General features: G+C 55.8%; 1 protein-coding gene across 8 annotated transcripts; it reads right to left on the reverse strand.

Annotated features, from left to right (window-relative positions):
* Positions 1-20,568: 20,568 nt before the first annotated feature.
* Positions 20,569-94,676, reverse strand: SPAG9 (sperm associated antigen 9). Of its 8 annotated transcripts, XM_029079886.2 has the most exons (31): positions 94,330-94,676; positions 82,155-82,275; positions 68,720-68,790; positions 63,423-63,517; positions 58,792-58,942; positions 52,138-52,345; positions 51,164-51,260; positions 49,822-49,943; positions 47,337-47,348; positions 44,652-44,709; positions 43,456-43,608; positions 43,062-43,113; positions 41,983-42,113; positions 41,693-41,749; positions 40,561-40,737; positions 39,718-39,847; positions 38,859-38,951; positions 38,438-38,605; positions 37,892-38,063; positions 37,168-37,398; positions 36,700-36,904; positions 35,314-35,439; positions 34,044-34,124; positions 33,600-33,667; positions 31,138-31,286; positions 29,830-30,001; positions 28,837-28,950; positions 26,900-26,938; positions 25,866-26,042; positions 24,421-24,573; positions 20,570-23,878 (listed from the first exon to the last, which is right to left on the reverse strand). In XM_029079886.2, exons 1-31 carry the CDS (start codon positions 94,630-94,632, stop codon positions 23,763-23,765), a joined length of 4,002 nt encoding a protein of 1,333 aa, XP_028935719.1. In that variant the 5' UTR covers positions 94,633-94,676; the 3' UTR covers positions 20,570-23,762. The 8 variants fall into 8 exon arrangements, with proteins under 8 accessions (XP_028935723.1, XP_028935724.1, XP_028935725.1 ...); XM_029079887.2 differs by lacking the exon at positions 47,337-47,348; XM_029079888.2 differs by lacking the exon at positions 26,900-26,938.
* Between the last annotated feature and the right edge of the window lie 6,485 nt (positions 94,677-101,161).

The raw sequence follows: 101,161 nt of genomic DNA on the forward strand, positions 1-101,161 counted from the left end.
TAGGCCGTGAGGCTCGTGGGCGACAAGGACGACGTCCCATTTGATTATCTCCACCGCGTCCCAGTGCTTAGCACAGAGTAAGCCCTTTGATCAATATTATGTTTACTTGTGTGGCTGGCCGTGTTCTGCAACTTCGAGCCTGTGGGGAGGAATCTAGGTATGGAGGGATGAGAGTGTTTGAGGACTATTAGGGGTGGGAGCTAAAAATATTAGGAGGAGAAGGGACTTCTTATCACATACTTAATCTAGATTGTGAACTCTTCAAGGGCAAAAACCACTTGTTTTTTCCACACACTGTAACTGCAAACCCAAGTGATTCTATGACGGGGCCTTGCACCAGACGGGAGTTCATTAGTTACTGATTAATTACTAGGATTTTAAAGTCTGTAGTCGAACAATTCACAAACGGGACTTGGATTTGCACCCTTCATTCACCCCACCCTCAACCCCACAGCACTTGTGTACCTAGCTTTAATTTATTTATTTATATTAACGTCTCCCACTCTAGACCGTAAACTTGTCGCGGGCAGGGAACGGATCTACCCGCTCTGTTGTACCGTCCTCTCCGAAGCGTCTAGTGCAGTGCTCTGCACCCAGTAAGCACTGAGTGAATGCAACCGATTGACTGTGGCTCCGATGTTCAGTTTTCTAAGCCCGGGGTTTCTAAAGGTCTCGAAGCGGCGTGGCCTAGTGGGGAGAGCACCGGCCCCATCGCTTGTCTGCTGTGTGACCTTGAGCAAGTCACTTCACTTCTCTGGGCTTCAGTTCCCTCATGGGCAAAATGGGGATTCGAGAGCTATTCTCCCTCCTGTGAGCCCCGAGTGTGACCCGATGATCTCACATCTACCCCAGCCCTTGGGACACTTGACAGACAGTAAACACTTAACAAATACCACAATTCCTGGAGAAGCAGAGTCGCCTAGTGGATAGAGCACAGGCCTGGGAGTCAGAGGACCTGGGTTTTAATCCTGGTTCCTCCACTTGTCTGCTGGGTGACCTCGATCAAATAGATTCACTTCCTCCGTTCCTCGGTTCCACCGTCTGTAAAATGGGGATTGAGACTGTGAGCCCTCTGTGCTAGAGAGACTGTATCCGACCCGATTATTTTGCATCTATCCCAGGGCTTAGTACAGTGCCTGGCACATCGTAAGTGCTTGACAAATAAAAAAAAAATCGAGGGGTTCAAATACGCTATTTCTAATATTAAACACACAGGTAAAGTGAACGCCCTGGTTCAAATAACATAAAAAAAAGGGGGGTTCAAACGCGACGTTTCTAATGTTAAATACGCAGGTAAAGTGAACTGGTTCGAGTTTAGAAATTCAGTGTAAGGAAGCGTGAAGGGAGATGCAGTCCACTGCGCTTTGCTGGGTGGAGAGCTGGAAGATTGTCACCCAGGTTTTGCACTTGAAAGAATGCCTCAGGGGACTCACTTCTACAGAACACTGATTTAAGAGCCCCAGTAAACGGAAATGGATGCGCCGTCGTTGCTGCCGGTCTTTGTTTTTGAGGGAAAGTGGACAAGACGGCCCCCAACCCTTACTAAAATATCGTCCTTCGCGGTGGTTGAAAAATGAGTGGGGATACGGTGTCGTCTGCCGCAGTGGAGGTCTCAGAAAGGACCTGTTCCCGGCCCGTGGCCTGCACCCGTTCTCCCACCAGTCCCGGGGGGCGGGGGGCTGGGGGAGACACCAGGCAGGAGAGCGTAGATGGCGCAGGCCGAATCATCAGCACTCCTGGCCAAAGTCCCCAGGGGGGGACGGGACACTCTTTCTTCAAATCGTCGGTCCCCCGGGGAACCTCAGGAAGGGGAACCGAGCCCCAGCTCTGCCCCGGTCCTCTACTCCGATACGTCCCTCCCCGAGGCACCCGACTGAACTCCCCTAAGGGAGGACCGAGCAGAACTGGAGAAGACACAGAGAAGGGCCACTGGGATGGGCGGGGGGGGACGGAGCGACTTCCGGATGAGGAGACGCTGAGAGAGTCGGGCCTCTTGGGGCCGCAGAGGCGACGGAGGATGTCGGTCAAGTCTTCAAAATCGGAAAGGTGGCGGCCGGGGAGAACAAGGGCTTGCTGTCGGCTGGGATGACGGGCAACAACTAAAGCTTGAGAGCGGTGCTTTGAAAACAAATAAAAGGAAACACCTTTTCACACAGCAGATGGCCAGCAGATGGAATTTGTTACCACAAGAGGTAGTGCAGCAGGAAAATAGCAGCAGGTTCCAGAGGGTTTTGGACAGATCCACGGGGGATCGTTGTCGCTGGGTCACTGGGGGAGAGTTGGGGACGGAGACGGGGAGTCCGGAGTGTTGGATGGTCCGTGTTGGGTCACCGAGGGAGAGGCAAGCGTGGAGAGGGGAGAGTCGGGGGTGTTGGATGGTCCGGGCTGGGTCACCGGGGGAGTCGGGGATGTTGGATTGTCCATGAGGGGTCGTTGGAGAAGAGCCAGCGATGGAGCCAGTCGATTAGACCGTAAGCCCGTCAAAAGGCAGGGACTGTCTCTGTCTGTTGCCGACTTGTTCATTCCAAGCGCTTAGTACAGTGCTCTGCACATAGTAAGCGCTCAATAAATACTACTGAATGAATGGAGAGGGGAGAGTCGGGGGCGTTGGATGGTCCGTGCTGGGCAACTGGAGGAGAGCCGGCGATGGAGAGGGGAGGGTGTTGACGGTTTGTCCTGGGGCTACCGGAGAACGAAGGGTCGAGTGGGGTGCTCGGAGGGTGGGAGCGGCCCGTAGGGCTCTGGAATGGGACAACAGCTCACTGGTCCCAGGACTGGCTCCGTTCTGTCCTCAGACTCACCGGCCGTGTCAGCCAGAATTACCGGACGAGCAGGGCCTTGGCGAAGGCCCCGGGGGAGCCGCTGGCCCAACTGGAGGTGGGAGGAGGCGGCGGGGGGGTGGCCTCTCCTCAGGAATGGGCCTTACGACGAGAGGCCGGCTGGTCTGCGCCAAGCTCGGGGGGGACTCCTGGCATCCTGCCCCCCTTGGGGGCACCCACAGATCTCTCTCTCTTAGGGGGCAGCTGACAGGTTTCCCACCGGTCTGTCCTCCTTCCGGGACGGAGGATGGCGGACTGCTCTGGGCCTATTTTTGGAGCTCAGCCTCCGTCCTCCTCGACTCCTGCCCCCCAACCTCACGGCTTGGAAGCGACAACCGTGTTCACGGGGCCCTGGGCAGGGGAAGCGACGGCTTTGGGGTGAGCGGGGATGGGACGGAAACACCTTCTGGGGCACATGAATTCGGCACAGTGCTGCAAAATAGCACGTGATGTCATCATGTTATGCCACGTGCCCGGTGTCACGCACATGACATCACGGGTGTCCGCGTGTCCGGCAGCTGCGAGGGCGGTCAGCGGCCTTCCCGGACTGGCCGCCATTCCCAGCTGTTTCCGTCCCGGGATAGACCAGATCCAGCTCTGGGTGGGCACAGCTTAGACTTCGGCCCCCCGGGAGGGGTTTGGGGGAGGGAGGGAACGGGTCAGGCCTCCTCCCACTCCCTCCTCCCAGCCTGTGGCAAAATCCCTTCATTTCTATGGCAAGGGTCAGCGGTTGGTGCCTGGCCTCTCGGCCTCGTTTTTAGGGCTGGGGGAGAGGGGCCGGGCTCTGTCTTTGGCACACACACCCTGTGCCGCCACCGCCCTCTCTTCCGGGTCCCCGGGGTCCTCCCTGACACCCGGGACAAGGTGCGGGCCTGAAGAGCGGCCCGGCTCCTCGGCTCCTGGGCTCCTGGGCCTCTGGTCGGGAGCTCCCCGCCCCCCGCCACCACCGCTCCAGCAACCTCCTGTCACCTGCACCTGTTTTTTTCTGGGCAACAGGACGGGAGAGTCCACGGGCTGTTTATTCTCCCTGGGCTGTCCCCGGCTTATCACCCATCACCACCGCCAGCAGCTGTTTGCTGCAATCCCAGGGTGCAGGACTAGTTAACCCCTTCTCTTCCCGGCCCCCCAGCTTCGCCTTTCGGGCCGAGGCGCAACGGTCCCGGACTCCCCCCTCCGCTTCCAAACACGAGGGCAGGCCAAGCCGGGCCGCCTCCGACCAAAGCTGGGCGCCGCCGGGACTGGGGCGGGCCGGGCACCTTCCCGCCTCCGCTGGGTCCTGCCTCGACCGTGCCCACCCCGAAGAGGCAGTGAGGGCGGGGGGCATCCCCCGGGCACGGGACCCGGCCGAAGGCCCCGTAGCCAAAGGTCGGAGCAGGGCAGCAGGGTGGTTTGGATGGGGTTGGGCGGTGACTTGAGGCAGGAGAGCTAGGGAAGGGCAGAAACCAGAGAGCAGGGTCTCTGGGTGGCGGTGTGGGAGGGATCCAAATTACATAAGCAGAGAAATCTACTTTTTGCTGGGATGCAAGCACGGCCTGCACTGAAGCCTTCCGAGGACCCCGTGGGGTTCCGGGGGTGCCAGGGGGGTGCCAGGGAAGCTGGCGCTGTTGCCGTCCCTCCCCCGGCCCCACCCCCGCCCGGGCCGTCATTCTTCCTCGCCTTCTCTCACTCAGCTCCTTGTCATCCGTAGGCCACTGGGACCCCAATCCCCCGAGGCCCAGGCCCGGGCGGCTCCGGAACGGGCCTCGGGCCCAGCCCCGGGCCCAACCCCAGCCCCGGCCAACCGTCTGACGCAAGCGGTTGTTGCCGTGCCCGGCGGGCGCCGCTCCCATCTCGGTTGATTTGTTCAGGGACAAGGGTTGGCACCGCTGGGCCCGGGGATCACGGCTCCTCTGATCTCGGGGACCGGGAGGTCGCCGAGCCTTCCAGTTCGGCTCTCGGATGGAGGCCTTGTGCGGCCCTTCCGAGACCCAGGAGTGCGCCCGTCTTCCCTGCTGGCGCTTTCTCATTTCCTTCCCGTCAATCAGTGATTCTGTCGACGGACCCTCCGTGCTACTTAATGAGTGCTTACTGTGTGTGTGCAGGGCCCAGGGAGGGCAGGGGGCAGGAGCCCAGGGCCCCAGCAGGGAAGCAGGGGTATAGGGGTCCTCTAAACTGTAAACTCGTTGTGGGCAGGCAATGTGCGGTATATTGTGATAGCGTACTCTCCCAAGTGCTCAGTACAGTGCTCTGCACTCAAGAGGCGCTCGATAAATACGAGTGACTGACTGACTACAGGGGTCCCAGAGAGAAGGGCGGGCTCAGCGCCGAGCCAGGCCCGGGGCGGCCAAGCCGGAGGCCCGACCAACCACACACCTTCCTAAATCGTCCAGGGTCGCCGCCACGGACCGGTCCACCCGGGATCTGCCACGGCCACGGCTCTCCGCACCGTCTCTCACCAGACGCTCCTGATTCCCCGAACCTTTCCAACAATGATAACAATCGCAGCATTTATTACGGGCCAAGCACTGAATCAGATCGGACACAGTCCCTGCCCTACGCGGGGCTCATGGTTTCAGGGGGAGGAGGGGAGGGAGAGTGAGCGGGCGAGCGAGGATCATATCCCCAATGTAGAAAAGAGAAAAATGAAGCCCGGAGTGGTTCTGTTTTTTTTTTTTTAAAATTTTTTTAATGGCATTTAAGTGCTTACTATGCGCCAGGCACTGTACTAAGGACCAGGGTAGATATAAGATAATTGGGTTGGACAGGGACTCTGACCCCCATGGGACTCACAGTCTTAATCTCCATTTTATAGATGAGGAAACTGAGGCATAGACAAGTTAAGTGATTTGCCCAAGGTCATACAGTAGGCAAGTGGCGGAAGTGGGATCAGAACCCGGGTCCTCTGACTCCCAGGTCCATGTTCTTTCCACTAGGCCAGGCTGCTTCTCAAGTCACTTGAGAAGTGATTTGCCCAAGATCCCTTGGCAGCCCAGTGGCAGAGCTAGGGCTGGAACCCAGGTCTCCTGATTCCCAGCCTTAGAGCTTTTCTATTTTATCCCTTCTCTAGCTTCCATCTCCTTGGGAAGAGTTAGATAAAATCTCGTCTGGAGGCCGGGGAATGGGTAGGAAACCTGTTAGGGTCCTACCCAGCCCTGGGAATCTGTGGAGCCGAAAGAGGTCGGAAAGAATGGGATAGTGGGTGGGGTGGCCCCGGTCCTCCCCAAGCTCCACCCAGACGGATACGATTATACGAACGTGGAGTGAATACGACACAGATGACAACGTGACAATCACTGATACCTCGTGGGCAGCAGGTTCTTTAAAAATGAAACGGGGCAAAGTCAATTAAAGGGCATGATCAAAAGGGATCAACAATGTTGACTGAGTGCCTACTCTTATTCTCAGAGCACGGTACTGGCGCCTATCGGGTCCAGAGAGACGCCTATCGGGTCCAAAGAGCTGTCTTGGACACCTTCAATGTCACGGGGGGCATAAAGAGCACTTGGAAAGATTCAGCAAGAGTAGAAGACGCCTGGAGGAGCTTACACTCTACTGCTCCCGACCTGGGTCTGTGAGGAAGGTTTGGGGTGGGGGCGGCTCTCTGGGTTGAGAAGCAGCGTGGCCTGGTGGAAAGAGCACGGGCTCGGGAGACAGAAGACTTGAGTTCTAATCCTAGCTCCTCCATTGGTCTGTTACGTAATCTTGGATAAGTCACTTTGTTTCTTTGTGACTCAGTTATCTCATCTGTAAAATGGGGTTGATGATAATAATAATAATAGCTGGTACTTATCATCTGCTTACTCTGTGCCAGGCACTGTAGTAAGCACTGGGGTAGGTACAAAGTAATTGAGTGGGACACTGTCCCCGTCTCTCGTTGGGCTCACGGTCTTAATCCCCATTTTACCGATGAGGTAACTGAGGTCCAGAGAAGTGAAATGACTCGCCCAACGTCACGCAGCAGGAAAGCAGCAGAGCCGGGATTAGAACTCAGGTCTTTCTGACTCTCAGGCCCGGGCTCTATCTACTAAGTCAGGCCGCTCTGAGCCCCATGTGGGACAAGGACTGTGTCCGGTCCGATTATCTTGTACCTGCCCCGGCACTTAGCGCTGGGCCAGTACATTGTGATCACTGAATAAACACTACCAAAAAAGCGGGGAGGGGGGCTTACTGAGCTTACCCTAGGTCCGGCCCCGGGGGATACTCGAGCGAGCCGCCGCCCCCGCTGCCTCTGGACTTCAGGCACGCCTCCCCGAGGCTGGACCTCCATCGAGGAGGCAGGGAGTACGTCTCATCGAGTTCCTATGCCCAGGGTCACCAGGCGGCCCCCGCCCAGACCAGCCCAGCTGGCTCTCGGACCCAGGGGTCCCTTCGGTCTCAAACCTTTGACCCGATTCCTTTGGGCCGTGGGAGAGTCTGAGTAGGTCAGGGTGTGGCTGGAAGTCACCCTCCGATCCCTCTGTCATGGGGCAATGAGTCCTCTCCAGGAATGTGGCCACCTGGAATGGCCACTCCGGCCCCGGGTGCAGGCTCTGAGAGGGGCCCTGGGGTTGCCTGGCGAGATTCCTTCCATCATCGTCCACCCACCAACCCGCCCCCAGGAGCCCCGCCCACCTCCCGGGAGAGTCGCCGTGGGTCCCGGCCGACAGCGCGTGCCGCTCGTCACAGTCGTCTTTCTCGGGGACTCGGCCGCCCCCGGCCGCCCAGATGTCACCCGCTCACCCCGAACCCGGCTCCATCCCGGAAGCAGCCGCAGGGCAGGGCCGGTGGGCGCCCCGGCACTGCTGGGGTCTGACATTCCGGTCTCCAGACACCCCTGGGGCCGGCGGGCATTTCGACCGGGGACGTGGACTGCTCCCCTTAGCCAGTTTAACACTGCAATGGGGGACGCTTCGCTCTCAGAGTCAGCCAGTCCGCTGCACTTACTGAGCGCTTACTGTGTGCAGAGCACTGTACCGAGCGCTTGGGAGGTACAATATAACACTATAGACCAGCTGTCGGGAGGAGTCTCCGTCCCGGGGGGCACTCTGGTCTCTCCCCTCCCAGGGCAGAGCGAGCAGAGGAGTCCAGGGGTTCACCGTGTGCGTCCGAGAGCCCGGAGAACCGTGTCCTGGTCTCAGCTCTGCTACTGGCTTGTTCTGTGCCCCCGGCTGCGTCTGGGCCTCAGTCTCCTCCTCCGTGAAATGGGGCGGGTACTGCCCCGGTGGGCTGGGCGAGCCCCTGGGGTACGCCAACGACCCCTTGGGCGTGAGCAGTAAGGCAAGCAAAAGAGTTCATACCCATATGTCCATACACACGGGGAGTCACAGGTCCACCCACGTAAGGAGACTCAGGCACATACGTACAAGAAGACACAGATATTCACACACACGCAAGTAGAGACAGGAGCACACACATGGACACACGCGATCACAGATTCCCGAGAAAAGCTAATGAAAGAGTGACAGGATTTTAAAACTTCTCTCGGGCCTGCCCCCTGACTTCCACTGGGCTCCCTGCCTGGTTTCCCGTAGGCCCGCCAGGCGATTTCCTTGGGCCCTAGGCTCGAGACTCTGAGCTATTTCCAAAACGGAGCTTCCGGGTGCCTAGCCAGGCAGGAGGCCACGTGGAGCGTCGGACACCCTTCGGAAGGTTTTCTCTTCCCTGAGTAGACTCAGAGACTGGGATGACGGTTCCTTCGCCGCCCCTGGCAGGGATGAAGGGAGGTGGTGGTGGGGGGGTCAGGAGGGGTGGGGCTTTTTCTGGTTCCCTGGGTGGCTGGAGAGGTCCAGTCCCTGACTTGGAAGCTCCCTCTGCACGTTCTGCAGGTCCTTCTCTGGGGCTTCTGTCCTGCCTGGGAACCAGGCCAGGGAAGAGGACAGAGCCAACATCCTGGAAAGCTTCAGGACGGGAAGGGTCCTGGGGGGCTGGGGCCGGTCTGCCTGCTGGGAACGGGGCTCTGGGCTCCTCCTGGGGCTGATCCCGGAGGGAAGTGGGAAGGGAAGGGAGGGAAGCCGGAGGGAAGGAGGGCGGGTGGCCCGAGGGCAGGCTGCAGGGGCTCTGAGGCACAACTGCCATTGTTTCCAGGGGCAGAGCAGCCCATGCAGGGAGATGCAGGGAGGGGCGGGAAGCTCGGTGGAGTTGGAAGTTCAGCCCCTCCGGGGATTTCTGGGAAGATCCTCTCGAACGGACTGTGGGACTAAAACTGGACAGAAAAAATCTGCAGGACCCTCAGGGAGCCTCCTGTCCCCCCTGCCAAGCCACACCACATCACACCACTGCTGACAACCTTGAGCACACAACCTAGTCACTGCATCCCAGGATTCTCGGGCTGCAGAGGATCCTGAGGGGGTCATCGCGTCCATCCTCCTGTCTCCAGCACCGTAATTAAGTTCCCCCCAGAGAGTAAGAATGAAACAGGGTGCTTGTTTCACCTCTCTCCTCTGCCTCCTTCTGCCCAGCCCTTTCCTCCCTCCCCTCATCAACAGTTTGGACTACTGCGTGCAGAACACCGTGCTGGTGACGTATTCCGTCTGTCTCCAAATCCTGTCGGTTCAACCTTCACAACGTCGGTAAGATCCGCCCTTTCTTTGCCACCCAAACTGCTGCCATGCTAATTCAAGTATTTATCCTTTCTGGCCTTTTGTTTTGGTACGGTATTTAAGTGCTTACTATGTGCTGGGGCCCTGTACACGCTGGGGATAGATACAAGCTAATCAGGTTGGATACAGTTCATGACCCACATGGGTCTCAAAGTCTCAGTCCCCATTTTACAGATGAGGTAACGGAGGCACAGAGAAGTGAAGGTCACACAACAGGTGAGTGGCGGAGCCGGAATCAGGACCCGCGTTCTTCCGACAGCCAGGTCCGTGTTCTGTTCACCGGGCCGTGCTGCTGACGCTGCTTCTCATCTTGATTACTGCAATAGCCTCCTTGCTGACTGACCACCCTGTCTCCTGTCTCTCCCCACTGCAGTCCGTACTTCACTCTGCTGTATCATTTTTCTACAAAACCGTTCAGTCCACATTTCACCACTCCTCAAGAACCTCGAGCGCTCGCCCACCCACCTTCTCATCCAATAGAAACTCTTCACCATAGGCTTTAAAGCACTCGATCACCCTGCCCTCTCCAACTTAAGCTCCCTGATTTCCTCCTACACTCACTTCACTCCTCTAATGCCAACCTACTCACCGTGCCTCGATCTCATCTATCTCGCCAACAACCCCTCGCCAGTGTCCTGCCTCTGTCCTGGAATGCCCTCTGTCTTCATATCTGACAGATGATCACTCCCCGCACCTTCAAAGCCTCGTTAAACTCCCATTTCCCCCAAGAGGCCTTCCCCAACTAGGCCCTCCGTTTCCTCTTCTCCCGCTCCCTTCTGCTTCGGTCTTGCACTTGGATCGACACTCTTTACTCACCCCTCCTTCGGTTCCACGGTACTTATGTGCAGATCTTCAATTTAAACCATTTATTTATACTGATGTCTGTCTCCCCCTCTAGACTGTAAGCTCCCTGTGGGCTATCAACTCTGTTATTTCGTACTCTCCTAAGTTCTTAGTACAACTCTCTGCAACAGTAAGCACTCAGTAACGAGGACTGATTGATTACTGAGCCCTTGGGGGACTATAATGGGCTGAGTAGGCAAGATCTCTGCTCTCAAGGGGCTGGGGGCAGGGTTGAGGGCCAGAGGGACTGGGGAAGTGAAAACCAGGAGAACCTGTCTGTGTCCTTCGTCTCCGAGGCCTCTGAAAGAGCAAAGTCCTGGATGCAGGAGGCATGGCCAATAGCCATCACAGCCACACCAGGGAATGCCGAGGAGAACGTTGGAGAGAAAGGATCCGAGGGGGCTGTTACGTTACCTCTAACCCTAACTCCCTACATCCCCTGTTGTCCTTTCCCAAGAACTCGGTAGGGTGTTCTACACACAGTAAGCACTTAATAAATACAACTGAATGAACACACCCTTAAGTCTCACATAAACAGTGCTCACAGACCGCCCACCCGCTGCTGCTAATAGTGCTCGAGGACTGCTAGGTGTTCCGGCTGTAGATCTGCTCGGGTGTGGGAGGGGAGGGGAGTGAGGTAGACAGCTCCTTCCTGCTGGAGCCGGCCAGAAACTCGCTCTGAAACCAGGGCCCGGTGGGTGCGGTGGTTCCTGGAATCCCCTCTCCTCCCATTTGTCCTCCTTCTCCTTCCCCACCCTGAGGTGAGCTTGGTCCAGTGTTTCTCTCCCTGCAGAAACGGTGGGCGTCGTGCCCGTGTGCTGGCGATCTCCGATCTGGCTTGGGGTAGGGTGTTCTCAGCCTAGGGACCATCCTGAGCATGCTGAACCCTCCTGAGACCGACGACAGGGGAGGGGGCGGGAGGTGGGGTCCCCGGGGTCTGTACAGGGGAAGCGGGACCCCCAGGCTTCGGCCCGCTCCGCCTCCCACATCTGCAAGCGTCCGCGTCGCCCGTCAGGAAATCTGGCGGAAAGGCTCTTTAGATCCCTCTGGACACCCTAATCAAACTGCAGGACTTTGGGTTCTCGGTCCCGGAGAAGCGGGCCGCGCAGAGCCCTGAGAGTCCTTACCCAAGCGCTTAGTACAGTGCCCTGCACACAGTAAGCGCTCAGTAAATGCCACCGATTGAAAACCCAAGTTTGCAGCTCAGCAGCGGCAGCCCGGGGGATCCGGGACAATGTGGTGGCGAGAGCAAGAGCAGCAGGCCCGGTGGGAGTCGGGGTACCGGGGTTCTCGGGGGACAGTGGGGGTCCGCAGCACCGAGCCGTTTGGTCCCTCTGGGCACAGGGATACGAGCGCTTGATTCCTCCGGTTGCAAATAACTTTCAGAGCGGCAGCTCCCTGTGGACAGGGAACGGGTCACTCGTTGGCTGCCCTACCCCCCGAAGGGAGGTGCTCAATAACTACGGCTAAGTCCAGAGGAGAGGGGTGGGCAGGGGTGAGAGCAGGGCAGCACCGGGCACCGTCCGTTCCGCTGGACCGGCTCTCCAGGGTGGTCCCCGGGTCCTCCCTCCCACATCTGAGCAGGGCTGGCAACGGAGCAGGAAAGGAAGGAGGGAGGGAGGAAAAGGGGGAGGGAAGGAGCCGAAAGCAATCCAGCTCCTTCTCCCGGGGGCCAGCCGGGCCTGCGGTCACGAAAGAGGCGCTGATCAAATGTTGCTGCTCTCAGCAGCCAGGACCCAGGTATAAATAGCCTGGGATCAGGTTTCCTCCTGACCTTCAGCTCCCTGCTTGCCAACGGGCTCCGAACAACGCTCGGTGACTCTCCCGCCCTCACCCACCCTCTAACCCACAGAGCTAGGTGGCCCCGGACCTTTCCTCCCCCGACCCCCGGCCCCGCTGAGGCCCGGGGCAGGGCTCAGTGCGGTGCCCGGGGAAGGAAGCGGCAGCAGCGGAAGCGAGATGTTGACATTTGGGCTCCCCGTCCTTGTGCCACGTGGAGGCCTGGCCGCGATTCGGTGCTCGGTCGCTGGTTTGAAAAAGGGAAAAATCTTGAGCCGGAAGGGGGAGGTGCGGGAGAGAGAGAGAGTGTGCGTGCGTGTCCATGTCCGTGTCTGTGTCCGAGAAACTCCGGCTGGGGCTCCAAGGCTCCTCACAGCTCGGGGTCAGTTACAGACAGAGGGGTAGGGTGGAGGAGGAGGTGGGGTTAACTTGCTGTGACCATGTAGGGGTCTGCTGTCCACAGCGGTTCCTGGCAGGGTGGGTGTAAACAGGGCGGGTAGGGATGAGGCGGGGTGGGCAAGGGAGCAAATGGCTTAACCCGTCGGCTACCCTTAACCCTGGGGAGAGCCATTTCGCCTAAACGCCGCTCGGTTATTTCTGCTGTTTCCAGCTGTGCTGGGCCTGTTTTCCCTTTCCTCGTCCCTGGGGACTCTGTCTCTATAATGATGACTTAACTGTGTTTACTACGTGCCGGGCACCATCCCGAGAGCTGGGCTACAAATAAGTTCATCAGGTTGGACACAGTCTCTGTCCCACATAGGGCTCCCAGTCTTACTCCCCCCTTTTACAGAAGAGGGAACCGAGGCCCGGAGAAGTCAAGTGATTTGCCCAACGTCACAGAGCAGACACGTGGCGGAGCCGGGATTAGAACCCAGGTCCTTCGGACTCCCGGGCCCGTGCTCTATCCACTAGGCCACACCGTTTCTCTGTGTGTCTGCCTGTGTCCTCCGCTAGACTGCAGGCTCCTGGAAAACAGGGGCCTTGAAGATTTCCTAGCCTATGTTCCCAGAGCCCGGGCTGGGTTGCACAGGAGTTAGCACAGAGTCGCACTTTTACATTATTAATGAGAAGCAGCATGGCTCAGTGGAAAGAGCACGGGCTTTGGAGTCAGAGGTCATGGGTTCAAATCCCGGCTCGGCCATTTGTCAGCTGTGTGACTTTGGGCGAGTCACTTAACTTCTCGGTGCCTCAGTTACCTCATCTGTAAACTGAGGATTAAGACTGTGAGCCCCACGTGGGACAACCTGATTCCCTTGTGTCTACCCCAGCGCTTAGAACGGTGCTCGGCACATAGTAAGCGCTTAACAAATACCAACGTTATTATTATTATTACTTTTCTCCCCGCTTCAACCACAAGACACGGGGGGAGGCTAATTCCGCTCCTCTCAGAACTCCCCCGGCCCAACCCAGCCCGGGCTGACCACCCCCGGCCACTAACGGTCAAAGGTGAGAAGCGGCGTGTCCTAGTGGGGAGAGCCCGGGCCTGGGATTCAGAAGGACCTGTATTCTAATCCCACTTCTGCTACTTGTCTGCTGTGTGACCTTGGGCAAATCATTTCACTTCTCTAGGCCTCTAGATTATAAACTCGTTATGTGCAGGGAATGGGAATGTGATCGTTGATTGTTGTAGTCTACCCTCCCCAGTGCTTAGTACAGTGCTCTGCACACAGTAAGCACTCAATAATAATAATAACGATGAAGACGGTATTTGTTTAGCGCTTACTACGTGCCAGGCACCGTAAATATGATTGAATGAAAGTCTACTAATTCTTATATCTCCCAAGCACTTAGCTCAGTGGTCTGCACATACTAAGTACTCAGTAAATATGACTGATAGATTGACTGTGCCTCAGTTACCTCATCTGTAAAATGGGGATTAAGATTGTGAGCCCCTCGTGGGACGGGGATTGTATCCGACCTGATTTGCTTCTAAGTGCCCGGCACATAGTAAGTGCTTGACAAATACCATAACAATAATTATTATTATCGTCTCGTGTATCTATTCCAGTGCTTAGAACGGCGCCTGGCTCAGAGTAGGCGCGTAGCAAGTGTCATAAACAAAAAGGGTTAAACTCCCGAGGGCAGATCCCAGGTCACCTAGTACCAGAGAGGGAAGCCGGAGAGGAAAGCCGGGGCTTTTAATAATAAAGTTGGTATTCGTTAAGCGCTTACTATATGCAGAGCACTGTTCTAAGCGCTGGGGGAGATACAGGGTAATCGGGTTGTCCCACATGAGGCTCACAGTCTTCATCCCCGTTTTACAGATGAGGGAACTGAGGCACGGAGAAGTAAAGTGACTTGCCCACAGTCACACAGCTGACAGGTGGCTGAGCCGGGATTCGAACCCATGACCTCTGGCTCCCAAGCCCGGGCTCTTTCCACCGGACCACACTGCTTTAGCCTTCAGGCCTGGTCCGGGGGGTGGTCCCCCGCTCAGCTGGTAGGAGGAGGGGTCCCCCGATTAGACTGCCCGTCAATGGGCGGGGATTGTCTCTATCTGTTGCCGAACTGTCTATTCCAAGCGCTTAGCGCAGTGCCCTGCACATCGTAAGCGTTCAATAAATACTATTGAATGAATGAATGAATGAATGAGGGCCCCTTCCCCGACAGGCTGTGGGGGAAGCAGAAGGGAAGGGGGACTCGGTCGAGGCGGGCGGGGCACAGTGGAGAGGACAGTGGCGGAGAGGGCAGAGGGAAGGCCCGATGAAGGGTCTCCAGAGGAGGGGGTGTGGCGGCCAAAAGATGGCCCTCGACGCTCCCTCCCCGCCGAGCATTCTGGGGAAAGATGTCCAGCCATGGGTTGCCAAGGGGCCAACTGTTCACCGGCCCCCCCGGCCCCCGCCCCTGGGCTCACCCCCTCCCCACCCCCACCTTAGCCGCCAGGTGCAAACTTAGCAGTCGGCCCTGCAGCTGCCGCCTCACTTGGTCGGGGAGAACGAAACCCGGCAGACCGGGCCCCGGCCGGACGGGAGCCGGGGTGGCCGGTGGCGGCTGGCGGGGGGTGGGGTGGGGCGGGGACTCCTTGTCTGTGTGGTTCCCCTTCCCCCGGGGGGGGGGGTCCTCCTGAACGGCTAAGGAAAGGCCAACGGTGCCCACCCTTCCCCAGGGGAGCTGCAGGGGGGCGAGCCGAGACGACCGGGCAGCCCGAAGGGCTTCGGCCTCTCCTTGCCCTCTCCTGCCCACCCCCGGCCCCAGCCCTGCCAGCAGGCCAGCCCGAGGGCCAAGGAGGGGCGGGGCGTCCCCGTGCCAATCCTTCCCCGGCAAGAGGGGGGCGGGGAATGGATGCCTGGCAGTAGACAGGGCCCGCTGGGGGAGGAGCACCAAGGTCCTAGGCCCCTCTCTCTGCGGTTCCCCGGAGAGGCCTGGGGCAGGCGGCGGACTGACCCCCTCTGTCCCCTGGCGATCTAACTCCCCGAGCCCGACCCCTGGGCAGAGGGGGTGCTGTGCCCGTGGCCGCATCCGGCTACCAGGGGCAGCACCAAGGCTCCCGAAGGGCCGATAGCCCCAGCGCCCTGGGCCGCCCTCCCCGGCTCGCCCCGGCCGGCGTCGGACCCGGCCGGCGTCAGACCCCGCTGGGACGGGGCCCCGCTGGGACGGGGCTCAGGACGGCCCCCGGCCGGGGCTTCCAGGCCGGACGTCCGCCTGGGCCCCGGCCACGTTGGCCCACTGCCCCCCGGCAGCTCCCAGATCTGCTCCCGTGGCAAGTGGAGACCGTTTGACCTGCAGGCCCTGGGCCTAGGGGCAGTCCGCTCACGCCCCCCGCCTCCAATCAATCAATTGTATATATTGAGCGCGCGCCGTGTGCACAACACTGTACGAGGCGCTCGGGAGAGTCCAATAAAACACGGATTCCCTGCCCACGACGTGCACCGTGCGGGCGGCTGGCTGACGGCTGGGGTGCGTGGTCTCGGCCCGATCGCTTGACTCTCTAGACAGCGTGGCGGCCTATCCTACGACTCCCCGGTAAAGGCCGGGGAGGGGGCGCGAGAGGAATAATAGTAATTATGGCATTGGCGGAGCGCTTACTATGTGCCGAGCGCTGTTCTGAGTTCTGGGGTAGATACGAGGCAATCAGGTTGTCCCACATGGGGCTCATAGTCTTAATCCCCATTTTACAGATGAGGTAACCGAGGCACAGAGAAATTAGGTGGCTGGTCCAAGGTCAGGCAGCAGACGAGTGTCGGGGAGGGGGCGGACTTTGCTTCCCCCCCCCCGCCCCCCGGCTCCGGGAGGCGGGGGCTGAGGGGGAGGGGAAGAGGGCAAGGGATGGTGGACAAGTCTGGACAAGCAGCTCTGACTCCTGCTCCGAAATCGCGGTGGGGGAAGGGGAGGGCGAGGGGGCGGGGGGCCGAAGAGTCCGGGGAAGGGCAGCCTGACCCCAAGGGAAAAAGCCCCCGTAGAGAGAGCCGCTTTCCAGTCCCAAAGGGGACACCCCCTGCCTACAATTCTCCTCAACCAGACGGCCCTGAGGAGTGCCTTTTTTTAAAAAATAAATGGCATTTGTGAAGCACTTACTAGCTGCGGATACATAGTCACCAGGCTGGACAGTCCCTGCCCCGATGGGGCTTCACAGTCTTAATCCCCATTTGACAGATGAGGTTCCTGAGGCCCAGAGAAGTCAAGTGACTTGCCCAGGGTCACCCAGCAGACGGGTGGCGGAGCCGGGATTAGAATCCAGGTCCCTCTGACTCTCGGTCGCGTGGTCTAACCATTAGACCGTGCTGTTTCCCGGATGCTCTGCGTAAGTGGGGCGGGCGGGGCTCCCCGTGTCCCCAGGAACGGTGACGTGCTTCCACACCGGGCTGTGCACCCCGTTAAACAATCCGGCCTCCCGAGAGACCGGAGAGGGAAGGCCGGAGGGGGGTCCCAAGCGCTCCGAGGCCGAGGACACGACTCGGAGAAGCAGCGTGGCTTAGTGGAAAGAGCACGGGCTTGGAAATGGGTTCTAATCCCGGCTCCGACACCCGTCTGCTGGGTGACCTTGGGCAAGGCCACGGTTTCTCTGTGCCTCAGTTACCTCATCTGTAAAATGGGGATTAAGACTGGGAGCCCCACGGGGGACAACCTGATTACCTTGTAGCTACCCCAGCGATTAGAAGAGTGCTTGGTACATAGTAAGCATTTAACAAATACCTTTAATAGTATTATTATTAGAGTCACGGCCCAGGGGCGGTCAGCCGGTGGGTAGGGGGCCGGGGGAGGGAAGCGACCCAGGAGACTCACTCTCAGCTTCGAAAACGGAGCGGCTGCGGGCTCGAGGGGTTTACAGAGCAGCGAGAAGAATGATAACAGTAGCGTTTGGTAGGTGCTTACTATGTGCCAGGCACTGGGCTAAGAGCTGGGGTAGCTAATAATAATTATGGTATTTGTTAAGCGCTTACAGTGCCAGGCATCGTACTAAGCGCTGGAGTGGATATAGGGACACAGTCCCTGCCCCTCGGTCTTAATCCCCATTTTACGGATGAGGTAACCGAGGCACAGAGAAGTGAAATGACTCGCCCGAGGCCACCCAGCAGACAAGTGGCGGGAACCAGGATCAGAACCCATGATCTTCTGACTGCCGGGCCCACGCTCTATCCACTAGGCCAGGGTGCTTCCCACGCTAGATATAGGGCAGGGAATGTCACCGTTTACTGGTGTATCGTACTTTCCCAAGCGCTTAGTACAGGGCTCTGCACACAGTAAGCGCTCAATAAACGCGGCTCAGTGGAAAGAGCTCGGGCTTGGGAGTCAGAGGTCATGGGGTCGAATCCCAGCTCTGGCACTTGTCAGATGTGTGACTGTGGGCGAGTCACTTCACTTCTCTGTGCCTCAGTTCCCTCATCTGTAAAATGGGGCTTAACCGTGAGCCTCACGTGGGACAACCTGATCACCCTGTATCTACCTCAGCGCTTAGAACAGTGCTCTGCACATAGTAAGCGCTTAACAAATACCAACATTATTATTATTATTATTATTAATAAACGATCGAGCGAATGAATGAATATAGGATAGTCAGATGGGACACCGTCCCTGTCACCCACGGGGTTCCCGATCTAAAGGGAAGGGAGATCAGGTACCGGATTCCCATTTTGCAGATGCGGAAACCGAGGCGCAGAAAATCAATCGATCGTATTGTTTGAGCTCTACGTGCAGGACGCTTACTAAACGCTTGAGAGAGCACGACAGAATTAGCAGATACCTACCACGTCCATGACGAGTTTAAAGTCTAGAGAAGTTACTTCCCTGCCCGTAACGAGTTTAAAGTCTACGGAAGTGAAGCGACTAGCCCAAGGTCACGGCGGGCAGGTGGCGTTACGGGGATTTGAAACCCAGGTCTCGGGACTTCCAGGCCTGCGCTCTTTCCCCTTAAAATCGACAGTGTCACTGGCCCGGGGGAGCTTCCCTCCGAAAGGGGCGAGGGGCAGACCCACGCCGCCCACATTCAAGAGGAACCAAGGTCACGGGCAAAGCCGGGGCCGCTGCACCTCGGTATTTCTTCCTCGCCCGGCCGCCTTCCGGACGTCACTCGCCCGCCGGCTCGGGCCCGGCCCCCGGCCTTCCCCCGCACCGAGTCGGGGGCCAAGAGGCGAAGCTCACGAGGCCCTTTTCATTTCCAAACTAAATGGATGACTTAAGGTAGCAAGATTAGCCGCAATCCCACCTGCTTATCCTGTTGCTCCCGGGAATGTCTCTCCATGGCTCCAAGGATCCACGGCTCCAAGGGAGATCCGGGCCTCCGGGCCTCTCTGCTTCCCTCGCCCAGGCCTCGGGCCCAGCCCGCTACATGTGATCCCCCGCGGAAATGTCGTTCCCTCTCCCCGACGCCTCCGGCGGGGCTGGGATTGGTCGGTGCAGGGATTAATAATAATAATGCTGGCATTTGTTAAGCGCTTACTATGTGCAAAGCACCGTTCTAAGCGCCGGGGGAGGTACGCTTGTCATCTGTGTGACTGTGGGCAAGACACTTAACTTCTCTGTGCCTCGGTCACCTCATCTGTAAAACGGGGACTGACTGTGAGCCTCACCCGGGACAATCCGATTACCCTGTATGTACTCCAGCGCTTAGAACAGTGCTCTGCACATAGTAAGCGCTTAACAAATGCCAACATGATTATTATTACAATGTAATCGGGGTGTCCCACATGGTGCTCACAGTCATAATCCCCATTTTACAGATGAGGTAAATGAGGCACAGAGAAGCTAAGTGACTTGCCCAAAGTCACACAGCTGACAAATGGCAGAGCGGGGATTAGAACCCATGCCCTCTGCCTCCCAATCCCGGGCTCCTTCCACGGAGCCACGCTGCTTCTCTAATGATAATCTTGGTATTTTAAAATAATAATAATAATAATAATAATAATGATGCCATTTTTTAAGCGCTTACTGTGTGCCAAGCACTGATCTAAGTGCTGGGGTAGAGACAAGATGATCATGTTACCCCATGTGGGGCTCAGTCTTCACCCATTTGGCAGATGAGGTAACTGAGGCACAGAGAAGTGAAGTGATTTGCCCAAAGTCACACAGCTAAGCGGCGTAGCCGGAATTAGAACCCACAACCTCTGATTCCCAAGACCGTGCTCTTTCCATAAGCCACACTGCTTAAAATAATGGTATCTGTTAGCACTTACTAAGTGCCAGACACTGTACTAAGCCCTGGGGCGGATACAAGCAAATCGGGTTGGACACGGTCCCTGTCCCCCGTGGGGGGCAGTCTTCACCCCCATTTTATAGATGAGGGAACTGAGGCACAGGGAAGTGACTTGCCCAGGGCCACCCGGCAGACAAGAACCCATGATCTTCTGACTCCCAGGACTGTGCTCTACCCACTAGACCACACTGCTTCCCTTTTGTCGGGGGCAGGGATCGGCGGGGGGAGGAGGGAGCCGGGGCTCGGCCCGGTGGACAGAGCACGGGCCTGGGAGTCGGAAGGACCCGGGTTCTAATTGGGCCCTTCCACTTTCTGCCGTGTCACCTTGGGCGAGTCACTTCACTTCTCTGGGCCTCGGGGACCTCATCTGTAAAATGGGAGTGGGGGGCCCGGGGGGGACAGAGATGACGTCAAACCTGATGTCCTTGTATCGACCCCAGCGTTTAGTACAATGTCTGGTAAGCGCTTACCAAATACCACTGTTATTATTATTGTCATTATTTTCTACTACTGTACTCTCTCAAGCGCTCGGTATAATGCTTTGCCCGCGATAGATTTATCGGCTCTTTGGCAGAGATCAATGCTGCCAGCCCCACTGCATTCATTCAGTCGTATTTGTCGAGCACTTACTGTGCGCAGGGCACCGTACTAAGCGCGCGGGAAAGTACAATACGCCACAGTAAAGAGAGACAGTCCTCAGTCCAGTCCGCACACCGTAGGCACTCGAAAAGAGACACCGGGGTGGAGAAAAGTGCTCCGGGGGGCAGCCAAGCTCTGCAACGTGTAGCCATCCAATTTGGGAGACACTGGGGATCCCCCGAACTGCATCGAGTCTCCCCCGACGGTTAGTCGCAGGGCACCCTGCCTGTTGCCGAGATCGGCTCGGGATCGAATGACTCCACTCTCAGAGGAAGGCTGAAAGAAAACCACCACTCTCGGGCTGATTTCATATACATATTTATATATATATTCCATGTACAAAGTTACATTCTGAACCCTCAAGGATTCAATAATAGAAATAAATACGGAAATAACTACAATTTGGGAACGCTCTGCTCAAATACGAAGCCTCGACTTTTAACAGACAGCTATAGCATCCATCTCGGGTTACAGAGGCGGGGTAGAGTCAGGGGAAGATGTTGAAGAAAAACTCAAAAAATGACAGACCGTAAAATGCTTAAACGATAGAGAAGTGTGCATCCGCAAAGAGGGGAAAGGGGCAGAATCGTGTCTGAGGGGAAGGAAGAGATGCAGTAGCGGAGAAAAGCGCTCCGGGGCCTGGCCGGGCTCTGAGGTGCGTGGCCACCCTGTCTGGGAAACTGCACGGACTCTTCCCTCCTCTTCCTCCTTTAAGGGGGCAGGGGGTGGGATGGGGGGACACGGGGGCCCTTAGCTAGGTCTGGGAGGACCTAACCTTTTGGCAACTCTAGCAATACTTCCAGAGCCAGCGACCTTCTCCGCCTCCTTCCCTGCCCGGGGAAGGAGGGGCTTTCTAGAAGACCCTGGGTTTCCCCACTCGGGGAGGGGGGGGAAGCCTGTCGGTGCCGGAGCATCTGCTCTCCTCTCCCCAGCTGACTCCACTTGGGAAGAGCAGAGCAGATGGGAACCGGAATTGGCAGTCCGGGCCTCCGCTCTACACATCTACCCCGACGGGCCCCGGGCCGCGTGCTCCGGGCCTGAAGCACGGCCACGGAACCAACACGCCGCGGCTCTCGAGGGACCCATCCTCGGTACTGGCCCGAAGCGGCACCGATTTGGTAGCCACGGATGTGATAAGGGGCCTGGATCTCTAGCCACCCTCACCCTTCCAGCTGCCCCGCCGAGGAGGGCCGCGGGGCTGCGGTGATGACCACGGGTATGACCACGGATTGACAGCTATCAGTAGGCCCTCCTTCCTCCCCACCGGAATCCGGGGGCTTGGATGAATGAGCGGGTCCATTACCCCTTCTCTGCCCCGCCGTGGTCATGCCCGGGGAGGACCCTCGCACCCTTTGCTTTTGGCCCAGATCATCCGTCCCTCTGCCCGTCTCCTTCCCGAGGTGGCCGTGGGGACCCCGGGTGCCTCGTTAATGAGTCGGGGCCAGGTCCTGGTTACGGCCAAAATGGGCGGGGGGCAAACCCCCCGTAAAGCCCTGCCGGCTCAGACCGGCGCTCGGATGTGTAGGATGGGGGCGGCCCCCTTTCCACCATCAAGTTTCAGAAATGTCTGGGTCCACTCGTGGACACCTGGAATGATGCTTTCGACATCAGGCCCCCGCCCCACCTCTCCCCAAGTGATTCGGGCCGAGAAAGGAAGCCCGGTCGACGAGCAGGGTCACTCGGAGGGAAGAGGGTGGCTGGCTCGGGAGGTGGATCCCCTTAGGGAACATTTGGCTAAAAGAGCTGCATGCCCCCCGCGCCCCCCAAGCACCCCGCTCTGCTCCCTGGTGTGTTTCCAAAGGTGCATTTCACCAACCGGGTTCGCAGGGGCTCTAACGGCTTCGCGGGGGGAAAGGTTAAACTTAATCTGCCGCCCTTTTCGACAGAAAACAACAGAGCGGGGTAGAGTTGGGTAACTTTCAGGGACAGAAGAGAAAGCCGCTGGCCGAGACCCTGTGGGTGAACAGTTCGCTGCCTTCCCACCTCTCAAGCGGGGGAATCATTCGGGGTCGGTGTGCCGAGGCCTGCCGCCAAAAAACCCCCAACCCATACATCGGTAGTCACCGATTCCCGAAACGGCCCAGGAGGAGATCGGTGAACGGGGCACGCTTTTTCCGGGACCGCTTTACAGCCACTCCATATTAAAACTGGCAGAGAGAGAGCCAGAGTTAAGTCCGGCCCTCTCCTCGGAAGCAAATGACATTACAAGCGAGCCTCTCCTCGGGTCTGTAGGCTCCCCGTGGGCAGGATCGTCTCTACCTTTCCTTTCTCATCGTCCGCTTACAGGTAGGCAGTACAGCACTCTACACGCAGGGAGTACTCAACCAAGACCATCGACTGACCGATCACGGGCCGCGGGGGTGGCTGAGGGGGCGTTCGCATCCCGTCGTTCTAACCCCGGGGGGTCCGGGCTGAGGGCCGGCTCGCCTGTCGGGCTGGGGCCTCGGTGGCACTTGAAGACTTGGGGAGTCGGGGGCGGGGGGTGCTGGCTACACCCAGAGCCCCAGGGGTCCTTCCCCCCCGATCCTGCAGTGTCTTGCCCGAGCAGACGGTCCTTACACCGCCCTTCTGTGACCTTCCCCTCGGTGAGTCTTTCCGGGGGGTCCCCCGCCCCCCAACACCGCAGTAGGACAGCAGAGAGCTCTCGGGGGAACGAGTCACGGCAGGGCGCCCGGGGGTGGGGCGGCACGGAAGGAAAAACCTCACCCCCTGCCAGGGTTTGGGAAGCCGATCGGTTCCCGTACACCAGATCCTCCGTCCCGGAGGCGAGGTGGAGAGGGGGTCGTGGGGGCCGCAGACCTCTCATAAACTCTCGGCTCTCGGTGGTCAGAAACAGGAGGCTTTTATTTAAATAGTTTAGTCTTAATTTCTTTAATACAAAACCCATCCCGCCCCCCGCCCGTGTCGAATGAAAACCACAAAGTTTTTATATACTCTATAAACAGGATTGACCAGGTTGGAAAGTGGAGGTTAATATAATTTACAGTTTGTCTCGGGACGCTGGGATAGATCCTGGTAATCCACCTGATATTAGTTTGTGTCAATTTTATAATACACTGGGAGGACCTTAGCTATTTTACTACGTGATACGGACAAGTTTTCTCTTCAAGTGTCTTTTCCTCTGGACGCCCTCATTAGTGACCGCGAAAACCCGACTGTGCCCGCCCGAGGGAATTCCATCCGACTGGGAGGCGGCGGGTGTTGCGGGTTCCCACCGCCACCCGCCCACCAGTGGGGAGAAAGTCAACCTTCTTGGATTCGTTGGCCACCACACCCCGAAATGACCCGTGACCTCGGTGCGCTGGGACGGCCGGCGCCTGCCGGACTCTTCTGGGAGGACGGATTTTGCCCCGGGGGGGTTAATGGGAAGAAACGCTCCAAAGCTATGTAGTGAAACGGATTCCACAAAAAGAATATTAAATAAAAAGGTGGGGGGAGGGGAGAAAACCATGCAGAAGAGCCCCCGGTCTCCTCTCCGGCTGCTCGCTCCCGAGTTCATTCGCTGCCGCACGTCACCTGCCACACGATCAGGTGACTCCTCTCGGCTTTGGCCACGGACGGTTCGAGCGGGAGACCCTCGCCCGGGAGCTCGGACTCGCCGCCTTCATCACCTGGTGGGCGACGTGGAGGGTGAGTCGGAGGCAGGGGGCGGAGGGGGTTTCCCACCCAGCCGCTCCCGGGGGCTTTAGGGCGGCTCAGCGGGGGACAAGGGGCGGATTCTCCATCTTGGCTCCAGAGTGACCGCCTGGAGGGCAGTCAGCCGGGAGGCAGGAGGGAGTGCCCGTGTCTGCTCTTCCCGGGCACGCGGCCTCCGACAGCACCGGCCTGACCCCTTCAGAATCGAGTCCCAGCGTTGCTCCGGAACACGGGAGCCGCGGGCACGCAGAGTGCCGAGCGAAAGGGGTCGGGCGGAGCGCGAGAGACCGGGGTTTTGCTTTTAGTTTCGTCGGCCGACCCGACCGTGACAGAAATAAGCGGGGCCCAGGCGATATCGCCTCCCTCGGGTCCCTCTGGAGGGAGGGGGCCGGGTGGGGTCAGAGGCCCTGGGACGTTAGGAGACCGGGGATCGGGCGGGAGAAGCCAGGGCCGGTCGTGGCAGAGCCCCAGTCGGGGCTCTCCCCGGGCCCACGAGGGCAAGAGTGTGGCTCCTCACCCATTCTGAAGTCGATGTACCCCTCTCCTCCGCTCATCACCAGCATGGACTTGGCAGGGCTCTGGCCTGAGGGCTCCTGGGTCGCTCCTGGCTTGTCACTTGCCGGTTCGGGACCGCCGCCACCACCTGCGCTCGGAGGGCTGGCCACCTGACCTGTCGCGTAAACAGACACGGCGGGGCGTCACTCGGCGGTAACTGACCGGAGGGACCGGTGTCTTGAGAGGCCGCGTTGGGGCCGCGGACGGCTGGGTCCGCTCCCCGACCGGACTCGGTCGCCCGGCTCTGACGAGGCAGAGGAGGAACGGCGCGGAGGCCGGCTTGGTCGCCGCAGAACACAGCGGACGCGCGGTCTTCAGGTCGCACTAATGGACGGGGAGATGACCCTCCCCATCTAACCGATGGCACCGAGCAGCCCTGCTCCCACAGGGTGAGAGGTTCTGCGTTCCCTGGAACTGGGTGTCCGGTTCCTGGGTCGCTCTGCCGGGGAGGAGCAGCGAATTTCTTATTTTTTGATTTAATGGTATTGTTGGCTGTGGATCTCCTTGCACCCAAAAGAAAACGCTGGGAGGGCTGCACGGTACCCTCTCACCCCCCTTGATTGTAAGCGTGCTGTGGGCAGGGAATGCGTCTGTTATACCGTACTCTCCCAAGTTCTTAGCACAGTGCTTCGCACACGGTAAGAGGGCTCAAAAAATTCGACCGACCGACTAATCCCGCTGAATTGTTCGATTTCGGCAGCTTCGGGCGGGGCTGGCTGAAGGAAGGGCGGTGGCGGGGAGGGGTGGTCCATGGGTTGGGGGTGGGTGGGTGAAGGCAACAGGAGCCCAGGGTCACCCCTCCAAATCTAAGCCTCTGGGGGCCTTCTCAAGTAACTGGGCTTGGTGGGGTGGGAGAGGAGGCGCAAGATGGGAAAAGACGGAGGGGTGCGGGGTCTGAGCCCTTCTGCCCTCTGGACAGCCAGTGCAGTTAGGGGAGGGGCGGACCGACAGAAGGCCAGAGGCTGGTGTATGATGAAGACGGGCTGGAGGGGTGAACCTCGTGAACCCGGGTGAAGGGGCCCGGTGGAAGGGGCAGAAAGGGCATTTTTCTGGCGGGGAGGCCCCCTCACGGTCCTCTCCAGAAAATAATAATAATACTACTAATTGTGGTATTCGTTATGCACTCACAACGTGCCAGGCACCGTACCGAGAGCTGGGGTGGACACAAGTAAATCGGGTTGGACACCGTCCCTGTCCCACACGGGGTTCACAGTCTCAATCTCCATTTTACAGATGAGGTCCAGAGCTCCGAGAAGTTAGGTGACTTGGCCAAGGTCACAGGGCAGACGAGTGGCGGGGCCGGGATTAGAACCCATGACCTCCCGACTCCTACCGACTATCCGCTACGCCACGCCGCTCCTCGACAACCCTGCCGGGGCCGGGGGCCCGTGCTGGGCGCGGACTCACCCGGGACGGCCACGAAGAACTTGACCGCGTCACGGTGGCCGTGGAAGCAGAGCTGGGCGTGGGCCATGGAGCAGTAGGGGATGAAGGTCCCCGCGGTCACCTTGTCGCTGTTTTCGTCGCCATACACGCGGATGACGCTGCCCGGCCGATTGCCCGGGGCCCCTGAGGTTTTGTTGGCTGGAACAGAGAGCCAAAAGGACTGTTTTTGTGGGGCAGGAGGGTGGAGGCGGGCGCGGGAGGTTATGGGTTAATCCTTAAGGAGCCATCTAAAAGCTACAGCCAACGGGGGAGGGAGAGAGACAAAGACAGGGGGAGAGAGAGGAGAGAAAGGAAGAGGGAGGCAGGGCGGCAGCCAGGGCTGGTCCCAGGCAGAGCTAGAGAGAGAGTGTCAGCATGCTAGTTACTGCCAGGATCATCAGGAAGGGGAGTGGGACGGTTGCTAGTCTAGCAATTACCACGCCATTTCCAAGCCAATCCTCTGAAATCAGATTTCCCTAGGAAAAACAACGTGACCCGCACGTTAAGTCTGAAATCCTTTCTTCCGACTGAGGAGGCCCAACCTGGCATCTCCAGGGCGCGGCAATTTCAGAGAGCCGAGGGTGGAATTTAGCTCCCGCCGGCGGGTCTCCCGCTCTCCCCACCGGCGCTCCCTCCCAAGAGGGAGGCACGGGGGGGGGGTCCCCTCTCGGGCCCCCCTCACCCCGCGGGCCGTCCGGCTTTAGACTCGCTAGACACGCAAGCCACCTCCCCCCGGGGCCGGGCAACGGGCAGAGAAACGTGGCGGGGGTGAGAGTGAACGATGAATGAGGATTAATGGCGGTGAGGGAGGCTGGCGTGTTTTTACTGGAAGGGAGAAGAAGTCCGGACGGGAGCTGAGCTGCGACGGAAGAGGACACAGACCGGGCTGCCGGGCAGGCTGGGGAGCAGACGGCAGAAACGAACAGGCGGGGGTCGTCTACAGAGGTGGGAGACGGCCAGCCTCGGCGGGGCCGGGAGAAGCCTGGGAGGGAGCTCGGTCCGGGATCTGCACTTACCCCTCAGCCCCAGCAAGCGTCCCTGGTGGAGGATTACGGCTACGTGAGAGAGGAGGAAAGGGGAAACGGATAGGTACGCGAGAGTCGAGGAGGAGGAGGGGTCGGCGCTCGGGCGAGGGGCTCGGATACGACCCGGAGCCCGGCGGCTCCCGACCGACTGAAGACCTCACGGTGGGCCCGTGAGGGAAGGGGGAGAGCTGGACGGGGACGGCTTCTCACTGGAAAGGCTTCAGGCTTCCGTGCCCAGGGTGGTGCCCCTTGGAGGGCTCTCGCACTCTCAGGGGGGAGACAGGTCCCCAGCCGCCGGACGGCCCGTCCTACCGGGTCGCCCGTCTCCGGGGGTACTTGGCTGAGCGCCTGAGGGGTGCGGTGCACTGGGCTCTCAACACCTGGCTCTCTTCCCTCATTACTTATCCTCGCTCCTCTCCCGCCGCAGGCTCGGCTTCTCCGACGGCCACCTACACTCTGTGCCTCACACTCTGGGCTCTCTCTCCATCAACCTCTTAATCCCCCTTCACCACCGGCAGACCGCCGCTCTCCCCACCTCGGAAGCCCTTCTGAAAATCTCATCCACCGAAGATCTTCCCTGACTAATCTCTCATCTATAACTTTTTCCTTCCCTACTGCTTCACCTGTACACTGATTCCCACCCCCAAGCACTTCAGCGCTCACTCCACTTTCTCCCCAGTGGCGGTCGGGTACACGGATTTACACTCGGGTGCTTTCCCTACCTGAAATTCATTTTAGCGTCTGTCTCCCCGGCTGGGCTGAACGCTCCCTTCGGGGCAGGGATCGCATCTACCATCTCTTCTGTGCTCTCACGAGCGCTTAGCACGGAGTAAGCTCTCAATAAACGCTATCACTAGACTGAGCGTTTGGTGACGCGGTGCCGCCCAGCTGATGAGCCTTCCTAGGCGGCCGGTACCCCGGTCCTGCCTGCTTGGTGGAGCAGAGCACTCGAAGCCCCGAGGAGAGGGAGAAATGAGGAGCGCGAAGCACGTGAGCAACTCGGTCCTCGGCTTGCCGCAGAGAGACCGGGACGAGGGGCAGAGGGGGATGGCATCGCCGGGAGCCCGCCCCGATGCCGGGGGGCTTAACCGCAGGGTGGTGGATGGGGACGGGCCCCGCCCTGAGGCCTAGAGCCAGGCGTCGAGGCAGAACACGCGTGAGAGGGGAGGAGCCAGAGGAAACCACAACGAGCCAGAGCCACCACCTCCCTAGAACTACCCCTCCGCCATCTCCGTGAGTGGGCACTACCCGAGCTTGAGTCCGGAAACCGGCACTGATTCGATGGGTGAACGATGCAATGGAACAGAGGGTCTCGCATGCGCATACACACGTCGCGCATGCGGTTCACAAAAGCTACTGGTCACACACATACACACGCACGGCACACCCCGTCTCGCCAACGCAACCTGGGAGGCGGCAGACTCGCTGTTCCTTAAGCTGCCCGGGCCCAGGCCCGGGCCCGGCCCCCAGGCCCCCCCTTCCAGAATCCCCTTTCCTGGGGGTTTGGGCCGGCTGGCCGAGAGAGGAGAGTCTGGCTCTCAGTCCCGGGGAACCTTGGTGGAGATGAAAGCTGGAGGTCTGTTTGCACATTTGAGTTCTCTAACGTCAGGAGGGAGAGAGCGGCCAAGGAGCAGATGGGACTACCCCCTGACCCCGGCCCCCAAATGGGGACAGGCGGGGTCCCTGGGAACCAAACTGCCTGCTCTGTAAAGTCCAGTTTTGGCCAAGCAGAACTCCGAACTGCCCAGAGACTCCGAGCGAAAGACGGTGACTTGTGCTGGGAGCTGAACTGGGGAATTCCCACAGGGCCGCGAGACAGTTTCCTCTCTCCCGCCACGTGAAGCGGACGACGCCAACCCGACGGCCGGCTCCGTTTCTGCTCCGGCGCCCCACCCCTCGGCCGGGCCGGGCCCGAGACACACACTTACTTTCTGTTAATGGGATGGAGATGATGACGCCGTTTCCGGTCCCCACCCACAGGCGATTGCAAGACACCATCAGCGCTGTGATTCTCACAAAAGAGAACCCGAGTTTGCCGGTACCTAAAATGAGGAAGAGCGATTCCGAGGTCAGAGGGGTGAGGATTCCGGGCGCCCGGCATCCCACCACGTCGAGGAGCTGGCAGCCCAGGAAGGGTCTGCTAGCCAGCGGCACTCGGGCTACCTGACGCCGGAGGGCTCGGCCTCTCTCGGGTCAGGCTCCGCCCTCACACCCTCACTAACCCACAGGAGAGAGGGCACTGCTCCCGGGCCAACCCTAGCTGGGGACACTCTTGAGGGACGAGGGGACTCGGGACATGGGACTCGGTTGCTAAGCGTAACGCTCGGGCCCTGACACCCTGCGGGGGAGATCCCTCGAGAATCCGTTTTGGTCAGGGACGCCGCCCGACCTTCTGACCCGCCACCCGGCCTATGCCCTGGAATGGATGTGGCCCCGGCCGGGGTGACGGAAAGCGGGGCCGAGACGTTGCCCTGGGGCCTCGAGTTGCCTCTGGCTCCAGCTTCTGGCAAAGTAAACCGATCGGTGAAGCACTTGCTGTGTGCAGAGTACTAAACTAAGCCCGGGGGAGAGTACAATATAAGAGTTGGTGAAACCGGGCCAGAAGAGACGGTCCTACTGGGGACCCCGATGCCCTCCCGGGGCCACAGCCTGACCCGAGGTTCCGGCCCGCAGCAGCTGGAGAAGGCCCGGAGCGGCGGGCGGAGGGCCGGTCTCGCTTCGCCTGGAGCGCTGGGTCCCCGAGGGGAACGACTGAGTGAGAGGACTTACATCAGACGCCAACACTGCAATGGCCTCCTCCCCACAGGCCTGTCACCCCGGCAAGAACCGCCGGCCGCCACGGCAGTTTGCTCGTGTGGGGACCCGTCTTTTCTCTTTAGTACAAGAGGGGCGGCTCCCTCGGGCAGGGATGGGGGGCTTACCTAACATCTTGCTGACGTAAGGCTCGATGTCCACATCCTGTAAGTGCTGATAGGTGTGTGCGTGGTAGAGGCGCAGCGTGGAGTCGAGGCGGATGGACACCCACACCCCATCTCCCACCCAGGCCAGCTGCCTCACTTGGCTCTCTTTCCTCGGGTGGGCATCGAACGATTTCTACGGGATGGAAGCACGGGTGGTCGTCAGTCTCACGGTTTGGGCCGGGACCCTCCCTCACCCTCAAGAGGCGACTAAGCCCGGGGGCCCCGGCTGGGGTCACCGGGAGCCACCCAGAAGGAGTAAGCCAATCGATCCCTTGAGCTCCACTGGCATTAATAATTGTGGTATTTGGTGAGTTCTTACTACGGGCCGAACACCACACTAAGCGCTGGGGGAGACACAAGATAATCAGGTTCTACGTGGAGCTCACGGAGAAGGGAGAACAGGTACTGAATCCCCATTCTGCAGATGAAGGAACTGAGGCCAAGACGAGTTAAGTGACGTGCCCACACAGAACCAGGATTAAATCCCGGGTCCTGACTCCCAGGCCTGTGCTCTTTCCACTAGGTCATCGCGTCACTCCGAGCACCGCTCTACTACAACTATCGAGTAAAGGGAGACTCGCGGCTCAGGCCTCGCACACCTGGGCCAGAGCAGGAGCCTCACTGGGGACCAAAGGGGCCAGGTGACTAACTGAATCCATCAACCAGAGGTATTCAGTGACAGCTTATTATGCGCAGAAGGACCGACAAGTGCTTAGAATGGCACCAGGCCAAGAAGTTGGAACAAAAATCATAACCTGCAGAGCTTGGAGTCAGTTACAAAAAAAAACCCGATGGTACTTGTTAAACACTTATTGTGTTGTCAGGCACTGTTCTAAGCGCTGGGGTGTACACGAACAAATCGTGTTGGATGGAATCTTTGTCCCACGTAATAATAATAATAATAATGGTGTCTGTTAAGCGTTTACGTAGTGTGGAGCACTGTTCTAAGCGCTGGGATGGATACAAGGTATTCAGGTTGTCCTACGTGGGACTCACAGTCTTAATCCCCACTTTACAGATGATACTGAGGCACAGAGAAGTGAAGTGACTTGCCCAAAGCGACCCAGAAGACAAGTGGCGGAGCCGGGATTAGAACCCAAGTCCTTCTGACTCCCAGGCCTGTGTTCTCTCCCCCATGCTACGCTGCTTCTTCTAGTAAAATCGCTGCGTCCCAACCAGATGGGTTGGTGGGCAAACCCACATTAATAATGAATGAGCCTGGGAGACAGCTCCCAGAGACCCAGTTGCCGAAAGATGACTAGGACTTGCCTCTATTTTCATGGCCTTGGGTTGCACCACGTAGATTTTGTTCCGATAACCACACCAGACTTTGTCGTGAACCACCGTCATGCAGCGGATGGAGTGGTGAGGCCGTCCCAGGTCCAACAGGTGGTAGTTTGACAAATCCCACTGGCCGTCTGGAAGGCAACACGGCACGGGTGGAAGGGGCGTGAGCTGAAGGCGGATCCACCCAGGCCGGCCCGGCGCAGGGGAGCCGGCTGACGCAAGGACCCCTCTGATTCGGGAGCTGGACGCCGGCTGGGGGCAAATGCCACTCGGGGCAACACCGCTAGTGTTGTCTGAGTTGGCCGTGGAACAGGGTGCACCAGGGACCCCTGCCCGACATCGTCGGGGAGGGCTGGGGGGACCTGGGAACACCCCCAGAAAAAGAAGGCGAGGGCCCTGACGGTTCGGCGGGGACAGCCACAAACCACTAGCAGGCACACGCGGTCCCCAGCCGAAGGGTTGTGGGTGGACAGTTTCGGTGTGTTTTCGGCCACGCTCACGGGACGACCCAGATGGTCTGAGGCGCCCGCTTGCTGCCTCGGTGGCCGTCAGTCACGGCAGACTCACACCTGCCTTCGCGGGCCAGCCCGGACCAGGCACCGTCACAACGGCTCCAAGCCCACGCCCGCACAGGTAGAGCCCGGGCCCGTCCACCTGACCACTTTTAGGGACGGATAGGGACGGTCGGCCTCGGAGGGCGAGGGAGAACAGGTGAGGTCCGGTGAGCTGCTGGGGCAGTGTCCCCAAGACAGACCCAGGGGCAGGATCCGACGCGGCTGGCGTCCTTCTAAGTTGGCACGACCCGAAGAGTGAGGGGAAAAGGGGCTTCAGAGCACTGCAACGGTGACAGCAGGATGCCCCAGGATCGAGGGGACAGGACGGGGATGGCGGGGATGGGACAGAGCCGGGGCAGCCTGCTTGAGGACTTGGGGAGGGTAATCTCTGGCTCCAGTTATCGCGTGGTTTCTCAGAACTGCATGCAGGAGACGGAGCACGAGGATTCAAAGACGGCGAGGCGGGTGCAGGGGAGAGCGGGCGTGGCCGTCAACCGGGACCAGGAAATTTTGGGCCCGAGGCGGCTGCCGGACGGAGGATTGGGGCAAAGGTAGGGGACAGGGATCGGGGGAGAGTGGCCAACAGCTTGCCTCACGCTCAGTTAGGCCTCCGGGCCGTCTGGAGCACGCAGGACCCAAGGCCTGGCCCCGGTCCCGGAAGCAGATCGTCGGAGGGAGGGGATTATGGCGAGGACTCCTTGTTTTGAAATGTGACCTGATATAAATGCCATCTAACCTTAGCCTCTACCTCCCCGCCCCCTCAGCCCCATGAGGCAGAAGCAACTGCATTATATTTTTAAAGACCTTAAAAGTCATTCTGACAGGATGGCAGAAGATTTTTTTATCCGGGAAACAAAGAAGAGAGAGGCAAAAAGTCATCCCACCGTCTCCACTCCCAATCCCACAGCACTGGGGTACAGGATGTACACATCTTGAAATTACGCAGACTAAATCACTTATTTATTCATATTAATATCCGTCTCCCCGTCTAGCCCGTAAACTCGTTCCGGGCAGGGACCCTGAGTGCTAATTCTGTTGTACTGTACTCTCCCGAGTGCTTAATACAGTGCCCTGCACATACTAAGCACCCAATAGCTACAATTTATTGACTGACTGATAGATCCCACCCAATCTCCCCACAGCAGGTGAAACCGGGCGCGGATTCCCGGCAGGGAAACGCATGCGTCACCTCGGTTTGGTTGTGGCCTGCCTCGCGGCGTCCGGCACCCAGCAGGGATTCAAATACTTGGTAGTATACCACTTTAATTTACTTTTATTCTGAGACTGTGGGACCCGGGAGGGTCAGGGACTGTTGAATTCCCAACCGTCTATTCTTTCCCAACAGTGTTCTTTACATAGTGGGCGGTTAATAAACACTCTATAACTATTTCTATTTTTACCGGAGATCCCTCTGCATGTAAGTACTTGCCTTGTGCTTCTGTCCAACTTCCTTAAGTGCTCAGGATAGTGCACGCACTCAGGAGGCGTTCAGTACATACCACTGTTTTTACTTTTCCTCGCGACTGAGCTCGATTCTCCAAGGATTGGAGCTACTCCCCAAAGGCAAGACAGGTCCTCCGGGAGGGGGTCTGGCTTCTTGGGATGTGGGGGTGCTCAGGGTGACACGGAGTGCGCCCGGAACAAGGCGGGAAAGACGCTCCTCCCGGCCTCTTTGAGGTCTGGAGAGCCAATGACCTTCCCAGAAGCCCTGACTCAGAGGCATAAGCGTTCGCTTGGGGAGAGCCAGCTCCCGTTACGTCCCTCGGTTTCCAACTTATAGGCAGGCATCGCTCTTAGAACGGGGTGATGCCCGGGAAAGCCCGCACAAGTGCAACCCAACAGTGCCAACCGCTTCGAGGGTCTCTCCCGGGTCTCTTACGGGATACCTACCCACTCCCCTGTGGAAAATGGCCAACGTTCCATCGGCTAGTGCGACCAATACGATTCCTTTCACGTGTCTGCGGAGGGAAAAAGGTGTGCGTCAGTGTCGGCCGGCTGGCGCCCGGGCGGGCTGGCGAGGACCGAGGACGAGGCGGGACCAACGGGTCCGCGGGTTGGTGCGGGTGGACGGGTCAGGGTGGGAGAAGCAAAGAGCCCGCTCAGAGATGTTCACAAGACCGCATCACTCTTCCCCTCAGAATTGCCGCCCAAGCCCATCTGCGGCGAGCCTCACCGCTCCTCCTTGCCCTTCGCTTGCCCTTCACAGCCCCCCGTTCCGGCCGAGGGGACGCGCTTCCCGAGCCTGCCCTCCGAGGCCGGACGGTTGCCCAAAGGGATGCCGGATCTAGGAGTGGGCTCCGCGGTCACCCTGGAGGGAGGGCGGGTGGAACTTACACAATACTGAGGATGGAATCCTTCAGCTTGATGGCATGGAGACACTTCCTCCACTGGGCCACTGAGGAATGGACGTACAAGCTGCGAGAACGAAGACAGGAGAGATAAGCCCGTGGCGGCCGGCAGCAGCGGCTTTCGCGCCCCACCGCCGGCCCTACGTCTGCCTGGGGTAGTGGGGGGGGGGCGGGGAGGGAGACGAGGAACCCAGGGAAGCGATGGGTAGGACTCCTCGTCCGCCTCCCCTCCCCCTGGAGTGAGACTGGAACTGAGCATCAGTGCTCGGGGACGGCACCGGCCACTCTCCCGGGATACGTTCACATTTCTCTTAATCCCCTGCTTTCCCTGAAGACTTTCTTTAAGTTCAATCGTCGGAATTGATGGGGCGCGCCTACGTGGAGGGCACCGCACTACCAACTTCCGCCGGGACGACAGATTTAGTCGATACGATCCCTGCTCTCGCTGACCTTAACGACCCAGCAGGGGAGAAGGGCAAAATAAGAGACACGTACATTTGTGTGCTATGGGAAACTGGGAGGACTTCGGCTTGTAGTGCAGATCTGGGGGCCGCAAGGTGGTGAGACCAGAGAATTAATCGATGATATCTATTGAGCATCTACTGTGTGCGCTACCCTGTGCTAAGCGCTTGGGAGAGTACGGTACAACGGAGTAAGCATCCATATTCCCGGCCCACGATGAGCTTAGAGACTAGAGAAGCCTCAAGGAATTCATCTTTCCTCCTTGGTGCTCACCTAGCCAGGCTCATCCTAGGATGGGTTTAGTCTTCCTTCAGTTCCAGGCTCCCGGCCTGTTCCCTTTTGGCAGAACTTTCCGTTACCCAGGGGGATAGCGCATGGTCCAGTGGCAAGAACGCAGGCTTGGGAGTCAGAGGATGTGGGTTCTAATCTCGTCTCTATCACCTGTCTGCTGTGTGACCTTGGGTAAGTCACTTCACTTCTCTGTGCCTCATTACCTCATCTGTAAAATGGGGATTAAGATGATGGAGTCCCATGTGGGACGGGGACTGTGACCAATCTGATGACTTGTATCTACCCCAGTGCGTGGCACATAGTAAGCGCTCAACAAATACTATTATTATCATTTTAATAATTAACTTAATAATTTAAACGGTGGCTCCCAGTTTTAGACGCGGACACGCCCTCAAAGACCCAGCCGACCCAGATCCTAAGTGCCTGGTGTCCAGGGAAAGGGGCCACGTGGCATCCTCTGGGACCCTCAGGCACGCATTTCCCGGTACGCGTGGAGAACTCACCATCCGTTCTGAGCTCCAAGCCACATGGTGGGCAAAAGGCTGCTCATCTTCTGGGCTTCCTCCCTCACCAGGTCGTGCTCATCCGGCAATGCCGATCTGGGGTCTTTGCAACCGTCTGCCTCGTTACTGCCGAAGGAGAGAGCCCCGGGAAATACCCGAGCCGCCTGATCAGCTTTGCTTCTTTTAAGGATCGCGTGTCCTCCCGTCTTAGCTCATGGGACAAAACGTGAACCATCCGGAAAGGAGGTAACGCGGGGAGTAAGAGCGGAACCGTGACTCTCGAAAAGTGAAATTTCTGTCTCGAGCTGGTGTGATTTGGCGGAAAAGGTACAAGCCCAGGTGTCCGGAGACCTGGGCTGCAATCCTAGGTCTGCCCCTGACCTATGTGACCGGGGGCGAGTCACCTTACGTCTTGGGGCCTCAGTTTCTCATCCGTAAAATTCATTCATTCAATCATATTTACTGAGCTCTTACTGTGTGCAGAGGACTGTACTAAGTGCTCGGGAGAGTACAATACAACAATAAATAGACATATTCCCTGCCCACTACGAGCTTATTTGGGGACTGCGGTGCACATACGGGATGGTATGAGGATGTCGAGACGCTTTGGGACCACGTAAAACTGTATGCATTCCAGGTGGCCCTTCCTGGAGATGAACTGTACCGGGCCCCATCCACCAAGCTACGAAGGGAGGACTTAGAAGCAGCAAGAGGACACGGGGTCACCGCTTGGCCAAATCCACCCGGAAGAGCTTACGGATAAGATGGCACCAGCTCGTTCTCTCCACAGAGACCTCAGTGCAGAGTGTGGCTATGGGGTGATCACACTGGGCTGAGCACGTAGAGAGAGAAGGGGGGGAGCCACTCCTCGGGCTAGAAGCGGCAGTTAAACCACAGCCAACTGGGGCCTCAGGAAATCTCAGTTCTCTGTTCACAGAGGCATCCCGTTCGGGGGAGCGTACTGTGCTGCTCCCCAAAATAAGAGCCGGGAAAGGCTGTGAACTGCGGGTCTTTCCTGATCTTTCCTGAACTGAGGCACTGTACCAGATGCCCGGGACAATACAGCAGAAGAAGCCCGATTCCAGGTCATGAGGGCCTTCCAGGATAACAGGAAGACAAATATCCTTTCTATGGGGGCCGAAAGATAGAAGAGAATCAAGAAAACACCAGAAACCTAAATACTGGGTGCTGAGGGAGGGCCCTTGAGGGAAGCTACCCCTCCAGGTAGCCAGAAATCACCACCAAACCAATGCACAGACGACATGGCTACAGAGATTTCAGCCCTGAGCCAAATCCAGAGGCTGAGATTTTTCCTCTATCCAGCGTGGGCTCTGGGGGTTCACGATTCTTGGGGGTCGGAGGGCAACTGTACGCTGGCCTGGGTACCTTGTCTGGTATATCGGGGGCCCCTCTTCTGTGTTCTGCACCCCCAGGGGATCCGTGAAGACGTGCTCGGTGTAGACACCGGCCTGGTTGAGATCTGCAATCTCTTCTCCGGACCCTGGATTGCCTTCCGTGGCTTCTGTAGCTTCGGTGGCTTCTTCAGCCGTGGGGACGGTCTCATCCACCGTCCCTTCCTCCGGTTCTGCTTCTATGTGTGTGTGTGAGAGAGAGAGAGAGAGAAACAGAAAGAGAGAGGAATAGAGTGAGAACAAGAGTGAAGACGGGTGAGCGAGCCCTGTGTGGGATGGCTAGATCCTGCTGCGGCCAGTGGCCACACAACTGTGCTGACCACGTCCGCGCTCGGCCCGATTCGTGGGAGTCCCGGCCCTGCTCGGGGCTCACGGCCACAGGGGGAGGGGACGCAGGCTCAAAGGGCCGTGATGAACGCGAGCCAGAGGAGCCCCCACCAACCTGGCGGCTTTTCCATCACCGGGGAGGCTTCACTGGTGTGGGACGAGGGCGAGGGGGCCGACCCGGGGCCCGGCCCCGCCCCGGCGGCGCAGCCCACCACGGTGATGCCTCCCAGCAAGCTGTCTCCCTCCGCTGAGCTGCTGCTGGCCACGCTGCCGCACAGCGAGGCTCTGTCCACCTGGCCGGCCTCCGCCGTCTCTTCACCGGCCGGGTAGTCCGTCTCCCGGGCTCCTGAAAGACAGGCCGCAAGTCAGCGCCTTTGGCAGGATCTCAGGAGCCGCGTGGGGCCGGGAGGCAGGCCGGCGGGGAGGCCAGAGGGATCACGGCCGGGCTCCCCCGATCTCACAGACTGCAGGGTGCAGCCCGCTCCTGTCTCCCGGCCCCAAATGAGGAGCCAGAGTTTGGAACGGACTGAATTCTCCATTTTCGCCCATGATGATATTTTTACGACGACATCTTAGGGTAACTCGGGAATGAGCTAAGGGATCTCAGGAGCTCCGAGGGAAATGGGAATCACACTGCCCTCCGGAGCCTGGAGTATCCCAGGACAGAGCAGAACCCTCTTCCTCGTTTGCCCCCGCGAAGCTGCGTGGCTGTTCTAACTTGGAAACGCTACTCTGGATGACCCCCGGTTTTGAAGGCCGAACCAAAAGCAGCTTCGCCATAGAGCGTGTTGCTTCACGGCGGGGGATGTGGGGATCCGGAAAGCCCTCGGGCGGCTCACCTGGCACGCTCGCGATGCAGAGAACGTGAGAGTTGCACACGGTGAAGCTGTCCAGGATGTTTCCTGGCTGGTTCGCATCCACGACGATCACTTTGGTGGCGGAGTGTGTGCTCGTGCATATCCAGACGAGGCTGGACAGCTCTTCCTGATGCCTCAACTCCTGCTGCTGCTCCTGCCAGGCCGGAGCCAAGGGGGTTAAAGACTTTCTCCCATCACGCTCCCCCTCAAGCCCAGAACTTTCTACCTGCTCCGGGTCAAGTGCGGTGGAGTTCCAGGACGCTTTGGGCCCAGTTGAGGAGGAGGGAGGGGAAGCTCGAAATCAGCCCTTCCAAGATGGCGCGCGCAAGGGCCGCGAGAGTCTTTATGTCACGTGGGAAAGTGAAAAATGGGAAGCGGCCTCGTCCCTGGGTTCGTTTGTGCAGGGATGAGGCCCGAAGCCTGGCCGTGAGACAGCTGGCTCAGGGCTGAGGCGTCGATGAGGACGGGGGGAAAGGGGAAGGCTGGCCAGACGGGAAGGGCAGGGTTTCTCGGCAAGCACGTCCCCACCTTGAGCTCTTGGTCCAACCGGTCCAGGCTGCTCTGCGATGCGCTGCGGCGCTTGGGGCCTTCTGCATCCTGAGCTGCCACGTCGCTGTAGAAGACGCTGGCTCCGACCACCGAGCCTCCGTCTCTGGTCTTCCCCCCTGACAAGTTGACCCCGACTGCACACCACAGCTTGGGTGGGGACGGGGGGAGACAAGAGAAGAAACCACCGAGCCCTCAGAGAGCAGTCAGAGCCCAGCCTCGCGCCGTCCCGCCCACGAGTCCGCCGCGTCCCCAAAACGCTCGGTTCCGTTTCTCGGAGAGGGGCCTCTCGGATTGGACTCGGCCTAGGTTTTATTCTCCGTTGGGCCCGCCTGCCTTCGAGCGACTCAATTCTCCTGGAGCGCGGGGAACGGATCCCTCGGCGGCCTACAGTTCGACTTACCTTCATGGAGGCATCTTTTTCATCTAAGGGTCTGAGGTAGACCGGCACAGGCAAATTCTTCATCTTGTCACCACCCTGGCCCCCATTTGCGGCCTGGAAAGAAAAGTCGCGAGGGAAGACCACCAAGACTTCCCAACCCAAGAGCCCCTATGGAATGCACAGGTCTGTCCCAGGTGTCAGGGAGAGTGATCGAGTTCCAACCGGCCATTTCCAGACGGGCCCTGCGGGACCAAAGCGCTGGTGACCAGGCCTGCTTTTGACGAATGAACACAAGGCACTGCTCATTTTCTCTTTCCCCTTGCAGCTGCCCACCACAAATGGCTCTAGTGCCATTCATTTCCCCCGTCCATCAGGATGGTGGAAGTGTGGTTTTCATGAGCAAGGAGTACTGGGTCTGCTCTTTCCTCCCCTGAAAGGGAGAGGCATATCTAGGGGGAGGTTGCAGGGACTCTTACATCTCCCCCAACCCTCAAAAAGTACTGAGACGGGGTGGGACCGCAACAGGGCTTCCTAGCATTACTAGTCTTCCGAAGCACGACCCAGACAGACGCGGAGGCTGGAGGGCACCCCCTTTCTGAGCCACTGGTTCGAAGAGAAACAGCACTGCTGATCGCTCAGCCCAGGAAGGGCACTGGGGAAAGCTTGCTGTTCCTTTTGGAATGCAACCTACTAGCGTGCTTCCGCAAACGCTCGATGCCTCCTCCCGGATTCCAGAAAGAGGGCCTCCGAGCATCTCCCCGGAACTAAACGGGAGCCTTTTTATCCGGCCTGCCGACACAGAGGACGAGAGGTGGAGCCTGCCCGACGCCCCGGCTGTCGCCTACGCCCGGGCGACGGCTAACCCCGGACGGCCCGTTACCTGCTTGTACTTCTGCGGCAAGCTCCAGCCAAAAGCCTGCACTCTCCCATCCTCCTTCTGGACGTGTGCTCTCACTTGGCGGTACTGTTCTCTCTTCTGCTCTCTGCGGGAGGCTAAACTGGCTTCGGTTCTAGGGAACGGGGAGAGTTATGTCAGGGCGGAGGCCGCCCGATCGCTGATCCCCAGGGTGGGTTCTTGCTGCGACGTCCGGGGCTCGGAACCCGCCCGTTCGTTAGAAGCCCTCCCGAAAGGGGAGCTTGTTATAACTCTCTGGTGCCTGGCCAACTCACTTCGAAGCAAGTAACTTTCACAGGTCAAGGGAGACCACCGTCCCCCGACTTCCTCGGGGTTCCCCTGGAGCCTCCCCTGATGGATCCGGAGGTTTTAGCCAGAGTTCACCACGTGGTTGGGTTAATGGGACCTGTTTTCGAGTTTCCCTGGGTCTTTCCTTCTCCTCCTCCTCTCACGCCCCAGGACGTGGTATAAAATCCACTTGTCAGCTGTGTGACTTTGGGCGAGTCCCTTCACTTCTCTGGGCCTCAGTGACCTCATCTGTAAAATGGGGATTAAGATCGTGAGCCCCACGTGGGACAACCTGCTGACCTTGTACCTAACCCAGCGCTTAGAACAGTGCTTGGAACGTAGTAAGCGCTTAACAACTGCGATCATCATCATCGCTATTTAATCGCAGCAAAGCTGCAGCAAGTACACAGGGAGCCCAAGGAGGACCTCGGCGACTTGATCTCTCCCGGGGAGAACCCACTGAAGCCAGAGTTCCCCGCGCTGGCTTCCGAACAGTGCCGACTCTCAGTCCCGCCACGGCCCAGCTCACCAACCACTTACTCTTCACTGAGGAAGTCAAAGGCTTTGGATTTGTCCCCCGGGAGTTGGGATAAGGTGCTGCTCCTCTTCTTGACCGACGGGGTCACGTGGGAGGTGGGGGCGTTGTACTTCAGGTTGACCGGCGGCTCGGCTGGCTTCTTCGACGTGTTGCTCGAAGAGCTGAAGAGCCGACTGAAGCTGCAACGACAGCAACACCGTGTCCGTCTGGAAAGCTGGGCCTGGGCGTCCCGCCCCATCTTCCCACGCGGTCAGATCACCCCAAACTGCTTTCCGGAGCACCGGGTTAGAAGCCGGGACCACCAACTGCAGCCACCCGCAGCCAGGCTGGGGACGGTCGGCCCCCTGGGCCCCTGAATCTGCCAACGCGAGCCTCCTGTTGAGGTTCCCCGGGCACAGAGAGAAGAAGAGCCGTCGTGGGGTACAGCACCCTCAGGCCCCAGACCTACACTCAAAGCAGCCCCCAAAGAAGGTGAAACCGTGGCTCGGGAGGTCCAGGGGGCTCCCCCACGATTCCCCCTTAGATTCCAAAGACAAGAATCGGCGTGTCCTCGAATCATTTAACCGCCGAGTGGGAAAGGGAGATCCATAGCCAAGAGGAAATCTGCAAGCGCCGGACCACACGGTAATCATGGCATAATCACAGGCAAGCCCACACACCAACACAATTCCCAACATTTAGTTTTAGAATTCTCCTTATCCGTAGATAAGTCAACCAGGGAACCTAACACCACATGGCCCAGGTCCTCTTCGGCTCCAAGGGCAATGATGTCCCAGAGGCGTGACGGGACTTTGGCATTCAACTCCAATAAGCGCATATGCAGTGTTACGGGATGCAGCTTACGATATCATTTTTTTGGGGGGGGGGTCTTCAAGAGCAGCCTTACCCAGTTGGCATTCTAAGTGTTTGAAAAGAAAGATTCTATTTAGTGACCTTTACCCCACAGCAGAAGAAAACCTGAACCGAATGAAGGAACGATTACGACCACCAGTGCAGAGAACCAACGCTGCTGGCACCAGACAGCTTTTAATCCACGGTTTGAGTTCCCACTCGGAAATGGTCCTCGCTCCCCCCAGCCCCCGGCTTTCCCTCTCCGCCCTGTTCGAGCTCCCGATGCCGGTTCCTGGTACTTACAACTGCCAGATGCTGGATCTTTTTTTTTCCTGCATGGCTGGGTTTTCTCTCGAAGCTCTAAAGGAGGGAGGAATTGGATAGAAACAGCAATCGGCAGCAGTCTCGGGGGATGCCGCTCACCCATCTGGGTAGGCGGATGATCCGACCCAGAGGCAGCGGGAGCCCGAACCCCCCAAACCGTCCGAATTCCGGGACCAGACGGCTCGGGTCCGGTGCCGCCGGGACCCCGCCGGCCGGGGGGCTCGGGCCAACCCGGGAAGGGGCCGCCACAAGCGGGTCCCGGTCCTGACCTGATCATCTCGGTCCACCGCACGGCCTCTTGGAGCTCCATCAGCCTCTCTTTATACTGGTTCCTCTCCATGAGGACCCGAGCCATCTCGACACGAGTAAAGCGCTTCCTCTGGGCGGTGGGGATGTCACTCTAAGGAGGAAGGAGGCGGAGGAGCCGTCAACGCCCGGCGGTCCCGTGGCCGTCGGGGTAAGGCACGGAGGCTCCCAGTGCTCTTGTGCATCTGGCCACCTTACAGCCCCGGGGCCTCCCCGACAAGCCCAGGAGCAACCGTTCGCGGATGACGGGAAATGACCTCACTGATGGTAGAGCAGGATCGAGGTACAGGGCTCCGAAACACGTCCCCCAACCCCTGGCTCTGTGCCACCCCCGGAGAACACGATGGAATACGCGCAGCAAGCCTACGGTCCCAGGACACGCCCGGTAGGGCTTCCAAAGGATCCTCTAGGGAACTCTGGCCAATCAAAATGTGCAACAAAAAAAGCTCCCGTCCCCGCAGAGTGCCCGCTTAACCCTCTGATGATCCATGGGTGTCCCCACTCTGGGCCCAGGCGTAGCAAGGCTAGGGGGTTGCCCTCAAATGATCCCAGGGCATTCTCAGAGTGGTCAATGGCCACGAGAATCTAGCTGAGACGGACGAACTACTCCAAGGGTGTGGGCAGCGTGGTTCCCCCCAGACCACTCCGCTGAGTTGCGGACTGCTTCTCGCAATAAAGGGCACCCTTCCTCCGGGGGTCTGGGCAAAGGAGATGGGGCGAACTCCAGGTTGATGGGGTGAAGCTGCTGAAACTCATGGAAGGAGAGGAAGGGGAGGCGAATGGGGTGGGCGAGGGGCAAGGAAGGGGGTGACTGGGGAAAGTGACGAGGATATCTGCCCCGAGCCGCTCTCCGCTCACTGGACCGGGAGGACCGTGCTCTGAGCGACTCGGGCGGTGGGAGCGGGCCCGCTTGGAGCTATGTGGCTAGCGTGGGATTATCCTCCGCTTTCTTCACGGCTTTATCTTCCCTGGGTGAGAACAACTGCGCAAGAGACCTTGGAAATAAAGCGTGCCTTCCCAGAGGCTAAAAAATTGTACCTACATCGTCATCATCTTTTGCTTTTTGCCTTGCTTCTTCAGCTTCCGCTCGAGCTCTAAAAGAGGACATCGTTCAGAAATCTAGTTAATGGAACTTTCCTTGAGCACAGAATCGCTAGACCAAGTTTTCCGGCTAAAATGTAAGCGTGAAGGTGGCCCGCCCAGGCGATGTTCATTTTCATTCATGCTTTCTGATAAGCTTCTTGGCCACAGGTGAGAGCCCGGCTACTACTGCTAACGCTAAGTTACGAGGCCAGAAAACGCTAGGCCGGTTGACTGTTTGCGGGGCCGGGGCTGGTGGCGGGGAAAGAGAGAGGAGGAAAGATTGAGGTCGGATGGAATGCAAGGGGCTCTAACTCTCTAAGCCAGATGAAGAGGGTGATAGGTGAGACACTCACTTGCGAAGCTCTTCTTCCAATTCCCTGTTCTTCTCCTCCAATTTCAGCTTGGCTTGCTTTATGGCCTCCAGTTCCCCCTGCAGCACATCCTTCTCACAGGTCAGCTCGTCCACTTTTGCTATCAAATCGTTCTTCACCACGTTCAGTGCATTTCTGGGCAAGGGGACCAAGGGAAAAGAGAGTCCTCACTACCGTCAGGGAGCACCGACAGGCCGCAGCAAACCACCGGGGTGGGTCCCGACAGGCTCCCCCGGCCACATTGGTCAGTGATCCCCAGAGGGATGGGAGAAGTCACTTTAGGCAGCAAGACAGGGTCTGCAGAGCCAAGTGTGGACCCCAGGACCTACGGCAGCCGGGGCAACGTCCCCGCCGGCGGACCGTGGGAGCCAGCAAGCCAAGAGCGAGGAACATCAGCACGGCTCCCTCCTAGCGGGGCTCACCTCTTTCTCCTTTGCCCTCGAACCTGGGGCCCCGCTGTCAGTAATTTAGGCCTTTATGTGGCAGACCCGTCCGCCCCAACCTAGATTTTGCACCTCGTGAGGGCCAGGGGCCGTGCTGGAACTGTTGAGCTTCAATTCACCCCAGTGCTTAGCGTGGTGTCTGCCACCTGGGAAAGGCTGAATAAGTAGTGCAACTAACTGACCGGGCCCCTGAGCGGGCTGGCGAGGGGGCAGGAACCTGGGAGAGGGTGCAAGGCACGGAGGAGGGACGGTTGCAACGACAGGGAAGCCGCTGGGCCTCCCTCCCACAGTCGGCGGTCAATGCTCTGAGGGTGGTGGGTGACTGTTCTCCTGTCTGTCTTCTGCCACAGAGAGGATGGCAAACCCGCCTGGGAAAGGGGAAGGGGAGTATCTGCCCAATTTTCTGATTGCCTGGTTAGGACTGCATCCCACCGGATTCCGTGAACAATTGCAAAATTGCACCGTTGAAAGCAACGCTCACGAGTTGCACGCTCAGAACGCACGACGGGTCCCTGACAGCCAAAATTATATTCAGTCACTCAGGAAGAAAATGCCTCCAAGTCAAAATTGGTCAGGATTGCAATAAATTTCAGCAACAGGACCTTTTTAAAGACTCTTTTTAGGGGATCACGGAGAAGGGCTGGGGTGAGATGTCCCAGCTTGGAGGAGGAATAGTGGGGGGGAGTGCTCCCAAACTTTGTGTTTGACCAGTGAAAACATCTCGTGAACACTTACTTGGTTTCCAACAGCTGAGTGTTTTCCAGGATAAGATTCTCAACCTCTCGGCCCATTCCTTTTGGGGGGTAGGGGGAAGAGAGAAAAAAAAGATGGGATTACAAGACAATAAACTAGACTTTTTCAGATGGTAATGAGTCAAACTCTCGGTTTCAATTCATGGCTTTTCTGAAATCTACCTCCAGTTTCAAATTAGCACCCTCCCTTGGGAATTGAGAAACAAGGCCTACGACTTCAAACCCAGGGATCATTTAGAACCGCGTTGGTTACAACTTGGTGGGATTTTTTTTCTCCCTCTGGACCAGGCCTCACCGACTGGAGAATTTGGACCTGTCGAAAGACCCCCCTCCTGACTTATCCACGGGTCGCCGCTCATCCACGAACCCAGTGAACAAGTGCCAAGATGAGGTGCTTGCAGCAATTCTGAAATACGGTGCATGGTGGGAATCTGGGAGAGGCTGGGGCTACCCGACACCAAGGACACCGATCGATCGTGACTGAAAAGGTCTGATGTCGCCCTTTTCAAGGGTAGAGTTAAGTGCCGAACTGCTCTATGAAGCGGAGCTTCTGGAAACCGGGGGGGCAAGATGGGAAGGCTGCGAAAGCCCTACAGATACCTTGAGGCAGATGGAACCTTACCAAAGAAATTAGGGACTTAGGGCCCGTGCGTTCCATGGAGAGCCAAAACAAAGGATGAGAAACATTGCAGGCAAAAAGCGGGATGAATGAGATGAAAAATCTGTCAGGATCACGAGCGGTGTGAAAAGGAAAGTGAACATGGAAGGCTTCCAATCAAAGGTTACTGCACATTGTAAATGGTCAGGCAAGAGAGAAATGCTGAAGGAGGAGGAGGAGGAGGAGGAGGAGGAGGAGCAGGAGGAGGCAGGCCAACTAAACTGAAAACAGTTGCTGCTTTTGTGTCACTCAAGACAACTTCCTAGTTATAAAACTTTTCCACTAAGGCTACCCCAAACAAAAAAAGGTTTCTCTACTGCATAAGAAAATTAAGCCCACTGGTGCTAAAAGTCTCCCATGGGTCCAGCCCATCGGGCCTTTTCCTATAAAGAAAGCACTGGCCTCAGACTTTAAAGAACCCCAAACGGAAAATGGTAAGCACGACACCTGCAGAGCGGGATCTCCCGCGATGGAAATAAATTTTAGGCTGAATAATCTAGGCTGTCCCAGTGAAAAAAGAGAAAAACCCACCCCAAACCATTCCCAACAGCTTCTAGGAATGGTTTGGGTATTTCTGGGAGCAGAAGTCTTATACCTCGTCCCCAAGGCCAGGGAGGAAGGAAGGGAGGACTCCCAAACACAGGAGAGAATGGAACTGGGACAAGGCCGAAGGCCCCTGGCAAGCCAACTGAGAAAGATCTTCTACAGTCTATTTAGATTTTTTAGAAGAGGTAAAAATTGGCAAAACAAGCAAGTGTCAGCAAAGCCGCATGCCCAGGGTGCCACACCTGCCATGGGTTTTCTGATGGACCTCCCGATTTGGGCTCAAATTCGCCTGGGGCAAGCCCAGTGCGCTGGTGGCACCAGCCCTGGGCACACGGTGCCATGCTGATTTACGCCCTCCCGGCACCACTCGGGGAACCCTGAGGGCGGGACACCTGCCCGACTGACAGATGTCCTTTCTGGCTCTTGCGGCCAGCCCCTCGGCGGGCTGCTGCTCTGGGGAGCTTCCCGGTAGTCCCGGGGGTGGTTCGGAGGGACAGCCACCTAAATCGACGGATGGGTGGGCTGGCCTAAACGTCCGATCAGGGTGCAGCACGTGCACTGCATCGCCGGGCCAAATCCCACGCGGGTCGGGTTTTCTGTGGAAGCCCAGAGACTTCCCACAGAGGGGACGGGCTGCAGACCGCCCTTCTGACGGGAGGGTGCCTCTGCCTGTGGCATTCAGCAGCAAGTGGGTTTGGGATTGGGTCTTCTCACGGGCTCTGGTTGCTGCCCTTATCCCAGTCAGCCACTGGTTCGGACTTGGGGATCTTGCTAAGTTACCCTGCAGACGACCCCCAGGGAAACGGTCAAACTCTTGGTCTGAATTGACAAATGTAAAAATCGGAGTAGGAGATTGTGCCGGGGCCAAAACTGCTCATTAGAAATCCCTCCAAGGTCCCGCCATCTTTCAGGTAGTCAACCTCTGCAGGTATCTCCAAAAATCTCCCAAATGCAGCCTCAAAAGGATTCCAGGGGTAGAAAGAGTGACTTACCCTAGTAAGCTTTATTATTTTCCCATCACACTACCCAGTAGAGGGAGCCGGGTTCTAATCCCGGCTCCGCTACTTGTCTGATGCGTGACCTTGGGCAAGTCACTTCACTTCTCTGCGCCTCAGTCCCCTCATCTACAAAATGGGAATTAATTCTCTGAGCACCATGGGGGACACCGACCGTGTCCGACCTGACTAGCTTGTCTCCACCCCTGTGCTTACAACAGTGCCCGGCACACAAGAAGCGCTCAACAAATACCATAAAAATAAAAAAGGGGCCGGTATCTACAGCTAGGGTCAGCAGTCAGTTAGTTTCCTTGCCAAAGGTAACAGCTCGGGGGACAGCTGAGAGGCTGAATGGGTACGGAGGTGTCTCTAAGCGGACAGACGCGGCGAGCGCACTGGATGAGAATAGCAGCCAGAAATGCGGAGCTGTGGGCGCGGCAGCCCGGGTGGATTCCGAAGACATACACACCAGAATATTCCCCTGGGTGAGCAGCCCAAGAGAAAAAAAAAAAAAAGATCGGAGAATTCCAATTAGCATGCTTGAGGAAACCACCAACTAATCTTACATTAATTTGGAATGAAAGGAAGGCCGTTAATCCAACCAGAAAGATCACGCCTAGGCAGGGGTGAGAAATTTACAGTAACACACATTACGAGGGAAGACACGTGCATTCACGTACTACAGTGAAACTGAAAACCCATCCAAGCAAACCCACAACATTTTCAACCTAGACGGACCTTGGGGAACGGTCCCTTAAAAAGACATAATGGCTCACTGAGTTCTGCACATTTGAATGCTACGGATTTTCTTTCTTTTGGAAAAGAACCAATGCCCCTTTCTGACCCGTAGGGAAAATCTCCCAACGGGGGATGTGTAACTCCACTCCTAAAAAGGTTTCACCTGGACCCTCTCTTCCACTTCCCCCAAGACGGCCCAGATCTAGAGAAGCAGGGTGGCCAGGTAGAAGACAACAGGGGCCTGGGAGTCAGAGGACCTTCTTCTTCTTTTTTGTTCTTACGGCGGTAGTTGTTAAGTGCTTACTATGTGTAAGGCACTGTTTTGGTTTTTTTTTTATGGTATCTGTGAAGCCCTCACTATTGCCAGGAACTGTTTTACACACTGGAGTGGATACAAGTTAATCAGGTTGGACACAGTCCCCGTCCCACACGGGGCTCAGAGTCTTAATTCCCATTTTACAGATGAGGTAACTGAGGCTCAGAGAAGTGCCACAGGTCATAGAGTAGACAAGTGGGGGAACTGGGATTAGAACTCATTTCCTTCCGACTACAGAGCCCATGCTCTATCCACTAAGCCCCACTGCTTCTTTGGGTTCGAATCCCGGCTCCACCACTTGTCTGCTGAGTTGCCCCGGGCACGTCCTTTCACTTCTCTGTGCCTCGGTTCCCTCAGCGGCAAAATGGGGAACCAGTACCTGTTCTCCCTCCTTTTGGTACTGTGAGTCCCATGTGGGACCTGATTATCTTGTAACTACCCCAGCGCGCAGTGCTTGCCACGTAGTAAGAACTTAATTAATACTCAAGCATTATTATTACAGAGCCGGAGAGGTGCGGCCTCTCCCACAGAGTTCCGCGCCAAGATGGCCCCGGAGGTTGAGCCTCCAACCCCCGCTGCCCGGCATCCCCGACTGATGGGGCTGTTCTCCCATGCAACGCCCCATCTCCCACCTGAGGACCACCGTTTCCACCCGGGGCCTGGGTTCGGGCAACGGAAAGGTTCTCTAAATCCTCCAGCCCCGATGACTGAACCCCTACTGCTGCGCCCTTCCAGAAACAGATTCCTCGCTTTTCTCCCCGTGAGTGCCGACTGAACACCGAACGGCTTGGGAAGCGGCAGCTTTCACGGGAGCAATCGCATAGGGAAATGGCTCCCTGGGACGGTTTCGCTCGAGGGGTATCTGTCCCCATGAACACGTCAGTCAGTTTTCACAGGCGCAGGGGATCCCTACATTGTTCCCTATGGTCAAAACCGGGCATATCACCTTCCGTCTTGTACTGCCATGGAAGTTACCTCACTCACGACCCGTAAGTGTTCGATTATCTGCCTCTACCCAGTTCTGCTGGAATGAGGCTGCTCCCTGAGAAGCCCGGCTGTAACACCGCCAGGGAATCAGTCAGTCGGCCGATGGCATGTACTGAGTGCTTACCGTGAGCACAGCACTGTACTAAGCGCTTGGGAAAGGACAATATTATAATGCAACGGACATATTCCCCGCCCAAAACGAGCCCACAGTCTAGGAGTCTGTAGAGGACTAGAATCTACAGGGTCTGGCCCCATATTCTCTCCACCCAGAGAAACCCCTCTGCCCACCCTTGGCCCAGTGCCGCTGCCGCCCAATCGGGCAACGCCCTCCAACACAGTGACCCCGTGTAGCACGAATACCTCGACACGCCTCTCCCTCCACGCGGGTGAGCACACGGTCCCCGCGTTCTGGAAGGGCTGGGTGTCTGGGACAGCGCTTAGAGCAACCTGGGAGGCTTACGGCGACCTTTCCCAAGGGATGGAGGGATGGAGGCATGGATGGACGATGGATGGATGGGAGCCTCAAATCCGAGTTTTCAACCTGCCCCGAGGAACGTTTCAGGAGTGGCAAAGACCAATCCAACCTCGAAGTCCTCTATCCTCGGGGTGGGGTGGGAGAGGAGTGTTACAGCTGCAGCGGCCGGGCACCGCAGGGCAAGGGATCATTGTAAACAGTGCACTCTGAGAGGGAGAGAACTCCTTCTCGGGTCTGGGCCAAACCGCGGTGGCTCGCAACTCTCCGGCCCGCACGAGGTCAGCAAGGCTCCCAGAAATGCCATCGCCGTTGGTCGTTACCTCTGTCCGTGACCTCGCTTTTTCCAAAAACTGAACCGGCTCGGGGAATGGGGGAGAGAGCAGTGATAGTCAACGAGCGAAAGGGATGGCGTTTGTGAAAGAAGACAAGCCACTGTACCCAGCAGATCGGCGCCTTCGTCCACGTCGCCGATCAGGCCCGAGCCCGCCGAAGACAGTTCTTCAAAGAGGGATTCTGTGTTTCGGTCAAAGGCTTTGTTCTCTATTCCTTTGGTGGGTGTGCTAGGAACAGAAGAGGAGGGAAACGAGATTCTCTTACCAACATGAAAAATGACTACCTGGGCCGAGAGAGAGAGTGTGTCTGTGTGTGGGTGTGTGTCGGGGGAAGGGGCCCGGGGAAGCACGGGCCTGGGAGCCAGAGGACCTGGGTTCTAAACCCAGTTCCACCACCTCTCGGCTGTGGGGACCTGGGGCAAGTCACCTCGCTTCTCCGAGCCTCCGCATAACTGCAAAATGGGGATTCGACAGCTATTCTTCCTCCTATTTGGACTGCAAGTCCCATGTGAGACAGGGACTGCATCTGGCCTAATTAACCTGTATCTATCGCAGTACTCAGAACAGGGCTTGACACATATTAAGCACTCAACAGATACATAAAAAAATGACAATTGGTATTAAATGCAACTCGAGGATTTGGCTTCCGGGACCCGTCGTCCCCTTGGGCACAACCACCCCCACGGCTCTGCCTTGCTTGCTGAGGAGAAACACAGGCAACTCTGCTGGTGGGCACTTATTTCTCTTCTTTGTACCCTGCTTTGTGCCCTTGGCAGCTGGACTTTCGGTCTGATTGTCAATCACGTATCTGTGTTTGTTCTGCCTCTGCAATTAGATTGTAAGCTCCTCGAAGGCAGGAACCAGTCCTTGTTCTTTTTTTTAATGGTATTTGGTAAGTGCTCATCCCAGGCCCTGCACTAAGTGCTGGGGCACATACAAGCCGCTCAGGTTGGATGCAGTCCACGTCCCTCGTGGGGCTCACGGTCTTAATCCCCAATTTGCAGATGAGGGAACCGAGGCACAGCGAAGTGAAGTGATCTGCTCAAGGTCACACAGCAGGCAAGCGGCGGAGCCGGGATTAGAACCCAGGTTTTTCCGACACCCAGGCCCGTGCTCTATCCACTGGGCCGCGCTGCTTCTCGATTCTCCCTCGGTAATTCCCGGGGCATCTAGGACCTCGCTCTCAATGAAAGGAACTCTGGACAAGCCCAGTTGGGGGTTATAACAAGGAGTGATTGCAGATGGTTCTGTCTAGATTGGCCAACCCTGGTGACGATAGGTGGCAATTTTCTCTCAGAGATGAAGTGTAAATCCCCCTCCCTGCTTAGGATCTGTACTCCGCTAGTCCCCTCTCCTCGGTCTTTCCCACTTTGTAGAGGGAGATCTCTATCCCAATCTGGAGGATAACGAGGGCCTGCAGAGATTCCCAGGAGTACCGCAGGAAGTACCTGGAGCCTTTATAGCCACTGAGGTCTTTATCCATATCCAGCTCAGGGGTCGACTCGATGATCGCTTGAACTTCGGACTTCTCATTTTCACCGGCGCCTTGGGAAGAACGGACCGCAGATGCTGTTACCTGCTGTTAAGGGCCTGAGACGGGTCTAGACCCGGCGGCCCGCCATTCCAGATAGGGAACCGTCGCTGCTTGCAGGTTTGCCACGTGGCGGGTTTGGGCTGCCCCGCTCCAGCTCTCAGGGAACGGTGAGAACAAAAGGGGTTCCACTTCACAGAGGGGGCCGGGCGAAAGTGTCGGTGCTGCACCGGACTCCTTTCTCAAGCTCGGGGACACTGTCTGGGCGGAGACACCCCCGACAGGCCTCGTCCACCCACTTGGGCAGAAATGGACCTACGGCCCGAGGGGTGCGGGGAAGCAGCAGTGCCTTGGGGCCTCTCGGTTTTGCAGCCCCCTCCCCGCGACCTGAATCTCGGCTTCCGTGCGTCCCGGGGGAATGAAGGCAAAGACCCCAGGCGGAAAGAAAGCAGGAACGACAAGCGTCCGAGGGGCACCCTGGAGGTGGTGACCTCCAGGCTTCCCTGCCTTTCCCGTGGCCCAGAGACCAAGCTCCGGCCCCCAACTGGTGGTGGCCTCCGGCCTTGGGAGTCAAAGAGCTGCCCGTGGCTGGTGACCGGCGGTTCAGCCCTTGGACCCCAGGAAGGGGCAGAGCAAAGCACCGGAAAGCTCAAGTCGGGTCCCTGAATCCAACGCTTCCCCACTGACCACAACTTCTTGAGGGAACCGAGGCACTGGCTTTCGAATTGCCAGCTTTCTGTCTGCCGTCCATTAGTCCTTTTAGCCTTAATGGGGTGCCCCTAACCAGGGCCCCCTGCCAAGTTTAATCTTCCCTCTGACGTCCCCTCTAGGTGGAAGAGCTGGGATTTCCCACAGGCCTCCCGGGCCCTTTGGCAGCCCAGGACCACTTACCGGTGGACACGGTCCTTGTTTCTTGGGCCGCCTGCACGTCGATGTGCTTGCTGGCGTCGGTCTGGCCCGGTGCATCTGCGGTCTTGGCAAAGCCTTCATTTTCCTCCTTCAGGGGGGTGTCGACGGGGAGCGCGGCCCCGTCGGAAGGAGCGGTGGAGGCCGGAGTGGTAGACTTCGAACCTCCCTGGCTGACATCGGAGAGTTCATCCTAAAAAATGGGGGTAAACATGGGAAAAGTCAGTCCCCAGCCCTGCTACCCCAAGTAGGCCAAAGAAGTGTGGCCTAGTGGACTGATCAGGGGCCTGGGAGTCAGAAGGAACAATCCCGGTTCCACCATTTCTCTGCTGTGTGACCTTGGGCAAAGTCACTTAGCTTCTCTGTGGTTCAGTTACCTCATCTGTAAAATGGGGATTAAGACCGTAAGCCCCAAGTGGGATAGGGACTCCGTCCAACCCGACTGGATTCTATCTACCCCGGAGCTTAGTACAGTGCCTGGCACAAAGTAAGTGGATGAACAAAAACCATAAATTAAAAAAAACTGCCTTTCAAAAAGCAGCCCTGAGGAATTGGGAGAGATGGGTGACCCAGAGGCCTGGAAGGGGGGAGAGCAGGAGGATTAGACAGTGAGGGGAGAGGGGAGGAAGCCCGGAGCATAACAGTAAGGGCTGCGGTTATGGCCCTCGGGTTTCTAGTCAAGGTGTGAAACTCCCCCAAAATCAGAGAGATAACACATTTCCTTTCTAAAACAAGTTTAACCACAGTAAAGGAATGTACAGCACTGAGAAGAAACCCACTGATTCTCAAATGAGAAAAAGTGTCCCAATGAGGATTCAAGTGCTGGTAGAATTTTCATTCTGCAGTTTGGTATTACTGTCAACGGTAAAGTCTGGTAACCCAGGCTACGGCTTCTCCAGAATGGGTTCCCAGCTCCACCACTTCCCTGCTGTGTGACCTTAGGCAAGTCACTTTGCTTCTCTGCTCCGCCGTCATCTCATGTGTCAAATGGTGATGATGACTGTGATTCCCACGTGAGACCTGGCCAGTGTCCAACCTGATTAATCGGTATCCACCTCAGCACTTAGTAAAGTGCCTGGCATATAGTAAGCACTTAAATACCATAAAAAAAACTGGGCTGCAGATTTGAAATATCTTTCAGTCAGTTGACAGTAATCATTGTTATTACTAGTAGAAGTAATAATGAGAAGAATCATAATTAAAGATACAAAAATTAACCTGGGCCAAAGGAAGGCACAAGCTGGTGCTGAATCAAAAATGAACCCCAATTCTGAGCCCAAGACCTTTTTTTTTCTTTTGGGGAAATCGGAGCTTCGAAAGCAGGTTTAAAACTGAACATCTGTCACAAGATATTAACTCAAGCCTATCGATATTTTCTCTAGCATGGGCTAATACCTTGGAAGGCTTTTCAAGATTGCTTTTGGGAGTAAATATCTACTGAGAATTAGAACGCTGGAGTCTTGGTTGAAAGGCATTCCAGGACTTAATGTTGTAAGAGTAATTAGGACGCGTCTCTGCAAAATTCGCCATCTCTTTTTAATATGGGATAGGCTGGGAAATGTCACGTGGTTTGCTTCAAATGACGGAGCAGAGGGAAGAAAAATTGGAAAGGTGTGGGAACAAAGAGATTTACACATAGAAGTGCAGGCGCCTGTGGGACTGTCTCTCAGGACCGCGGTGCCGGGAAGCTCACCAGTGAAAGTAACTCTAATGACAATGGGACACGGAGTGAATATTTATCTGAAGCCTGAGGAAATTATTTGGGGCATGAAAATACATGATATAAAACAGTATGTTGAGTCTACAGGTCATTCCAACGGGCCGGGGTGTCGGAATTGTAATTGTAAGGGATGCCCATTTTTGGCGGGGGTGGATGGATTCATCTCCAAAATAATAGGAAGCAGCATGGCCTAATGGATAGAGCTCGGGCCTGGAGTCAGAAGGACCTGGGTTCTAATCCCAGTCCTACATTTGTCTGCTGTGAGTCCTCGGGCAAGTCAACTCACCTCTTATAGCCTCCGTTACCTCATCTTTAAAATGGAGATTAAGACTGAGACCCCCTTGTGGGACAGGGACTGTTTCCAATTTGCTTGAATCCATCCCAGCCCTGAGTACGGAGCCTGGTACAGAGTAAGCTCTTAACAAATACCACAATTAATGAGCCAAACCGCTATCTTGCTGGTATAATCTCTCACCATATCCTGCCTGACTGGATTACTGCATCAGCCTCCTTTCTGATCTCCCATCCTCCTCTCTCTCCCAGTTTCAGTCTATACTTCACTCTACTGTCCGGATTATCTTTCTAAGGAAACGCTCTGGGCATGTCACTCCGCTCCTCAAAAATCTCCAGTGGTTGCCTATCAACCTTCGCATGAAGCAAAACTCACTCTTGGCTTCAGAGCTCTCCATCACCCATCCTACTTCACCTCCCTTCTCTCCTTCTATAGTCCAGCCCGCATACTCCGCTCCTCTGCCGCTAACCTCCTCACTGTCCCCCGTTCTCGCCTGTCCCGCCGTCGACCCCTGGCCCACCTCCTACCTCTGGCCTGGAACGCCCTCCCTCCTCACATCCGCCAAAGTCTCTTCCCCGCTTCAAAGCCCTACGGAGAGCTCACCTCCTCCAGGAGGCCTTCCCAGACTGAGCCCCCCTTTTCCTCTGCTCCTCCTCCTTTCCCCATCGCCCCGACTCCCTCCCTCTGCTCTACCCCCTTCCCTGCCCCACAGCACGTGTGTATATTGGACATACTATTCTATTTATTTTATTAATGATGTGTATATATATATCTATAATTTGATTTATCTATTTTGATGCTATTGCCTGTCTACTTGTTTTGTGGTCTGTCTCCCCCTTCTAGACCGTGAGCCCGTTGTTGGGGAGGGATCGTCTCTATCTGCTGCCAAAATGTACTTTCCAAGTGCTTAGTACAGTGCTCTGCACACAGTAAGTGCTCAATAAATACGACTGAATGAATGAATGAAGGTGCCCCAGTGCTCTGGCGCACAGGAAGCGCTCAAAGAAATCCCCGGGTGAAAACTCACAGAGGGCAGGCACAGCATCTACCCCGCATCACCCGTGGGGAAAATGAGAGAGACGGTTGGTGAAAAGAGCCCTGTATTCTCAGTGAGAAAACACGGTTGGTTTCCCAACAAAGACACCCACATGGGCGATCTGATTCGTTCCCAGTCAGGCACTCGCTATTCCCCACAATGGCCCTTTTGGAAAACAGCGTGATTTCCTCTTGGGAAAAGATTCGGTTGAAAGAAAAAAAGGCAGCACTATAGCAGACCCATCAGTCTGTGCCTGTTTGTAACCGGGAAAGAGCAAAGCCGACCTTCAGGGTGGTGAGTTCTCCCACCTACGCACCTAAAGCTCGGGGGGAACTCGACCCGCTGGAGAACCGAGAGAGACCGGTTTCTGGCCGTTCAAGACAAAACTTTAAAAAGCCACAGAAAACGTCGTTACTGGCAGGGAGTGAGTGTACCAGCGCTGCTGTGCTCTACTCTCCCAGGCGCTCAGCGTAATGCCGTGCATACAGTAAGTGCTCCATAAACCCCACTGCTTGAATGGAAATGAGTAACATCCAAAGACCATCACCACGACGACGTATTTGCACGGCAACATTCACAGAATTCCCAGGGCACTGGCCACCCAATTAAGCCAAAAGACACTAAAGATAACAGCCAACACACGAGGTGTCAGAAGGCGCCGGGAGCTCTGAAATCCTTTTAAATGAACATCTACCAAAAAACCCAAGTCACCTATTCCAAGCGAAGGTGCGGAGCAAGGCCTATTCAGCCTCCTGAATCAGACCGACGAGGGAGGGGAATAATAATGTTGGTATTTGTTAAGCGCTTACTATGTGCCGAGCACTGTTCTAAGCGCTGTGGTAGACACAGGGGAATCAGGTTGTCCCACGTGGGGCTCACGGTCTTCATCCCCATTTTACAGATGAGGGAACTGAGGCCCAGAGAAGTTAAGTGACTTGCCCACAGTCACACAGCTGACAAGTGGCAGAGCTGGGATTCGAACTCATGACCTCTGACTCCAAAGCCCGTGCTCTTTCCACTGAGCCACGCTGCTTCTCTGGAAAACATTTAAAATACTGTATTGCCACCCTGCAGGGAATCCACCCGAACAAAATCCTTCAAAGAATTGAAAGTGCAGTTGCTGGTCTTGGGGAGGAATATTTTCCAGGTTGCAACTGCCAAGCTGCGCATCTTTTGCAGCATCGGACCTCGGGTGAGCCCGATTAGCCAGAAGGCGAGGAATCAAGGGTCAGTCTGGGCTGGTCCGGTGCCATCTCCTCAGAAAACACAGCGCCCTTCTAGACCGGAAGGTCCCTGCAAGCCGGGAACGTTGTAGGGTCCTCTCCCAAAAGCTCTGTAGAGTGCTCTGCACAGAGTAAGCGCTCACTAAATACCACTGACTGATTCGGCTCTCCTTCCGGCCTGCCACCAAGCACTTTGGAGAGCCTCTGTTCCCAGGAGTCTCACCCAGACGTAATAATAATGTTATTTGTGAAGCGCTTACTACGTGCGGAGCACTGTTCTAAGCGCTGGGGGAGATGCAGAGTAATCAGGGTGTCCCACGTGGCTCACAGTCTTCATCCCCATTTTACAGATGAGGTCACTGAGGCACAGAGAAGTGAAGGGCCTTGCCCACAGTCACGCAGCTGACGCGTGGCAGAGCCGCGATTCGAACCCATGACCTCCGACTCCCAAGCCCGGGCTCTTTCCACTGAGCCACGCTGTTTCTCTGACATCCAACAGGGGAATGTAGCTGTCTGGATCCGGCAAGTCAGTCTAGTGAGCTCCATGCGGGCAGGGAATGTGTCTGTTTAATGTTGTACTGCACTGTCCCGAGCGCTCAGGGACAGTGCTCCGCACACGGCGGGTACTCAGTAAATACGACTCAATGAAGTCATGATGGACCAGAGAAGCTGATTGCTGAATTGTTTACCTCTAGGCTGGCTGCCATCAAAGCCTCCCCAGCAGGCACCCGTCACCCATCGTCAACGTCCGGGGAAACGGAGGCTAAGACCCCAGTGGCGGTTCGCTCCTAGGACCGTCTGAGCGATGACAGACGGTGCTGTGGGAGCGGGGAAGGAAGGAAGGAAAGCCACACGATGCTCGGACGGCCTCGAGAGCCAAGATTACAGACCCGTCCTGTCCGCCCCTCCCAAAAGTCCTACGAAGGCGAGATATCCGCCACCAATCTCGACTGGTGGGTGCAACTGGACTGGGAACACGGGAGTGCGACCTTGGTGCCTTCCTCACGCTCCACATGGAGATGCTTGGCTTCGGCTTACAGAACGGGTACCTGGCACAGTTTCCAACGGCAGCCTCGCCACAGGGGAGTCCCTGCCATTCATGAGCTGACCCCCTGGATGCTCTGGGTGCCGTTCCGGGTGCCGCTCTTCCCCGCTCCCGACTGAGGGTTGGGTATCGGCCCCACGGCGGAAGCGTGGGCCGTCCACGCCGACGGGCAGGGCCCCCTCCTACATTGCAGTCGACGGTAGAACACACTCCGACAGTCTGGGTCAGTTCTGGTGATCGTGGACTTTGCAGAACCATTCCTAGTCACTACCATCTCTAGCAGTCTCCACGTAGTGAGGGTGATATTTTTTTCCAAATGGCGCACACGGTGATCCAGCCTGGCCTGACCCGACTGTGTCGACAGCGTGAGAATTTCAAAATCCAGACTTAACTCGATATCGAGCGAACCCGGAGGAAGTCATGACCATTGAACAGACCATCACTCTTCCCACTTTCAAAACCTTATTAAAAGCACACCTCCTCCACGAGGCCTTTCCCAACTAAGCCCTCATTTCCTCTTCTCCCACTCTCTTCCGTGTCACCCTAGCACACGCACCCTCAATTCACCCCACCCTCAGCCCCACGGCACTTACGTACATACCCGTACTTTATTTATACGGATGTCTGTCTACCCTTCTACACCGTAAGCTCCTGTGGGCAGGGGATGTGTCTTTCAACTCCGTTTCATGGCACTCTCCCAAACGTTTAGAACAGTGCTCTGTGCACAGTAAGCACTCAAGAAATATGACTGCCATTGGCTTCAGAATCACAAACGGGACCCTGAAAATTCCCTGCTGAGGGGAGAGATCTCAGACGTGGCACTGCTTTACTTCTTGGCCCCCGACAAGTTCCTTGGCCACACGCCTTGGCAGGCAGGAATGGAGAGGGCCTGGAGCTCCCATCACGAGGGAGGCGGGTCTCAGCATCTCCCGACTGGAAGAGGGCGTACAAGAGGTGAGGAGAGATGAAGGAGAGAAGAAACTGGGCGGAGGGGAGGGGGGAGAGAGAATAAGCCCCGCAAGAAGGGGAGATGCAGAGGACAACACTCAAGGCCAGTCTCTGAGTCTCTGAGCGATGGGCCTCCTGCTAGAGCCGCCCCAAGTTGGTCAAAAGATAAATGGAATTCAAAAACGTTTTAGGATCGAAGCTCAGTTGCAGAGAAGAGGCTCAAACGTTTGAGCTGGAAGTGAACCTTTCCAACTTTTCCCTATGATACACCTTTGTGGGGTTTTTTTGTAACTTTGCTGGCAACTAGTACTGACAGAGTCTGCTCCAGGGGTGGCCGAAACACGTGGACGTCTCCGGCACGCACCATAAACTCACCTTCAGGCTGGTGTGAGAGCGGGGCTGGCTTAGTTCATGGAATTTCCAATGTTCCGATCCGGGGGTCTCTCCTCCCTTCTGGGTGTCCGGGGTCAGCAGCGCGTCTCCTGCGGGCAACGGGAAGAGCCCCAGTGAGATCGGACGCTCCTTTCTGTGGGGAGAAGGAAAAAAAAGGAAGCTTTCAACTTCAATCCTGCAGGGAACACCCATGGCATTTACAGGCGGAGCAGAAACCGGTGCCAACAATGGGTCTCTGTTTCTCCCATAAAGGTTGCATTTGAGTTTGTTTAGTCATAAACAGAATCCAGCACTCCCCCCTTATAAGGCTCTTCTTTTAGTGGCCTCCCAGAGGGGGCTAATGAATTTCCATGGCAAAGTTTCCTTTGGCTTAAAATCTTCCCTCACCTCCTCGACCTCTGAAGCGCCAACAGGCTGGAATGGAGTGTTTCTGGCCTCCGGGCCCACTGCAATTTAGCCCGGGTTAGGGCAGATCTATTTAGCACAGTAAGTAATTCTACGTAACCCTGTTTGGCGCCTTCTTGAGACGCTGTCCGTTTGGGAATGAACTACTGTTTGGTTTTCCACTGCGAAGCTCACCAAGTGGTAGATTTTCAAAATATATCTTACTGATCCGGCACTTACAATCGAGCTTCCTTTTACGGGAACTCTTGAATGGAGTTGCACCGGCCCTGTTGTCAAACCTGCCCCAAGTGTGGGATTACAAAAAAGCACCATCAACACAATACCAGGGTCCAAGCCCTGCTTCACAGATAATCAAGTCGCCAGGGGGGTCATAGACCTCACCACCGATTTGAAGAACAATGGCGGGGGGAGCGCTTATTTTAAAACATTTGTAATTAGAAAAAAGATGCAATGGGCCAATGGCCAAGTTCCCATCTTAAATGTGAGCAGTAAAAGGGAGACTCCACAAGGGTTCAGCGGGATTTCTAAGGAGCCTGGGCCAGAAAACGCTGGAGGTGACCAAAAAAACAACAAAAAGAATTTCACTGTTAAGGCTCCTTCACTGATAAGAACTATGATGGTCAGCGAGAGAGCAATCAAGGGTGAATACGGCGGTGTGCCAAGGGAGAGCAGGGGGGCTGTGGTCCCTGACCAAAATTTCTATCTGTAGCAATAAAGAGGCCACTGCACGAGGAAGAAAAGTTCATCCCCACGGATTTGAGGAATACAATTTGTTTCATCAAGGAAACAACTTGCACCCACAGCGGGGTTCCGCTTTTATTCGAAACGGGCGCTGCCTCATCCCAAACCAAGAGCGAGCGGGCATCAAGTGGCCCGGGACTGCCTGGCGGTCCACGGAGGGCAGCAGATGCCAGGCCCGACCAAGTCTTCGACTGCCCCGCCGTTCTGTGTATGTCTACAATCTGTGTGTGGGCCTGCAGGGATCCTTCTACCGCCTGCTCCCCACACAGAAGACGGTCCTGGCTGGGAAAGCAAGGGCTCCAGAGCTCCCGGCAGGACGGAGTGCCCGGCCCACGCGGGCCCGAGGCCCAGCTCCGTTGTGAGCACCAACTCGGTACTTTTTACCCCCTGGATGCTGCCCGCCCCGGTCGAGGGACACGCTTCGGTTCCCGGCTTCCTCCGGGACGGTCAGCGGACTGACCCTTCGGGGCTAATCGTTACTATTTTTGGATAAGCTGCAGTACTGGCCTCTTCACAGAAACGTTTTCCCCGCTGAGGGCTTGGACTCACGGGACTTAGGCTCAAAGACGGAAGCCTTCAGGGAGGAACCGGAAAAGGCTGGGCTCCAAATCATGCCCTTTCTTAGGGACTCGAGGGGGCCTGTGGCGGCGCTACGGAACTCGTGTGAACCGTGATCGTGGACGTTAAACCCGAGGAGAGCCCTAGAGTGGCAGAGAGAACTGCCGGGGTGAAAGGATGGATTTTACAGAAGCGACCCGGTCCCTTCCCCGAGGGGCCGCCCTCCCAGGCCAAGGTCTGTACGAGTCCAGGACCCCTGACTTCACTCAGGTGGAAGACAGCCCGCTTCAGCAGCAGAGCAAGGGAGAAGGCTTGTCCATGGCCTAGCCCGGATGCCCGCCGCTCTGCTCGGCTGAGTGGGAAAAATGAGAATCTTGCAATGTTTGCAAATACCTGTGTGCTTCAAAAAGGGAAAATCGCTTCTCCAAATAACTCGGCAAAAATGGGAAGATTCAATTTCCTCCCTGCCCCTACGGTCGATAATATTTCTCGAGTGCCTATGGTGTGCAGGGTAGTAAACTGAGTGCTTGGGAAAGTATTTTAGTAGTTATGATCCCTGCCCTCAGGGGGCTTGCGGTCGAGCCTACCACAGATCTCTAGAGTACTGTACTGTGTTTCACTTTGGAGCTAAAAGAATGCCCTGTTTAACACAAGTCAAACACCCTACCCCCAAACGCTCAGAAGCCCAAGGCTCTAGGCCAATCTCCCGGAGTTACCACCCCAAGCTGGTGGGGAATTTGACGGACTGGACTGAAAATAATGATTACACGGAAGCAGCAACGGCAATGGGCTTCCTCTACAAGAGTTCCTCTCCCTTCCCCGAGCCTCCCGTGGCTGCGGGTTTCTGCCTGAGCCTACGGACTCCTCGGCTCGGAAGGCTGGGGCTGCTGATCTGCAGGGGGCCGTTTGAGAGGTCTTCTGGGACTCCACTTCAAAACTTAAACAGAAAGGATGACAAAATTTGACCTGCACTTAGAGCCGCCTGAAGGAAACCTCTGAGGGATCAAGAGTCTCTTTGTTCTTTTTTCCAACTGAAAGCGCTAAAATTTACAAAACGGCCTGCTCTGGCTCTGGGCAAGTACAATGAACGGCAGAACTAGATGGACTAAAGAAAAAGAAAAACAGACGCGCGCACACACACACACAACCCCAACATCCACGGCCATTTGCTACTGAAGTCTACAATGAAAAGAGAAAGACAAGCATCTGACCGGACAGCAGTGGATAAGCTCTCACAGCTTTGGGGCCCAAATAATGAGAGGCCGTCTGACCGCCCCAAGGGATGTATGCGCTGCAAGTCAACAGCATTTGTAGGGTGAAAAGAACAGAGCTGCAGGTTCTTAAATTTAGCTTAATAAACCCCCTAAGTGAAAGAGCAGAATCGACCAGGTGTTTCAGGCTCCCACCCCTGGGCAAGAGGCCTCGAGAATGGGAAAAATCAAAGCCCCGAGCCCCAGCGCTTTCCCATCAAAGCACATCTGGACCAGCCCGGGCTGGAGCCCCGGGGGGAAGAGACGGCACCAACTCGGTAGTCGGTCCCCCCCCGGGTCCGTGCGGAGCCACCCGACCTCGAAAGCAGACCACCTCGACCTCGGCTCCGGGCCGGGGAATCCCCGGGCACCGGCTTTCACCCTCACAGTCTCGGCCCCGGGGTTCCGGCTAACCGCCCGCCTGAAAGGGCACGGGAGACTCGAGCTGCGGGCTGTTCCCATTGTTCCAGCCCGTGAATGGGAGAAGGCTCCGGAGCGGATTAGAGAGCGAAAACCGGGAATGGCTGTCCTGACCAAGCGGGAGGACGGAGGGAGGGACGGAGGGAGGGCGGGAAGGAGGCAGGGTGGGAGGGAAGAGAGAGGGAGGGAGGTCGTAGAGAGGTCGCAAGAGAGGTTGAAAGGGAGGGAGGGAGGTGGGTCGGAAGGGAGAGAGAGAGGGAGGTCAGACGGTCGGCGGGAGGCCGACGGACGGGTCGGTCGGTCGGCGGGGAGGTCAGGGTACCTGAGGATCCGCGGCAGGTTCTGCGTCAGAGCCGGCACGCCGGTCGAAATGGAAAAGTGCACGAGCAGCAAGACGGACAGCGACACCAGCACCGCGGAATTAATAACCACCGCCCCGCCAACGAAGCCAAACACAAACAGCAGCATGCAGCCCGGACTCATGGCGCTGTGCTGGCATGGTGAAAGGCCGCCGCCGAGAAGGCTACCGGGGGGCCGAGGGGGGGTTCTTTGGAGGGGAAGCCTGTCACTCAGCCGCCGCTATCACAAAAACAATGCCGCTGGCGGCGGCCGCTCTCCGCTCGGCGCTGCAGCAGCTCCGGGGCGATGACATCATCCCGCTCTCCCCACCTCACGGCCGCGGAGCTGCCTCTGCCGCCGATGCCGCCGCCGCTTTCTTCAGCATCTCTGCAGCAGCCCTGGGAGACGGCCGCCTGGTTAACTCTTCGCCTTCCTCCCCTCGGCGCCGGCTCCGCTCATTGGCTGCAGAGCTGGGGCTCGGGGAAATTAATTCGCCACATCAAAAGGGCGCCCCGCCGGCCCTTTCGGACCCGCCGCCCGGCAACGGAAACGGGCCGGCCGGCCAGTCGGCCGGGCCGCTTGGCGACCTCCACGGGAAGACCGAAGTTTGGGCGGGGCGGCAAGCCCCGGGGAGAGACTCGAAACGCCCGTCTCCGGGAGCACGGAGCTCCGGTCGTCCACCCGCGACCCCGCTCCGCAGAAACGGCCCCGGTCTTCCCCAACTACGGAAAAAGGCTGGTTCGGTTTCTTCTGCTCCGCTCTCTCCTACTGCATTCCAGTCGAACAACAGAGCTCTCTGAATCAGCCCAACCGTTGTTCCAAGATGAAAGGACGGACTGAACGAACAAATGGCTGGAATTTTTTCCGCCTGGTTTCGGAGTACAAGCGGATAAAGCTTACCTAATTCTACTGTGAGCTGTGGATTCGAGCTGATCGGTCCCCGTTAGCTGATGAAGTTTGGTTCTTTCTAAGTGCTCCATGTAATTATGTATCATCTATTTAGAAAAGAAAAAGATGTGCGAATTAGAAAGAACGCTCTCTACAACTCGGTCATGGTTTAAGTGACTTATTTCTCTTACTGTCCTTGAGCCGTAGCCAGTCCCACACAATTGAATTGCGGGGGCGAGGGGGGAAGAAATAGAAAAAAAAAAGATGAAAAAATAACGGATAGATCCAGATGCAAAAACTTTAGTTTAGAAACTACGATATCATTTAAGTCACCCGATAACGTATCTCAAACCTTTTTATAACCAACCCCCAAATTTATCCTCAGGGTTGAAAATGGTATATAGAAGCTGACGATTTTAGTTTATGACAAATCCCCACGGGGTCTTCCCCGAAAGAGAGGAGATTGGCTCTGAACAGGAATGCCCTTTTTCGAAACGCAGAAAGTAAACTGAGAACAGAAGCAATCTCTTGGGCCGAAAGACTTATCCTTTGGTAATTTTTCCCTCCCCTGCGAGAAAAAAATGGGTGAAGGCGATTTAATCTTAATGAGTGTGTCCAATTCTTTTTGGCTTCTTTAAAGTAGATACTTGCAACATTACAGCAAGCCATAAAGTTCAGTTTGACACCACAGGTCTTAAGACTTTTATGAAAGTTTTTCTCTTGATGGTAATGTAATGCCCCAGAAAGGCTGGCCTCCTAGCACTAGAAATGAGCAATGCCTGACTTGGGCTGGGGGGTGTTGGGGGGATATTTATTTCTGGGAACTAATCAGGGTACGCCTTGTCTGGGATTCTTCTAAAACCAGTGAAACCTTGAATATTCCAATTCACTGAATGAAGGAATGCAGGAACGAAGGGGTAAAATGATTTCTAATGCCAACAACCATGTGTTCAAAGTGAGTAACACGGTCCGCAAGAAAAAAGAAATCTCGACCCCTCATCCCAGTTTACAAGCATGCTCCCCCTTTTTTTTTTTTTATTACAGACTTGCTCATGACCCTCAAAATTTCCTAATCGCAACCCAAAATTCAATCACCAAATTGTTAGTCGGTTGTGACGCAAAACCCTTTTGAACAGAACCAAGGAAGACAGAGGCGTGTGGTTTCGAAATGTAGAAAAGAATATTTAAGTATGTTGCAGGGGGCCGGAGGGGCACGGGCGGGTCCTCCCCTCGGCGCCGGCTCCGCTCATCGCTTTGCCCGTCTACCACAGGTGTGAGTCAGCCTGGGAGGGAAGGGACGCAGCTACAGTCTAATTTGGAAACCTTCATCAGGGGAGCGACTGTCATCGGAACCTTTGCTGGGGAAGCAGCCTGCCCTAGTAGATAGAGTACGTGCCTGGGAGACAGAAAGACCTGGGTTCGAAGCAGCATGGCATAGTGGATAGAGCCCGGGCCTGGGAGTAACTGATTAAAAAGTACCATAATTTTTAATATTATTAATTTTAGAAGGTCATGGATTCTACCCTCACCTCTGCCACTTATCTGCTGTGTGACCTTGGGCAAGTCGCCTCACTTCTCTGGGCCTCAGTGACATCATCTGTAAAATGAGACTGTGATCCCCATGACACAGACCGTGTCCAACCTGGTTACCTTGTATCCGTCCCAGGGCTTAGAACAGTGCCTGGGCCAAGGTAAGCACTTAACAAGTACCATAAAAAAAGACCAAACCCTCTTGACTTCACTTCTGCTTGCCATGGGGCTGCCTCACCACCAAAACGGGGGTTGGTTTTGCACGCCAGTGGTGGTGGGGGCAGAGAAAGGGCAAGATGAGGGTGGAAGGTCAAGAGGGATTCATTCATTCGATAGTATTTACTGAGGGCTTACTATGTGCAGAGCACTGTCCTAAGCGCTTGGAATGTACAATTCGGCAACAGATAGAGACAATCCCTGCCCCACGACGGGCTCACGGTCTAATCGGGGGAGACAGAAGGATAAAAACGAGACAACATAATCACAATATATAGAATCAAGAGGATGTACATCTCATTAACAAAATAAATAGGGTAGTAAAAATATATATACAAAAAAGCACAGTGCTGAGGGGAGGGGGAGGGGGAAGAGCAGGGGAAAGGGGGCTTAGCTGAGGGGAGGTGAAGGGGGGAAGGGGAAGGAGCAGAGGGCAGGGAGGGATGCATTCCTCAGATGGTCCCCCGTTCAAGCAGGCAGTCAGTGATACGTCAAATAAAAATGCATAACAACACGTCGCCCTGTCAATCGGTCAATCAATGATGACTGATGTCGACTGTCTACTGAGGGCAAAGCACTGCACTAAATACTTGGGAGAGTTCAACAGAATCAAGACATCCGTTCTGCCCTTCAGGGAGTTTATTTAACGGAAAAGATGGAAACCATTTACCCAACGAGGGAGCATGAAAAAGACAGTGGGAGCTGTGTTTCTCCCCTTTCGACAGAGGTCAGGCAGATCACAGACTGGAGGACATCCGGCCACAGGATTACAGAAGGGTTGGTCGGTCGACGGGATGGGGGACAGGCGAGAGGTGCCGGAGGGGAGAAGTGGAGTTGAGCCCAGTTGAGAATTTCTTCCTGAGGCTGGAGGGACGGGGGGCGGGGGTCATGGGGGTCCACCTCAGAGGGCGCGGGGTCCCGGCCCCAGCCTCGTTGTGCAATGTGGTGGCACGTGGCAGGAGCTTTGCTGATAATGTGTTCTCTTTTTTAAAGGAAGAGCTCCAACACTTGGCCTAATGCAAGGGGCCCCCTCGCTTCAGGACACAGGGTAGTCGCGCTGCCTAAGCAACTGGCCGGCCGGTCCTATTTATTGAGTGCCTACTGGGTGCAGAGCATTGTACTGAGCACTTGGGAGAGTACAATGACAGACACATTCCTCGCCCACAGTGAGCTTACAGCCTAGAGGGGGAGAAACTCATGCAGGCTGATGGAAGGGAAAAAGGGCGACCCCGGGCCGCTCAACTCTGGAGATGGCTCCCTCCCTGGTCAGCCCCTCCGAACGCGGGAGGGGTCCCACAGACTGGGGGATGGAAGCTACATTAGTCAGGCCACTGGGGGCAAGGGAATTGGCAAGTCTTTCCTGCTTCGTAGCCCAGGCCAAGAGCAAGGCAACCCACATATGGATAAGGGCAGAGCAGCGGGCCTCTGAACCTCGGGAAGGAGGTCGGCCTCCTCCCTGTCTGCCGGCTGCCTGGCGGGGCGGCAGGCCCTTGGGCTCCTCAGGAACGAGCCTCAAGGCACTGGGGAGCGGGAATGTGAGTCGCTCCAGAACGTCAGAGGGTGGACGGGCCAGGCCCTGCTTCACGTTGGGGCAATTTCTGGTCCTCAGAGGAGGGCGAATGACTCGAGTTGGGACCTGGCCCGCAGACCCTTTTCAGTCTCTCGCTAGTGCTTGCCCAGCAGAGTCAGGGGAAGGCAGATGGGATGTGGGAAGGGAGGCTATATTCGGACCGGCGAGGCAGAGAGACAGAACCGAACCACCGAGGGGCAAAAGGGGAGATGTTTAAAGAATGCCCGTGTGTAGAATGCCCCCAACGGGGAGGGAGGCGGTGGGAGCAAAGATGGGGCAGACAAGGAAATTAGCAGAGTGGGTCCTCCGAGTCAAAGGAGCCTAGAGATTTCAAGTCTAAAGATTCAGGGAGACCACCACCCTGAGACTCCGGGGAAGGCGGTTTAAGAATGGACTTTTCTGGGTCAGATCAAAGGATGTCACGGCCATCACCAATGGGATTTAGTGAGTACCTACTGAGTGTCAGGTACCGCAGTGAGGTCCTGGGAGCAGCGTCCAGAAACGAGGCCCACAGTCCCTGGCTTCCTGGCCCAGGCTGGGCCCTCTCTCTCGCTCTCTCTCCCTCTCCGGGCTCCGACTCCCCCCTACAGTCTGGGCTGTGGCTCCGGGGTCCCGGACCACAACGACCCCTGCTCTAGGCCTCTCCTTCGGACTCCTCAGTGGGGGCTCATCTGGGGAAAGAGCTCCGATTCCTCATCATCGACAGCATTTGCCGAGGTCCTTCCGAGTGCTCTGCCAATGTACGGCAGAAGTGGCAAACTCGAGTCCTCCCCTCGAGGAGCTTACCATCTAACGGTACAGACCAGAAGAAGCAGATTACCACTGGTATAATAGGTGGAAGCGTGATAAGAAAGGCACAAATAGGATAGGATAGGATAGGATAGGATAGGATAGGATAGGATAGGATAGGATAGGATAGGATAGGATAGGATAGGATAGGATGGCCCCAGGTAGGCCATCGATACAAATAGACAGACGGATCACAAACGAGTGCCACTTTCGGAAAGGCGTGAAGTGGTCGGGCAATATTCATCGACCGCTCAGGGCGCTTGGAGATTCGAGCGCTGTGGCCAAAAGACTGGATGGGGAGAGGCTGGAGGCAGGGAGACCAAGAGGCCGGGATGCCGATCCAGCCGGGAGGGGATGACGGCAGGAACCAAGGAGGCGATGGTAAAGGTGGAGAGGAAGCCGTCTCCTCGCCCACGGGCCAAACCGATGAGGCGGTCCACCTTAAGAGCTTGAACACCTCTACGCTTTCTCCATGGGATCTGGATTTCCTGGCCAGTGGCCAAGCTCCTCCATCGAGGAGGCCCTTTTGGGGATACCTGAATGGTTACCGAAAAACGGTTCAGAATCTGATCTGAATGTGGTAGAGATTCAGCAGGGTGCCCGGCCCCACGGATGGACCTTGATGCTGCCTACGTGAATGCTCACTCGGACCAGCAGGTTTGTCTGTTTCCCAGGCTCCTGTAAATGATCGGTCTAGTCGGCGGGGCACCAAAACGCTGTGTGAACAGAATTATTCTCATTCCAAAGAAGGCTGGCTGATTATTATTATTGTTTTATTAAGCTCTGGGGTAGATACGAGTTCATCAGGAGGACACTGTCCACAATAGGCTCACAGTTGAAGTATAAGTGAGTGAGGGAGAATGGGTATTGAATCCCCATTTTACAGATGCGGAAGTATGACTTGTCCCAGCTCACACAGCAGGCAACTTGCAGAGCCAGGCTTAGAACCCAGGGCCTCTGTCTCCCAGGCCCGAGCTCTTTCCACTAACCCATAAATGACTCCTGGATCCCGCATCCCACCTGGGTCCACCCCAGAACGGAGTACAACCGAGGCACATAATACCACAAAACACAAGCAAACAAAAAAAACAAAACCCCAAACTACCGGGACTATGTTTCCAGGGAATTTCAATACGTCAAACTCTCTGCACGGCAAATCTATTCACTCCGACATACACATTATAAGGAGAAGCCCGAGGCTTACCTCTGTGTGTCTTTGATGTAGTGCATTGTATTCCTTTTTCAGTTCAGCCTCTCGCTCCTCTAACCGGCCAACTGAAATAAAACAAATACAAAAAATGGGATTATGACACCAATTTTGCTAACTATGCAAATCTAGGGGCAGAAAATTCTGCACTGAAACTAGATTTCTACAATACCGAATCAGCTCTGGGTCGAGACATGCCACTTGACAGACGTAAGAGAGGCAATAACATTTCATTCCTCCTTCATCCTTAAGACGCTCAAGGGATTTCCTTCTATCGTACAGTGAAGCAGAAAAATATGGTATCTTTCAAAAACATACACTATCGCTAATTGGCTTTGGAGAACTCCCCATCGGATTTAATCGATCATATTTATTGCAAACGTACTATGTGCAGAGCACTGTATTAAGCGCTTGATAGAGTACAATGTAACAAAGTTGGGAAAAACGTTCCCTTCTCCCAATGAGTTTACAGTCCAGAGGGGCAGAGAGATATTAATATCTACAAATTACAGAAACAATAACAACAATAAGTGTGATATTTGTTAAGCGCTTACTATGTGCCGGGTACCCTACTAAGCGCTGGGGTGGATGCAAATCGGTGGGATGGACTCCTTGTTCCACATGGGACTCAGTCTTAATCCCCATTTTGTAGATGAGGTGAATGAGGCACGGAGAAGTTCATTCATTCATTCGATCGTATTTATTGAGCACTTACTGTGCGCAGAGCACTGTACTGAGCATTTGGAAGGTACAATCCAGGAATGGATACAGACAATCCCCGCCCAAGAAGGGGCTCGCAATCTAAAAGTTAACTGACTCTATTTATTGCCATTGTTCTTGTCTGTCTGTCTACCCCGATTAGACTGTAAGCCCGTCAAACGGCAGGGACTGTATCTGTTGCCGACTTGTTCATTCCAAGCGCTTAGTACAGTGCTCTGCACATAGTAAGCGCTCAATAAATACTATTGAATGAATGAAAGTGCCAGAGGAGGCAAGTGGCAGAGCTGCGATTAGAACCCACGTCCTTCGGAAGCCCAGGCCTGCGATCCATCGCTTAGGCCACGTTGCTTATAGGTACCTAACTGCTGTGGGAACTGAGAGGGGTGAATAAGGAGAGTAAATTCATGCGCAAATACAGGAATCCAAACACTAAATTACAGATCTAAGAAATTTTTCCCCAATATACACAGCTCTCTAGATGACAGAATGATGTGTTTATTATTATTTTAAGCATAGTACTAATTTTGGAGTAGCTCTTCTCACCACCCCCAAATCTTTTCAATATTACTCCTTTTCCTACTTTACCACCCTCTCCTGGAACTTGTTTTAAGTGCATTCCTCTACCCCGGGGCATGTGTATTTCAACCAATACTACTAAACAAGCAATTATTATGATTATTCTTAGTTATTATTACATTTTTAAGCACAGAGCTTGGGGTGATACAAGTTCGTCAGGTGGGACACTAACCCTACCCAACCTGGGGCTCAAGGTCACAGTAGGAAATAGCAGGTATTGACTCCCCATTTTAGTTGGGGAAACGGATGCTCGGGAAAATTACGACTCTTGGGTCACACGGCAAGCCACCCATCGATAAGACTTAGGGGGGCTCCCAGTAGGAATCCCCATTTTACAGATGAGGTAACTGAGGCCCAGAGAAGTTAAGTGACTGGAGCCGGGATCGGACCTCAGGTCCTTCTGACTTTCAGGCCCGTGCTCTATCCACTAGGCTGCACTACTTTTCAGTGTTTTCTCCTCAGGGAGAAGCAGCAGCAGGGATGCAGCCTGATTCCTTCCTTCAAGCCGGAGGGTGGTGATGGCAGAGGCCGCCGGGTCAGAAGACCCGCCTATCCGTCTGGCCCGGGGTCCACGGCCACGTCGGCCGGTGCGGGTCAGATCTGCTCGGTTGTCCTCGGCTGACCCCCGACCCCCCGGACAAGCAGGCGGTGAACCAGAGAGAAACACTTTTCCGGCCACTGCCAACGTGGTGGACGCGGAGCGGTTCTGCTAGTGTCCGGTTTAAAGGCCTGAGCCAAAGCGGCTTTGCACGTGGAGCTGGGTCCTATTCCCAAACTATCCCAGGGTCTCCTTCTACCCTTCCCCGTCGTGTGCGCCTTGTCTGCCTGCGGGTTTGTCTCCCTCTACTCAACCTGCCTCTGCGGTTCTTGTCTCCGTCTCCCTTTGGGCTCCTCATATACTGTCATCTAAACGTGAGGCGCGGACAGGCCTCGGGGCCAGCTTGGAACAGAGTGCTAGAGATCTGCTCGGAGCCAATGGATCCGAGGCCTCGCCGGGCGGGGCCTGGCTGGCTGTGGTGGTGGGGCGGGCTGTGGGGGCATTTCTAGCCCCTACACCCTCCTCGCTCCCTGCTCAGCTGCCTCCACGCCAGGCCCAGGAGCTTAGGCTCTGAGGTAGGAGAAGCTCAGGGGCAGCAGAAGACAAAACTCTAGAGCCAGAGGGACAACCAGGAAGCTGAGGGTGGCCAGGTACCCTTTCCCGAGTCCCTGGGAGCTTCCCCTGCTCTTCCACTCGGGAGGTCACGCTGCCTAGCCCCGTGACCTTCATTTAATAGTCATTAATAACTACAGTAATGGTTGTACTTGTTACGCACTTACTACGAGCCAGGCACTGTACTAAGCACTAGGGTAGTTACAAGGCAATGGGTTGGACAGAGTCTCTGTCCCACATAGGGCTCACAGTCTTAACCTGGATAAGGCACAGAGAAGTCAAGTGACTTGCCCAAAGTCACAAAGCAGACAAATGGCAGAGCCAGGATCAGAAACCAGGTCCATCTGACTCCCAGGCCCATCCTGTAGCCAAGAGGCCCTGCTGTTTCTTTACCTATGAATGGGGAATGTTTAACACAACTTTAATTCATTAGCTGACTTCACTCCTCGCTGTCTATGATCTGGGGAGGGGCGTGGGAAGGAAATGCCACTCGGTTTTCTGTGAGACGCTAATAATTAGCATTGTCCTTCAATTCTAATAATTAAAACTGTGCTTCTGTTCTTCCCCTTATTGTCAGTTTTCTACAGACTGATGTCAGCAGCGTGGCTCAGTGGAGAGAGAACAGGTTTGGGAGTCAGAGGTCATGGGTTCTACTCCCTGCTCCGCCCCTTGTCAGCTGTATGACTTTGGGCAAGTCACTTCAAGTCTCTGTGCCTCTGTTACCTCATCTGTCAAATGGGGATTAAGACTGTGAGCCCCGTGTGGGACAATCTGATTACCTTGTACCCCCGCAGTGCTCAGAACAGTGCCTGGCACATAATAAGCCCTTAACAAATGCCATCGTTATTATTATTATTACAACTGGTGGAACACCAATTTCCCTCCCAGTGTGAAGATACCTTTACTGTCTCCATGCCCCGGAAAAAGATGCCCCTGCAGAGGCAACACGGAGGCAGGCAGGCAAATCACCTTTAACTGGGGACAGAAAAAGTACTTATTAAGCACATACCACGTACCAGTCAATCGTATTTATTGAGTGCAAGGTGCAGAGCACTGTTCTAAACGCTTGGGAGAGTACGCTACAAAAGAGTTGGCAGACACGTTCCCTGCCCACAACGAGCACCGTGTTAAGTGGTGGGGCGGGTAAAAGGCGATCAGACTGGAAACGGTCCTGACCCACACGGAGTTCGGCCTAAGGAGGACGACTAGGTATCAAACTCTCTGGGCCTCAGTTTCCTCATCTCTAAAATGGGGCCCAATCGCTTGCATAAGGTCACAGAGAGCCGGCAAGAAGTGGCGGAACAGGGATTTGAAGGAGAGTCGCCTTTCAGCCAGTGTCCGAATGACCAGACCCCCCCACGCAGGCAGGGTGACCCTGGCTGTGGCATTTTCCTTGAGTTGAAGAACAAAAAGAAAAATGGGCAGAGTGGCACGGGTAACCGACCACCCAGAAGTTGCCAAAGAAACACTCTCTGGTGAGGGTGAAGGAATTTCTACGGCAAAAGAGAGAAGCAGCGTGACCCGGAGGATAGAGCGGGAGCCTGGGGGTCAGAAGGACCTGGGTTCTGATCTCAGCTTGCCACTTGTCTGCAGTGTGACCTTGGGCAAGTCACTTAACTTCTCCGTGCCTCAGTTACCTCATCTGCCAAATGAAGATTGGGACCGTGAGCCCCTTGTGGAACAGGGGCTGTGTCCAACTTGATTAGCCTGTATCTACCCCAGCGTTTAGTACGGTGCCCGGCACGTAGTGAGGGCTTAACAAATACCAAAAAAAAAAAATACAGAATCTCATACGAGGGACTGAGAGTGCATAGTATTGTGGGACTCAGGTCAGAAACTGGAAAACCCATGAGGGTCGGGGAACCTCAAACGCTTCTAAACCGCGAGGCAACCAGGCCACAGTCCTCTAGACTGTAAGCTCACTGTGGGCAGGGAATGTGTCTGTTTATTATTGTATCTGCACTCTCCCAAAGGATCATTGCAATGCTCTGTGCAAATTAAGTGTTCAGTAAATACAACTGACTGCCTGATGGAGTCCCGGCCCACCCTACACGCTGTAGTTCTGTTAATTCTCATAAATATCTCCATTCCCGGTGCCCCAGACAAAGGGTGGCTAATACAGTGTAACAGAATTAGCAGACAAGCTCCCTGCCCATAACGAGCTTGCAGTCTGGAGGTGTCCTCATGAGCACGGAGCACAGAGCTACGCTTGGAGAGCGCTGGATTTCAACGGACGAGGCGATGAACGCCGTTCCTTAGCCCGACGGCCGTCCCGCGCCGGGGAGAGGAAAACGCTCCGCCGCTGCCATCTGAGGCACGTGAGGACCGCTAAGTCCAGCGGGAGGGCAGATGGATGGGCGCCTCTCACCTACCCCCGCCCCACGCTGTCCAAAGGCAACGAGCAGCATGGCAGAGAGGCAGGACAACTGGCCGGTTCTGAGCCCATTCAGACACATGGGGAGCGGGGCCAGCTCTACTGGGAACTCCAAAAGGTGTCCTAGGGGCCGGGCTTCCTCCAGAACGCACCGGTGAGATTTTCTCCGCCGATATCACTGGGAATCTTCCTGGATCGACAAGTAAGCCGTGGCCAGACTTCTCCACCAGATCCATCCCGCTGATATCAAAATCAATGAATCCGTCTGGTCCGCCTCACCTCCGACCCCCCCCTTTTTCTTTTCCATGTCCTCCTTCCGGCCTAGAACACCAGCTACCTCCTATACGACCGTCCCCACTTTAAAAAACCGTATGAAAATTATATCTGGTTTAGGAGACCTCCACCGATTAAGCCCTCCTTTCTCCTACTCCTCCCTTTCTGCATCACCTACGCACTTGGATCGGTATCCTTTTAAGCACTTGACAGTCACCCCACGGCACTTACGTACATATCTCTAATTTATTTATATTACTGTCAGTCTTCCCCTCTACACCGTAGGCTCCTTGTGGGCAGGGAACGTGTCTACCCACTCTGTTTTACTGTCCCCTCCCAAGCGCTGAGTATAGCGCCTTGCACTCGGGAAGCACTTACTAAATGCCACTAATTGGCAGTAATTGTGAATGCTTCCTGAGCGCAGAGCACTGACTAAGCTCTGGGGAGAGTGCAGCAGAGTGAGACGAAACACCTTCAGGATTGCAAATGGAAAACAACCGTTTTCCTAAGTCAGAGTTTGTACTTTGGTTGAATTCTTGTGCTCCCACTAGGGTACGTATACGTACATTCCAGGAGCTGTGATCTCCACAGGGACTAAGGAAGTCACATCAACTCCGCTGGGTTCCCAGAATACCTTTCCAGGCATTTCTCCCGAATGCCAGTAAAGGAAGAATATTTCTGGTGAAATGTTCCACAGACTCAAGCCCTAAAGAGTCTGTCTGAAAGGCTTCCAAACACCTCATCCCTTGCCGTTCACCAAAACTTGCCGAAATCCGCATTAAAGTGGAAAGTGTCAATATTCCTGTTTCTTCCCAACTCCCCTGGTTAGAGGTGGCGATCGATGCTCTTCGTTGAGCGCTGCCTGTGTGCAGAGCCTTGTGCTAAGCGCTTGGAAGAGCCCGCTAGCAGTGACAGATCGAGTGATGCCTCGTCGTTTGCCTTCGGAAGTCCACCGTCAACGGGTTTGCTTTGTAAAAAGCACCTTTCAGAGCCGGGAAGCACAGAACACTGTTCTCAGGGAGATCTGCCAAGGAGAGCTTTGAGAAAATCACCAGCCTGGGCCACGTTCAGAAGAATGGCAGGAGCCTGGGAGGAGCCCACGGTGGGAAGGACAAGTAGTTTGGTGGCCGGCCCCGGTTGCTGAGAAATGGGGGCTTACTTCAGGGGCTCCGGTGGGCTCTGACTACATTTGGGTCACCTAACGACTGGGGTCCTCTGCCCAATATCGCTGCTTATAGGCCCATGGGGAAGGGGAGGGGAGAGGGAAAAGGAAAGGGGGAAGGAGGAGGGAGGCGGAGAGAGAAACCAGCTAGAAAGCCAAATCCAAAGTCAGGTGCCTTCTCGAAAGGAATCGTCTGCCTCCAGGAGGGCACGGCAGGCGAACGTCTGGCCGGGCAAACGCCTGGTCGCCACCGTGCCTCAGCAAATGACTCCATGAGCCCCTCGCACCCTCCTTCTGGAAACAACCCGCTTCTACAAACCAGCCGTTCTCAAACCCCAGGAGGAAAGAGAAAAAAACTCCCAAGACTAACCGCAAAGCCTCGAGTCTCTACACAGCCAGTCTGGGGAGATCAGATGAGTTTGGTAAATGGCAAATGACCCACGCTGAAAGATCAGACGATAGGTATATTTAAAAAAACCTCGAGAGTTTCGCTTATCTGACTCCTGGCAATGGTTTAGGCAAGCTCCAAAAACTTAGGTTTTGACGATGAGTAGGTGGGTGGACATAAACTCACACAGACATACATACATATAGGAATTTAGGTGCGAGACTGTGGATCCTCGCACCCTGCTGTTTAGGCAAGATCCTCAGAAAAGCCAGGGAGCGGGGCAGGGCCGTAGCCCACATTCATGCCCTTGTGCTGGGAATGCCAGGCTTGGCTTCTACGTGGGACTGTGCTTATTATTATTTTTACTATTATATAATAATTACTGTGGTATTTAAGTGCTTACTAGGTGCCAAGCACTGTACTAATCACTGGGGTAAATACAAGATAACTGGGTTGGACTTGGCCCCTGTCCCTCACAGGGTTCACAGACTTAATCCCCATTTTACATATGAGGGAACGGAGGCACAGAGAAGTGAAGTGACTTGACCAAGGTCACGCAACAGACAAGTGGCAGAGGTGGGATCAGAACCCAGCTCCTCCTGACTTCCACACCTGTGCACTATCCACTAGGCCACAGAGCCTGCTCTTCCTCACTAAATTCCCCATTTTCACCCCCACTATACTACTGAGGACACACAAAACCTGCACTGGGTCTGCTAAATGGGCCATTAGGGTTCCAGTTCATTTACAGCACAACGTGGGCTCCATGTGATCTAAAATCGACAAAAACCCAAGCTCTACACATCGCCTGTTCCCAGGGATTTTTCATTTATCTTCACTGTGACTTTCTGATCTCCGGCTTTGCATTTGGGACTTTCAAGGATAATGCAATTCAACAGCTGACAGCAACCTAGGCATACTTGTGCAAAGGACCCACTTCTTTACTTTGACCACCATTTTAATTACTGATAAAAACATAACACATAATTCTGGAATATCAAAGCACACAGATATGTAGCAACGTGAGCAAGCCTTAGCATTATACAAATTATTCTCCAATCAAGCCAAAAAAAAAAGAGAGAAGCATAGTTTTTTAATGGCACAAAATTTAAGTTTCAAAATCTAGAGATCAAACAAACTTCAAAAATAAAAAAAAAAATTGGCCAGGATTCAATTTTTGAAAAAATTTTAATAAAGTTTTAAATCATCGCACAGCACAAATACATCTGAAGAGTCATAATTAAAATGGAAGGAAATTAGAGAAGAGCTGGCAAAAAGCTTGTCAGACTTAATAGATATGTATGCACATATATACATACAGAGAGAGATAGACAGACAGACACTAACATCAAATCTCAGACAAATGAAAGCAAATCACATTTTGGGGTAAGTTTCTCAAAGCTGTCCCTCCAGCCTGATCTTTGCTCTAGTGAGACCATTCCCACCCAAAGCAGCAGCAACATCACTTTTCCTGGTGGTTCTTCTATTTTCTGATTCCTCAAAATGACAAACTAGTACCCAGCTTGCTTTTCAGGAGGGACTAATGCCCTGGCTTTTGCTCCTCAGTCTTTTTTTACTTTTAATATTTGGCCTTCCTGGCATCAAGTTCTTTCTCGCTTCCCTGCTGGGCTCAAGGACATCAGGGGCGTGTGCCATCCCAACACGACCCACTGTGCTGGACCTATTACCTTTTGGGCCCCAGAACCACTACGGGCACAATTTCGGCCCCGGAGAAATCAGCTTCAGGAGGGAAGCCCCCGAAGTCCAATTTCTATAAAAATGAAAACCAATAAATGGGCTAAGTGACCACTGCCCGGGTGGCCCCTTAGCGAGGTTGTATTACCCTGGGGCTCTTCCTCTAAACAAGGAAAATCTGAACTTAAACACTGTGCTATCACAGTGAGATTTCTTGTCAGCTCTATGAGGACAACAAAAATAACTTCTGGGAGTAAGGGGCAAGTTTTTCGAAGTTTTAGCCCTCCATCAATGCCGACTTTGAAATTCCTCCAACCCTCCTAGTTCCAAAGAACTCCCACCAGTCAAAAAATGAGCTCTAAAAGTGTCTCTCCGAAAGAGGATTTGCTCGTGTGCGTGACCGAGAGTACCGACTCCAGCATTTCCATATTTTACACATAGGACGGTGCTGAATTTGCCGTGCACGACCCTACGTTCATGGTGAGGTGCTTCCTAAATACTTTACTACAGCCAAGTCCACATTCAAGAACATGCTATTCTCTGGAAATTCAATGCCAAGGGCAATGCCTTTCAGTACTGTGGGGTGCCAGAAGCAAATTCCATTAACAATGATCCCCAGGATGGAACAAGGGACACGAGTGTCTATAGTGGTTCTCCATCCAGAAAGCATCGAGGTTCATTCCAGTGGGGAACATTAGCACTAAACAACACACCGTATAATCCCTAAATTAGGAACACTAAGGAATGGAATGAGGAAGTGGAGAGAGAGGTGACAGCTATCAGAGATGCATTCAATTTCTACACCTATATTTCACCATTTTCATCAAGGCTTCTGATTTTCAGGCCTCAGATTTGCCCCGACTCTGCCAAAGTTCACTATTAAAATCCAGAAGAATCGCCGCGACCGCCCCCACAACCAGCGATCCTTCGCTCTGCTTAGCCCAAGAGGCAAAAACGCCCCAGCCTGGTGATGGGGAAAGGCAGAAAACGGGGCCTCACTGGTGGCGAAGATGCCCACCGCCCATGTACCGCCAGGGCAACGAGCTCCTCGGGCAGCAGGCCCAGGCTTCCCTCCCGGAGGATTGGGAGGGCAGCCCGTTCAGATTCTGGCGCAGGTCTGGGCCTCCCCAGCCGGAAACCAGTGAATCCGTGAGGGCCTCATTTCCTCCCTCCATCTTTGGGGATGAAACCATTCTTCAATAAGAAAGCATAATCTCTGCAAAGGGAAGGTCTCAGTGACCATGTGTACGCTCCTCTCTTCTCTGAGTGAAAACACCAAATTTCAACCTGTACCCAACCTCGGTCTGGGTGGCCAGTGAGAGATTTCGTTTCTCTAGGCCCAAGATTCCCAAAGTTTTCCCGCTTTGCGGCACCTTGAATCAAAATTCAACATTTTCCCCAAACCCCTCTTCCTACCAATAACGTCCCTTGACAAGCCAGACTTTAGGTACAGATTGTTGTGGAGATCCAGCTTCAGTTCACTCAAACATGAAAATACACATGACCTAGCTCAAAGACCCCCAGAGGCCCTGAGAGAGGTGGCGACAAGCTTGACAACACGAGAAACAGCTCTTCTAACCCATTTTGGCTCTTGGGATCCACTTTCCATTTCCATGCACTAACCTGAAGTCATGGGCCTCATCCCCACAGCTCCCCCTCCCCAAAAGCTTTGCCCCTCATCTTTTGAACGGGAGGGGCAGGCAGGGTCAGCTTGCCCACCGGCCCCTTCCTTTCGCAGTTCAATGGGGCGAGCTGTAAATGGAGTTGCCGAGATGGTGGCTCCGGCATGAGGCTGGACTGCTTGTGCCTGCATCAGACCCCGGGTCTGGAAGCCCCTGGGGCCTTTTCCCTGCAATTGATGCCCACCCTTGGAAACCCCTTGCCTCCTGTGTTTTGTTTTTTAATGCTGATTAGGTGCCAGGCACCGTATTAAGCGCTGGGGTAGATAAAAGGTAATCAGGTTGGACACGGTCCAGGTCCCACATTCGGAAGGGGGCGGGGAGAACGGGACACAGTCTTAATCCCCATTTTACAGGTCAGGTAACTGAGGCAAAGAAAAATCAAGTGACTTGCCCATGAAAACAGAGCAGATGAACTCGGGTCCTTCTGACTCCCAGACCCATACTCTATCCACTAGGCCACTGTGCTTCTCTTGTATGTGCCGTATCTCTCAATGCCTCCCTACCACCAGTTTGCTCTGGCACCCTAGGGCACCCACACTATAGCAGCTTGGAAGCACCAAAACTTTGAAAGCCCCTTGTAGGCAAGTTATCACATCTAGCAACTCTAATATACTCTCTCAAGTCTGTAGAATAGTGCTTTGCACACACTAATGTTCAATAAATACCAATGAATTGGTTACTTGATTGGGAGTTCCTGCTCCGGGCCCGTGGCTCTAAATAATAACTCTGGCATTTTGGTAAGCGCTTACTATGTGTGGAACACTGTTCTAAGCACTGGGGTAGAGATGAGTTAAGCAGGTCAGACAGAGTCTCTGTTCCCCATGGGGGTCTCCGCCTAAGTAGGAGGGGGAACAGGTATCGAATCCCTATTTTACAGTTGAGGAAACTGAGTCGTAGAGAAGTGACTTGCTCAAGTGCACACAGCAAGCAAGTGGCAGAGCTGGGATTAGAACCCAGGTCCTCTGACTTTCAGGCCGGGGCTTTTCCCACGAGGGCATGCTGCTTCCCATGTGCCACTGTGGTCACGTACTCCCACCAGCCATGGACTCAGACGGTCAGGCAGCCAGAGACCCCAGAAGCCCCCGGCGGGTGCTGGGCAGGTGCCTGGGCATGGGAGATGCTTCTTTAAGAATGAATGCTCTGGAAGTCTGAAATAAGATGGCCACTCATTGCAAATCTCATTTGACTTGAGGTAGCCCGCTTCCGTTGCTAGCCTCCCTAGGGCTCTCTTTCAGAGTATCTACCGGGTAGTCACGGGTTCTCCGCAAAGCTGCCTGAACAGGACAACCTGAGGGCAGGATTCATAGCTGAAAGCAGGGTCTGTCTCCTCAGAACTTGCATCGCAGCCCAAAAGTCACTCTCCGTCGACTGTAGATTCTCTCTCTCACCTTGGAAACTTCTAGGGTGGCCGAACCCACTTTGGAGAAGCCAATTTTCCAGACCCCTGAGGGGCAGAGGTCCCGAGTTCCGTTTCTATCTCACAGCGGGGTTCGGGAGGCCTCTCGGACCCGATGAGAGGCCCAGGCATTCCCTCCGTGCTCCCCCGTAGTCCCGGAACAATCAAAAATGTGAACCTCCATAGTCGAGGAGAACCCACTGCATCTGTTTATTATCATCACTTCTTGATTAAAAAAAATGACTTGCCACTGTACGGTTTATCATCACGTGACGTCTGAAAGGCTTTGGGCATTAGGAAACCGGAAAGCCCTCAGAAATTGAACTTGAGTCCCAATTCAAGTCTCAGGGGAAGAAGAGAAAGCTGGAAGGACCCCAGCGGGTGCAAGAGGCTGACGTCTCCCCAGAAAAGATAGCGTGGGCACTAACTAGTCCAGGGAACTGGAACGCTCTGATCCAAGGCTCAATCCTAGGCATCCTAGGCGAGGCTTGGTGGATAGAGCCCGGGCCTGGGAGTCAGAAGGACCTGGGTTTTAATCCTGGCTCTGTCGGTTGCCTGCTGTGTGACCTTGGGCAAAACGCTTAACTTCTCTGAACCTCAGTTACCTCATCTGTAAAATAGGGATTAAGAGGGTGAGCCCCATGTGGGACAGGGACCGTGTCCAACCCCATTAACATGAATCTACCCCAGCACTTAGAACATTGCTTAGCACATAGTAAGTGCTTAACAAGTACCATTATTATTATTATTATTGTTTGTGCTATTCAACTTTGGGAAATCCAAAAAGAGGTATGGAGAAGCAGGGTAGACTTGTGAAAGAGTAAGGACCTGGGAATCTGAGGACCTGGGTTCGAAAATTGGTTCGGCCACGTACCAGCTGCGTGATCTTGGACAAGTGACTCCGCTTCTCGGTTCCTCAGTTTCCTCTCCTATAAAATGGGGGTTCAATACCTCTTCTCCCTCCTGCATATACTGCGAGCCCCACGTGGGAAGGGGACTACCTACAGCCTGATTATCTTGCCCCGCGCTTAGTTCAGGGCTTGACGCATAGCAAGAACTTAAGAGATAACATTATTATTGTTGCCCCTGCCTTTGGCCCAAGTGGGGATGAGGCGGCCCTCCAGAGGCTGGAGTTCAGCGGGGGCTCAAGCTGGCCCTGACCCTCGAGCCAAATTAGGTCAAAGCAGGGGCAACTGGTCCACCAAGCGCTTAGTATAGTGCTCTGCCCATAGTAAGCGCTCAATAAATGTGATTGAATTAATGAGCCAGATCCAGGCTGGGCTCTCCCCAAATCAACAGGTTACGCAGCCCTCGGACCGGGAATCCCAGCAAGGCGAAGGGAAAGAGCGGGTTTACTGGTTCTGAGCATGGCGGGGGGCAGCCTAGTGCGAGCCAGGATCCGCAGGCCCGAGTCTGAGTGGCCTCTGCAGCAGTCAGGGAAAAAGGGGGGGGGGGCTCTCTACTCGCCCATTATCAGGGGGTGAATGCAGTGCCCATGTCCCCGCGGGTGCGAGGCGCACGGGAGCGGGGGGGATAAAGGGGACTCTACGTCTGGACCCACGGTCCTCGCCCAAATCTGGCATACCCAGGTGCACAGTGAGGGGTCGTCGGCCCCTCGGAGATCCCCCCCCCACGCCTCGGGGGGCTGCCGCGGGCAGGTTCGACCCCAAGTTTTCCGGGGGCTTCCAGGGAGGGGCCGGGCCCTGAGTCCATCCGGACCTCAACGGGAGGGCACCGAGCAGCACAAGCGGCACAGGGAGACAAAGAGCAGAGGCCAGAGGGCGAGGGGCAAAAGCCGTCACACTCTGGCTTCTCGTTGAGGCGGGGACACCAAATTCAGGTACGAAGCAGAACCGAGGCAACTCACGCGGTCGGGGGGAAAGGTGGGGGAACTCGGGATGACCCAGCGGCGATCCCAAGCACATCCCCAGGCCCCGTCGGCGGCCGCGGCGAGACACCGAGCTGGGAGGAGCTCTCTTGGGCGGCAAACTTAGGAGCAGATGAAGTTGCACTTACTCTGGTCAGCATAGTTTTTTGCTTTGAGTTCAAGTTGTCGGGTTTGGGACTCTAAGGATTCCACTCGGATCTGTAAGTCCTTTTTTTCCTGTTCTTGGGAATCTTCAAATTCAATGAATTTCTAATAAAGAAAGACAGATATTTTCATTATAGACACGTAACATTCACTTGGCCTTTTCCATCCCACCCCAAACCCCCTGGGATCCCCAGAGCAGGGGACCCAAGCGGGTGCTCCGCTCCCAGGATCCTGCCGCCGCGAACCCCGGGCCGACTAGGAGTCTGCTTTCCAAATTCCGCGCCGCAGCCACTGCCGAGAGGGGAGGCCCGGACACCAAGCTCTATGGACTAAGGAAAAGAAACCGAGAGTAGCGCTTGATCCAGAAGCAAATTGCAGATTCCCGTGCCTCGGAGGGCCGCAATGGCAGTGCTGCTGCTCTCACTGCCCGAGGGTGACGGACTCGGAAGGGGTGGATACGGCGGGCGGGCCGCAGCCGTGAAATCTTCCCGCCACTAGCTCCGGGGGGAACTGGGCCGACGGGTTCCCCCACGAGGCTGCTGCCGTGTCACCGACATCAGAACCTTCTGGTCCGAGTCCCTTTCCTCTGAGAAATTCATTCATTCATTCATTCAATAGTATTTATTGAGCGCTTACTATGTGCAGAGTACTGTACTAAGCACTTGGAATGGACAATTCGGCAACAGATGGAGACAATCCCTGCCCACTGACGGGCTTACAGTCTAATCGGGGGAGACAGACAGACAAAAGACAAGACAACTTAATCACGATTAACAGAATCAAGAGGACGTACACCTCATTAACAAAATAAATAGGGTGATAAAAATATATACAGATGAGCACAGTGTTGAGGGGAGGGGAAGAGGGGGAGAGGAGCAGAGGGAAAGGGGGGAAAGGGGACTTAGCTGAAGGGAGGTGAAGGGGGGGCAGAGAGGAAGCAGAGGGAATAGGGGAAGCTCAGTCTGTTAAGGCCTCTTGGAGGAGGGGAGCTCTCAATCACTGCCACCCACCGCCCGCAGCTCTCCAAACACCCATCGCTTCCTCCTAGGCAGACTCCCTGCTTTCAATTTCGAGGAGGATCAGCAACACAGAGGAAGTAAAAAGTTCTCAACCTACAGGGCACCTCGCTCTTGGGCCACAGGCCCCCGTCCCCGCCATGATTTTTCCGAATGAATCCCACCGAAGAACGGTTTTAGGTTTGCCTAGAACAAAAGACCTGTCGGTCTTGCTGATAACCTAGGCCTCAGCGCGGTTCAGTCTGCAAACCAACGCTCGAGGCTTTGCGCTTCCCGAAGAGATCTTTAACTCCAAGCCTGGGGAAAAACTCGACTGTTCAGACACGCTTTACGAGACAGGTCAAGGTCCCCTTTAAATGGCATAATCTCTTTGCTTTGATAAGAACACAACAACCCCAACTGGATCCTTACGGAGCATGACACAGAGATTACCAGTATCTTAAAATAGAACGATGGGAGCCCAGAAATACGCCGTGTGCAGTGTTAGGCAAAGGAGAGGGTGGGGAAGGCTGGCCGAGCAATGCTAATTAAATAGGGGAGTGTGTGTGTCTGTCAGACAGAGAGAGACAGAGAGTGAGAGAGAGAGGGAGCGTCGTCGAGGGTTCTCCACATTCAGAGGAAGCAGAGCTTCCGAGAGATTTCATCCGCCAAGTGCGGTTTTGGTTGCCAGCCAGTCTCTTGGCCCCTGTGCACCGGCACTTCTTTTACCCCCAGAGCTTCTTCTCCCCGGGCAGGGCAGACCTGACCCAGGGAGCGTTCCCATCTTGGAATGGGGAGGGTGTTGGCCCACCAGACCCACAGGCTCCTTGCTGGGGGAATTCTGTGACTGCGAATGCTGCTCTTCAAAGCCACGGGCCCTAAGTCTACCATCCATCACTCTATCTGGCTATCTATCAGTTTTATCTGGGGAGAGACAAAGAGTAAGTTGGACGGGGTCCCCGGCCTCCCCTCTGGACGACGGGAGTAATCCAAGCACCAAATCCAGTCACCGCGGGAGAGGCCTACAAAAGTCAGATGAGAAGCCTATGTACCAAAAAAATGGAGATAACGGGGTCTGTTTGAAAGACAAAAAAGGTACAATTTTCAAATGTGCTGAAGGTTTCCTTCTATGTGTTAAGCACCATGCGGAAATTAGGGTTCAGACTGAGATCTCAATAAAAGACTTTTTCCCTCAAATGCACCCAGGGATAGCTGCCCACTGACGGTTACCAAAGACACGTATAAATAAGAACCGAGCAGAGTCGCAACGCTAGAAAACGTCCGGCAAAAAGAGTCACGGCCTTTCCTGAGGGACGAAAGCGGAGGGCGGCATCCGGCCAGAGCCCGGCCGGTCACCGGCAGATCGGGAGAAGCAGCGTGGTCCAGTGGATAGAGCACAGGCCCGAGAGTCAGAAGGATGTGGTTTCTGATCCCCATTCTGCCACGTCTGCTGTGTGACCTTGGGTATGTCACTTAACTTCCCTGGGCTCCAGGACTCTCATCTATAAACTGGGGAGTAATAGTGCGCATACCATGCGGAACAGGGACCGTGTCCCAACTGATTAATTCATATCTATCCCAGTGTTTAGAACAGTGCTTGGCACGTAGTACTTAACAAGTACCGTTAAATATATAAATATTAATGGCATATATCCATATTAAATTAATATTAAAGTCAGAGTAGTTGTTCGGCGTCTCGTGTGTTTGTGTGTGTGGATATATGTGTGTATATAAATATACTATTGTCTCTTTGTCATCCATTTCATCTAGTACAGACAGTGGAGGGAGGGGATGAGGGATAGAAAATCCTGACAGCCTACGGTCTGAGGCCGGGGGGCCTTCCCGAGCCAGGGCTGGATGAGGACAACATGCCCACCCTTCAGCCGGGGGGTTAGCCCCACAGCTTTTCCCATGCCTAGAACAAAAGACATTTCAGTCTTTCCGCCTCTGGCCCGGAACACCCTCCCTCTTCACATTCAACAGAGGATCACTCTCGCCCCCTTCAAAGCCTCATTGAAGACACATCTCCTCCAAGAGGCCTTCCCAACTAGGTCACTTCCTCTACTCCCACTCCTTTCTGCACCGCCCTTGTACCGTGCCGAATCCCTCAGCCCCATGACGCTTATGTTCATTCATTCACTCAATCCTGCTGACTGCGGTGCTTACTTTGCGCAGAGCACTCTACTAAGCGCTTGGGAAAATACAAATACAGCGATAAAGAAAGACAATCCCTGCCCACAATGAACTCACAGTCCAATCTTGGCCGGGCGGGGGGGGGGGGGGGGGATATCCTTAATATTTTTATTCCTGTTATTTGTTAAGCACCTTTTTTGTACCAGACCCTGAACTAAGCGCTGGGTTAGATACGAGTTTACCAGGTTGGATGCCATCCCTGCCCCACATGTGGCTCACGGTCTTAATCCCCATTTTATAGAGGAGGTAAATGAGGCGCCGAGAAGGGATGTGACTTGCCCAAGGTCACACAGCAGACAAGTGGCAGAGCTGGGACGGACCCTCGGTCCTTCTGACGGCCAGACCTGTGCTCTATCCACTAAACCCCGTGGCTTATTCATTTATATCAGTGTCTGACTGCTTCTCTGGCCTGTGAGCTCTTTGAGGGCAGGAAAGGCGGCCACCGACTCTGTCGTACTGCACTTAGGACACGAGTGCTTGGCACACAGTAAGTGCTTCACAAATACAACTGACTGCACGATTTCTGGTCATTTTGGCCGCAGTAAGTTTCAGTTTGCAAACCAATGCTCCCTCTAGGCTTTGCGCTGCAGAATATTTCTTGATTCTGAGCCGAGGAAAGAAGGCGCACTGCTCGCTCGCCCTCCGTCTCTCAGCTCTGACCGGGTATCTAGCGGGGTGCGATATGTCAGCGTGGTTCAGTGGAAAGGGCCCGGGCTTGGGAGTCAGAGGTCACGGGTTCGAATCCCGGCTCTGCCACTTGTCAGCTGTGTGACTGAGGGCAAGTCACTTCGCTTCTCTGGGCCTCAGTTCCTTCGTCTGTAAAATGGGGATGAAGACTGTGAGCCTCACGTGGGACAACCTGATGACCCTGTATCTACCCCAGCGCTTAGAACGGTGCTCGGCACATAGTAAAGCGCTTAACAAATCACCATTATTATTATGTTACCTTGACCTGGGGGTGGGCTGGGGACCCCCCCTGCTCCCCCCTGCTTCAATCCAAAAACTGAGCCTGGCGTTTTTTGAGCCCTGGCTGGGGTGGATCCTCTAGACTGGAAGCTCGTTGTGGGCAGGGGATGTGTTCGTTTATTGCTATACTGTCTCTCATGGCTCTCTTCACTGCTGAATTGTACTTTCCAAGCGCAGAGTACGGTGCTCTGCGCACAGTAAGCGCTCAATAAATACGGGATTGTCTGACTGAGACCCCCAGGGGCCCCTGTTCGGACTGACCCCCAGGAGCCAAATGAAAATTCGGCCCTGTGGCCGCAGGCCTCTGTGGAGAGCGATTTGTCACCGATAACAGAGGAGACCCGCCCAGGAAACTCATTCTTTGGCAGAAGAGATTCAGTCCGCCGTGGGCTCGATGGTGACTAAGTTTTCATCGTCACACATTGGAAAAAGGAAACAGGCCTCTTCAGGGCTCCGAGGGCAAGACAAAGGTCCAATCAGGATGCTGCAGTCTTTCCATTTTCAATTCCAGGGGAGGCGGGGGCTGGGGCCAGATTCCTGAAGGGATGAGGATTAAGAGCATGGTCACGAGAAGAGAAACCCGCCGAACAGCTTGTGGCACCACCCCTCACCCAAGACTGGCTCTTGCGTGAATACTTGGTTCTCCACAACACTTCGTGGAGTACAAACCCAAACGGGGAGGTCATTCCCCAAAGATGACGTTACCTAAAGCTTTCCAGCGTTTGACTGGGAGGAGGAGGGAAAGATGGAGGGAGGGAGCGAGGGAGAGTGAGAGGGAGGGGGAACGGAGTGAGCAGAGAAGCCCGGATACAAGAGTGAGGGGACTGAGGCTCCGGTGTACTACGGGACAAAAAGGTGAAATCTCATTATCTGCGAGGAGATGGATGACAGCCTGAAAATGGCAGTGAGGACAGCGAGTCTCTGAACAGTTTTCCTATCCGCACACCCTCTAAAGCATCTCAAGTGGTTTGGACATCTCATCGCCTCGGATTTTCTGGCCAATCGTCTCCAGAAAATTTTGCCGCTGAGCAAGACCGCGTGTGACTCATCTCCCCTCTGACCGGTCAGAAGCTGGTAGAGCCCCGGACAGGCTGGCAACCCAAACCCGCACCTCTTTCGGAAGCCCCAGGGAGCTCCCGTGGGTAATCGGAGCGTCAGAGAGGACAAGGGGACGGTGCCCCGGCGGACGCCTGCTGTCAGGGTCTCAAGAGGACAAGCCTTGCCCTGAAACAAAACCCTTGTAGAGGCGGCTGGCCTGGCAGAGCTGTCCGGGTGGATCTCATTTGGAGGAGCGACAAGTGAACCACACGAGCAGAAGGAAAACACCGTCCAGAGAGATCTGTTTCTCTTTCTCTGGCTGGGGGGGAAGCCCCTTTCTGGATACAAAAGAGGGAAGTTTTTCTGAAAGATTCTGAAGTGAACCACTGAAAATCTTCTTTCTGCCTCTAGTCTCCGTCCAAAGAAATAACTGCACCTGAAGCTGGCCACCATCACAGGAAGGGTGGACAAGCTGCCCCGGCTCTCGAGAGAGGGCACGGGGTTTTTCCCCCTAGGGTCGTTGGTTTGGCCTCTCCGGATGGGCACGCTTCGCTCTCGCCCCCAGAAACGACTGAGACCTTTAAAGGCACCCCCAAGACCTTTCTCTTCCCCCAAGACCTTCAAAAGCACCAGCATTGGCCACACACTAACCGGGAGGACCACAGGTCCACCGAATGGATGTCCAGCAGGGTGATGGCGGGCTGGCTGCGGATGAGGGTCACTGAGCTGGACATCTGTCCCCCAAGGCGGCCAGGGTGGGGTGCAAGGGGGTCGGGAGCTCCCGTGGTGCCTACTAAGCCAGCTCGGGCCCTGCCTGAGAACTCTATCCAGGCCTTGGCTTTCAGGCGCCGAAGAGACCGGGCCGAGGTGCCAGGGAGCGGGAAAGAAGGCACTGTTGGGTGCCGGCCACCCGGGGAAAACCCAAGTCAAGCACCCAGAGCGCCAGCGCCCGCTTCCCCGAGGGCCATTTTCCAGGGAACTTGAGAAGCACCGCTGACCCCTAAGTGGAGTCTCAGGGGGCGGAGACCCCGAGGATGCATCTGGGCCCACGTCACCCTCCAAAGGGAAGGGGCAGGGCCCCACCACTTCGGGCGGACTTTCGGGTCGGCAACGCCTGACGGTGATCTGGAGAGGAGCCCCCCGCAAGCCCCGCCAAGGTGGCTGGCGGGAAGAACCGCCACCTGCGGAGAGTGGCGGCCGTGAATCCCCGTGGGGCAAAACTCCAAGTTGCCTAGACCAACCCCGTGGAGGGGAGAGGGGAGTGGGAAAGCCCCACCAGCCCTGACAGGAGCAGTCCCCCAAAATAGGCCTGGCCGCGCTCCTGGCCGGCTCTTGGCTGGGCCCAGAGGCCTCGGGCTCAGGACTCGGGGGCCGGGCAGGGCCGGACCAAGGTCCTCGCCCCGGGTGAAAACGTCACACCGAGCGCAGCTAGAGGAGACGCGGAGAGACAGTTGTGGAGCGGCTCCCCAGAAACCCCCCGCTGGGCCACCCAGCTCAAGTTACCGGAGGGAACTCTAGAGCAGGGCTGGCAGGATGGCACAGCACAGACCGGTAAGGGTGGGGAGGGGCCCTAACCCAGGGGCAGCGAGTCATGATTAAAAATACTCGGGGAAAGGAAATCATTTAAAGGGATAGAGAGGGCGCGTTTGAAGGCACCCTTCAAAGGCTGAAACACCCGGTGATCGGAGAGGAGACTCCATCAGCCGCCCGCATCGTGCGGCTTTCTCTTGGGCGGAATGGGAATCGGGACGGGGCACGTGAATGTCTGGTGGGGTACACAAGCTGGGAAATGGTTGCTTGACACTCGGGAGCCACGCAAACACCGCTCACAATTTCCCCTGCGGGCCCGAGCCAAAACGGAAAGTCCCACCCCAGAATGGGAGAATTCGGCAAGCCGAGTCGGCGCGCAGGTTCTGGCCTGAGGCTCCGGCCTGGGGACGGGCGGGGGTGGGTGTTTCGGAGAGGGGCGCCGGAGCCGCCGGGTGACGAGGCGGCTCGGAGGCGTTATCCGGGCAGGTCGGTGCTTGGACGCGACGCCCGGGGGCATCGGGGAAGTGATGCCGGTGAGTCAAGGCTCTGCGATGGGCCCGGCGAGTCAGAACGGAAAGAGTCAGCTGCAGGCCCATTTCTCGCTGACGGTCGGGGTCCCGTCTGAGCCGGGCTTGCCTCCTCACGGGACCCCACGTTCAGGACAGCTCCCGTCTGGGGCGGCCACCGACTCTTCCGTCGCGGTGACGCGCGGAACGGAGGCAGTCACGTACTGGGGGAAGAAGGACCTGGGTTCTAATCCCATCTCTGCCACTTCTCTGCTCTATGACCTTGGGCAAATTACTTCACTTCCCTGGGCCTCGGTTACCTCATCTATAAAATGCAGGCGGAGACTGCGAGGCTGTGGGACGGGGACGGTGTCCAACCCGATTTGCTTCTATTCCACCCCAGTGCCTAATACGGTGCCTGGCACATAGTAAGCGTTAAACAAATGTCAAAATTATTATTATTATTAATAAGGTCTCAGCTCCATCAAATTATCATTATTATTAATAATAAGGTCTCAGCTCCAGGGATCGCTTGCATTGCCTTCCCCGAGAACTCCTGCAGGGACCAGAAGGAGAAGCCACAGGTTCTTCCCCGGAGAACAGGACATGCTCCAGGTTGTGTGGGAATGGAGGTGGGGACGTCCTGGAGGGGAGCAGCCCCAGCGCGGCACGGTAATGGGGCTCTGGCTCGATGAGCCAGGGGGTGACCCAGAACCAGGGCGCTGGGGGAGCAGGAAGAACATTTCCTGAGCGCCCGCTTGCCCGCTAGGCGCAAGGGCCCCGGTCGGAGCTTGAGGTAGGCGGACTGGGCCGGCCTCCCGTGGGGCTCGTCTTCTCCCCTCACCTGGGGGCACCCGAAGCCTTAGCTTTGGATTCCTCCCTTTGTTAGCCTTTGGTTTCCCGTCAAGCCCCAGAAATCCACAGAAATCCCCGCCTGCTCCAATGAACATTTTGCCCTCCCCACCAGATGCCCCCAATTTCCTGCTCCTCGTGCGTTGCTGCCTAACGCTGACAATCGAGTCCCAGAGGGCGGTTGGTGGAGAGACAGATCTCCATAACCCTAAACTCACTTAACCACTAAATCCGAAGGAGAACCGAGGGCAGAAATCAAAAAGATCAAGTCGAGTCAAGTTGAGCCAAATATGAGCCCGGAGAGCCAGGTCAAAAGTTAAATGATATCGATTAAGCCTCGACAACACGTCAAAAGCACTGCGCTCAGCACTGGGGGTGATGACCATAATCAGATCGGACAGAGTCCCGGTTCCACACGGGGCTCCGAGTTAGAGGGAGAGGGAAGGAGAGCAAGTACCTTAACCCCACTTGACAGATGGGGAGACCAAGGCCCAGCTGGTACTGGATTCCCAATCCCATGCTCTTTCCACTACGCCACACTTCTTTCTAGGAAAAAGCAGTTGAATTTGAAGCCCGCAAGAAAATCAAACGGCAGGCAGAAAAACTATAAAGCACACCCATCTTCCCCAAACAAGTCCTAAACCTGGATGCCTCATTAAACCCCGACACGCTTTCTCCTAACAAGCCACCGTGAAATTCGGATCGGCTCCTAAGTGATCTCGCTGTCCCAGACGGCATCTTTATCTTTAGGGTTCTCTTCCCCTGGGTTGAAAAAGGGACTCGACATCACCCGAAAAAATAAAAAAAGCAATTCCCTTGGGCAACATCCAACAGTCTTTCCTGACAGGAAGCACTATTTCAACTCTGTTACCCACTTGACTCGTTTCTTCCTCCAGAGAAACTCTGTGAAGTCCCTGAGTAGTTTCAGAGCGGGGCCTAGTGGAAAGAGCAGCTCTGTGACACTGGGCAAGGCGCTTTTCCTCCGTGGGCTTCGGTTTCCTTCTCTGTAAAATGGAGATGGGATAGCCTAGTGGATAGAGCACAGGCCTGGGAGTCAGAAGGACCTGGGTTCTAATCCCAGCTCCGCCACCTGTCTGCTGCATAAACTTGGGCAAATCACTTTACGTCTCTGTGCCTCAGTATCCTCATCCGTAAAATGGGGATTAAGCGGCGAACCTCACGTGGGTCAGGGACCGTGTTCTACCTGATTAGCTGGTATCTACCCCAGGGCTTAGTACGGCGCCTGGCATACAGTCAGCGCTTAACAAATACCACTAACATGGAAAAAAAGAAAAAAAGCTAGTCTCCCTCCCTTCTAGACTGTGAATCCCTTGGAGGGACTGGATCCAAATTCATTATTTGTTACCTACCCGCCATGCTTAGTACACAGTGAGGCCCTTAATAAATGCCATCCCCATCACCTTCATTATTATTGTACAAATGCAGGTGTTGCAGCAAGATTCCTTGGAGAGAGTCTTAGAGGAGAGCTACCGAATCTCTCATTACCACATCTACACACCCAGAAGAGTGTACTTAATTTTTCAGAAAAAGAAGAACCAAAAGCTCTGAAACGGGAAGCAATCCCCTTGACAGGTGGGGGAGATGAAAAAAATCCTCCCGCCCGCCCATCACTGGAAGTCAGATGGTCCGTAACATTTTTCAAGCCAATTCCCCAATCAAGTCCCAAGCTTTTCCACGGTAGAAATTCATTAGGAGCCACAGGCTCGTTATCCTAAGAGCGGGTTTCTTGTCGACAAGCACCGGCCCACAAAGACAGGCCCGAGAATCACCGAAAGCTGTTTCCCTTCGGGGTCTTCGGAGCGGAGAAAGGACCAGATCGAGCAACCCCTTCGCTTTGGAAGAGTGGCACAACTGGGCGGTCCAGCCCAACGGTCATCTTCCCGAGGATGGCGTGTAGGCCGCCCGGCCGAGGGACTCTGGGGGGAGAGGGTGGCCGGGCACCCCACCCATCTACCTATCCCTGGTGTTCCGCGAGCCCTTCCTGTGTGCAGAGCGCTGTGCTGAGCGCTTGGGAAAGTACACTACGACAGAGTTGGGAGGCATGACTCCCGCGCCCACGAGGCGAGGCCCGCTGCCCTCGAGGCGCTCTAACACCCGATCTACCCTTTCGGGTGACCGCCGTGTGACCGGCTGCCGGGGGAAACCTTCCCCCAAGCCGACCCGGGGGGGACTCGGTGAGATGGGTCACGCTTTCGGCTGGACACGGAGGGCCAGGCACCGACCCCTTCCACGAAGGCCTTCCGGGTACCCAAAGGATACCCGGTCCTGGCTCCAGAAGAACCTCAGTGTGGGAACGGCAGCGGGACCGCCTGGCCATTTTGCCGGAGCCGGCGAGGAGGGGAAAGCAGCGTTTCGGCTGCGGCCCGGGAATGGGCTCAGCTGACACGTCCTATCAATGCGCACTGTTATTAGACCACGGCCACAGGCCCGGAGTTTTCCGTGAGGGGGACAATTTAAATGTTTGTTTTTCAAATCTCGTGCCCAGAAACTGCCCATTTCTCAGCGCCGCTCGGACGGCCTCTTTTAACCCCAGCCGATCTGTAGTCACCTGTTGTTTCCTCTTTCGCTGTTCTCCTCCTCCAGCTGATTCCCCGTAATGTCTCACTCGGGATCAGCACATGACGCATAAAAGGAAACCAAGCACAGAGGCGAGGAGGACCCGCTTTCGCTCTCGGTCTGCTGCAAAACTAAACAACTTTCCGAAACGCTATAACTTCTTCTCCAGAAAAAGCTCCACAGACAAACGGTTCTTTCTAAACTTTTTTCCTTGGTTGACTCCTATCCTCGGGCCCTCCGCTGAGACCTGTCGAGGAAAGGTAAAACGAAGCGGCTCCACTGGACTCGCACCGTCGCCCGGCCAGAGACGCGACCTGTCTCCCGCCGGTACGACGCGCTACGAGGAACCGAGTTGTCGGGCTGACGGGATCCCGGCTTTGGAACCGGGCAGGAGCGCCGGGGAGAGTTTTCGGGGTGGCTTCCCGGCCAGCCCGCTCCGCCACGGGCCACCAAGAAAACCGGGGCTAACTTCTCCGCCACGGCCCTGGGAGAGATGGGGTGGAGGGGGAGTGGGGGAACTGTCCAAGGTTACCGCCCGACACCTGGGCGGAGAGGAATGTCCCTGGGAGAGGGCCAGGACCCTGATAAAAACTGCTGGTGGCCCACACCGCTCTTTGACGCCTGGCGGCACGACGCCTGCCCTAAATGTCCTACCGTGTTGCTGTCAGAGTGGCACCTTGCAGGGGATGAGAAGGGGTGGGGGCAGAGCCCCCTTCCTCCGGGCAGGACCACCCCGATTGGGGAGGAGGGTCCCTCCTTGGGGGCGGCCCAGGGTGATGAACCTCTGGGGCGGGGGGCAGCCCCGCAGCCCTCCCAGTCCAGCCTCCTCTGGGCCTCTGGGCGCTTCCTCCCTGGGCTGGGCCTTCCTTCCTTCCCCTCCGCCCGGGCCCGGCTTCCCGGTCCAGTTGGGCAGCTCGGGCTCAGGCACCTCCCCCCCCCCCAGTCCGCCCCACGCCTCCGCTTCCCTTCCATTCCGGGGCTGGCCTTTGGACCCTTGCCTCTCCCTCCTCCGGGATGGACTCTCGACCCCGGTGCATCCTCCGTGCCCTCCCCCATCACCCCTCCAGCCTGGGCTCTGGATCCCGGCCTGCCCTTCGTGCTCTCTGCAAAGGATCACACCTCCAGCTTGGACCCCCAAGAGACCCCATCACAGCTTGGGCTCCAGCTCCCTGTAAACCCTCCGTGCCCTCCCCCGTCAATCACACCTCCTGCCTGGGGCTCTAAACCCTTGCACACTCGCATCCCAGCTCGGGGCTGCACCCCAGCCCCCCGCCTCGCCCTCCGTGCCCCCTCCCCGAGGTCGCACCTCCACCTCGGACCCCGGGACACCCCACCCCACCTCCAGCTTGGGCTGCAGCTCCTGGCCACCCCCTGTGCGCTCCCCCATCCCACCTCCTGCTTGGACTCCAGCTGCCTGTCATCAATCCCACCTCCTGCTTGGGCCGTGACCCCCCCTCGCACACTCGCACCCCGGCTCGGGGCTGCACCCCGGGCCCCCTCACCTCCTCGGCGTGCTTGCGCAGCGCCTTCTCCCGCTCGTACTGGGTGATGAGCTGCTCGTTGTCGTCCCGCAGCAGCTCCAGCTCCACCTGGTGCTCCTGGTCCTGGGCGAAGACGGAGTCGAGGTTCTCCAGCACGGCCACGACGAGGGGCATCAGCTCCTTCACCACCTCCTCGTCGTAGCGCCCGATCAGCCGCTCGAACTCGCGGTAGATGGAGCCCGCCAGGCCCGACACCCGCTCCGACATCACGGCGCCCGCCCCGCCGGGCTCCTCCTGGTAGACCACGCCGTCCTCCAGCTCCATGGCGCCGGGATCTGCCCCCCCTCCCCACCCCCCGGCCCCCGGGGGAGGGGGTCAGAGGTCAGAGGTCAGGGGTCGGGGGGGGTCGAAGCCGGGCTCCAACGCCGCCGCCGCCGCCGCCGCGCAGACGGGCCGTGCGGGCCGGGCCGGGCCGCGCGCGCGCGCGCTGCACACGTCACGCCGGCGGGGCGCGCGCGCGCCCTCCCGGCGTGGTGACGTCACCGAGGCGCGCGGCGGGACGGGGGGAGCCGAGGCGGCCCCTCGCCTCAGGCGACGCCGCCGCCATGATGGGCCCGAGGCGGCCCCCTCAGGCGGGGGCCGTAAGGGTCCAACGGCCGCCCCCCGCGGGGTCTCTATGTGTCCAACGGCCGCCCTTCGGGGACGATATGTGTCCAACCGCCCCTCCCCGCCTCAGTTTCCCTCCCTGGAGAAGGCCCCCCCCCCCCCTGGCCACTGAGGCCGCGAGGGCTGTCGGGAAACTGGGGGCCAAAGTTTCCCGCCTGAGGCCTCTCCCTCCCCCTTCACGCATTCGATAGCATTTCTTGAGCGCTTACTATAATAATGTTGGTGTTTGTTAAGCGCTTACTAGGTGCCGAGCACTGTTCCAAGCGCTGGGGTAGACACAGGGGAATCAGGTTGTCCCACGTGGGGCTCCCGGTCTTCATCCCCATTTGACAGATGAGGGAACTGAGGCCCAGAGAAGCGAAGTGACTCGCCCACAGTCACACAGCCGACAAGTGGCAGAGCTGGGATTCGAACTCATGAGCCCTGACTCCAAAGCCCGTGCTTTCACTTTCCACAGTGACCTCATCTGGAAAATGGGGATGAAGCCTGTGAGCCTCACGAGGGGCAACCTGATGACCCTCTATCTCCCCCAGCTCTTAGCACAGTGCTCTGCACATAGTAAGGGCTTAACAAATACCAACCTTATTATTAAAGGCGCTCAATAAATACGACTGAATACCACGGAGAAGTGGGGCTCAGTAGGTGCCGTGGGTTCTAATCCCCGCTTGCCCGCTGGGTGACTTTGGGCAAGTCACTTCACTTCTCTGGGCCTCCAAGGACCTCATCTGTAAAATGGGGATGAAGACTGGGAGCCCCCCCGTGGGATGACCTGATCACCTTGTATCCTCCCCAGCAGCGCCGAGAACAGTGCTTGGCACATAGTGAGCGCTTAACAAATACCATCATCATTGTTGTCTGGGCCTCAGTTCCCTCATCTGGAAAATGGGGATGAAGACTGGGAGCCCCACGGGCGACAACCTGATTACCCTGTATCTACCCCAGCGCTTACAATAGTGCTTGGTACATAGTAAGCACTTAAATATCATTATTATTCTCTGGGCCTCAGTGACCTCATCTGGAAAATGGGGATGAAGACAGGGAGCCCCACGTGGGACAACCTCATTACCCTGTATCTCCCCCAGCGCTTAGAACAGTGCTCGGCACGTAGTGAGCCCTTAACAAATACCAACATTATTATTAATCCCCGCTCTGCCCGCTTGTCAGCTGGATGACTTCGGGCAAGCCACTTCACTTCCCCGGGCCTCAGTTCCCTCATCTGGAAAATGGCTCTTTAGACTCTGAGTCCATTACTGGGCAGGGGCTGTCTCTCTCTGTTGCCGAATTGTACACTCCAAGCGCTTAGTACAGTGCTCTGCACAGAGTAAGCGCTCAATAAATACGACTGAATGATTGGATGAAAATGGGGATTAACACTGTGAACCCCAGGTGGGACAACCTGATCACTCTCTATCCCCCCGGCAGCGCTTAGAACAGTGTGCTTTGCACATAGTAAGCGCTTAACCAATGCCAGCATTATTATTATTATTATTGAATGAATGAATAATCATAATTATGGTATTTGGTATGGTATGGAATCCCTCCCAATCGCCCACTTGGGGCGGGAGGGAAGGGGAGAGGGAGATAATTGGAGGTTGGAGCCTCTCCCTGGGTGGAGCTCGGCCCTTCCTCTTCAGAATAATAACTATAATCACGGCCGGGTGGAAGGGACGGGATCCTGCCGTCTGCCGTCCGTCCGGCCTCCCCAAGTAGCTTTTGCCCTCTGATTTTGGCCAAAAAATCCCGGCCCCGCCACACGTCTGCTGTGTGACCTTGGGCCGGTCACGTCTCTGGGCCTCAGCGACCTCAGCTGGAAAACGGGGCTGGAGACCGTGAACCCCACGCGGGACAGGGACTGTGTCCAACCCCATTTGCTTGGATCCACCCCAGCGCTTAGTACAGAGCCTGGTCCATAGGAAGCGCTCAATGAGCGACGCAATTAGTATAATTTTGGCCGGGACTGTGCTCCCCACCCCCCAGGGGTTGGCGGCCAGGGAGGAAGTGGGGAGTCACCTCGCTTCTCTGCGCCTTAGTTCCCTCATCTGTAAAATGAGGATTACGACTCATTATGCCCCACGTGGGACATGGCCGGTATCCAACCTGATGAGCTTGGATCTATCCCACAGTTTAGAACAGTGCTGGGCACATAGGAAGCGATTAATACCATTTTATTAAAAAAAGGAGCCGGGGAGGGCAAGGACACGGGAAGAGAGCGAGGAACTGAAACTGGGAGTGGACAGTGTCCCTCTGAATTGGGACTGTGGCGACTCTGGTGAGAGGCAGCGTGGTTTAGCGGAAAGAGCTCGGTCTTGGGAGCCGGGGTGGTGGGTTCTAATCCTGGCTCCGCCCCTTGTCAACTGTGTGACTTTGGGCGAGTCACTTGACTTCTCTGCGCCTCAGTTCCCTCATCGGGAAAATGGGGATTAAGACTGTGAGCCCCAGGTGGGACAACCTGATTATCTTGTATCCCCCACCAGTGCTTAGAACAGTGCTTGGGACATAGTAAGCACTTAACAGATGCCATTATGATTATTATTTCGACGCTCATAAAGTAGCCCGCCCTGCTTTTGGAGTCAGGGAGCCCTGGGGCCAAATCCACGTGCCCCCTTGGGGCTCTGGTGGGAGGCTAGGAAGGGTAGCGGAGGGAGGCCTGTGGATTTGGGACCCCGCTGCCGCGTGGCTGCCATACCACTGGGTCTGCAGGGTCTGGGTTCCGGTCTACTGGTGTTTAGACCGGTGCTCAGCACGATGCCTGGCACATAGTAAGTGCTGAACAAATACCAAATACCTCTAGACTCTGACCTCATTAGGGGCAGAGAACGTGACTGCTAATTCTGGTGTCCTCTCTCAAGCGCTTAGTACAGTGTTGTGCACCTAGAAAGTGCTTCATAAATACCACTGATTTATAAAAAGAATATTTCCTGGGTCGGGGAGGGGGTCAGGGGGAGAGTGACTAAACCAAATACCATCGATGGAGTCCTGCTACTGCTAAATTGTACGATCCTAGTGGGAAGGAATCACCTCCTTTGTATTTTCTAAAGAACTCCGTACCACGCGCTGTACCCTGGAGGTGCTCAGGAAATAACTGTTACTGCTACTGGGGAAATGGATGAGGAAATGTGAACCAGAAATGCTGGGGAGTCTGGGGTTCCACCCTTGCGAATGGACAGAAAACTCCTAACTCCACTGTAACCAGAACTTTCTTACAGCGTGGCTCAGCGGAAAGAGCCCGGGCTTGGGAGTCCGAGGTCATGGGTTCGAATCCCGGCTCCGCCCCTTGTCAGCTGTGGGACTGTGGGCAAGTCACTTCTCTGTGCCTCAGTTACCTCATCTGTCAAATGGGGATGAAGACTGTGAGCCTCATGTGGGACGACCCGGTGACCCTGGATCTCCCCCAGCGCTTAGAACAGTGCTCTGCACATAGTAAGCGCTTAACAAATACCAACGCTATTATTATTACAGTTAAATCTTCCATTGCCCTCCACCTACCTCTGGCACCCTCAGACCCACGTGAAGGCCACTGAACCGAGCATCCCTCCACACAGGAAACTCTTTAAGACAAAAACCTTCTAAATCCTTGCTTCCTGCCCGAATCCCACAACGTCAGGAAGAGGGGAAAACCCACCGACCCCTGAAGGTGGGCCACAGACCAAAGGAAACATTTCTTCCCCTGACGGGAGTAAATATTTGGAATCCATCCCGTGGGAAACCGGGCCGCCTCAGAATATCCACAGGCTCAAGAGGGGGTCTGGACGGACGCAAGGACTAACGGTCTAGAGGAAGGCCCAGGACTGATGAAACTTTATCCTTTGGGGTGGACGTCGGGGGTGGGCGGCGCTCACACCCTTCCTCCCTCATCCTCCTCTCCCCCGACCCTTCCCTCCTTTCCTCTTCGTCTCCCCACCCGCCTCTGGTCCTCCCTCTGCCGCCCTGCTCCGCCAAAGGACCTTGGGGATTTGGGACCCCCATGGGTGAGGGAAATAAAAAGGAGGCCCCGAGTCAGTGATCCCATTAAACGGCGCCGAGTCCCCTCCCCACCGCCAGAAAGGAACCAAAAGCTGAGAAGATTTCCTAAGAGACACAGGCGAGAGGTCAAAGGCCGATGAGATAGAAACAGAGCGGCAGTGAGGGGGTCGGGCGAGCAAGGGCTGGAGCCATATTTGTGGGGAGCAAGGCCTGGACGGAGGCCCTCGTAGGGAAGAGAAGAGCCTCCCAGGGAAGGCCCAGAGCCCGGGAGGGACACACCCCGAGCCCGACCCCGTCCTCGGCTCCACCGGGACGAGGGCTGGAAGCGGCTCCAAACCCGGGAGGAGATGAGCGGCCCCTCTGAACCCGTGCGGTAAAACGACGGGAAACGGAGGCGGCCAAGAGCGAGCTCTTTTACGCATTTGTGCGAGCGCTTTGCGCCCAGCGAGCGTTCAATAAATCCCACTGAAGGAATGAATCTGTAGCTGGAGCCACAGTGTCCGCGGGCAGGAACGGTGGCCTGAGCCTGAGCAGAAAGAGACGCGGGAAAGGCCGATCCAGAGGGAGGCGGAGAAACTCTAGAAATGGAAGGACAGACATAGAGACACGGACGAGAATGCCGTGGGAATGTGTCTCTTTATTGTTATATTATACTCTTCCGAGTACAGTGCTTTGCATTCATTCATACATTCATTCGATCGCATTTATTGAGCGCTTGCTGTGTGCAGAGCGCTGTACTAAGCGCTTGGGAAAGTACAAAATAGCAACAGTAAGCACACAGTAAGCGCTCAATAAACACGACTGACTGGCCGACATGGACCGTGTCCAAATGGTTTAGCTTGTACCTACCCCAGTGCTTAGACCAGTGAATGCTTAACAAATACCGTTAAAAAAACAAAAACACCACAAAAATACACATTCAAAGGTACATCTCACACGCGCAATCTCTCTCTGTCTCTCGTTCTCTCTCCTTCTCTTAAAGGTACAGGCCTTAGTGGAAAGAGCTGGAGGCTGGGAGTCAGAAGGACCTGGGTTCTAATGCCGGTTCCACCACTTGTCTGCTGCGTGACCTCGGGCGAGTCGCTTCACTTCTCTGGGCCTTCATTACTTCATCTGTAAAATGGGGATAGGGACTGTGCCCACCCCACTTTGCATGCATCCACCCCAGCACATAGTAAGCGATTCACAAATACCGCAATTATTATTAATTAACGAGCCACACATTCAGGACCCCGGGCGGTCCCGTGACAGCGAGGGTCTCCTCCGGGTCCCCCAGACCTTGTTCCCGGCAGATGGGGGAGGTGACCAAAGGCGGGTGGCAATTACTGCGGCCACCCGCCCCAGACCCGCCTGCCCAGTGCTCCTTTTCGGCTGGACTTATCATTATGACTCATTTATTGCTTTCCACTCAGGAATAAGCTGCTCGAGGGGACGGAACATTCATTCGGTCGTATTTATGGAGCGCTTACTGTGCGCGGAGGACTGTACTAAGCGCTTGGAAAGCACAATCCGGCAGTAAAGAGAGACAATCCCTGCCCACAGTGGGCTCACAGTCTAGAGGGGGAAAGACGGACATCAAAACATGTAAATGGGCATCAATATAAATAGAATTATCTCTATAAATATACGTACATAACTGCTGTGAGGTGGGAAGCGGGGGGAAGAGCAAAGGGAGAGTCGAGGTGATGCGGAGGGGAGTGAGAGCGGAGGAAAAGGGGGCTTAGTCTGGGAAGGCCTCTTGGAGGAGTTGCGCCTTCAGTAGGGCTTTGAAGAAGGCAAGAGTCTGGCTCTTCCAAGTGGCTCAATCAAGTGATCCTAACGGCCTAATGGTTAGAGCAGGGGCTTGGGAGTCAGAAGGACCTGGGTTCTAATCCCGGCCCTGCCACTCATCCTCTGCGTGAGCTTGGGCTAGTCACTTCCCCGGACCTCAGCTACCTCATCTGTGAAATGGGGGATTGACTGGGAACCCCAAGGGGGGACACGGACTGAGTCCAACCTGACTACCTGCGCGCTTAGAACAGTGCTCTGCACATGGTAAGCGCTTAACAAATACCAACATTATTATTATTACCCCAGTGCTAATTACAGTGCCTGGCACAGGGTGAGCGCTTATGGGCAGGGAATGTGTTTGCTCATTTTGTTGGAACTCCCAAGCTCTTAGAACAGCGGTCTATTTATTTATCTATCTATTTATAGACCGTGAGCTTATTGTGATGATGATGGC

Source organism: Ornithorhynchus anatinus, chromosome 15 (assembly GCF_004115215.2).
Source record: "Ornithorhynchus anatinus isolate Pmale09 chromosome 15, mOrnAna1.pri.v4, whole genome shotgun sequence".
Lineage (NCBI taxonomy): Eukaryota > Metazoa > Chordata > Mammalia > Monotremata > Ornithorhynchidae > Ornithorhynchus > Ornithorhynchus anatinus.

Coding starts and splice junctions, on each gene's coding strand:
- SPAG9 (XM_029079886.2), bottom strand. CDS start 94,632: ATGGAGCTGGAGGACGGCGTGGTCTACCAGGAGGAGCCCGGCGGGGCG. Junction 43,609..44,651: donor ACTCAGCTGTTGGAAACCAA/GTAAGTGTTCAC, acceptor CCCCTTGCCCAG/AAATGCACTGAACGTGGTGA. Junction 34,125..35,313: donor CTTGGAGCTCAGAACGGATG/GTGAGTTCTCCA, acceptor TCGTTCTCGCAG/CTTGTACGTCCATTCCTCAG.